This window comes from Sabethes cyaneus, chromosome 2 (assembly GCF_943734655.1).
Source record: "Sabethes cyaneus chromosome 2, idSabCyanKW18_F2, whole genome shotgun sequence".
NCBI classification, from domain to species: Eukaryota; Metazoa; Arthropoda; class Insecta; order Diptera; family Culicidae; genus Sabethes; species Sabethes cyaneus.
In genome coordinates, this window is record NC_071354.1 from 222,573,053 (window position 1) to 222,685,311 (window position 112,259).

Consider the following 112,259-nt stretch of genomic DNA (forward strand, 5'->3'; position numbering starts at 1 on the left):
TTATACCCCTACGCCACTCTCCACTATCCGTTTGTACTCCGGCAAAAATGAAAATAAAACAACACCTTTCGTTCAAATACGGCAAGTGCACGAATGACTTCCGGATTGTCTCAAGTCCGTAGAAGCCTATCGATCTGATTTGCGTTTTGTACATCGAAGCGTCTTGCGGAGGGAAAAGTAGGCTCGATTTGCCGCTTGAATGCATGGTTGAATCTCCTTACTTGCTCCTACTTCCTTACCCAACAACCACTTCCAGTTCATCGCCGTCGATAGTCACTGTCCGTGGGAGGCAAACGTTGCTTTCTCTGGAGCCTTTTCCTACCACATATTTATTTTTCTATTGATTTGTAACCCAATTCTCCTAGCCTCCGTTTTTAGACTGGCGTGGATTGCCTCCGCCGTCCCAAAGTTTCTAGCAATGATGCCCAGATCATCTGCAAATGCTCCTAGGAGTTGGCTACTCATGCTAAAGGTCGTTCCTCGCGTTTCGATGTCCGCTCGCCGGATCACACCTTCAATAGCAATGTTGAATAACATACAGTCCATCCCCTTGTCGCAACCCTCTGCGCGAAAGGACTCAAGAAAGTTCCCGAAACGTGCACGTAGCACATCACTCGGTCCAGGGTAGCTTTGATTAGCCGCGTCAGTTTGTCCGTGCATTATCTGCCATTGCTGTTTGCGTTCAACTGTATCGTATGCTGCCTTGAAATCCACGAAAACATGATGATTTAGCACATTGTACTCCCAACATTGCTGAAGGATTTGTCGGAGAGTAAAAATCTAATCTGTAGTAGCACTAGCCTCCATAAAGCCCGCCTGGTACTGCTCTACGAATTCTCTTGCTATTGGAGATAGATGACGCAATAAAATCTGGGAGCGCCAGGCGGCGGTGATGCCCACCCTAATGCCGCTATAATTACAGAAATTTAGCCGATCGCTCTTTTTGTAGATCAGACAAACCACACCGCACCGGTTTGTTCCGGTAGTTTCTCTCCCTCCCAGATCCTTAAAATTATCCAGTAAAGTACCGTTGTTAGCAATTCTTGGCATTTTTTTGTAGAATTCTGCCGGGAGTTGGTCCTTTCCAGCGGTTCTATTATTCTTCAGCTGACCGATTTCCCACCAGATCTTTTCGATATCGGAAGCCGGCACGCTGTTATCGTTTGTAGGAACTCCTAGGCTAACTTCCTTTGCGTCTCCTGTTATAACGCCGCCCGTTGAGATGTTCAACGAAGAACTGCTTCCGCCTGTCGACCACGTTGCGCTCGTTTGTAACCAGGTTTCCATCCTCGTCCCTACATATGGGCTCGGCTTGTGTCACTTACGAGATTTGTTCACCTTCTCATAAAACTTACACGTCTCATTAGCCTGGGGTAGGTATGCTCCTTCTGGCGCTTTTTCCTCCTCAGGATCGCGGTCAACACATTCCCCGCTTGTCAACACTTGGTTAAATTCACTCTCGTGGTAATACTTACGGGTGGCAACTAAAATTTTGGAATTTTTTCGCAGCTCTTAGGCTCAACAACAAACGAGCTCAGAGAGAAATGAGATTATGTACGTGTTAGCTCTCTCTCTCTCCTCTTTTTATTAATATTTTTTGTTTTGTTTATGCTTGCCCAGTTTTGCCAAAAATGGCGTCGAAACAAGAAGCATTTCGGAAGCACGTTGTTCATTTCTACGAACTGCAACAGAAATCTCGTATACGGTAAAAGAAAAAGTATACGGTACAACATTTAAAAAGCAAATATGTTGCGGCTTCGACTGTTTACCATGTCCTCAAATGCCCAACAACTATTCGCAAGCAAGGTAGTGGAAGACCAGCCAAAATTATGGACGCAGAAGGACATCGTTGTCTTTTTCGTTTCTTCAACAACTAGCCCTCTGGTTTGGCTATCAATTAAGATGCACCAGACGAATGGTTGAAGAAAATTTTGATCCCGTTTCTTCAAAAACATCATGCAGATGGACAATACGTGTTTTGGCCAGATAGAGCATCATCGCATTATGTACGTCAAAAAAATACAATCGTTCCTGAATACCCATTCGATCCCTTTTTCATCCGAAAACCACGACCCAAAAAATCTGTCTCAGTGCGCCCAATCGAAGATTTCTTCGGGATTTTGAGTTCCTTGGTGTACAAAAATAACTGGAGAGCCACGAATTACAAACAGTTGATTAGTAGAATCAAGAGATGCATTCGCAAAGTTGAAATGACGGCCGTACAACGCTCCTGCTTCAACATCAAACGAAAACTTCGCCGAACAGCCGATTACGGACCGTTTTCAAATGTACACTAATTTTTTTTCAAAAAAGGATAATGTATCTTTGATTTCGGTGAATCAGATCTTCTTCATGTATCTTTGAATTTTTTTGACAGTTTGGGAAAAAAATTCCAAAATTGTAGTTGTCACCCGTTAAATGTTCAACGGTTTTTCAGTTTCAGTTTGACAGTAGTGAAGGGCTTTGAACTTCTATTGCACTACAGAAATCTACAGAAATATTAAGAACTGTTAAACGGCGCGAGGAAATCTAATCGAAAATATTTCACCTTTTCTACGTTCCCCAACCAGAAAAATATTAGTATTATTATTGATGTGAAAATGCTAAGGTCAGATAGCGAAAGCTTGGAAATAAAGAATATTATGCTATCAATGAATGCGTGTAATTGTCAGGAGTTCTTTCTGCCACAAAGTGAAAAGAGTAAGTTTGTACTGACAGCATGACAAATTTGGCATTTTTGTTCCACTACTCAATGGAGTAAATCCACTTTACTATCCTGTTCGATTCTTTCTCTCAGAACAATTTTATAAGAAAATTTCAAATCAGCTCTTAAAGAGTAAAGTTGGTTGGAATTAGCCGCAAAGCTCGAACTTATTTTTATGATGTACAATAATAAGGTAAATAATAAGATACTGCTCAACTCATGAAATAAATAGTCATATAAGAAAACAAATCCTTGTTTTGATTCTCTTCAAGCGAATAAATTATTTTATTTTCTTTTTGGTAAGATTTCGGAAGATACCAAGTACTAACGTTGATTGATTAACACAAAGCACCCAAAATTGAGAATCATTCCGAACAAACCTTTTACTGAGAAACATTTTCTATAAACATTTGCATTCACCCTGGCCACCGTTACCCCCATTAACTGGAACAGATCGCAACTGAATAAACTATCATTTACAACTAAAAGCCAGCGAAAGGCACTGCCGGAAGTCATCATTAATCTTGACATCGCTGAAAGTCACCAAATCAGTCGGACAGAATGGGCCAATTGATTTTGATCTGCTGCAGCAAGCGAAAATGCTCCTAGAACAGGATGACAACGCGTGCATGCGGATATGAGTAAACAGCAGTCGTTTTAATGTTCGACGATAGATGTTTGTAGGACTCGGGGAGTCAAGATATCAGCGGGGCCACACTCGTGTATAGGCTGGAACCGTTTCCACGCGAGTCTGCATGACAAACAGCAGCAGACAGCTCGGGAGGAAAAGGAAACTTCCGATTTCCGCAAATCAATTCATCTCCCGGCGTGACGCGCGTCATCGCTCTGTGTTTTTTCTTCTTCACAACCCCGCTAGCAGCCAGTGGTAGGAAACACGGCATAAGCCCGGAACGACAAGATCGAAACATTAGGCGAAAAGATTTTTCACAATGATAGGAAAATTGTTCTTTTTTTTCTGCATAGTCCTACCGTACGGCAGCAGAACGAGGGTCAGCAAGCACTCCCTAACGCTCATCCAGCGTGTTTATGGAAAACGATAAAAATATTTGCAGATATGAGTGGTGTTTTTCTGTGGCTGTTTTTCGTCGTCTCCTCCGAAGCGGAACGGAAAGGGATTCGATTTCAATTTATTAAATGTTTTTATGAGCCTTTTTTCTTGTTGCGTCATCGTGTGGCTTCCTGCAGTCATACGGCCATGCAACGTCGCGGAACAAGTGGTAGATTGAGCTGAAATTTATGTCTTTGATAGTCCTGCAAAACTTTACACATCACAAACAAGTGACAGATGTTAATGACTTTTCTGACTGCTGACAATTCGTAAGACGAATTTAATCAGTAGCGAGTCCGGGCTGTCACGAACAGAACTAAGAATCGTTAAACAATTTGTTGGTTAAATAACCATCAGCATTTGATTAACTTGCTTAGTGATATGCACTGCTTAAAAGTGATGAACAAAAGCCGATACCAGACAGATTAGAAAATATAGCAAGTGATTGCAAATAGTTCAATGTACGTTGACTAATTCGAGAGCGCTCCGTAACGACCTGTTTATGCGAATTAACGAAAGTCCCATAAATGTGGGATAAACGAATTGCACCACGAGAACGAAATATTAGAGTTACTGTCGTATAGCTTTTATGCGAATTGCTAAGCATATTAGTAATAATGAAGCAGGGTCGCTAGGGCAACCCGGCTGAAGTTTTGGAACTAAAGGGAGAGTTGAATCTGCTCATACGAGGAATCACTCGCAGTCAAGCTCGTGCAGTCTTTCGAGCTCATGAATATCGAAGCTATTTGGATGCCAGTTTTCGGTGTGTGGAATATTCAATTAAATTAATTGAATTGCGCTATAAACTACAAAATTATTCCTCCACTAGAAGTGTGCAAATATGATTCAAGTGATGATTCGTTGGAAAAAAAGTCGCAATTGCACTCTCGATTTGGCTTACATTTAATTAATAACGTTTATGCTTCGGCTGGTGAATATTGCCGGCAATGAAATGGACCCTCCGCCATATCGCAACGCAAGCAACCGATTCCCGAAATGTTGAGTGGGTGAAAATGCGTGCCTTTAGGGATAATATTTTCCACCGAAAACATTGCGTGTAAGACCCAAAACCATAAATCTTGACTCGATACAAAAAGGAGTATTATTCAATTAGTATGATTGTAATGAAAATTTATGAATCAATTTGCTCTGGATTTCTTTCATCCATCCTTATCCTTACTCGCAGTGTCATTACCGTCGATATGGCGAAATGAATTTATCAAATAAAAATACACTTTCGCACATCCGGGAAAACTTACGACGGTCGTCCAGTCGGTTGGTTCATATTCCGATCCGACCAAACAAGCGAAAAGTAAAGGAACAATGATAACAATGACTGAATTGCGGATGCTGACATTATTTATGGTGAAAGAGCGAGTTCGTTTGCGTTGGTGGTGTCGGGATGTTTCGGTATCTGCTTCATTTGCACTGATTTTGCTGGAATCGACGGTACGGAGAATGAGTGTATTGACATTCGTTCGATTTTATTGACATTATTTTGTCGGAAGTGCGTCGTAAGTCAAACCACTTTAGGGGTGGAGGATCTGCTTTTCAAAAACTTTTATGCTTCCTGCGCTCATTGGTTGCCTTAAAACGGGAGACGTGCCGTACCTAATTGAATTAAAAGCAAAACTTAAACTATTACTGTGCTCATCGAATTGAAAATAAAAGTATTTCAATTTTCCCAACATATTTTTGAAACATCTCTTTTGACTCTTCATATATAATTCAGATTTTGATAATTTTGAAAAATTTCGAGTCGCGAATGTATTTTTGTTTTTTGTTTTTCAAAAATTTTGCCATGATATACACGAATATTAAAATCATTTGAACAGTTTTAGTTATAAAAATTCTAATTGCAACATAGAAAAGAAAATAGATTTTCTCATTGATCCCAAAAAATATTATTTAGAAAAAAATTTAAGGGGGACGCTGGAAGGTCAAAAAATAATTAATCTCAGGGATTTTTTTTCGGATGTTGAAGTTAAAGCTAAGTGTTGGGATGTTTTGATTATTGATTAAAATATATTTGAAGATGTATTTTGTATTTTTGGATGCTAAAATAGTGATTATTATGCTAGTGGCAGCTGGTAGCGTGGATGTTCTCTAGAAAACAGTTCTTTGCTGGCGGTACTTGCCGCGAACCAACGGAGTATCGCAAAAGGGATCTCAAGGATGATTTTGAGACTTTTGGTCAATACCTAAATTGTTACTAAACGGTTTTTGAAAATTCGAAAAATTACCAGGATGATGGTGATTTAAAGAAAATCTTTTTTAACAAAAGCCGCCAATTGAGAGCCAATAAACAATTGAAAATTTTGAGATAACGAAAGACGGCTTCGTAGCATTTTTACATATTGAAAAAAAATCAGCCAAATTTGTTCACCAGATTCTGAGATACACGTTCCACCAGCTGAAAAAAATGGTTTATCCAGTTCATCCAAATAATCATTTTTCGCTACATACATTTACTTCCTTTCTAAAAAAGTTTACGTCATGACCACAAAAGAAGGAAAGAAAAAGTAATCATCGGACCAATTTCCTACCTGTTGGCAAGAAGTTGCAGAGCGCAACAGAAAATGCTCTGAAGCACGAGTTCAACTCGAGTAACACTGACTGGTCTTCTGGTCTTTCAACGCCTCCGTTTTGACTCACATGAGTGGAGTGTGGGAACGTTTGGTTCGCAACATAAAGCAGAATCTCGAAATACTGCAAACGACCAGACATCCGACACATGAAATCATGGAAAACACTTTGGTAGAGATCAATCATTCATTCATTCATTAGTTAGCTTGCCCTACTAGCACAAACTTGTTGTGGTAACCGAAATATGACTAATTTCAGTTGTAATTCGGTTGCATCAACTAAATGGACCTATAGCGTGCTACTTGGGTGCCGTCCTAAGACAAAACCCGATGAACACAATTATTCCAATTTACTCGGTTGTGGGCTACCGCTCTCCAATTCTTTGGATTCCTGCCGGATCCCGTTCCACTTGGTCTAACTCGCTGCGCCCATAGTTATCTTATTCCTACCGGATTTGAAGCGGACGCCATCTTTACAGGGTGGCTGGTAAACGGCTGAATAATGCGTACCGTCGGTGCCTTGTGCACGTGTAGGCATAAAATAGACCCTACAGTGGTTCATAGCCTCTTATTCAGCAACTCCTATTCCTACCGCCTCGTGGTACCAGCCGGGATACGAGCAACTTTGGTGGAGATCGGGTAATCAACCCCGGTGGAAGCCAAGGTCGTATGCTGACAGGAAAGGAGGGCTCTTTCGAGCTTCGTTGGCCCTCCGGCGAAACAGGGGGTTGGTGTAGCAGGCTTTGCAAGCCGTCACCACGAAAAATACTAAAGCATGGAACGAAGAACAAATATATTCTTACTGGAACAATCGGAATAGACCCGCGCGACGAAAAAGGACTATGGATTGGAAACTCGGGACGTGGAACTGCCGATCTCTCAACTTCCAAGGGACCACTCGAGTGCTCTCCGACGTATTGAAGAGCCGCAAGTTCGACGTCGTAGCGCTGCAGGAGGTGTGCTGGAAGAGCTCAACGGTACGTACGTTCAGAGATGGACATACCATCTACCAGAGCTGCGGCAACACACACGAGCTGGGTACAGCCTTCATAGTGATGGGCGAGATGCGGAAACGGGTGATTGGGTGGTGGCCACCCAAGCAACAATGTGAGTTTTATTGTACTCTTATGGTGGTCTTCAAGACTAATTTTGGTCTTGAATGCCATCATAAGACTGCAATAAAACCCAAAATGTTACTTGGGCAATCAATCCTCGAATGTGCAGGTTGAGAATCAAGGGCCGATTCTTCAACATAAGCATCATCAAAGTGCACAGCCCTCACCTCAGAAGTACCGATGACGACAAGAATGAATTCTACGGGTAGTTGGAGAGTGAATACGACCGCTGCCCAAAACATGATATCAAGATCGTCATCGGGGATTTCAATGCTCAGGTCGGCCAGGAGGAGGAATACAAACCGGTGATTGGAAGGTTCAGTGCACACCAGCGAACCAATGAAATGGGCCTAAGACTTATCGACTTTGCCGCCTCCAAGAATATGGCCGTACGTAGTACCTTTTTCCAGCACAGAATCCACCATAAGTACACCTGGAGGTCACCAAATCAGACAGAATCACAGATCGACCACGTTTTGATCGACAGTCGGCACTTCTCAGACATTATCGACGTCAGATCCTATCGAAGCGCTAACGTTGACTCGGACCACTACCTAGTGATGGTTAAGATGCGCCCAAGACTCTCCGTTGTGAACAACATTCGGTACCGACGCCAGCCTCGGTTAGATCTCGCGCGGCTGAAGCAGCCAGACGTCGCCGCAAACTACGCGCATTCACTCGAAGCTGCACTGCCGGAAGAGGACGAGCTGGACGAAGCCCCTCTCGAGGACTGTTGGAACACTATCAAAACAGCCATCAGCAGTGTAGCGGAGAGCTCCATCGGGCATGTGGCCCGGAATCAGCGGAACGATTGGTTTGACGATGAATGTAGGAGGGTGATGGATGAGGAGACCACTGCGCGGGCGGCCAAGATGCGCAGTGCCACACGTCAGAACGTGGAAAGACACAAACAGAAGAAGATGCAGCGAAACCAAATCTTTCGGGAGAAAAAGCGCAACCTGGAAGAGCAGGAATATGCAGAGTTGGAGCGGCTGCACCGTTCTCAGGAAACACGGAAGTTCTACCAGAAACTGAACGGATCCCGCAAAGGCTTTGTGCCGCGAGCCGAAATGTGTCGGGATAAGACTGGCAGTATTCTGACGGACGATCGTGAGGTGACGGATAGGTGGAAGCAGCACTTCGACGAACACCTGAACGGCGCCCAGGCGGAAAACCATGGCAGCGGGGAAAGCGATTTCGACGGTGCAACAAACGGGGAAGAGGTGCCAACCCCAACGATAGGCGAAGTTAGGGAGGCCATCATGCAGCTAAGGAACAACAAGTCAGCTGGAAAAGATGGCATCGGAGCGGAGCTTATTAAAATGGGACCAGAAAAGCTGGCCGTTTGTCTGCACCGACTAATTGTTAGAATTTGGGATACGGAACAGCTACCGGAGGAGTGGAAAGATGGGGTTATCTGCCCGATCTACAAAAAGGGCGACAAGTTGGACTGTGAGAACTATTGAGCGATCACCGTTCTCAATGCCGCTTATAAAGTGCTGTCCCAAATCATTTTCCGCCGTCTATCACCAATTGCGAATAGATTTGTGGGAACTTATCAAGCCGGCTTCGTCGAAGGTCGGTCTACAACGGATCAAATATTTACACTGCGGCAAATCCTCCAAAAGGGCCGTGACTACAGAGTTCCCACGCATCATTTATTCGTTGACTTCAAAGCCGCATATGATACCATCGACCGGAAAGAGCTATGGAAAATCATGGACGAGAACAGCTTCCCCAGGAAGCTCATCAAACTGATTAAATCTACGATGGATGGTACACAGTGCTGTGTTCGGATTTCGGGTGGATTGTCAAGTTCATTCGAATCACACAGAGGGCTTCGTCAAGGTGATGGTCTTTCATGCCTGCTGTTCAACATAGCGCTACAAGGTGTTATGAACCGAGCGGATATCAACACGCGGGGCACGATATTCAACAAATCTAGTCAATTCGTCTGCTTTGCCGATGACATGGATATTATCGGCAGAACATCTGTGGCGGTGGCTGAACAGTACACCAGACTAAAGCGCGAAGCAGAAAAGATTGGGTTAAAGGTAAATACGTCTAAAACAAAGTGCATGCTGGCCAGCGGAACCGAGGCCGAACGACACCGCTTGGGCAGTAGTATATTGATCGACGGCGATGAGTTTGAGGTGGTCGATGAATTTGTCTACCTTGGCTCACTGGTAACGGCGGACAATGATACCAGCCGTGAGATTCGGAGGCGTATTATCAGCGGAAGTCGTGCTTACTATGGGCTCCACAAGCAATTGCGCTCGACCAGACTGAGTCCCCGTACAAAGTGCACCCTGTACAAGACGCTTATTAGACCGGTTGTTCTCTACGGGCATGAAACATGGACAATGCTCGAGGAGGATCTGCGAGTGCTCGGAGTTTTCGAATGACGGGTGCTAAGAACGATCTTCGGCGGCGTACAGGAGAACGGAGTATGGAGGCGGAGGATGAACCATGAACTCGCACAGCTCTATGGCGAACCCAGTATCCAGAAGGTGGCTAAAGCTGGACGGATGCGATGGGCAGGGCATGTTGCAAGAATGCCGGACAACTACCCTGCAAAGATGGTGTTCGCCTCAAAGGGTATGTTGCTGCTTCGTCGTAATTGCCTATTCCCGTCCTATCCAAGACAAATCATTAAAAATATCAGCATTTTTATGACACACAATGCAAAACTAGTTATTCTCTAATATTTTAGTTTGTTGTCTATCATACGCGATCAATCAAAGTGAGCTGAGATCTATTTAAATGCTTTTTATCATTAAAGAAATCCTACCAGCCAAATTTCCTACGTTTTTTCATGCGACGAAGAAGAAAACGTCGACTAATCGTTTTAATTTCTGTCATTCATAAATGAAAATAACTCACGCAAGGCATTGTCGTTATTCTACAGCCAGGAAAACTTGTCTAACCTGCAGAAATTTTGCAGGATAACATTTGTCATACCGTCCTACACAAATACATGCGCGTTGGCTTCGTAAAATTTGTTGTGATTTTTAGTTCTGACGATGAAAAATTTGATGGACGGATTTTAAAATGGAACGACGAATTTAAGAAATAAAGTCAGTTGCGTAATTTCAATAATATGCTTTAATAACCGCTTTTCAGTGATTTTAAAGTTCACGGGTCGGAAGTTAAGTGTGTTTTAGTCAAATCAGCACAAGAACTTTTGGAGTATTCATTAAATCCATCCAACAAATGATGAAAATTAGAATGGCTTTACTTACTACGACGGGAATTAGAAATAAACCCTATATACAATATTGCTGAGTAAAATTTTGCTGATTCTTTTCTATTTACGGTAATATAAGGTTGCTTTTCCAATGGTAGTCAAATGAACGGACTTTCAAATTTCGTTCCAATCGGACTTCCGACCGCGCTTCGGGACGGACTTTCCGGAGCTTAACCTGTCTGATGTCGATCACTAAATATAATATCCTTAGGTCGAAATGACCAATCCTGACGTCCTTCAGTAGTTCCAGGTACATCCGAGTAGAAATGAAACAAACCGTTTGCTTGAGCCGGCTCTATGGTAGACAGTCCTTTAGGTTTATTCAACCTAATGTTCCCTGACTCAATTATAATGCATTCAATATGTCATGTTAATTTACGGGCAGTGCCATCGATAGTTGGTTAAACGAGAAAGTTAGGAGATGATTACATCAAAACAGTACATCAGTAAATAGTAGAATTTACTCTAAACGATTTCCGCAGATATACTTATTTCGGTTATTATCCGATTGTCCACACTGAAACTATTGGCACAGAAGCTACAAACAGTGAAACTATTGTCACTAAAAAATATCTCGAATAATGGTTGTGGCATGCGAAGGGTTAGACATTCTGATAAGCTACAAATAGTGTTTCTGAGTTACGCCGTTTATACCTTTTGCGCGCCTTACAATATCAATTTGTGTGTAGCAGCGCCATTCTGGTATCTATCGACTACCGAGTTCTTTATTTTAGATGACACCACTTCCAAAATAAGAAGAAATCTTTTCTAAGCACACGTTTCATATTATCTATTCAAAACAAATTTCATATATGGCTCTGAGGTTCTAAAAGCGAACTACAGACGGCCTTACCCGTTAGAGGGTTAAAATATGAACTGAAATTAGATACGATATTTTACCTGAAATTAGACATAAAACCTAACTAAAAATTAAATTTGAAACATTGCTTCAAATTGTACATAAAATTTTTCTTCAATTTGGATTTTCAACTGGATCTACTTTTTTGAAGTTAGTTTGGGCCATTGCAAATTATTTTTAAAGTTTTTGTCAAACCCCCCCTCTTTGAAATTGAAATTGAATTTGAAAATAATTTGTCCGATATAAGTCAAATTCTTTTATATAAAATCAATTTTCTGTGGGCTCTACAGCCTAAAAAACTCAAAAAATGAGTACTGACGTTTCTAACACGGAACAGAAATGGAAGTTTCGATCAACGAAATTTCCGAAAATCGGCAAAAATATTTCATTGGTTTTTGTTTTTCTTTTCATCGTATTTTTTTGCATGGAAAATAATTAACGTTTATATAAAAAGCAAGAAAAGATTCAGTTTTCACGTTTAAACTTTAAGTAAAAGTACTTACAACGCAGTTTTTTTGGCTTGATTAAAAAAACTCTTTTTGTTTTTTTTCACCCCCCCTCTTGAGGTGGCCAACACCGGAAGGACAAAAACTTTTTTAAATATTTGTAATGGCTTTATTTGTCGCGAAAATACTATAAAATCCTCAAACTACCTACTTTCACCACAGGATATTTTTAAATTAAATTTTATAGAAAAGTGCCGCATCCCTGGTCATGCCAGAACTTCTGTTTATGTCTGGGCATACAAGTGGAACTAAGATTATATAAAAGCAACGTTAGGTGATGAAACTGAACCTGTCACTAAAATAAAAACATTTGAAATGTGTGAGAAAACTAGAAAAGAGTGGTATCTTAGGTTGAATCAAACTGTAGGCACCTCACTGATCAGTTTTACATTCAAAACGTGCGATTTGTGATAATTGTGCTAGACGGAGGGAGGGAAAAAAACGCCCTGTTCTATAGAACAAATAATTTAACAATTTTTTGAAAGCTTTCGAGCATTATTGAAAATTGATCAATTAGCATAAGCATAAGCATAAGCATAGGATACCGCCCGTGTGCTGCTACTCCGTTATTGACCAGGACCGATGAAAATTGCAAAATGATGGCTGGAAAGAGCATACTTGGGACAGCACGCTATTCCTCATTGTGCAACCTTATCAGGTCCCTGCATGCTGATCAATACCGACGCCGGCCACGTCCGAATGCGGGTCCTGGTGGGATGGGAAGGAATGTTAGTCCAATACTTGTTGCTACTAAAGACCAGGGAATCCTCTGCATCTTCACAAGTATTTCGGGAAAGGAATTGTTGTTAGTAGATGGGGGGAGTTATATGAGACTAACCTGATTATTCAAAAATTTTCTGGTAAAGCCAGTAATTACGAAAATTAAGATACCTTTAAAAAATACCTTTTAATAAATTTAATATAATGCCATTGGTGCTCATATACAACCATAATTTGATAATTTATATCTAAAAATATTATGCACATGCGAGATTTAAAGTGACTCGAAAACCTCGTGACAAATTTGAATTTATTATACCTGAAAACAAAAATCAGGCATAATGAAACAAGCCAATATAGTTCCTAAGTTGATAAGCATTTCCTCCTATCAACGCTAATATGCAGAGATATAGCGCCCTACACGCTTAACATTATTGAAAATTGATCAATTGAAGAATAATTCTTCTGAATAAGCATAAAGAAAGAAAAATATATTATCTCTAGTTGTAAACAACAAAACCAAAGGAATTTCCTAAAAGTCTATAGCTGGTCAGCGTTTTTTTGGAGAATTGAATTTGAAGTATTAATACCTGCAATCTGAATGTTTTTCTATCTATTAACTATATATATTAACCACAGTGTCACATTTCATTAAAGAAACGGTCTGAAAAACAAATGGCAAACATATTTGCTGTCGCTGACGGAATCACCCGGACTGCTCTTTCTGTCGACCTGAATCCCAGATGCCCGGGTCTCAAAATGGCTCCAGCCTGCAGGCAGCAGCAGCAGCAGCAGCATCGTCAGTGAGCCAGCAGCGCATTAAAACGGGCGCTTCTTTTTCTCCAGGATACGAACAAGTTGTAAATTATATAAACACTGATATGTAGCGAAACAATGGCGCCAGCAAGTCGACGGACGAATGCTTCTTCCCAGGCAGAGAGTCCTACCGTTTTCGGCGGATGCTTATATAGAGTCTTGTTTTATTTTTGTGCGCGAGGATATGGAACTTGATAGATAGCCCAAAAGACGATAGGCTGCCGTTCTGGGCGCTTCTGGTTTGCTGCCACACAGCATCCTTATGTTGCTTGCTCTCCAAAATGAGATACGTACGTACGTACATAGGGGAATCAAGTTTCCCATCGCATCGGTTTGGGCGTGCCGGCGCCAAAAAGACTCCGGGAAAACGACTGCGTGGTATTTCTGACGGAATGTTTGTGACAGACCGGGTAGCTGGTTGTTCGCTTACTTTTTGCCACCGCTTGTGGGTTCATTGCCATTGTGCGGCATGCGCGTCGCTAGATGGTGCAGATATAGCTTCTGACGTAAATTTGATTTTGTTTTCGCTGTTTCCTCTCAAATATTTATCAATTCTGTATCAAAGATATAACAGTACGAAATAGTAATTTGCTAGTGCAATCATCTCAACAAGATTATTCTTGTTCAATCAGATCCACAAAGTTTTAAAAGAAGTTTCAATACTCTTTCATTTTCTGTTATCTAACACTCTTTAAACTAAAGTACAAAGCGCTTCCACCGAAGAGTCTGAACTGTTGTGTTCGCATGGTTATTTACACATGTTAACACAAAGTATCGAATAAAAATATAATTTATGGAGAACGACTCTTCGCTCATTTAGGAAACGAGAAGCAATTTCTATTGCAGTATTCTATGTTCGCTTAGAAATGTATTCGTAGAAGCGGTATTGTAAAGTTGTAGACAGTAACAATTAGCGTGCCCAAACATAAACAAAAGGTGAGGCACCCGACCTTGCAGAAGAATATTTTGGCCTGGAAAAACGTAGTAATCATGGTCCTTAACACAAAATTACCAATTTTGTGCAATTAGGTAGAAAACTTTTGGGTCTTCTGGGTGCAATTGCATTTAAACTCAAAGTAGAAATTTGATTTGAAACTGAACTAGAAATCAAATTCGAAATTGGATTTGAAATCGAACATGACATTACATTGGACTTGAATTTGGGCTAATTTGGATTTGAGGCTTTACTTCATATTGAACTGAAAATTGCACCTAAAATTGGTTTCGAAATTGGCCTTAAATTAGACTAATTTGAACTTGAAGTTTTACACCAGACCGGGCATGGGCACAAAATTGGAGACGAAGTTTTACTTGCAATTAGAATTGATATCTTTCTTCTTATTCTCTCACATGTGTTACCTCTTTTCTTTTCCGTTTTTTCTCTTTTCCCGTCCCGTTTTTTCGTTTCTCTCCTTTTCTGTACGATTTTCTTGATTTTTACACTTAATTTCCGTCCATTTTTCTTCTTTTTCACATGTCTTTCTTTTTTCTGTCCGTATTTCCTGTTTAAGTGTTCAGTTTTTCTTCATTTCCGGTCTCATATTATTTCATGTTTTTTGCTCGTTTTTCGTCTTTGTCTGTTGCGTTCTTACTCTTTCGAATGGCACAATTTCCCGTTTTAGTCCTATCTTTCTCCTTTTATACCACGTTTGACCTTTTTCTCCTCCCCAAAGAACATTTTTGTTGTATAAGCATTTGTTCCACGGGTATTAGCAAAAATGTTCTTTGGGTTTCTTCTATCGGTTTTTTTTCTTGCGCTCCTCTTGTTTTCTATTGTGATTTGTTTGGTTTTCTGTTCCGTATTCTCTTTCTTGTCTCATTTTTCCACTGTTTATGCCTATTTTCTGGCTAATGTTTCCTCTTTCTTTGTTTTTTCTCGTCTTCTCGTGTCCTGTTTCTTCCCATTGTCTCGTTCTAAGGCTCGTTTACCTCTTTTCCAGTTTAATTTTTTACCATTTTCCATTTACCAATTACGACTGTTTCGACTTTTCCAGTTTTCCATCTGTTTTCGCATTTAACTCCTTTTCTCTCCTGTTTTTCGTTTTCATGTACTCCGTTCGTCCTCTGAATATAACCTACTATTTCTCCTTTTCAGTCACACTATGTTATTCTTTCCGTTTTATTCCTCTTTTCTTTGCATTTTATTTTTATCTGTCACGTTTTCCCCTTTTTCTCTATCGTTGTCTGCGTCCCAAGCCAACTGGGAGGCTATAAAAAATATTCTAAACATTGCAGAATGGGCAAAAACGAGCTCGTAATAGTCGTAATCCCAAGAATTAGAAGCCGCTGGTTTGGAATCTTACAAGATACCTACTTCTATGTAAAAAAAAAATGCAGGAAATCAATTGGTGGTAGTTTCGTCCTGCGCATACTTCGGGAAGTGGTCCATTTTGCCCTATTTTCCCCAAAAATAACGTTAAAAGCTAATTAAACAGTATAAAAACTTATTTGCCGTCCGTGAAACGAACTCAAATAGCTTCCAAATTTTGTCATAACATCAGAAGAATCAAATTCCATCTATTCCATACTGTGCGAAATGCAAGAATAGTCCATTTTGCCCAAATCACCCCCATATACATAGATAACCTAATTAATTCTTGGGATTACGAGCTCGTTTTTGCCCATTGTGCATTGTTCAAATTTATGGAAAATAACTAGATACCTACATAAGCTTTTTATTTTGTAAATTTCTCACCACTCAATTTCTGATTTCGCTTATAAAAACAGAGAAAAACTGCATCTCATAGCTCGTAATTTCATCTCAGCACGCGGTCGGCAGCTTTAAGCCTACCTACAGGCGTAAAACCATAGGCATGCTATGCTGTTGGTCTAAAAATAGGGCAAATAAGCTCGTTCGTGGTTGTGCTTGTGTTGTATGTGCTGTCCGAGTTCGTATCAAAACAGTCTGCTTCTTCTGTGATGTGACTTCTTCCATAAGCAAAGCACCGCAATCAACCGGGTAGATTTGCAACTCATTATCATTTCAAAGTTCACAGCAAACGATAACAACACAGAAGCAATACCTTTACGCGTACGAGACTACAAGCAATTTAGAGGCGCTTGAAGTACACCTCACAATGCTGCGAACATTGGCCGGTCAGTCGTCAGCAACCATAATGAGTGCAAGAAATTTGTGCAGCAAAGCAGCGAGCTCTCGCCTGCAGGGAAAGGTAGCAGTCGTGACTGCCTCGACAGACGGGTAAGTTTTACCGTTTTTCTTACACAAACCGGTTTAGTTATGCTTATCAATAAACTCGAACCAACAGAATCGGATACGCAATCGCCGAACGGCTTGGTCAAGAAGGTGCCAAAGTTGTGGTTAGCAGCCGAAAGGAACAGAATGTGGCTAAAGCTGTCGAGCAGCTTACCAAAGCTGGACTGCAGGTGACGGGCATCAAGTGCCATGTAGCCAACGCTGAGGACCGAAAGGCATTGTTTAAAAAAGCCGTAGAAAAGTACGGCGGAGTTGACATTCTGGTTTCGAATGCCGCCGTAAATCCGGAGGTGGGTGCCGTGCTGGATGCCAGCGAGTCTGCGTGGGATAAAATTTTCGAGGTGAACGTGAAATGTGCATTTCTGTTGGCCAAAGAAGCACTGCCGTACATTCGCCAGCGAAAGGGCGGAAGCATCGTGTTTGTATCTTCCATCGCCGGGTTTCAGCCGTTCTCCCTGTTGGGTGCTTATTCGGTGAGCAAAACGGCTCTACTCGGTTTGACGAAGGCTGCCAGCCAAGATTTGGCAAGCGAGAACATTCGAGTGAATTGTATTGCACCAGGAATCATAAGAACTAAATTTTCCGCAGCAGTAAGTACTTTACTAACCTATCACGGATGCTGATGCCACTGAATTATCGAATTGATTTTAGCTTCATGAATCACAAAGTGCTCAAGAAGCAGCGCTGGCCACTATTCCGATGAAAAGATTTGGAGAATCTAAAGAGATTGCAGGGGTTTGCGCATTTTTGGTATCAGACGATGCGAGCTATATAACCGGAGAAACAATCATTGCTTCTGGTGGAATGCCATCCAGACTTTAAATGAAATGTAGTGAATTAGAAATGTTATTCCTGGGGAACTTTCAGATATTAGGTTGAGAAAAATCTTGTTGAATTTTCAAAATATTTAATCATAAACTGGCAAAAACAATAAATCTATTATCCTACCATAGTTCGTTTTCGACCCCTAGCTCGAACAGCTTCATATTTGGCGATTGTTTCCGTTAGTTTGTACGTATTACTCTTCTTGTAGCTATTCAGCACCAGCTCGAATAAGTTCGGCACTTGGCTATGGGTACTCAATAAGGCACGCTCTAGAACGTATAGATCAACTCCCATGTCTTCAACGTTTAGCGAATGACAGGACAGTCCAAAATCGATCATTACAAGCCGATAAGGAAACTCTGCTTCGGCGCCTTCGAGAGGGTCCAGCAGCATGTTCGAAGTTGTTAGATCTCCATGGATTATGTTGCGCCCGTGTAGAATGCCCACCACTCGCCCGATTTCCGCTGCCAATCGACCAATCTTTGGATTGTTTTCGATCCCTTCGCAAATAACGCTATCAACAAACCGCTTGGCAGTAATAGCATTCTCCAGATATTCCATGTAAATCTTACGACCGGGTAGATCCACCGCCAGCAGCTTAGGGGTAGCAATCCCGGCCGTCTTACATCTTTCAAATGCCTTTTGCTCGGCTCGAATTCTTTGCCGAGTGAGCTGAACGTCCAAGTCTGGGTGGCGGTATTTCTTTGAGAACCGTTCTTTCACCAAGCACCGAACGCCACCGTGTTTGCCGATAAACAGTTTACCTTCGGCGCCTTGAAGCAAGATTTCCGCGCTGTCCGATTCCTTTGAAGCCAGTTCAATTGTAGTAGCCATGCAGGTGTAGAATAATTTTCATTTAAACACTTTTCGAATTAGTAAAATACCTAGTGTCAAGTTTTGGAAATAATAATGTGACTTTTTACAACGTTAATATTTGTTATTTGCTTGTTATAAAAATATTATGGAAATAACTGCAAAAGTTTGCAAATTGCAACATTAAATTTTGTCTCTGTTGTATATGACACTTCACAGCTATGGAAAATCAGGAAAATATTTTAGATAGTTCTAAAAATCAGCTTACATCTTAATAAGCTCTATAAACAAATTACGTAACGAAATGAAATCAGAACTAGTTTACCAAAAACAATTTCTCCTATAGAGCTTAGGGTTGCCAAGTCCGAAAATTTCAAAAACCGGCCGGTCGGTCCTGCCTTCAAAAACTGGGGGGGGGGGGGGGGGGGTTGTGGCAGCATATTACTAGAGGATTTGCCTGGAATGTTTAATGTGCGTTAATTATTATTTAGGTAGTCGTCGGAATCGAAACCACAACGAACATTGCGTGGATCTAGGCGTGGATTATTGAAGATACTAGAAGACAACTAGTTGCTTTTGGTGCTGGTGGACAATTTAAAGTATATTACCGCCAGAAGCAAAGTATTGTCACTGCAAAACTGGCTATCTTCAAACCAAAAACCGGCCACTTGGCAACCCTAATAGAGCTTCCTGACAGCTCAAGCACCCACACTAGCGAACACGAAATACGCGTGTATAGAGCTTTCTGACAGCTCAAGCACCCACACTAGCGAACACGAAATACGCGTGTATATACATGATGTTTACCTCATTTTGGGGAACAGCTGATGCTGGAAGAACAGCGGGGTGCTATCCGTATCTTATCGAACGGTGTTTGACAGTCCACTTAACGAAGGGCGCTATTTCAAAAAATGCAAGAAATAGCGCCCGTCTGACAGGTAGATTTGCTGCCAACCTTTGTCGAGATGTGCTGAGATGTTGGCAACAAAAACATGGCACCCATCGCAAGCCCCTGTGGAAGAACAAACCGAAAAATAGCGATTACTAGTTGTGTTTCTCCGTTTGCCGCACTGCAGAGCACATATTTCGCTCAAATTTTCCAACCTGTTCCAAATTCAAGCACATATGTCGACCAACATTTGAGAAGCGGCGGATAAACCAACTTTCAAACAGAACGAGCGAGAGTTATTTTTTGCAGGAGCAGCATAGGAAAATGAACTCTCACTCGTTCTGTTTGACAGTTGGCTTATCCGCCCCTTTCAAATGTTAGTCGACATATGTTGAAAATTTGCTGGTATTTAAGCCAGCAGAAGACGAAATTCATTATGTACCTTGGTGACAAAGGAATGCATCTCTTTTGTTTACTGTTGTTGTTTGCCTCATTTTCAAGCACCAATACACACATAACTGGAGAGCCTATATACATGATAAATGCCTCATTTTGGGGAAGAGCTGATACCTGTTTGCCTCATTTTCAAGTACCAACACACACATAAATGGAAAGGTCTATATAGAGACTGCTGACATTTGCCGCACGCACACTTCGCCGCGCATACGTATACGCGGTTTATTTGCATTTGCAAATCTGTTTTCGAAGCAAAATTTTTTTCCGATACACGCAAACTACCAATACAGTTAACATCAGCAATCCTTAAGGCCCAGACGCAATGCATACAGATTTTGTTAGTGTAGCAACGATGCAGCCACCTTTATATTCGTTACTTTGAGCGGTGTCGGTGTATATGTGTAGAGTTAGCGGTTAGCGTGTAGAGCAGAGCAGAGGCGCAGTGAAAATGCGTCATTATACTTTTATATACTGTACGGTGAACACGTGTATCGTGTATTATTGTCGTTCTTAATAAAGTTTGCAGTTTAAGTTTAAACGGTGTCTTTTTTCTTTAGCCTACTTTAATCGAATAGATTTCACTACATTGCGGAAATTTGACAGAAAACCCGTGGAAAAACTGTCAAATTGCCGCAACGTAGTAAAATCCGTATGCATTGTGTCTGAGCCTTTATATTGTCCCTTCTATGACTATTTAGACTACTGTGATAATAATTTAATTAAGCATACCCCCTCTTGCACTGTTAATTTAACACTAGAGTGGCTTTTAGTTTAATCAACTTATGAGTTTGATTTCTTTTTCCTTCTTACCCTTCTTTTTCACTTCATTTTCCTTGAGCGAAATCGTGTGCGAGATTCGACTGTGATAATTGTGTAAATCGGGGTAGTCTAAATAGGGGCAAATGTCGCAATATTTTGAATGGTCTATTGTACTTGAAGTATACAGAAACTCCGTCAGGGCGAATAGGCTGACGCACCTGCAGTGAATGTCAACAGGTTATGCATATACTAGCCGCCATGTTTGCTAGTGGAAAGCTGGAAAGGTGTACAATAATATATTGTCAATTGCAAGAAAAATTGTACCATCCAAAGTGCGCAATCGCCCATAAAAGTGCTATTTTAGCTTAAATCGTTTCGGTCTCTTCGGCGCACTTATTGCTAGGAAGATAACGAAAAAGTGCGCCGAAGATACCGAAACGATTTAATGCAAAATAGCACTTTTATGAGCGATATCGCACTTTGGATGGTACAATTTTCCTTGCAATTGACAATATTTAATTTCAAATTAAGCACCCTGAACCAAAAAATAGGCATGGTCAATTTATATTACCAGCAATTTAAGAAATCTTTACCTGCCGTTGCGTTACGTTATTTTTAAACGGACCGGATACTACGAGAATGACGAAAATGACGAAAACGCACACATACTGCTCACATCTCTTTCAACTTTGACATTTCAGTTCCAAAAACATCCATGCGCGTGATTTGTTTTTGTTTATAGTTTTCCATGCTGCTTACTTATTGCGCCGGCTGCAGTTTTCTTAGGATTTTACCATTTTACTTTACCAGTGCCCCAATATTTCAAAGTGTTTAGTGCAAATTTCATCTAGCTTAGCTGCTCAGCAGAATGTCATCGCTCATTTTGCAGACTTTTCGTCGGCAGCTGTTGCTGCGAGCTAAAATTTCAAGAAACCTCACAAGTTTGCCCATTCGTTGTGTCCTCCAGCGAGAAGGGATCCTACCGAAAATCGTCAGCATCCACACTTGCAGCCTTCTTCCAAACAAAACAACGCTGCAGGACGATGTATCGCTACTGGTAGCTAAGCAGGATCCAGACACATTTGGGACATTATCACCTTCGGTTTCGGAGCCCGAAGTAGTGGATGAGGGAGACTTGCGTGAGGAAAATTTTCTGCAAAATTTACCATCCCGATCGCAAAAGCTCAGTACAAAGCAATATGCAGATTTAATAAAGGATCATTTGAAAAATAATCGAGTTAAGGAGGCGATTGATGTTTTGGAAGTCCGCATGAAGGAGGACCGGGTGAAACCGATTAATTATCTGTTCAACTTAGTGATTGGAGGTTGCGCTCGTGTTGGCTACAGCAAGAAAGCCTTCCAGCTGTATAATAAGATGAAACAACACGGTTTAAAAGTGACTGGTGGAACATACACTTCACTTTTCAATGCTTGTGCCAATTCACCGTTTTTAAGCGATGGGCTGCATAAGGCCAATCGTTTAAGGGAAATCATGATCGAAAAGGGTTACGAACCAAATGAATCTAATTACAATGCAATGATTAAAGCTTACGGAAGATGTGGAGAGCTGAAAACAGCATTTCAGTTGGTTGATGATATGATAGCGAAGAGATTGAACGTAGAAACTGACACTTTTAACTTTCTTCTACAAGCCTGTATCAGCGATGAAGAGTTTGGCTTCCGGCATGCTTTACTGGTGTGGCACAAAATGTACCGCATGAGGTCACTACCGGATATCTACTCTTTCAATTTGCTATTGAGATGTGTCCGGGACTGTGGATTGGGTGATTTGGAAACCACCGAAAAAGTTATTGAACAGATTCTTTATCGGCATAAACCAGTACTTCCAGAGGAAAAACATGAGGACCGCATCTGCATTGACGACGGCAACAGTGAAATTTCTCACAATGCCAGTGAGTCTCAGTTAGCTAACATTAATCAAGAAGCCATTTCGGAAGGTGCCCCTAACCTTCTGTCGCGGAAACCACACCTTGGTAGTTTGATTGCTTTGGGAGAAATTCGTAAACCAGAAGACCGGCTTATATTGCTAGGAGGTCCACAGGGATTTCTACACGAAATGGAACTCGCCAAAGTGCAACCAGATATTAAAACTATGACCGAACTGCTGGAAGTCATTCCTCCAACAAACGTGGCCGAAAAGCAAATTCTTTCCACGGTTCGTCGCTACGGAATTCGCTGTGATATCGACTTTTTCAACATCCTCATCAAGAAACGGTCGATGCGCTTCGACTACGATTCTGCCCGGGAAGTTCTCACCATGATCAAAACTGCACGACTCGAGCCGGATATTGTAACGTACGGTGTCCTGGCGCTTGGTTGTCGAAACCAAGAGGAGGCACAGTCATTGTTGAGGGAGATGTCCGATGCTGGTGTGCGGTAAGCTGTGTTTTAACTACTCATTTGAAAAAATACCTGCTAATATATTGGTTTCGTTTTAGGCCAAACATTCAAATCCTAGGGGCGATGTTGCGACAGGGAATGGCCACGCAAAATTTCCGCTACGTAACTGGGATGTTGCAAATTGTGCATCAGCTGCGCCTGAAACCGAACGAGAAGTTTTTGCAACATTTGGAAAATTTCAACAAAAAATGCGAAAAACTGAGTCAAGATTATGAGCAAAACCCGCGCAAGGCAAATTATGAGAATTTTAAACTGGAATGCAATCGGTACAAGCTTAAGCTGGACTACTGGAAGGAACAGATGGGACTACAGGGTCTCGATTGGGACACTGCGCGGGGGATTGTACGAGAGCATCCGTGGGAGCAGTTCAAACAACCGCAGGCTGACGGTTTCGAGGCAACCAAAAATCCTAAATTGCGGCATAAAAAGAAGAAACATCATTCGATACGTAAATTAGTTGTGGACGAATCGACCAGTGACGATCGGGTGGCAGAGGCTAAACGATTAGAGTAAATTATAAGGAATAAAGTTAGTCTGTTTAGTTTTAATAAACCGTGCTTTTATGAACCGTTGAGATTTCATGCTTTGATTCAAACGAAATTATGCAAAATACTAAACTGTAAAAAGTAAAATAAATTCGGACTCGAATAATCAGGACAGACTCACGTGATGTAAAAGGACTATGGATTCGAAACTCGGCATGTGGAGCTGCCAAGGGAGCACTAGAGTGTATTGAGGAGCCGCACGCTCAACGTCGTAGTGTTGCACGAGGTCTGTTGAAAAGGCTCGACGGTACGTACATTCAGAGATAAACAATTCATTTACCAGAGCTGTGGCAATACACAAGAGCTACACACGGATACAGTTTTGATAACGATGGGCGAGACGCGGAAGCGGGCTATTGGATGGTGGCTTATCAATCCTCGAGCATCAATGGCTGGTTCTTTAACATCCCAAGGAACAATTTTTGCTTATTAAACGTTTAACCGACAGCTTTTATTCAGCATGTGCTTTATAGCTGCTTTTTAAGTATGTCTAAACACCTCTGTTCAATGCTTATCCAGTGGGTTTTGGAGAATTTAAACAGCACAGTGCTGGTTATGGGCGTGGAAGATGCGTTTGTATAACTGTTATGCAACGCATAGTAAAACGTTTATTCAGTACGTATAGGTATGTTTATTAAACTACTGCTGATGGCACTGAAACTACGTTTATTCCACAGCAGTTCATCATTTAAACAAGCAAAAAGAAAAATATATGTAGGAAGTATTTATATTATTTTGTGGGTTTCGTTATTTTCATGTCCATTTTTGTATTCATATTATTATTATGATTTATATGAGAGACTTAGTAGGAAATCATTGATTGTCTCAAAATTCATTCAGCCCGCCATTTTACTTTTTCACTCATCCAGATTCGAACTTACATCCTGTGGGTCGGAAGCCGTCGACGAACGCATCTGAGATAATCTGACATATGACAGGCGCCGAGTTTTTAGCCGATGTAGATTTACAAGTTTAAGTTTGTCAAGCGAGAAACAAACCTCGGCTAAAAGATATTTAAGCGCTGAAGAGTAGCTTCTTAAATCATGTTAGGCACCTGCTGTACAAATTACGCTAGAAACCTTTATTCAGCACATATCAAACAGTTATAAACTATTTGTACTAGCTGCGACCAATGTTTGCGGCTGTTCATTTGTGATTAGTTAGCAACAGGAGTGGTTCGTGCTAGTGCCGCAGAGGAGGATTACTTTTGTCATTCCGTCATCACCGATAGTCCGGAGCTTATTGCTGCTGTAACCCGCTCGCTGTATGTGTACATCTAATTGTCATCGGGTCGGATTCAAGGTTTTTCATCCAAAAACACTGCAGCGGATGGCAAGAGAAGGAGTGGGGTTTTCGCGCAGCGGCAGCGGGAGCTGGCCATGCGATTGCGGCACTACCAGCAGTGGTGGCATCGCCACTGAATTCATCTCGTTTAGCGAATCCATTGCGAGTAACTCGATTGAGTCGGTAGTATAAGTTTACTGTTGTATTAATCCACTTGCGAAGAAAATATTTCTGGGATATAATTTTTTTCTATTAATCTATCAAAAAAATAAAGTGGGAATAATATATATAAGAAGTATAAAGTGTAAAGTTCAAAGTGTCATTCAAGTTATTGGTGTTATTGGCTGCCATCAAGCACTTTTTATTTCACACCTGTTCTTAGTGATGCTGCTGCTGATACGTTTGTATTTGTACTACAATTATTAGACTCTTATTAAAGACTTCCTCTTAGCAACGTTTGCGCAACATTCATTCCACTCTTATTCCACTCTTTCACCACACTTGCTCTCAACAATGCGGCTGATACGTTTGCGCAACGCTTATTCCACACTTATTCCACTTTTATTTCACACTTGCTGTCAGCAATGCTGCTGACGAGCTGCTGATGCGTTTGCACAACGTTTATTAGACATGCATTTCCATGGTTGCCTTTAAGCAACCGGTATTCCACACCCGCTCTTAGCATTGCTGCTGATACGTTTCCGCAACATTAATTCTACTCTTATTCCATACCTATTCCACAGTTGTTTTAGTGATAACTTTCAGAGCGATAAATAAACAGAGTGTAAATTATCGAAAATCTGAGTACTTTTTGTAGGTGTTTGATGGTGCTGTGTAAATCTACTACCCAGCGATTTGTATAGTGAACGATTTGGATTCGCAGGTCTAGTATACAATGATCCCGCAATGGAATCGTTGGTCCCAAGACCAAGTGTTTCTTCCCCACGGTTCTTTTGTTTGGCATTGTAAAGTATATTTTTGACGGAGCTATCGACGAAACGTACGAAATTGAGACATGTATCGTTTCCAGTTCTCCTGCTATACGAAATGTATGCGGTAGGATTTCGGAAAGTTTCTTCGTGCGAATATAGTTTTTAAGGGCGAGAAGTGCTTTGTTTTAAAATTGAAAAAAGCTGAGTAATTTATTTGTTTCCTGACATGTGTAATAAAGAGGATCTAATAATAATTTCGAAGTGTTGTTTATGTTATTGGTTGCCCTCAGGCGGCTCTTATTCCACATCTCTTAGCGGTGCTGCTGATACGTTTGCACAGCGCTTATTCGACATGCATTCTCTTCGATGCCTTTAAGCGACCAGTATTCCACACTTGCTTTTAGCGGTGCTGTTGATACAATTGTACAACGTTCAATCAACTCTTGTTCCACACTAACATAACAACTGTAGATGTTGGTTAGAAGCTAGAAAAAATCTGGGATATGACGTTTACACAGCATGTACTTCAGCAAATTCGTTTATTCAGCACTGGATGCTACTAGACAACTCTTATTCCACATCTAGTCTCTTAGGTGCTGCCGTTTTGTTCCTTGGGATAAGCATTATCAACAAGTACAGCACTCACCTCGGAAGTACCGATGATGAGAATGAGGAATTCTGCGTGCAGTTGAACGACCGCTGCTCACAACAAGACATCAGGATCATCATCGCGGATTTCGACGTTCAAGCCGTCCAGAAGGAGAAATCCAAATCAGTAATTGGAGAGCCCAACGCACACCCGTTGAATAACGAAATGTGCTGTAGACTTATCGAGCTTGCTGCCTCCAAGAAGATGGCCCTGCGACGTACGTAGTATATTCTTCCAGCACAGACTCCTAGAAAAGTACACCTGGAGGTCACCAAATCAGACAGAATCACAGATCGACCACACGTTTCTCAGACATCATTGATGTCAGCTGCTATAGAAGCGCTAACGGAATCGATTCGGAATCCCAACTAGTTGAACTAGTGATGGTTAAAATGCGCCTATAACTCTCTGTTGTGAACAACATTCGATGCCGATGCCAACCTTGGTTAAATCTTGCACGGTTAATGAAGCCTGACGTCGTCGTAAACTGCGCGTAGTCACTCAAAGTTGCGCTGCCAGAAGAGGGCGAGCTGGACGAAGCCCCTCTCGAGGGCTGGCGAAATACCATTAAAACAGCTGCAGAGAGCATTGTCGGGCACGTGTGAATCAGCGAAACGACTGGTACGACGATGAGTGTAGGAGGACGACGAATGAGGAAGACGCTGCGTGGGTTGCAAAGCTCCGAAAATGTCACTTCTAAGAACGTGAAAAAACACAGACAGAAGAGGTTGCAGCGAATCAAAATTTTCCGGGAGAAAAAGCGCTGCCTACAAGAACTGGAGTATGCGAAGTTGAGGCAGCTGCATCGTTATCAGGAAACGCGAAACTTCTACCAGAAACCCCAACGAACATTTTTGTTGAATAATAGCTTTTTTTTACTGGCAGCATTTTTACGGACGATCGTGTGGTGACCGAAGGTGGTAGCAGCAGTTTGATGAATACTTAAATGACGCTCAGGCGAAGAACTATGGCGGTGCGACAATCATGGAAGAAGTGCCAACCCCAGTTATACGCCGGAAAAGCTGACCACTTATCACCGTTCTTAATGCCACCTGCTAAGTGTTTTCCCAAATCATTTTTCGCCGACTCACCAATTATGAACAAATTCGTGACAATATTTATCAAGTCGGACGGTTTACAACGGATCAAATATTTAACTGCGAAAATTCCTCCAAAAAGACCGTGAATATAAAGATCTCACGCATCATTTATTCCTTGACTTCAAAGCTGCATATAATACCATCGACCGAAAATCATGGTTTCGCCGAGAAGCTCATCAAACTGATTGAATCTATGTAACGGATTGTACACTGCGCTGTGCTTGGATTAGATTCAGGTAGATTTTCGGGTTCATTTGAATTACACATGAGGGCTTCGTCAAGGTGATGGTGTCTCATGCTGTTCAACATAGCGCTATAAGGTGTTACAAACCGAGCGAACATTAACACACAGAACACGATCTTCACCAAATCTAGTCAGTTCGTCTATATTGCCAATGTCAAGAATATTATCGGCATAACAGCTGTGGCAGTGGTTGAACAGTACATCTGCCTAACCGCGAAGCAGAAAAGATAAGGTCAAAGGTAATAGGGAAAGTCCAAAACAGGGGACAATCCCGGCGTAGTGGTTAGCATTCACGCCTCTCACGCTGAAGACCCGGGTTCAAATCCCAACCCTGCAGAAGTCACGAATGACCTAAGCTGTTAAAGTGACTATAATCAAAACAAAAAAAGTCTCAAACAAAGTACATGCTGTGCGGTGTAACCAAGGTCAACCGATGCCACTTGGGCAGTAGTGAATGATCAATGGCGATGAGTTCGAGGTGGTTGACGAGTTTATCTATCTTGGCTCAGTGGTAACGGCGGACAATGATACCAGCCGTAAGATTCATCGGCACATTAGTCGTGCCCATTGAGGGTTTCACAAGCGACTGCGGTCGAAGGCCGAACCGACTAGCGCTCGTACAAAGAACACCTTGTATAAGACGTTAATTGAACCACTTCTCTACGGGCATGAGACGTGGACACTGCTCGAGGAGAAACTGCGAGTGCTGAGTTGCTAAGTGACGAGTGCTAAAAATGATCTTTGGCGGCATCCTGGAAAACGAAATCTGGATGAACCATGAGTTCGAACAGCTTTATGGCGAACTAAGTATTCAGAAGATCCCCTGGTGTTTCAAATCCAGTAGGAACGGGGGAGCAGCAGATAGACCAGCTGGGATTTAGAACTTTTGGCTAGACTGATTTCCAATGAATTGGAGAGTGGCAGTCCACAGCCATGTGAATTTGAGATTTTTTTTCATCAGATTCACGTCGCGAGGATGCTGGCTAACAGTGCGACAAAGTATGTTCTTTTCAAGGACTTCACCGACACAATGAACAGGAGGGCTCAACATGTCAGATAGCTAAACGTGATCGCGAAGCTGACTTGCGAATGTCGTAACGTTCGAGGAAACCGGCTAAAGTAAGTAAAGGTAGAAATATGTATCATTCCATAAAGTTTTCCGGAAACAAGTACAGCAAAGTTTCGTTAATTGGTGGTTCGTTAATTGGGCGGTTCGTTAATTGGGTGTTCGCTAATTGGGCTATATGACAACTTGAATGTCAAAATTGTATGGAATTTTCGAGTTTAGAAATTTCTAACAACTGTCAGTCGGCCCAATTAGCGAATCAGCTGGAGTGCAATCGTGGCCCAATTAACGATCGATAACGATCCATCTCGCCGAAGTATCCCAGCTTTTTACGCGCTATATTGGCGGACGCTGTAAATTGAGTTCGTAATATGCGAACAATCTTTTTGACAACTCTGCATCCATCAAAACTGGGCACTCTTCTCCTGTAAGGCAGTGTTGCTCTTTCTTTCGTTTACGTAAAAGAAGGAGGGCAATAGTTTTGTTTACATTTCACACATTTTTGCTCTCCTTCTTTAGCGTAAATGAAAGAAAGAGCACGGTAGTGTTGCAAGAGAAGAGTGCTAGGTTTGATGTATGCAAAGTTGTCAAAAAGATTGTACGCATATTACGAACACAATTCAAAGCGTCCGCCATTATAGCGCGTAAAAAGCTGGATAAATTTAGACGGTAAATTCACTTCAGTGTGATGATTTTATGAGTAATTTTAACCTTCGTTTACACTGAAAAAACAACCGCACGTCAAATTCAAATGATGTCACTTATCCAATTAATAAATAGACCTACACATGAAATTCAGAAGTATTCTATTTACTTTTCATTTTAACCATTATCTATTTACATACCAAATCCCATTGATCGAAACTCATATGTGAAAACATACAACAATAATATATACCTCATTTGAATTTGAACCATATGTTCTTTCCAGTGCATTTAATATGCCTCACACATCAGATTGATGTTGAACATTACAATTGTCCGTGTGCAATTCATTTTATGAAAAAAAATATGGCGGTGTACAAGATAGCGAAGACGATGGAGTTTGAAAATGAAAATTGTGTCTTGTTGGACGAAGTATTAGAACGTAAGTATTGCTTAAAATAAAATAATTAATTGTTCCTAACAGTATTCTGTGTTTTTAAGGATACGGTATTGATGCTGAACAAGCGCCGGCAGTAGTAAGTTTCCTCAGTGCCTACACAACCAATAAGGTAACTTATGTTAAATATTACAGCTTATGGAAATTGATTTTCTCGATTAGCGACAATCTATTTTTTCTGTACCGTACTACTTGCTGTCGGAAGTGGTCCGCTTTATAACGCGTCTCATTTGCTATACTGCGCACTACTTCCGACACTAGGTGTAATGTACGGTGCAGAAGAAAAATCGATTGTCGCTAGTTGAAAAATCCGGTTCCCAACTGAAGCTATCATATTTAAAATTTTCGGAATTTTCTATCAGGTATATCGATTTTGTTTTATAGGAATTGAAACCATCAACGACCGATGAATCTAACGCGAACGATTCCATCAGCATCAACACCATTGACTTGGACAACGAAATTACCCATAAAGAGGTGAATTTATTCATTTGATTTTGAAATTTTAAAAATTTTATTTTATGAAAACTGAAATTTGGTACCAACTTCTTAAAAGTTCGTACCTGCAAAATATAAAACCGAGCGAGGAATCCTATTCCTAGTTTAACAGAAGATAACTGTCACTCAGTTTGTGTACATTTTGCAGTTACGGCCTTTGAAAAGCTGGTGCCGAGATATATTTTTACTATCCTTAATTTTAACCACTGTATTCTTGTAGATCTTTGTCGAAGAAAACACCGATACCACCTGTGCGTCTAACAGATCTAAGTATGAAGAATTTACTCCAAAACTGCTACAACAGGTACTTCGAGAAAGCGTGGTGGGGAATGCTATAGTAGAAAGTAGCTGTTTGGGACAGCTGTCTGAACGGAGACAGCTTGAACTCTCTCAAATCATTGCCGAATGGCACTTGAATAATAGAAGCAAACTACAGGAGACGGACATAAAAATATATACGCGAGCAATAATAACATTGTTCGAATTCGAAAAAGAGGTATGTAATTCATAATTTAACAACAAATCTAATTCGACACCAACTTTTTAAAAGGGGAAATATGCAAAATAATAGTAGGACTTGCAAGTATATGTAGGTAGAATTACGGTAGATCCAAATTTCATTATTAAATGAATTTCACACTAAAGCTGTTACAGAAGGGCCAAAAGGGATTGGGCGGACCCATAAGTAGAGGCAGTTGTGCGCATTCCTGGGTTATAAGAGTCGCTTTCCAGCATTAGGGTCCTTCCAGGTAATATGATATCAATTTCGCCAACCAACTTTAACCTACGTGATGATTTGTTTGTGAGAATTGAGAAGTATCACATTTGCTTCAGACCATAAGGATTCTGGTTGGCAATTCTCTCCATCATCCGCCTTCCACATTCATGCTATTAATAACACTTAACCCTCTCTGTCCCAGAGGTGTTTTTGTGTTTTACAGTTTTTGATCATGTAAAAAAGCTATAAATTAGCAATTCGTCAAACGCAACTATATAGTTAGTAAAACAATGTTTTTACTACGTTATAAAATCAAAATATCCATATTTGAATGCCTCAAAAATTTTTTCGGCCAATTTTAGTATCGGAAGTCATGGAGCACCTGTGCTACCATGGGACAGAGAGGGTTAACAATATGATATAAGATGAAATGTGGTATATATGGGCAAAAATAGAACAATCTCCCAGCAGTCCCTCGAATGGAATAGAGTGGCGTCCTTTTAGTTTCCATAAGTGCTTCTAATAATTAATTTAATTTTTTGACGTAGGACTACGTCTTTGTTTACTATACTGGGACTGGGTAGCACTTTGTGAAAACGAAAATAGAAGTGTAACGTTTGAACGAAAGATTTCAAATGCTAATAACTACTACTGAACTACTGAATGAAACTGAACAATTTATGTGTCGTTGGATTGATAAAAAGACCAGCAATTTTATGGGTGGATTAGAGAGCAATTTTAAGGAGGGCGTAAGAGAGGGGGCTCCTATATAAATGAAACACAAATTTCCTCAAAACTCGAGAACTAATCAAGAAAATGGAACCAAATTTGGCATGTGGGGGTTTCAGAAGGCAGGATTTTTTTCTATGGTGTACTGAGACCCGTTCCCCTTCTAAGAGGGGGGGTTCCCATACAAATAATATACAAATTTCCTCATAACTTCAGAACTAATCAAGCAAAAGGAACCAAATTTGGCATGTGGGGGTGTTTGGAGGCATGAATTTATTTTATGATGGTTTGAGACCCCTCACCCCTGTGGTAGGAGGATAAGGACTCACATACAAATAAAACAGAAATTGCGTATGTGCCATATTTTCTGCTATGTAATAGGCGGTAAGGTGTGAAAGTAAACTAGTAAACCCTTCTCGGAGTAAAAGACAGTGAATCGACGCCGCTAACTTACGTGCCTGTTGCCATTCATGTCAAAAGAGGATATTCGAATGGTACACTCAAAATAATCCACACGTCCTTTCCACGTGAAAAATCACGTAAATTTCTCTACAGGGATTTACGTGACTTTCAGGTGATTTTTATTGGAAAAAATAATAACATCTATCTGATTTTCACGTTAACGCATTAGTATGCGTGCAAACTACCTGAAAATCACTTAAATAGTACAGGAAAAGCTGGGTGGAAAATATTCACATAACTTTTCAGGTAACTTCGACGTGAAATATATTTTGAGTGTACGTCATATTTGCGATGAAAGTGCTTTGGCTTTAATATTATTTGTAACCAATAGCCCTTTTAAAGGCCACAAGGGAGTTAAAGTGAGATTATTGAAACATGTCAAGCTACGCATATTTAATACAATAATCGGTGGGCTGGTCATTCATTACTATTTCAACCTTTATGATGCACACAAGTGATTTTTAAAAGAAATCTCTATATCTCAATGGTTGCAGGCGTTGTACTTATGAACCCCCGTCTACGTATTTTCAAATCCACCATTGCATTCAATGAAGAATTGAATCTAACACTTTTTCTCTTAATGGCACTCACAGATTCTTATAAACATACTTATGCCAGAAATGTAGTTTACATTAACCTTTGATCTAATGATCTGATATAGTCCTACGTCACCCTTTCGTACAACCCTTAGGGCCGTATACCTTGTAGTTTTTCTTCTGGTGGTCATGAGTTGTATTAAAACTTGTTTTGGCCAAAGTTTTCACTATGTAGCAGGAGGTGCTTGAAAAGCTAAAACGAAAAAAATAATTCAAATATCTTATATTATACTTACCTATTAGCAAGCCCACTTGGCTCTACCCAAAACCGCGGTTTTAAGATCAGGCAGCCGGGAACCACCCAGCATCGCAACTCCTATCTTGGTAACTCAATAGAGCATTACCGGGTATGGGCCCTAGGTAGGGGCTTGGGATGGCTAGAGCTATATTGGATGCTCCTCATTTGACTTCTCCATTTCATACCCTTAAAAGGAGCAATATGCAAAAAGTTAACAAACCGACTGAGCATTATTTGCTGCTGGACTACTGTGTTACCTGACTCATAACGAACCCCTATTTCCAAAATTCTAAAATCTCATGCGTTTATTTTTGGAGTAAACATGTAATTTCTAATGATATATAGTTGATATTTGTCTGCTCTATTCGAATTTATGATCAATTAAACGAAAAACCACAAAGTTAGTGAGTTACGACACCCTCCCCCGTATATAACGTATATTCGTTATGAGTCAGGTAACACAGTAGCCCTCACTGGGTTTGTTTACATTTTGCAGATTGGCTCTTTCGAAAAGTTGGTGCCGAATTGATCTAATTGAGCGTCTACTTGATTGTTGAAATTGAAATTTGCATATACTTGCAGTAAAAGAAAAATTTGAATATTCAAGTTGTCGCGAAGGATTAGTTTTGTTGCGCTATCATTTTTGCTCAGTGGTGAGTTCAGGGAGAGGTGAGACTTTCTACCTCTCTGAAATGATTAAAGTGGAAGTTTAGAATTATTGACTGAAGTTTTTGAAGCGTCTTAGTAGAATACGAAACCTAAAAATAAAAAATAAGAAAACTTATCCAATTTAATTCTACTATGTGTATTTTATTCACGACAGATACGTATTTCGCCTACGACTTGCAGGCTTCCTCAGTGTCTGTTTTCGAACTTTCGAAGTTCGAAAACAGACACTGAGGAAGCCTGCAAGTCGTAGGCGAAATACGTATCTGTCGTGAATAAAATACACATAGTAGAATTAAATTGGATAAGTTTTCTTATTTTTTATTTTTAGGTAGAATTATTGGTTTTTAACTCTTTAAACACCGTCCGTTGCGATACGGTTGCCACCCGTCGCGTTTTCACATGTCTGTTTTTAAGTACCCCCGCACAAATGTGACCTACCATCTGCACATAGTCAGATGATAGAATCTAAATAGTTTGATAGAATCTAAATAATTAGAGCTAGGATATATTGCTACTTCGTCGTAATTGCCTATTGCCGTCCTATTCAACACAAATTATTAAAAATTTCAGCATTTTTATGACTCAATGCAAAACTAGTTATTCCCTAATATTTTAGTTTGTTGTCTATCATACGCGATCAATCAAAGTGAGCTAAGACCTATTTACCGCACTCATGCGCTAATTGCACGTCCCCTAGACGGTGCGTCTTTTAATTGCATGTCCGCTTGTTGCATGATCGTGCAACTAAAAATCAGTTATCTGTCAAACTACACGTAGTTTTCCAGGTGGTTGCTATAAACAAAAATGCAGCGTTGCCGGATGCAAACTCTCTATCTCTGCATTACTTAGATACATTACAAACAAATTCATGCAAATTTGGCTAAACTTTGACTAATTGAACACATATTCACTAAGCTTTTAGTTCGTTTGTAAAAATTTAAATGTTTTCCCCAAAATTGAGCGTACGTGTAAATGCATGTGAAGAGTTCTTTACATCACGTTTAACAATAAATATTGGCAACCATCGTGCAATAAAAAAACGAAATTCGTTAATCGCATCGCCTCATTCGTGCAATTAGTTAACAAGTGCTGTAAATGCTTTTTATCATTAAAGAAATCGTACCAGCCAAATTTCCTACGTTTTTTCGTGCGACGGAGAAGAAAATGTCGACTAATCGTTTTAATTTCCGTCATTCATAAATGAAAATAACTCACGCAAGGCATTGTCGTTATTCTACAGCCAGAAAACTTGCCTGACCTGCACAAATTTTGCAGAATAACATTTGTCATGCCGTCCTACACAAATACATGCGCGTTAGCTTCGTAAACATTGTTGTGATTTTTAGTTCGGACGATGAAAAATTTTGATGGACGGATTTTAAAACGGTACGACGAATTTAAGCAATAAAGTCAGTTGCGTAATTTTAATAATATGCTTTAATAATCAGTTTTCAGTGATTGCAAAGCTCACGGATCGGAAGGTAAGTGTGTTTTAGTCAAATCAGCACAAGAACTTTTGAAGAATCCATAAAATCCATCCAACAAATGATGAAAATTAGAATGGCTTTACTTACTACGACGGGAATTGAAATAAACCCTATATAGAATTAACAATAGGGCGTCGCAAGCGTAAACAAAACGAGTGAGAATTCTCGCGTAACTTTTCAAAAGGACGTAAGTAACATTGAGAGACTCTCTTTGGCGTCCCTCTCTTCTGATTATTACGGTGACATAAATGCATTCCAACAAAAATTTACCTCACGTTTAGCTGGATAGTGACGCTGGCAACCGATTCATGCAAAGCTGGTTTTAACTTTTACTGTTGAATGAATATGTATAAACAAATTCAATGGTTGCTACTTTCTACTATGGTTGCTACTGCCAAATGTATATCACTTGTCAATATTCTCCCTGACTCCGACCTCGCTCATCGATTCCTTCAATTTAATCAGTCCGTGAGTCTATTTTTGCTTTTTCGCTATGTAGTGTATTTTATAGAAGTCAATACTAAAAATATTGAAATTGTCGGCGGTTCTGATGTTTGCTACATGGTGTGAAATAAAGATTAGTGACCGATATGAGATACGAGACCAGACCGAGGTCCTCAGTGGGGATGCCCAGGATTACTCTTGTTCCGTAGCAAGCGATTCCAAAAATGTCGCGCTTTTACTTTATTTGATCTTGGTTATGCCTTGAAGAATTACTTTTTACATTAAATTTTATAGAGAAGGTGGGGCATGTGCTCCAGCCTGGGCACACAAGCGATATTTTGCAACAATAAAATAAAAATAAAATATTTTCCTTCATTTGCAGGATTCTTACTATTTACCAAGGGGCGGAGATAAGAAAAATTTGGGAGGAAAAATATATAATAAGGTGAATACGATTAAAACCAAGTTAAGGAAACGAGCTAAGGAGGAAGAGGCATACTCGAAGCGATTGAAATTAGATAAAAATATCCACATTGAATCCGACGATCTCCAACGAAACTGTATTGAAGCGCGCAGGTGGTTAGCGAAGAATAATCAGCCTTGGTCAACAGTCATTGACAAGTGGACAGAAAGTTTTTACTTTAGAAAATCTATTCTTGCAAAGCCGACTACAGTACAATCTCTAACTAAAGCGGAGTTATGGAGACATGTTACTTCAGAACACGGCTATCAGTTGGTAAATTAATATTTATTTATTTTTAACAAAATTTATAATTTTTTGAAACGATGGTTCTACAATTGATGAAGGGCGGTAGGGGAAAGAAATGAAAATTTTTTGGTGAAGGAGGAGAAGAGCGGAAAGGAAGGGGGGGGTATTGGTAGTTATGCTTGACAAGTAGTCATTTTGACTCCTACCTTTTGTCCAATGCTGGAAGGTGCATGAGTCGAACCAAGCTGTAATCTGAGATTATAACCGGATTCGAACCCACAACACCCGCCAGGGCATGTGTGTGTGTGCCAGGGGTGTTGTGGGTTCGAATCCGGTTATAATCTCAGATTACAGCTTGGTTCGACTCATGCACCTTCCAGCATTGGACAAGAGGTAGGAGTCAAAATGACTACTTGTCAAGCATAGCTACCAATACGCCCCCCCTTCCTTTCCGCTCTTCCCCTCCTTCACCCAAAAATTTTCATTTCTTTCCCCTACCGTCCCTTCATCAATTGTAGAACCATCGTTTCAAAAAATATTAATATATATGCATGACCGCATTTCAAGGTCAAGATTAAAAACTTGAGATTAGTCTAAATTTATAATGTTATTTACAGATTGATATCGATTTTCAACTATTGGGACTTGGTAACGATGACGGCATGGAAAAATGGTCAAACATTCTGGTTACAATTCAAACATATCTGCTACAACGTGTAACAAACGAACATTTTTCAGCGTTACAAGAATGCATGAGTGATGAAAAATTTAGTGAAGGTGAGCTACTGTTAATATTAATTTCTACTTAACATTTAATATTTAATTTTACCAATTTCAAACCGCTATTCATATCCTTTATTACTGAAAATCTGTGCGAGCCGCTTAGTTGATTTCGAGGTACGATGATGATCTAACACGTCAGTCGTCGTATGTTCGAATCTCGGCTAGGTGGTGCTGCTAGATAGAATCAGTATGATCGTTGCACTAGTCCCGTAACTGTCCTATACTCTAATAGCCGGCTGCGAAGTCTGTCGATAAAGAAGGGTCAAGTTCTCAACATGACGTTTACAACCATGGTTTTGCTTTTTGACGTAGGACTACGTCTTTGTTTACTATCTGGGACTGGGTACCCAAGTAACCAGTGAGCACTTAAAGAAGCAGAAATCTAGCTTTTTATTAGCCTATGGTGCACACCATATCGTGCAGCATAGTTCAATATGCCTACAAAAAGCTGCTAGAAAGCCGGTTTTGGCGAAATATCCGGCTACATTAGTGCTTGGAGCTTTACAAAAGTCATAAAACGTAACGCCTGTTGCGTAACGGTAAAATGTCAAACATAAAAAAATGCGAAAAATATATTGTACTTTTGTACATCCTTTTTTATCTTCCCTCTCTGTTATGCTTATATGGCGTACTTTGTTGACGTTTCAAGATTCCCTTTTTGTTATTTTCTTTTTCGGTTAGAATTGAAGGATTGAACCGCCAGCCAATCTGTCGATAGGAATAGGAATAGAGGAGTAGGGCAACGCCTTTACCAGTTTATCTGTAAACGGTAGTTGGGAGTCAGCTGCCAAAAGCTCTACTTAAATTACCGAAATTCTTAACTCGGATGTTTGATTTGCTTATCAAGGCGGAATGGAGGGAAAGATTTTGTTTTTCACATATCTTCCATAAGTTGCGCTTTGGGTGAATTACCTACCTTTTATTTTCTTTTTATGTGATGGCATACATGTATAGAAATATTTCTTGCATATTATCCGTAGGCATATGCCCTATAGATTCGTGTTGATGTTTATTCAATCGGCGGTGCAGGATTTTGCGCAAGACAAAAAGAGAGGGAAGCATTTTTTCTGTTATCACGCGTACGTTCGCAAGGAGATTTCCTGCAAGTGTGAGCAGTGTTCAAAATCTCTTTTGATGCCGGTAACGGCAATAAAGCTTGCTTAGAGCATCTAATCAGCTTTTCATAGTGCTTCAAGTAAATATTAATTCAGCATTGAGAATGCCATTTTAAAGCTGCTATGCTTTGACAATGCAGAATTATATCTGGCAGCATGTAACTTGCAAATTTAGAGCAGCTTTCAAGCTTAATTCAGTGCTTAGCGGTTACCTGGGTAGCACTTTGTGAAAACGAAACTAGAAATGTAACGTTGGAATGAAAGATTTCAGTTGCTAATAACTACTAAACTACTGAACGAAACTGAACAATTTATATGTCGTTGGAAAGATAAAATTATCAGCAATTTTATAGATGGGGCGAGAGAGCAATTTTATGCACGGCGTAAGAGGGGGGGCTCCTATACAAATTTCCTCAAAACTCGAGAACTAATCAAGCAAATGGAACCAAATGTGGCTTATGGGGGTTTTAGAAGGTAGGATGTTTTTTGATGGTGTACTGCGACCCCTTCTCTTTCTAAGAGGGAGGGGGCTCCCATACAAATAAAATACAAATTTCCTCATAACTCGAGAACTAATAAAGCAAATAGAACCAAATTTGGCAAGTGGGGGTTTATCGAGGCATGAATTTATTTTATGATGGTTTGAGACCCCTCACCCCAGATAACACAAAATCGTAAGAGAAAGTTCACATTAAATCGTTTTTATGTCAATTTCACATTTGAATTGTATAATGATTAGAGTATGTCAAATCGAAATGAACAATAAGTTGTTTTGCAGTCGTGCGTGTCTTCATATACAATTCATGACTGTGAATTATAAAGCAGGATAGACAATTGCAATATTTGATTATATCTATATCATATATTCAGGAATATTTAGTTGCGTGTTATAAAAACTGCGCAAAATAGAATTACAAATAGTTGTCAAAATTTTCGCACGTATATCGCCTCCACTTTGGTACATATATGTTCTTATATGGCTTGAAATATAACTTTTTCGTTCAGATATGATTTCGTATACCTCAGTTGCAATCGAGATATACACACCAAATGGTTTACTGGGACCCCTGTGGTAGGACGATAAGGACTCCCATACAAATAAAACAGACATTTTTGCGTATGTGCCATATTTTCTGCTATGTAACAAGCGGTAAGCTGTGAAAGTAAAATACTGTGTTACCTGACTCATAACGCACCCCTATTTCCGAAATTCTAAAATCTTATGCCTTTATTTTTGGAGCAAACATGTAATTTCTTATTTGATATTTGTAGGCTCTATTCGAATGTATGATCAATTAAACGAAAAACCACAAAGTTTGTGAGTTACGAGACCTTCCCCCTTATATAACGTATATTCGTTATGAGTCAGGTAACACAGTAGTAAAACCTTCTCGGAGCAAAAGACAGTGTTGCCATTCATGTCAAAAGAGAAGGACATTCGAATGGTACGTCATATTTGCGATGAACGTGCTTTGGCTTTAATGTTAGTGGTTTTTAATGTCAGGGTATATATGTGTTTTCTGTAATATTGACAACTAACTTCTTGAGCCCAAATCTTGCGATCCGGAAACTATAAAATTTATACATTTAATGCCTGTCAAGAAAACTGCGGATACATTCTTTTTGCCAGTATTTGCGAAGATGTTTAAGCTCTAATACAAAGCTTCTCTGGGCTATATATTAAGTTTATTTGCATCACGGTATGCGAAGATCTTACGTTTCCAATATTATAGCTCTAAGACGTACATAAAAGAGACAGCCTGAAACTGAAACCAATAGTTTTTATGCTCGCATTGGGTTTTATTCAACTGAATAAAAATATCACTGTGCTGATTCTATAGGTGGTCAAAATAACTCTTGTAAGACTGGCTCTGGACCGTCTATTTTTTGCCGCGAACCGATTCAAATGAGCGGCACGTTGATATTGCGACAGGCAATTGAGTCGAGTAGTCGAAGCAAACAGTCTGGTCAAGTAGTAGAGTCGAGCAGTTGAATCAAGCTGTTCAGTCGAGCTGTCAAGTCAGGCAATTCAGTCGAGCAGTTGAGCCGAGTAGTCCAGTCGAGCAGCCGATTTGACTAGTCGAATCGAGTATCGAACAGTTGAGTCGAAAAATTAATTCGAGTAGTCCAGTCGGAGTTGAATTGAGCTGTCAAGTCGAGCACTTAAATCGAGCAATCCAGTCGAGCAGTTGATTCGGGTAGTTGAGTCGTGCTGTCCAGTCAAGCAGTTAAATCGAGCAGTTGAATCGAGTAGTAAGTCGAGCAGTTGAGTCGAACTGTCAAGTCAAGCAGTTAAATCGAGTGGTCTGGTCGAGCAGTTCAATAGAGTTATCGGGTCGAGTAGTAAGTCGAGCAGCCGATTTGTCGGCTAGTTGAATCAAGCAGTTGAGTCGAGCTGTCGAGTCAAGCAGTTCAGTCGAGCAGTTGAGTCCAATAGTTGAATCGAGTAGTTGATTCGAGTAGTCCAGTCTAGTCGAATAGTTGAGCAATAGGAAATTTCTCTGGGCCTAGGGGGTGCTTGCCAAAAAAAATTCACTATGTATGAAAACATCGTTCTACTAGTAAGGTAAGCTTTGGTCACCCCTTCCCCCCGTTCGAAATTGGTTTAAAAAATCGGGGGGCAAAAAAATAATTTGTGGGATATAAGTCAAATTTCTTTTTATAAAATAAGTAGTTTGTGGGCTGTACAGCCTAAAGAACTAGAAAACTGAGTGTACGAAGTGTACTGAACGCTTTTAACACGAATCAGAAATGAAATTTCGAACAATTGAATTTCCGAAAGTCGTTAAAAAAATTTCTTTCGAGTTTGTGATCCTTTTCGTAGATTTTTGCGTGAAAAATAACGTAAATATACAAAGCAAGAATAGAATTGGTTTTCACGTTTAAATCTTAAGTTAAAACGCTTTTTTTGATCGATTAAAAAAATCTGTTTCCCCCCCTTGTTGTTAGTTCTATAATTCAGCATAAATACTTTAGTTATTTTAAATTACCAAGTCGTTGTGTCGATATAGAGAAATGAGAATGTTCCAGCAGAAAACTTTCAAATGCAAAACTTATGTAAGCGACATCGTCATCGTTGTCGTCAGCAACATAGAGCCGGGGTGGCTGGTGCTGATCAAGCAGTCGTCTCCATTCAACTTAATCTTGGGCCACTTGTCGCCAATTTCCCAGTCGTCTCAGAAGTCGCAAATCACTTTTGACCGGGTGATGCCATTTTTCACGTTGAGCCTCCCTGTTCCTGGTGCCGGTGGAGTTATTGAAGAGAATTATTTTCGTCGTATTGTCGTCCGGCGACCTTACGATGTGTCCGACCCACCTACCAACTTTCGCAAGATATTCGACGGAATCTCTCCAAGCAATGCCTGTAGTTCGTGATACATACGCTTCGACCACTCTCCGTATGTCCTCTGTGAGCAACGTCAGAGCTTCAAGTTCATAAAGAACTAACGGTCTAATAAAGTTTTTTTGCATTGTCAGCTTCGTACGGTGGCGTATGCTTCTTGTTCGTAGCAATTTGCGTTTTGCGTCGCAAAGTTCCTGGCCAGAAATTGGCTACCCTAGGTAACAATCGTGCCTCTCATTTCGAAGCCCGCTCGTTGGATCACCCCTTCAAGAACGATGTTGAACAGTATGCAGGATAGGCATCACATTGTCTCAACCCACGTCGCGTCTCGAAGGGACTCGAGAGCATCTCCGAGATGCGGACGAAATACATCACTAAATCCTAACTGGGTATTTTGTTTTTCTTTTTCAGATATTAGGCTGTGTGCTCTTATATTGCTTCTAAATTGTGTACTACATCCACAAAAAGTTACCGGTAACTACAAACCGACTGTGATCAATGGACTGGAAGAATCAATTCTTTTCGTATCAACGAATGAAGATGCTGTGAACAAAATTCAAGAGCTGTACCGTCGTTATAGTGATTTTTCTTTACCCGCGTCACCGAAACTCGTCTTTTTTGGAACTAACTATAAGTCCCTAACTGGGGTATATCGTGTATATTACGGAGATCTGTACTACACATTACCGTCAGTAGCAAGAGCTGTGGATGTTCTTATAAAATTTACGGCTGTTTTGGGACTAAAGCATTCAAAAATCTCATATCTGGTTTGGCTATTTATCTCACGACACGTGTATGAAATTCGACGACCAGAAAGATACGCTAGCATCGACAGATTGGAATCGTTCCTGAATGCGACAATTGAACATGACGGCAAATCCAGAAATTAACTGTTTCATTGGAACGTGTACAAAGATTTTCAGTACAGCTACAACCTATCTGCATCACTTAAAAAATGATCATCGTATACCAAATAACTTCCGCATAAAATGTACCTACGGTCGCTGTAATTCAATTTTTCTAAAATTTTATTCTTTTAGCCGGCATGTTTTAAAACATAAGTTTTACGATTTGTCAAACACAATACTGTACAGTGACGATGAAGAGGTAGCGATTCTAGACATAAGTAATAACATATTTACGCATTCTGATAGCCATACTTTACCCGATACTAGTACAAAAAATACTCATTACGAGAGTACTGATGTTGATAAAGCCGTATTAGATTTTACGTTGAATTTACACAGAAAAAATAACATTACTAGATCTGATGTCAAGCATATATTAGTTTGTGCGCAAAATGTACAAACCCACATTGCCGATAAGATTCAAAACTTGCCTCTACATTTTAAAAACAAAGAATCTGAATTCGTATTGCAAACTTATATATATAAATTAAAAAATACGTTTAAATTCATTGACAGTGACTATAAATTTTTTCAATACATTGAAAAAATCAATCTTTATAAACCCCCAACTGTAATAGCATTTGAAAATGATGCACTCCTAAAAATTAATAATCCTACCATGGAAAATTTAATAGAAACAAAAACACATTGCATTGCTATAATGGACATTGCATTCCAGTTAAAAGCTTTCTTCGAAAGTCCAACTGTGTTTAATAAGACTATGCAATACATGAAAGAGTTGGAGAAAACAAAAAGAATTAAAAATTTTGTAAATGGTACAACTTGGAAACAAATCACAACTAAATATCCAAATGAGATTGTTATCCCACTATCGTTTTATTCGGATGATTTTGAAATCAACGATAATTTAAGTTCTCATAACAAGAAAGACATGATTTGCGGAATGTATTACACGTGCTTGACGATTCCAGAAGAGTTTTCTGCAAAACTATCCAACATTTTTGTAGCTGGTGTTATGAAAAAAACGTCGATAAGCGAATTAGGAGTAAGCAAACTAATTTCTATTTTAATCGATATATTCAAAAGGATTGAAGAGGAAGGTATTAAAATAACTGTCGATGGTCAGAAGTATAACATAAAGTTTGTTTTAGTACTGTGTCAGGGCGACAATATAGGAATCCATACAATGCTTATGTTTTCGAATAGTTTCAGCGCGAACCATTATTGCCGATTTTGTAAGCGTCATAAAGACTTTATGAAGCATGATGTGGAAGAGTTTAGTTCTCAAGTTCGGACTGTTGAAAATTATGAAGAAGATCTCGAAATTAATGATTTGAAAAGCACTGGAATAAAGGGCGACTCCGAATTTAATAAGCTACCGTCATTTCACGTCATGCGTAATCAGTCAGTAGATGTCATGCACGATTATTTTAGTAATGGCATTGTTAAATATGGATTGACGAATATTTTAAATTATCTTATATTTAACAAGCATTACTTTACAATCCATCAACTTAACGCCCGTCGTAGAGCGATTAGTAAGGTAGCTGCAGACGAAGCTTTAGCTCGGATGCCCGATTTGGATGAAGCCTACGACTCCGTTCGTAAAATGAAAACAATTAAAATTAGAACAACTGCAAGTGAAATGCGCTCGTTTTGCCACTATTTTCCGTTCATAGTTGGTCAATTTGTTCCGTGTGACGACCCGGTGTGGCAATATACCAAAACATTAATAGAGCTTGTAGAACTGATATTATTTCCGTCATTTTCTGAATCAGATGTTGAAAAGTTGAAAGCTTTAGTACGAAAACATCATATACTATTCCAGGAAACATTTAAAGAAGACCTTAAACCTAAGCATCATCTTTCTGTTCATTATGGTTCAGTAATTTTGAAAAGTGGTCCGGTCTCAAAGCTTATGTCTTTCAGGCAAGAAGCTAAGCACAAGGTTTATAAGCAATATGCTCATGTAGCTTCTTCAAGAAAAAATATATGCTACACAATTTGTGTCAAAGCCGGACTACAATTTAGTTATGATGTACACAATAACACTTTTTTTCAAACTGATACTGAGTCGCAATTTTCAGTGGTAGATTTAAAAACTAGGTCCTATTTCCATAACTTAGTTAAATTCGATTATTTTAATATTGATTCGGATAATGTAATTTTATCAACGTACTCCTGTAAAGCATTTGGCACTAAATTAAATAATGGGTCATATCTGACATCGACGACAAATAACGTTACCGAATTAGTGGAAGTAGTAGAAATTTTGCGAGTAGGTCAAAAGACTTATGTTGTAGGACAGTTGTGGGAGTGTGGGCAATTTGATGATCATTTTCTTGCTTACGAAGCTCTACGATGTACGAAGTTGTTTAAAATAATATCTGTAACGGATTTTGATGGACCTCCAATTAAAATGCATTTTTTAATGAATAGGGTATTGTTTAGAAAAAAATATGATTACTTTGAGGATGAAAGCGAAATATAAAATAAAATGAAAAATTTATGTAACCATGCAATACTAGTGTAATAAAATTTTGTTTATTATAAAAACATTGGAATAAACAACTCGACAATTCAAATAAAACATTTATTTTTTAGTAAACTATTGCCTGAAATTTTTTAAACCGTCTGCGATTTCATTTACTATACACATCACATGAAATGCAATATTTTTAATAATCAACACCAATTCTGACTTGATTTTATAAACCAGACTCTACATATTTATAAACCGAAAAATTGAAAATCGATATGGAATCATTAACTTGCACATGATTTGTAAATAATATGCACAAGCAATATCACATGAAAATGATATTGCATGTCACTGCATAATTATAAACACGTCCACTTCAATATCTTGTTTTTCACAATAAGTGCCAATGCAAGTGTTTTTCATTTGAATATCGTTACGCATTTTTTATCAGTGTAGGTTTAGTCAGAATATCAGTAGAGATGTGTGCCGTGTTTTGTTTACGTTTTCCACGTTTTCTTTCAATTTTCTTGTTGCGCGAGCTTACTTCGCGTCCTTACGCGAAAGGCGGCATTTCTGTATAATTATTGTGTTTTATTATTTTCTCGTGTGAAAAGTTTATATTAGATAGTTTTAAAAGAAGAAAGTTAAAAGTGCGTAGATTAGTTACAACTGCACACTATCTGCTGTTGTTTGGATAAAGTGAACATTTGTTTTTAGTTGAATTCAACCAGCAAAAATGAGTTCCGACTTGGACTATGAAGAACAGAGTAAATACTTTAGATATAGCTTAGATAATGTAAATTTTAAGTTATTTCTTATTTCAGAACTTCTTCGCCGTAAGAAAAAATCCTCGGAAGCTGGTAATCTACAGCAACTGGCGGAGGTGTGCCTCCGACTGGGTGAGTTATACAACGACCGTGGGGAGTATCTGAAGGCTCTGAACGAATTCAAACTGGTAGCGAAAGCGTACAACAAGCTAAAAATGGCAATGGAAGTGGGCCGGGCGAATCGAATGGTCGGTGAAATGTTCATGTTGCTGGGCGAGTACGAAAAAGCTCTCCAGTATGAGACGATCTATCTGGACATAGCTCGTCGGGAGGAGGACAAAACAGAACTACAACGAGCTTACGTTACGATTGGTAGGGCTCATCTACTCAAGGGTCAGAGTTGCGACAAAGCGGCAAAGGAATCATTCGACGAGGCAGAAAAAGCGTTTCTTAAAAGTCTTAAGTTGAGTAGAGAATTGAACAGACTTTCCAAAGTAGAGCAAATGGATATGGAAGCTAGATCGTTCCTGAATTTGGGTGTAACAAAAGAAATGCAGGGAGATTTGGATAATGCTGTAAAATATATTCAGGAAGCAATCAAAATAGCACAGAACAATGATCTGCATAAGCTGCTTCATCAATGTTATATTTCTGCTAGTCTGCTGCTACTGAAGCAGAAGAATCAAACAAAAGCTTTGAAGATTTTAAGCGAAGCTCTGGAAGTGGCATCTAGATTGCAGAACAAGTCAACAAAAATGTGCGAAACTTTGTTGATTAAAAACGACGTTATGATACGCATGGGAGATTTTCAAAGTGCACGTCAGACGTTGAAACAGGCATACCGGCTGAAGACTCCGGTTGTGTCCGATGCAGAGAACATCGAAAGTCAGCTGAAAGTGTTGGTAGCGCTTTGTCGAATCGAAGACAAACTCATTACAGTGGATAGCAGCGATCACGCTACTAAAAAACGTCTCTACGAACAGATGGGTGACGGGTCCTGCAAGTTGGAGAATTATGGTAAAGGGATTGATTACTATCTTAAAATGCTAGAATGTGCTCAACTGAAGGGAGAGACTGAGCGAGAATTAATTCCAATTTATGTGAGTTTGTATCAAACGTACAAAGATAATAAGCAGTATGAGGATGCTCTGGTCTATCTGTGGAAAGAGTACAATTTGATTGAAAAAGTACCGAAAGAGGCTTTTAATACGCTGCTAAATATAGCGGAAGTTTACGAAATGCAAAATCGGTCATGTTTCGATATTGAGGATATTTATCGCCGCGCCCGGCAGGAAGCGAAGAAACTCAAGTCGCTCAAATTGGAAAGAATTCCACTGCAACGGTGCATCGCACTGCTGAAGAAACACGGTATGGAACTGATGGCGGAAAATCTGGAGAAGGAAGCAGAACAGGCTGGGATAGACCTGGCGCTGGATGAAGATGCTGAGAGCGACGACGATGTCGATCACGATGAAACGGAAACGTCGGTCGAGTTTCTTATCAACACGGAGGAAATCGGTGATGATGTAGATCTGGCAGAGCTTTCGAACTCGGAGAATGAAAGTGAGAAACCTGGTGAAGGACAATCCGATACTAGGGCCACTAGAAAGAGAGGAACTTCTTTTAAGGTAGGGATTATTGTTGAGCTTGCTCTCTGTTTAAATTTTATATTGCATGTTTTGTTATAGGTCCGACGAAATGGCAAAGGAGAAACACAACTCCATCAGGCTTGTATTAACGGTAATACTGTTTTGGTTCAGAAGCTGCTGGATCAAGGTCATCCAGTTAACGTCCGTGATAACGCTGGGTGGCTTCCTCTTCACGAAGCCTGCATTTATGGTCACAAGGATATTGTGGATATGTTGGTGGATCGCGGGGCTCATATCAACGATAAAGGGGGTGTCAAATGTGATGGGATTACTCCACTGTACGATGCGTGCTCCAACGGGAATTTGGAAGTGGTAGAACTGCTACTGGATCGTGGAGCAAATTGTACACTACGAACGGATTCCGGTGATACTACCTTGAATATCTTGGAAGCATGGTTTGCAGAGAACCAAAAGTTGCTTCAAAGTGATCATATTGCGCATTATAATAATGTTCGAGACAGAATTCAGGTTTGCTTTGACAAAGCAGGCATTAAACCGGATCAGTCAGCATCGTTACCGGAGGCGCTTGATGCTGGTCCCAGTACAAGCGAGGGGGGCCGTTCTAGTCGCAGACGAACGAATCGACTCGATCAGTCGAGAACGGAAGCCGAAAAAGCAAATGCTCATTTGGTTCAACCAAATAAGAAAACAAAAGCAACTCGAAATCGTCAATCGTCGGAAAATTGTGAGTCGCCTGGAAAACGTCAATCTTCGGGAAATCGTCAACCGTCAGGAAGTCGCCAACGAGATACGCGGTCACTCTCATCACATTTATCGTCAGATTCAGCCGATGAGTCGAAAGAAGAAAATACAGTTTCTTCCTTTGCGGAGAGTTCTCGTTCGTCATTGCCCGGTCTTGACGATTATCGTAGTGCAATACAAGTGCTACGAAAGGGCTCGACGGTTCGAGCGCAGATAGTTGCTCCTTTGAAAGATCCCAATCCCGGCCCGGCTAAACGTTCGGCTTATATGGAGCGAGATGAGGTTGGCGATGATTGGCTGGAGAATGATATTGGTCCCGTTAGCAAGCGGCAAAAGTTTTTCTCCGATAAAGATTATACGGAAACAAATCTTAGAAACACTCCCAATCGACCAGCCAAACGCAGCTTGGAACGAGAAGTCACTCCACCTCCAGATCCACCCATATCAGATGAAACTATAACCACTAGTGGCTTAGAGTACGATTCAGATGGTGATTGTGAAGACATTGGTGAAGTTACCTTGGAAGAAAGCGAACCCGCAGTTGCCGACGCCCATGAAATACTAATGAGTGCATCCGAAAAAAGCTTCTCAAGAAAGTCATCGAGTCAAAAAAGTGAACGTCGACCATCCTCTGCCGGATCTCCTAGGAATCAAGTATCCCTGCTGGACGCGGGATTCAGTGTGTCTTCACGATCGTCAAGTCCTTCAGTTGGGCAACCAGCGGAGGAGCCACGAACGCCGGAGAAAGACGGAGAGTCGTCGATTGAAAGCCGGTCACCGGTTAAGGTTTTACCACCGAGCATGGTGCGGGTTGTCGTCGAAGGCGAGCCGATCGATGTGACCTACGATGAGGGCCAGGTCATGGAATTGAACGTTGGATGGTTGGTTAACGAAGCTGGACAGCGTTACGGTGTGTAAGTAGGAGCCAAATTGAATTGTTGCCTTTTTGTATCTTTGATATAATAATTTCATTAGCTGGAATATATAGTTTAGTATAAATTCCTTAGTTTACCCAATGCTAAAATTGGGTTTAGCAGGAAAGTTCGATAATAAGTATGTGAATTGGTTTTGTTCATGACAAACGATCTTAAATAAATTCATCCAAAAAAACCTCTTTTGAATATATTTATTAGCATTCAATGCCAAGTATCCACATACAATTCTCTACCATTTTTAGACCCAAATTCGAAACTTTTTCACTTACTAGCGAAATTTTAGGATCGAAGTTCAAATGGTGACAGTTTCTTTTTTAACATTTTATTTTTTGTTTGTTCATTTGATTTTGCTGGCTTTTTTCTGCAACAGAATACATGGAAAACGTCCGCTCTTGAAGCTTCTCCGCCAGGACGGTGGCCTGTGCGTTGATTCTGATCCTCTGACAACTCTGCTGGACAGTGATGATACCACCGTAATCAATTCCTATGTCATAGAATACCAACAACTGCGGGCAGATCAGTTCTATGAGGATTACTGTAAATATCGTGAAGAAGGTAAGTTTCACATAAAGCAGACTCTTTTTCACAATTTTCCAATATCGATTTAACGATTTTAGAATTTCTCACTGAAATGGCAACCGTTCTCGATAAGATGGAATCCATGGGTGTCCTCGATGTGGGACGTAGTTTCTTCAAACGTAAACCAATTCAATGGGATATCCTGTTCGAAGCCCTCGAAAAGCAGGGTTGCGTCCGTATACTTAATCTATCCAATAATCAGCTTTCGGATGATGACTTCCAGCTCTTAACCAGCAAGTTACCCACTCTAAGGCAACTGGAGACAATCAATCTCTCCGCAAACTTGATCAGTCCCATAGGCCTTTCGTGCCTGACGGTGGCGAATTTAGAAGTTCTGACCCGTTTGACCGAGCTGGATCTCAGCGGGAACCCACTGTCGGACAACAGTTTGTCGCTTTTAACGACGGTACTTCAGAAGCTCGAACACCTCACCACGTTGAGATTATCGTCGACCAGCTTAACGAATCTAACCATTGCCACGCCTCCAATGGATATCCACCGGTTACGGGTTTTCGATGTATCAGATAATGACCTCAACAAGAGGTCGATCGATTATTTGTTTTCTGCTCTAAACACCAGGATTCTGACCGAATTAAACTTGCGTTCATTGGGTAAGCTGAAAGAATTCAAAAGCATGCTAATTTTAGTGTTTCAATCAAAATATTTCGATACGCTGCGCGTTTTAAATCTTAGCAAATGTGATTTAACCGATGACGATCTTAGTGCTATCCTATTTGCTCTTCGTACGAGTGCAGACAAGCTGAAAGTCCTAGATTTGTCGTTCAATCGAAAACTCACACAAAAAAGTTTCGTTGAGGTGTTCGAAAGTTTTACCAGTCAGTCGTTGGATTCGGTACACTTTGTACAGAATCCACTTGTGTTGAATGATTGGAGGGACAATATGACGGATGTGATTCACTATGAACGTGATAAATGCTACCCGTGCCGGGTGGAACTTATGGTACCGTTAGCAATGACTGTTGAAAGCAAGAATGCGCTGCACAGTTCGTTAGAAACATTCTGGAGTACGATCTGGAAGGATCGAGCTTCGGTGGAGATGAGCAGGTGGAAGGTAACGCTAGCTTGTAAGGCAGAATTGTAGTAATTAAAATGTCTCCTGAGCGTTTTTGCTCAAAAGACAGGTGAGTCTAAAGTAAATACTAGGTATTTTAATGTGAAAATAATGAATAAAGTTTTTTAACATCAATCGAGGTTTTGAGCTGAAGTTATTATTCGATTTGGGTTGGTATTGTCATTTTTTTATTATTATGTACGGAACTAGGGCACCTCACGGTAAACGATAATAGCGATTTAGAAGGAATCAATTGGCAGAGTGCACGGCAAGGATATGCTTGAAGGGTACAGCAATCAGACGTAGAGTCATTCAGCAGATTCGGTGACCAAATTCTGGACGAAGGAAGTTCTATTTCCTCAAATGCGGGAGAGAAACGCTGGCAACGGTGCAACGAATTTCCAATATGTGAAGGAAGAGACGCTACCGGACGAGGGGATGGAATTGGTTGTTTGTCCCATATACAAAAGAGGGATCGGTTTGCAACAATCGAGGCATGATGGTAATAAGCACCACCTACAAAGTACCTACTTTGTTATTTTGGCTGTCACAGAAAGTCCAAGGATTCTTCGGAAACTGCCAAGCTGATTTTATGGGAACTCGCTTTACTAGCGAGGAAATCACCATCCGGTGGATTCTGCAGAAATACAACGTGCCCACACATCGTATCTTCATCGCCTTCAATGCAGCATACGATACAATCAATCGAGACCAGCTACAGCAGATAATGCACGATAATACAGATTTCCGAACAAACTGCCGCGACTGATCAAAGTAATTTCTGGATCAAATGATGTGTTCTTATACCATCTGTGAATTACTTGTGTATCCCTATTTATATCTGTTTGCCCTCTGAGTAATTTATGTGTTATTTTATATTAGTTTAGCGTAATTTGTGTATCATTTCTGTTTATGTTTGTCAATGGAATTTTTGTATTTATGTCGTTTGCGTTATTTTGTGTTATTTTTTATGGGTTTTTATATCATTCTGGTGCTTCTTTTGTGTAATGTTTGTGCCATTTTTATCATTCTATGATTATAATCACTTTTATATCATTTTTGTTTATATTTATAACATCTTTGTATCATATTTGTACAATATTTTGATCAATTTCTGTTTTGTATCAGATCTGGGTTATTTTCGGGTCAATTATGTAGTATCATAGTAGTAACTTTTTTGTACCGCCTCTTAAGGCCCAGACACAATGCATACGGATTTTACTACGTTGCGGAAATTTGACAGAAACCCCATGGAAAAACTTTCATGAAATCATCACAAAAAGCCGGTTGTGGTCCTCATTCGACCGTAGGAATAAAAAGGTTTTCAGGTCGTCAGCTATACGCCATCCATCCTTTTCGACATCCATGTGGAAGCACTAGACAGTCGTGATTGAAGAAAAGCGAGAATAACAGCGGTCCCAAATTAGTAGCTTGCGGCACATCAGACTTTATCTGGAACTAAGCCCCGAGACTTCAAGTCTTCACATTTTACTGATAGCAAATGGTTGAAGAGAAACGGTGTTAGCCAACGTACGAAAAAGTCGGACGCTCCTAAGCATCTTAAACGTGTTAAAAGCAGACAATGATGATTAACAGGATTAAACTCAGTACTTTTGTAATCAATAAATTACAATTCTGGCCTGGCAAAGGGTGAACAGGTGCATTCCATAACATCTGTTCACCAGCTTCTATCCTAGTTGTTGTACGTGTGGTGACCACCCTCGAGTACAACCCTGACAGAACAGCTGCTGGCAGTGTTCTGATTAGTAAAATAAAGAGTCAGTTTATAGTTGACTGTCGAACCGTTCACCTTACGTTTATCAGTACCGTATATCACAGTTCCCTAAGTTTATCCTCACGGTGTTTGAAGGAACATATTAGTGGCGACGAGTGTAAAATTTTGGAAAAATCGCGTGTGAATAGTTTTTTTTCGACAGTACCTAGTGTTTTTCCTGGAAGATTTTCCAGTGTTCTGCCGTTTGCGCCGTGCGCTAAGTTTGCCGGTAAATTGAGTTTGCAGCTTGGTTTGTAGTGAAGTGTTTCCCAGCGTTTTGGTTTGCTGGAGGTGTTTTCTGGTAAAGTGAAAAGCAAGATTAAAAAAAGTAAATCTGTTTGCCCCGCCGTTAGTTTGTGCGGAGTGCTGTTTGGAAAGAAAAAAAAAAGCGGTCTTTTTAGTTTTTCCGCAAGTGCAGTGTTTTGCCGTTGAGTTGGTTTGGTTTGTTTGGTTTGCCAATACACAGGTTTGAGGCAACGGTCACGTAAGTTTTTGCATGGTTTTAATTCTGTTGAGTTTAGAATTTGTTTTAGTTTGCATGCTATAAAGTGCGTTTGTAAGCCTTTTCTTTTGTTTAGCACACAGAGAAGACGCTTCTTTTTGTTTCTACCGTGATTGGTTTGGCAAAAGAACCATTTTGTATTTGCCAAAAGTTGCACTAACATAATCAAACCGCAGCATTTTCGTTTCGCTGACAAGTTTCGGTTAATGCAACATTGATACCATTCAGCGACGGTAAAGTTTTCATTCATTCGTTTGCAATTTGCACTACATACCAACAGTTTCACCGTTTGCTTGTGTTGATCGTTCCCGCACAAAACGGAATACGAAAAGATTTATTGTTTATCGCGCTTGCTTTGAGTTGTGTGTGGAGATCAAGTTCGGTTTGTTTTGATTTGATCTCTAGTTTTGCACTGATAAAAATAGCATTGTAGTTTCGCGAATAAAAATTAAATATTTTTGTGAATTTATTTTATTTTATTTTTGTTTTTGTTTTTCACATTTTGTCAAGTATGCCGCTAGTAAATCAGATTGAGCCGTACGTTCCCGGCACAATTCCGTTCGCGCAGTTTCTGGAGCAACTAGAGTGGGTGTACGCGCACCACAAGGTGACGGATCCGGTTGAGCAAAAAGTATCGTTTTTGGCTTCATGCAGTAGGGAAGTTTATAGTGATATAAAACTTCTTTTCCCTGGCAAGGATTTGAAGCTTTTGTCGTTTAAAGAAATTACTGATGCTCTGCGGAAGCGGTATGACAAAACGGAAAGCGATCTGATCCAGCGTTTTAAGTTCTACAAACGCAACCAAGAACCGAATGAAAAAGCTGTGGACTTCATACTAGCTGTCAAGCTCCAGGCAGAATTGTGTGAATTCGGAGCGTTTAAGGATATGGCGATCCGCGATAAATTGGTTTGCGGAATTAGCGATGAGGATCTGCAGAAAAGATTGTTTGACGAGGACAATCTAACCTTAGCAAAAACGGAGACAATAATTACTAACGCCGAATCAGCGGAAGAGATAGTGAAGATAATCTCGAAAGATTCCAGTTCGCGACGTACGAGCGTGTTGAACCGACTTGGAGATCGGGACAGTCGTGTTAATGTTCGAGATCGCTCACGTGGACGGAGTCGTCAGCCTAGCAGAAGAAGAAGTAGGAGTCGCTCAGTATCGTTTGACAGGAAAAATCGTTCCACTTCAAGGCATCGTAATTTGTTTTGCAATTTCTGTCGTAGGAGTGGCCATACAAGGCGTTTTTGCTACGATTTGAAAAACAAGAGGAAGACAGTTAAGTTTGTCGATTCTCCAGCAGCTAAACCCAAGTTGACCGATTACCAGAAGAGTTTGAGACGTCGATTGAATCGTTCCGTCTCGGATGATGAAGATATGGACTGTATGATGATTTCGTCAGTCAATAAAATCAACGAACCGTGTTTCCGTAACGTTTACGTTGACGGCTTGCGGTTAAGAATGGAGGTCGATTGTGGTGCTGCAGTTTCCGTCATCAGTTTGGAGATGTACGAGGGAGAATTTGACCATATTCCTTTGGAAACTTGCGACAAGAAATTGGCAGTGATTAACGGTAGTCGTTTGAAGGTGGAAGGACAAATTACAGTCCGTGTTGAGTTTAACGGACAGAGGAAAACTGTTGAGCTAGTTGTTTTGAGGAGCGGTAGTGACTTCACTCCTTTGCTTGGACGAGATTGGTTGGATTTGTTTATTCCTGACTGGAGGAGAGCGTTTGGAAACAGCATCCATCAACTGGTAGTTTGCCCGGACCAGATTGTTTCTGAGTTACAGAGTAAGTTTGCCAATGTTTTTGATAAATCTCTATCAACGCCAATTAAAGGGTTTGAGGCAGATCTTGTTCTGAAAGATTATAAACCGGTGTTTAAGCGTGCTTATGACGTTCCATACAGGTTGCGAGATAAGGTTTTACAGCATCTCGAAAGCTTAGAAAAAGATGGCGTCATAACACCAGTAGATGCAAGTGAATGGGCATCTCCGGTAATTCAAGTTGTTAAAAAAGATGGTAGCATTAGGATGGTTATTGATTGTAAAGTTTCTATTAATAAAGTTTTGGTTCCTAATGTTTATCCGCTACCACTCACACAAGATTTGTTCGCCTCTTTGGCTGGCGCGAAGGTTTTCTGTTCTCTAGATCTGGCTGGTGCGTATACACAATTGTTATTGTCAAACAGGTCAAAGAAAATTATGGTGATAAATACGATCAAAGGTTTGTTTACGTATAATCGTTTGCCACAGGGTGCTTCTTCAAGTGCAGCTATATTTCAACGGATCATGGATCAGGTTTTGAAAGGTATCGATGGAGTTTACTGTTACTTAGATGATGTTTTGATAGCAGGCAAGGACAACTCAGACTGTGTACGAAAGCTTAATTTGGTGTTAGAGCGTCTTTCTAATGCCAATATTAAAGTTAATATGCAAAAATGCAAATGGTTTGTCTCAAGTTTGCCATTCTTGGGTCACATTTTGTGCGACGGAGGTTTGTTGCCGTGCCCGGAAAAGGTCGAGACGATTCGGAAAGCGAAAGTTCCGAACAATGTTTCTGAGTTAAAGGCATTTTTGGGTTTGGTAAATTACTACGGGAAGTTCATACCCAACTTGTCCTCACGCCTTAGCTGTCTGTATCGTTTACTAAAGAAAGACGTTAAGTTTGTCTGGAGCTCGGAATGTAGCCGAGTGTTTGAGGTATGTAAGCAAGCATTGTTGAGTTCAAAACTGTTGGAGTTTTATGATCCGAGTAAACCTGTTGTCGTAACAGACGCATGTAGCTACGGGTTAGGTGGAGTGATTGCTCATCAGATCAAGAATGAAGAGAGGCCTATTAGTTTTGCTTCCTTCAGTTTAACAAATGCACAAAAATCCTACCCAATTTTACATTTAGAAGCGTTGGCAGTTGTTAGCACCATAAAAAAGTTTCATAAGTTTCTCTTTGGCAAGAAGTTTACTGTGTATACAGATCATAAACCGTTGATTGGTATTTTTGGAAAGGAAGGAAAAAATACGTTGTTTGTGACGCGTCTGCAGAGATATGTAATGGAACTGAGTATCTACGATTTTGACATTGTTTACAGACCGTCAGCAAAAATGGGCAATGCTGATTTTTGCTCAAGATTCCCTCTTCCAGAAAACGTACCCGTTGCTTTGCAAAATGAATTTATAAAAAGTTTAAATGTATCCAATGAGTTTCCGCTAGATCATGCGTTGATTGCAAGTGAATCACGAAAAGACTCGTTTTTGCAGCAAATTTTTAACTACATGAAGCATGGTTGGCCGCAGAATTTAGATCGCAGTTTAGCCAATGTTTATGCGCAACACCAAGGCCTGGAAGAAGTTGAAGGTTGTTTATTGTACCAAGATCGTGTCGTTATTCCTGCTAGTTTACAAAAGCAAGTACTGCGTTTATTGCATAAAAATCACATGGCATGAGTGTTGACATCGAAGATTTCGTAAAAACTTGTAGAGTGTGCTGCCAGATGAATGCAATTCCAAAGCAAGTTCCGCATTCTAACTGGATTCCTACCACAAAACCGTTTGCCCGCATTCATGCGGACTTCTTTTATTTCGACAAGAAAGTTTTCCTGGTCATTGTAGACAGTTTCTCCAAATGGCTTGAAGTTGAGTACATGAAGTTTAGTACTGATGCCAGGAGTGTAAAGTCGAAGTTTATCAGCGTTTTTGCTAGATTTGGGTTACCGGACGTAGTTGTTACGGACGGAGGACCACCGTTTAGCTCTAAAGAACTGATTGATTTTTTTCAGAGACATGGTATCAAGGTTATGAAGAGCCCGCCGTATAACCCGTCCAGCAATGGACAAGCAGAGCGCATGGTAAGAGTGGTAAAAGAAGGTTTGAAAAAGTTTCTGTTGGATCCAGAAATGGCAAGGCTAAGTATGGAAGATATGGTGTCATATTTTTTGTTTGGTTACAGGAACACATGTTTGGAGGATAACAGTTCGTTTCCTTCTGAAAAGCTGTTTAGTTTTAAGCCCAAGACGCTGTTGGATTTGATCCATCCTAGGAATAGTTTTAGAAAGCATCTGACGAAGAGAGAGTCTATGAATAAGCCTGTATATAGTAACAAAGCCAAACAACACCCAAAGTTGGACTGGATTGATAAGTTGCGCCCAGGAGATCTAGTTTATTATAAAAATTTTAGACCAACTGACATTCGACGATGGTTAGAAGCTAAATTTCTAAAACGTGCTTCTTTAAACACATTTCAGGTTTCCGTCGGAGATCGGGTTTATCTGGCGCACCGCAATCAGCTGAAGCTGTTTGGCACCCGCAAGAATCGTTACGGTTTGATTTTTGCGAGGGATGAGGAGATTAGTAGTAACCGAAAACGAGCACGTGACGATGACGATGAAGGCGTTGACGACGATGCTGACGATTTTCTCGGTTTCGCAGCAGATTCGTTTATTTACCGAGGAACTGACGATCATCCCAAGGTTTGTGATTCGAGAGGTGGAAGTGTAGCAACAAGTTTACCACCTGAGGAAGTAGATCCCCAGGAAGGCCCATCTACGCGGCAGTGGTCGCAATCGAAGCCATCGAATCCATCGTCGAGTTCCAGTGTACAGCCGAGGAAAATACGTCGCTCCAATACATCGAAGCAATCGAGTTTAGCGTCGAAATCAAAGCGTCATCCGTCGAGAGTACGACGTTCAACTAGATCACAGTGTTCAAAGAAAAATTCTGATTTTATATACTATTGATGAAACGTCAAATCGTGTTTTTAGTTTGTGGCAGTGAAGTTTCGCCACTATCAAATGTTTTTTTATAAATAATACGCGGCAGTTTAGTTTAACCGCAATCTGAATTGTACGACAGTTTTGGCAGTGAAGTTTGGCCAATTTCAAAAGTAAAGTAAATATGTTTTAACAAAAGGGGGGAGAACTGTGGTGACCACCCTCGAGTACAACCCTGACAGAACAGCTGCTGGCAGTGTTCTGATTAGTAAAATAAAGAGTCAGTTTATAGTTGACTGTCGAACCGTTCACCTTACGTTTATCAGTACCGTATATCACAGTTCCCTAAGTTTATCCTCACGGTGTTTGAAGGAACATATTAGTACGCTAGCAGTGAAGGGGGCACAGTGGCTCCCGCCAACTTTAAGAAGCCAGCCCAATCAGCGGGATAAGGACCTTAGGGTAACAACCTACTGTACCGGAAAATAGAAAGTTAATGAAAATGAAAGAAGAAATCATTCTGGATTATGTTTTCCAAAACGGCGTCTCGTCCGACCCTACAAGGGTCACGAAAAGCCGAATTTTTAACTCAAACGCTAAATCTGTACTGCTGCATGCCTGCGAAACGTGGTGTGTCTCAGCGGAGACAACGCAATGCATGCGATATATCATTCGTGCCTGGTGGCCTGACAACTAGATATCCAATGAGAAACTCCATCGTCGATGCCATCAACGGCGGATAGCAACAGAAATTTGTGAATGGAGGTGAAAGTGGATTGGACACACCTTCAGAAAAGGAGCGAACGAGATCTGCAGACAAGCACTCGACTGAAATCCGCAAGGACAGGACTCACACGCTTAAAAAAACACCGAAGTCCAAATCTCGGCAAAATTTTGCCGAGTTTTTTAAGTGCGAAGAGGCTCATGACGACGCAGCTTAGCCAACGACATCCGGGCTGTAGACGAGAACCTGTCCTGGCGACAGGTAAAACCCATGGCGGGCAACCGTCAGCAGTGGAGATATCTGATTTCATCCTTTTGTTCTGCCGAACCGGCGGACATGGACACATCAGTCAGTAAGTAAGTAAGTAAGTAAGTAAGTAAGCAAGTAAGTAAAGCAATAAATTATTATCAATCGACTCACTGATATTACTTTTCGGACAAATCCTGTGCGTAGATATCTCCCGAGGCTGGTAAACGGCTGAATAATGCGTACCGTCGTCACCACGAAAAATACTAAAGCACGGAACGAAGAACAAGGAAATTCTTACTGGAACAATTGGAATAGACCCACGCGACGACAAAGGACTATGGATTGGAAACTCAGGACGTGGAACTGTCGATCTCTCAACTTCCAAGGGAACACTCGAGTGCTCTCCGATGTATTAAAGAGCCGCAAGTTCGACGTCGTAGTGCTGCAGGAGGTGTACTGGAAGAGCTCAACGGTACGTACGTTCAGAGATGGTCATACCATCTACCAGAGCTGCGGCAACACACACGAGCTGGGTACAGCTTCCATAGTGATGGGTGAGATGCGGAAACGGGTGATTGGGTGGTGGCCAATCAATCCTCGAATGTGCAGGTTGAGAATCAAGGGCCGATTCTTCAATATAAGCATCATCAACGTGCACAGCCCTCACCTCAGAAGTACCGATGACGACAAGGATGAGTTCTACGCGCAGTTAGAGAGTGAATACGACCGCTGCCCAAAACATATCAAGATCGTAATCGGGGATTTCAATGTTCAGGTCGGCCAGGAGGAGGAATACAAACCGGTGATTGGCAGGTTCAGCGCACACCAGCGGACCAATGAAATGGGCCTAAAACTTATCGACTTTACCACCTCCAAAAACATGGCCGTGCGTAGTACCTTTTTCCAGCACAGAATCCATCACAAGTACACCTGGAGGTCACCAAATCAGACAGAATCACAGATCGACCACGTTTTGATCGACAGTCGGCACTTCTCAGACATTATCAACGTCAGATCATATTGAAATGCTAACGTTGACTCGGACCACTACCTAGTGATGGTTAAGATGCGCCCAAGACTCTTCGTTGTGAACAACATTCGGTACCGACGCCAGCCTCGGTTAGATCTCGCGCGGCTGAAGCAGCCAGACGTCGCCGCAAACTACGCGCATTCACTCGAAGCTGCGCTGCCGGAAGAGGACGAACTGCACGAAGCCCCTCTCGAGGACTATTGGAACACTATCAAAATAGCCATCAGCAGTGTAGCGGAGAGCTCCATCGGGTATGTGGCCCCGGCAACGAACGATTGGTTTGACGATGAATGTAGGAGGGTGATGGATGAGGAGAATGCTGCGCGGGCGGCCAAGATGCACAGTGCCACACGTCAGAACGTGGAAAGACACAAACAGAAGAAGATGCAGCGAAACCAAATCTTTCGGGAGAAAAAGCGCTACCTGGAAAAGCAGGAAGAGTTGGATCGGCAGCATCGTTCTCAGGAAACGCGAAAGTTCTACCAGAAACTGAACGGATCCCGCAAAGGCTTTGTGCCGCGAGCCGAAATGTGTCGGGATAAGACTGGCAGTATTCTGACGGAAGATCGTGAAGTGACCGATAGGTGGAAGCAGCACTTCGACGAACACCTGAATGGCGCCCAGGCGGAGAATCATGGCGGCGGGGAAAGCGATTTCGATGGAGCAAAAAACGGTGAAGAGGTGTCAGCCCCAACGATAGACGAAGTTAGGGAGGCCAAAAGCAAAGCCTAGGTGCTACATTCCGTTATCGAAACTCGATCTTCTGTTTTTTTTTTATACGACAGCCTTCGCAGCCAGCTGTTAGAATGCAGGACAATTACAGGGCTAATTTAGGAGGCCATCATGCAGCTAAAGAACAACAAGTCAGCTGGGAAAGATGGCATCGGAGCGGAGCTTATTAAAATGGGACCAGAAAAGCTGGCCATTTGTATACACCGACTAATTGTTAGAATTTAGGATACGGAACAGCTACCGGAGGAGTGTTAAGATGGAGTTATCTGCCCGATCAATAAAAAGGGCGACAAGTTGTACTGTGAGAACTGAGAACTCTCGAGCGATCACCGTTCTCAATGCCGCCTATAAAGTGCTGTCCCAAATCATTTTCCGCCGACTATCACCAATTGCGAACAGATTTGTGGGAATTATCAAGCCGGCTTCGTCGAAGGTCGGTCTACAACGGATGAAACGGCAGAGTTCCCACGCATTATTTGTTCGTTGACTTCAAAGCCGCATATGATATAATCGACCGGAAAGAGCTCTGGAAAATCATAGTAGAGAACAGCTTCCCCAGGAAGCTCATCAAACTGATTAAATCTACGATGGATGGTACTCAGTGCTGTGTTCGGATTTCGGGTGGATTGTCAAGTTCATTCGAATCACACAGAGGGTTTCGTCAAGGTGATGGTCTTTCATGCCTGCTGTTCAACATAGCGCTACAAGGTGTTATGAACCGTGCGGATATTAACACGCGGGGCACTTCAACAAATCTAGTCAACTCGTCTGCTTTGCCGATGACATGGATATTATCGGCAGAACATCTGTGGCGGTGGCTGAACAGTACACCAGACTAAAGGGCGAAGCAGAAAAATTTGATTGAGTTAAAGGTAAATACGTCTAAAACAAAGTACATGCTGGCCAGCGGAACCGAGGCCGAACGACACCGCTTGAGCAGTAGTATATTGATTGACGGCGATGAGTTTGAGGTAGTCGATGAATTTGTCTACCTTGGCTCACTGGTAACGGCGGACAATGATACCAGCCGTGAGATTCGGAGGCGTATTATCAGCGGAAGTCGTGCTTACTATGGGCTTCACAAGCAATTGCGCTCGACGAGGCGGAGGCGGAGGATGAACCATGAACTCGCACAGCTCTTTGGCGAACCCAGTATCCAGAAGGTGGCTAAAGCTGGACGGATACCTGGATTCTCCAGAAGTGCCACGAATTCCTAGACTCCACGCATCACCAGTTGCATCGATTTTAAAGCAGTGTATGATAGTGTAAATCGATAAGAGCCATGAAAATTCTGGACGAAAAGAGCTTTCCGGGTAAACTTATTTGCTTTGTCATGGTTACGATGGATGGGATCCAGTGGTGCGTGGGATTTTCGGGTTGGTTGGCAAACCCATTCGAATCTCACAGGAGATTCTTTCTTGCGTGCTATTCAACATTGCGCTTGAAGGTGTTACAAGACAAGCAGTGATCGAAATGCGAGGCACGTTTCTTAACAAATTCAGTCGATTTATCTGCGACGACGTGGATGCTGTCGGCAGAACATTTAAGGTAGTTAGTGATCAGTACACCAGACTAAAATGCAAAGCAAAGAAGACTGGGTTGAATATAAATACATACGTCTAAAATTAAGTATATGTTGGAGGATGGGAGCGGACGCGGCAGGGCTCGCTTAGACGCTAATGTACATTGGCTCACTGGAAACAAATGCTAGCAACACCAGCCATGAGATGAGGCGTATTATCAGCGGAAGTCGTACCCATTGTGAACGCAACAAACACTTGTTGTCGAACAATCTGAGCCTCCGTATAAAGTGCACATTGTACAAAACGCTAATGGGTCCGATTGTGTTCTACGGGCACGAAACGTGGACGCTGTTTGAAGAGAACCTGCGAGCATTCAGATTTTTCTAATGGTGGGTGCGAAGAACCATCTTTGATGGCGCGCATAAGAACGGTGTATGGAGATGAAGAATGAACTAAGAACTCGCACGTCTCTATGGCGAACCCAGTACTCAGAAAGTGGTTAGAGAAGGACGGATACGTTGGGCAGAACATATTGCTAGCATGCCGAACAAACATCCTGCAAAAAATCCTGGTTTACCAATAGAATCCGGAAGAAACAAGATAAGCAGCACTGGTTGCCCACGGAACTGGAGACCAGTTACCATGAACCGAATTAGATGACGAAATTATGTTATGCAGGTCTTGTCAAAAGCTGAAGCTGTATGACGAACTAAGAAAGTGAGTAAGAAAGAGCAAGAGCAACAACGACAATATTGCAGTTTAATTCCATCATACATAATAACCACCCAGTAGGCCTCTAATAAGCCAGCCGTCGTATGTTCGAATCTCGGCTGGGAGAGGCTGTTAGAGTTAATAGGATCATAGCACTGACCCGCACTGTCCTGTATTCTAACAGCTGGTTGCGAAGTCTGTCGTATAAAAACAGAAGGTCAAATTCCGATAACGGAATTAGCACCCAGGCTTTGCTTTTTCCATCATATATATTGGCTCTAGGGAAACTAATCCAGTTTCAGCTGCCGGGCACAATAATATAGTTGAATAAACTGCAATGTAATAATTTTTCAGCCTCCGTCGGAAAGCTAATTAAATATCAAAATATGATTTATTTTCAGCAATACTGCTTGGCTCACTCTTACCGAGATGCTTGCGCTAAATGGGATCAAGGATGGAAACCGGACGCAACCTCGAGGAAGTCCTCAAGCTCGTTGGTTCTTTTACGCGTTCAAGCAGACTCCATTGGAAATTGACACGGAAGAGCCGGGGCACCATTTATTTCGCAGAATTGTTTCCTGTCACAATAAGGTACAGAACAGCGCACTTCAACGCGAAATGTATTAAGGAAGCGGAAATAATAAAGGTATGTAAAATATCCTAGGTGCTACATTCCGTTTTCGAAACTTGACTTTCTGTTTGTATTCGACAGAATTCGCAGCCAGCTGTTGGAGTACATGACAATTGCGGGGCTAATGCTTCAATCCTATTGACTCTATAGTGCCTCTCCCAGTTGAGATTCGGACCTACAGCGATTGGACTGTATCTTCAGCGTCGTACCACGAGAACTCCTGGGAGACAAAGGTATGTAACTAAACTAAACTAATAACAAATCAACTTGAGTGATAATTTGAGGTTCCCGAAGTCCTCCGAACATACCCATCGATCTAGTTCTTGAATTGAATTCTATTGTGATTTCGCCTGGGGGCTTCCACGGGTCTTCAGTACATGTCCAGATATGACCAACGTTGCCCGAGGCGGAGTTTTTGAATTCTCGTGTGATTTGAGGATTAGCATGTATCGTTTTGGTTCAGTTGGTAATAAAGTGGCCATTTCCCCTGGCGGCAACTTAATACGGAATTCATAATTTATCCTCCTGTTAGTGGTTCCTGGTAAAGCGCTGTAAAGTCATTTTGAAATGCAATATACTTTCATAAGCAAAATCTTTAAATTCTTGCAGCAAACGCCTGATCGATTGACTGGCTTCACTTTTAATACAAAATGGTTCAATGTTTTTGGCCTAACTTTGTACCGTTACCGCTTTTCAAGTTTCATTCAGTAAACTCCTTAAAATTCGATTAATCGTCACACTAGATGTTTCTTTCCTTTATTTGTCCAGACATTTATTAATGGGGTGTCAAGTTAATTTTGTGCGTATTTCTTAGGTATTTCTCACAAAAAGATTCCCTTGTTTTATATTTACTCAGTAAATACGCACGACGCACCATTTTAATTCTTAATAATTTTGGTTTTCGGATCGTAGACTCTAGCTTAGTCCAACTTTTTAAACAGTAGTACTTTATTCGCTAATCTTTGGATAAACTTTTCATTCAATTATACATGGCTTCTGGTAATCTTAACTAGTATAGTTACTCTTCATATTCTTTTTTCTCTTGTTCATAAGACACCAAATCGAGTTTCGTTTAGGTAAATGATTCATGCTCATCGATTTCGCCCGCACGCGTTTTTTATTTTTTTTTATTTATTTCATCATCATAATTTCTACATTCTTTGCTTATCGTTTCCTATGCATGTTTCCTAAATCTAAGCTAGGCTACACCTTCTGAGCAGCCACTCGTTTTCGTTAAAGGTTCATCCTACATTGCTTAACAATTCCTTCTTGCATTTATCTGACTCACTCAAAACTTTATGGTGGAAGTCTACTAGGTATCATGTATGCTAAAGTTCATTGTTGTTGCTGCAGAAGTGTTATAAATCTAAGTTCTAAACTGCTCTGTAAAATCCAATCTCTTTGCTTTTTGTTTGTCCTGGCCAATTTTTTTTTTGTATGATTACATGAGTTATGATGAAAAGTGCTGATTGCTTCATAAAACTTTTTAACGGTCTTAAAAGTTTCATAAACTTTGCAATATGTTTCGTATATAGCAACAGTAATCATTTTTCAACATTAATGACTTCTTTGCTTGTTCATTTATGATATTTTTCTCCAGGGTTAGTTAGTCAGTTCTTAAAAAAATAATTCGGTACCTAAATTTTTTTTTTTTTGATAAAATAACGCATGACATTCGCAGTATTTAGCTTGGGCATCTGGACTCTCTACCCGAGGCGGTAAAAAAAGATTTATCACCAATAATTGGACTGCATCATGCCTTATTGATAGGTTAGCAAAAACTTGTGATGCTGTTGTCGTTTACACATATACTGTAAAATGAATGTCATACACAATTAAAAAACCTACTAAAAAAGAATATCTCAAAGGAGAGAATTCGATAGCGACACAATAGAAATAAATAGAGATATTCTAGCAGATCACTAACGAAATAATACTACACTCTAAAATAAAACATAAATCTGATTTTGCTTAACTTTCTAACCAATTAAAGTTGCGAATGCACATTCGCAAGCAGTTTGTTATAGGTAAAATTTGTATCACTTAAAAAAATAAAAAAAGGCGTACAAAACAAAACAAAACTTCCGTGAGCGGCCGGATTTCGAGAATTGATGTTTTTTTTTGTTTTGGAGCCTACTAATAGAAACTTTTGCACCATGCTTCGTCCGGACTGATGAGCGATTCCAAATGGGCCGGCTTTACAGCAGCGTGGCCAACGTGGTTCGGTTGCGAAATTGGCAAACATTGGAAAACGTAGTTCGTGTCATAGTTATTGTCCCAAAATTGCTGACCGCGACAGTGGAAACGTACCGCCAGCTCGATGCGCTGCCCGATCTGGACCGAGTGGCCGTAGATGGTGAAACAAAACTTGTCCGAGAAGCCATCGCAGGAGTTCTCGACGTACGAGGCTTGCAGATCGGAAAAGCTGCGCCAATTGTCTATGCTGTAGCGGACGTAGACGGACTTGTGGAAGTCGAGATTTCGAACCCGAACGGTTCCGGTGATGGTTAGCGTAATTGGGTCTGTCACTGCTGCGTTTTCAAGATTCACCTGCTTCTCGCGAACCATATCCATAAAGCAGGGCAATGCTCCGGGTTGTTGGAACATTGGCATTAATACTCTGTCTGCTCGAGGTCCCAGGCTGATCTGCTGCAGCGGTTGGGGTTCTAGATTAATCTCCAAGTCTTCGTACGCCTGTTTGGGCACTTTGGGAACTTCATCCACGAATGTCTTTACGTCGGCCAGATCTAGGCCAAGCACGTCCGCGAATCGGACAATCTTCTTTCGTCCCGGAGTTCCAGGTGGAGTTTTGCCGCTTTTTAGCGACGAGCACCTTCGGACGCGTGGTGATCGTACAAAATCTTCATCCTCATCTGCAGAGGATATTCCCTCCCTCCTTACCTTACGTTCTTCTTCCGGTTCTGCTGCTTCCTCCTGCTCAACATTACATTCTTGAAGTTTTCGTTCCACTTCTTCCATCTGCAGTTGTGGACTTTGTTCACCTTCTTCGGGTTCATCTTCGGCCGCTCCATTCAATAAGTCCATCAAATTAACGGGACACGTTTCTTTTAGATCAAAATATGCAGTCTGCGTTTCTAGTTCTTTTGGCATTATGGCATGTCCGTTGGATAATACTTTTCCATCATCCGGTTCATCACGTGGCTGCGGTAGTTCGCAGGCACTGCTGCTGCAACAGTCTCCATTGGGCACTTCTAGGGATTTGTTGTAGGCGGGAGCTATGTCTTCACCTTCCATGGTGACGTCTTGTAGGGTGCTGTTCGAATTGTTCGAACTCAGTCCGGTGAATGTTGAATCGTGCGTATCGGTGGTCGATTGCGACGGTGGAAGCGATTCCGAACAGCTGTCACTGTCGGTCGTCACTGCCGGACAGCCCGTGAATAGCTGTCCATTTTGATTAAGCTTACTCTTTGTAGGCGACGTTGAATCCATTGCTGAGGTAGATTGATGTTGCGGTCGAGACGCTGCTATTCTAGGCGAAGACGATGATGTTGCCGTCGTTGTAGTGCATGGATCCGAGGTAGTACAATCGTAGTAATCGCAGCCGCTGCCTGATTTTGCCTGTTCCGAGTCCGATACCTCCGGATCGTAAAACTGGCAGTCGGAAGAGGCCTGACTGGAGGGGCTGTTTTCGTGGCTGGTTGCTTGTGGCGTCGTCGAGCAGGGTGAGGAACACACGTAGCCGGATTCCGGTGCGATGGCTTCTGCCGGAGTTACTGATGTCGTTTCGATTAGCCGAGTGTACTCACACTCCTCCACCGGTGATCCTGGACTATCAATTTCACCTAATCCAAAGTCAAAATACGAGTCAGCTTCGGTAGCGACCATACGCAATGGTTGCAGCCTTGTTACCGCCGTTTCCTCCTGCGATAGCCATGTGTTCTCGCTGGTCTGGTCTGTAGCAAGTTGGTTGACTTCCTCATCGGCATTTCCCTGCAATGAATATTTAACCCTAATTAATCGCGACTAGAGGCTAGCGATGTTCTATTCTACTGGGTATGGATTAGACGATACTTTTTGGAACCTGCGGTTAGTGGTAGCTCTACCGGCGATGGATGGTTTGTGGGACGATGACGGTGATGGCGAGATGGTTGCGATCGGTGTTGTGCGATGTCGTCGTCATTATCGTCGTTGTTGGTGTCATGTGGAACGCCGAGTAGTTTTGTAGAAATATGGTGGCAGAATATAGAAAGCAGTGAGAGCATGCGCACTAGAGTTCGCGTAGCGAATCAATTCACTCGGTGTATTACAACGTGGTTGGCATGTCCAATTGCACGATAAAATTTTGATAAACATTTAATAAAATAGAAAGAGAGAGACAGAACAACGCAAAAGGAAGGATCATCAATTCGCTAGTGTCGATAGTTGTGCTTAATTTGAGCTCGGGATGGACTGAAATTGTGTTGTTGGGCGATATGAATTTTGCATGAGGATGTGGACGAAAAAGAAAAAAAAAACAGTTACAACAATCAATTAGACCGGGTTGAAATGATATGGCTGGCTTAATTAATGCTCGATATATGGCTGTATGGCTGCGGCCGCGGTCGATCTCACCTGTGCACCGAGTGTTCGCAGGCGAGATTGGAGGCTACGAGCGAATGCTTCAGCCCGACCCCGGCAAGACATGCCGATCGGCAGCAATGATGTAATTCCACACGGTCTGTCAGGTCCTCCACCGGGTGTCGACGGATCGCCTGGGGCGCTCATGGAAACGATGCAGTTTCTGAAAAACAAAGGGGAAGGATTTGATAATTAGATCTTTTGTTTTTAATCTTTTATATTTTATTTTAACAGTTAAATACCGGATTGAACACAACCTCTTATCACTAGCTTTGGCATGGTCGCATTTGGAAAAATTCTGATATGTATTAGGAAAATAATTGAAATTTTATTTTGTCTTGCATTTTTTTTTGGATACAATTTACGACAATTTATTTAGCATTTGGATTTGCCGCAACAAGCGAAAACATTAGTCTAAGACCAAGGTATCATAAGGTTAAAAATAAGACAAAAACAACAAAATTAATTCAAAAGATCCACACTCTTTTCTTGCTTTTGAATTGGGAATAAAAATTTAGATGACGTGCGGTGAAAGCTTCATGAGACGGATTTCACGCTAACTAGACCGCGAAAGGGCTTTGGAAAGGGTTCATTTTTTCTCATTCTACAAAATTGTTAGGTCCTGTTGATTGGGAGACATAAAGAAATATCAGGTGGTCTTTTGGGGGCTCGTTCTATCGCAGCCTAAATTTTCACACTTCGACAAATCCGTCAGAAATGATGCATGCATTATGTGAATTTTAAAGCGACTTACGATACAATCTAACGCGAACAGCTATGGCAGATAATGCATGAGAATAGACTATAGAATGCATACTCTCAAGCTCACGGAATAGATCCTCCCGAATATGCAAATACGGATGGGAATATTTGGCATCGACCTACGTGACGAAACAAAGACGACGAATGGATACTCGGTACTTGGAATTGTAGAACGCGAAACTTCATTGGTGGCAACCGGGTGCTGCTCGAACAGTTTGAACTCCGTAAACTCGGCATCGTTGGTCTGCAGGAAACCTGTCGCAAAGGAGAAAAAGTTTGGAAGATCCGCGGCGGAAAGGTCCAGTTTTACTAGAGCGGTGGCATTACCAACGAATTGGGAACGGGCTTTGTAGTGTTTGACAGAATGCACGCGTGATAGTTTGAAAGATGATCAACGAGAGAATGTGTCTATGGAGGATAAAGGGCCGTTTCCCCAATTACAGAATTATCAACGTGCCCTGCTCGCACGAAGGTAATTTACCCGACGATGAAGGAAGCGTTCTACGCTCGCTACGGAACATCAAGATCGTCCCCGAGTAGCACACTTTTGTCATTTCTGGTTGCTGTAACCTATTTATGACTGAAATTAGTCATTATTCGTTTACCACAACTAGTTTATAACAACTTTGCTAGTAGGGTCATCGCCCAGGTCAGTAGGGAAGAAATGTATAGAGCGGTGATAACGATCAACGATGTATAAACTTTGGAGTTTTCCGAGACCAACTTGCAATGAATCAGATTGACCACGTTCTCATAGTTGGTTCAACATATCACATATCAACAACTTCAAGAATATACGTTCCCTAAGGACTTAGGATATTGACTCTGACCATCACCTAGTAGCAGTATACAAGTTGACCACGATCCTGAGGAGTCAACAGCGCCAAAAGGAGGACAGTCATTGTTTAGAATTAGAATAGCTAATGACACGAGCAAGTTTTACGAAAAGGTGAACCAAACTTGTAAGAACTACACACCGAAACCTGACATGTGTAGGGACGCATGTCCCAAGTCCTGATCTCCAAGAAGTCAAACGAGAAATCGCGTTGCTGAAGACCAACAAAGCCGTTGGTAATGACCGCCAATCGGCGGAGCTTTCCAATCTGCGCTGCGAAACACTGGCAACGGCTCTATACTAGGTTATTTCCAAGATTTGGGAGGAGGGAAATCTGCCGGAGGAATGGATGGAAGGAGTGGTTTGCCTCATACCCATCTACAAAAAGGGTGATCGGCTCGACTGCTACAATTATCGCTGCATAACGCTGGTAAACGAAGGTAGGTACAAGATACTCTCCTAGATCCTGTTACGTCGGCTGTCACCAATAGCACAGAGTTTCGTAGAGAACTACCAGGCAGGTTCCATGGGGGCTCACGTAACTACACACCAGATTTTCCCCATCCGACAGTCCTTGCAGAAATATCGGGTGTACAATGTGCCCACGCATTACATTTTTGTTGATTTCAAGGCAGCATATGATACAGTCGATCGAGACCAGATATGGCAGATAATGCACGAAAACGGTTTTCCGGATAAACTGACGCGACTGATCAGAGCTACAGCGCATGTCGGCAATACTCTCCTGTCCCTTCGAGACGCGGCGTGGGTTGTGACAAGGTGACGGCTTGTCCAGCATGCTGTTCAATATCACTCGACGAGCGGGCACCGAGACGAGACGCACGATTTTCGCCAAGGGTAGCCAACTCCTAGGCTAGACTTTGATATCATAGCCAGGAACTTTACAACAGCAAGCAAGAAGGTTTGGGCTAAAAATAAATGCGTTAAAGACCAAATACATGCAAAAAAGAGGCCCAAAGGAAACAAACGCGTGCCTTCCACGGACGGTAACAGTTGACGGCGAAGAACTAGAAGTGTTTGTGTATTTGGGATCGCTGCTCGAGCGGAAGGTATTGCGGACGATGTTTGGCGAAATACAAACTGAAAGCAGAGAGTGGTGGAAGCATCTGAATCATGAGCTTCAGGGCTATTTAGAGAGATTTCCATCGTACGTCTGGTGAAAGTCGATGGGCTACAGTGGACCGGACAGGTCGTAAGGATGGCGGATGACAGTGCAACGAAAACAGTTCTCTTCAACAACCCCAGCGGCATCAAGAACAAGAGGGCTCAACATGCAAGGTGGTTCCAGGTCGAAAGTAATTTGCGTACCATACTCTGCTTGCCAAACTCAATCGTCTGGATGTGTCATCAAACCTTGTTTGCTGGTTCGAGTCGTATCTGACTAATCGCCGACTGTACGTCAAATTGGGATCAACGGAATCAGATGAATTTCATGATCCCTCATGTCTCCCACAAGGCAGCAATTTAGGACAATGAACCCGTTTTATTCATACGGCCTATTATCTCAACCTATTTAATTATTCCCAATTATTCCCAACCGAGAAGAAGGTGAAGTGGCCAGGTGGCTCACGAGGCTGCAGCTAGGGATGCTATAGCGGTTTTACCGGTATTACCAAGCAATTTTCCAATACCGAATTACCGGGTTTTCCACGATCAAAAATCGGCATTTTCAGTATTTTTTTTTTGCATGAAGAAATAACAACTCAGGAAGCCTGAATCGCTGGTAAAACTTTTAAAGCAAAGGGTAAACTTAATTTCATGATTGAAGGCTCTACAAATAATAACTCAATTATGTAGTTTTTCGAAAGGGAAAACCCCGAAATACTTCACCGATGTCAGCATAGAACCGGTCTCCATTCAACTCGGTCCACTCCATGGGCTACTCGTCACCAATTTCCCAGTCCTCTCAGAAGTCGCAAATCACTATCAACATGATTGAGTCATTTTGCACGTTGAGCCCTGGTGCCGATGGGATCGTTGGAAAAAACTGTTTTCGTTGCACTGTCGTCCGGCGTCTTACAACGTGTCCAGCCCACCGTAGCCTACAGACGTTCGCAAGCTGTACGATGGGAATCTCTCCGAGCAGTGCCTTTAGTCCGTGATTCATATGCCTCCGCCACTCTCCGCTTTCAGTTTGTACTTTATCAAATATCGTCCGTAGTATCTTCCAGGTAAACACGACAAGGGCGTGTATTTCCACCGTGAACGACGCCACAGCTTCTATAAAGAACTACCGGTTAAATAAGGGGTTTGTACATTGTCAGCTTCGTACGGCGGCGTATGCTTTTTGATCGCAGCGTTTTGTTAAGGGCAAAGTAGATCCGATTTCTTGCTTGTATGCGCCAAATAATTAAGAATATTGCGCAACAAAAGAAATTTGCGATGTACAGTGAAGCTGTTTGGAAAATCTTCAGTAAAAATTAACAGAGTACACTCGAGATATGTGAGAACACTCTACGGAAGAGAATTCGTTCGGTTGCTAATACAAACTGGAATAGAAGTAACTTTATGATTAGTTAGAAAGCCCTGTTGGCAGGACTGAGCCAATTTTATGGGCTCCAATCATCGCTTCGAACGTCTCTATTAGGGCTGTCTAACCGGTAGTACCGGTAGTACCGAAACCGGTAATACCGGCCAATTTTTGGATACGGAAATACCGGTTTTGGGAAGGCAAAAACCGGTATTTCCGGTATTTTCTAATATCCTGATTTTTTCAAACTCCTTTAAAAGTTTGCTACGAAAATATGTCTGCTTAAGTATCGAAGAAGAATGTTTGATGATGAGATTGTAAAACTCATAGAAAAATAACTTGGTATTAATGCTGAAGAAATTCTTTGATTTCTAGCAATAAAGAAAGTGAAATTGTGAGTCAAATAATTAAACCTCTTGAACCCGTTTGAGGCACAGTACAGTAAAGTAACCAGGTTTTTATTGGATGAATGCGGGACGGCGGAGAGAATTTACACCGGAATAAAAGCGGAATCTAGGAGGATCAGGCTAAAAATAAATGCGTCGAAGACAAAATACATGCAAAGAAGAGCCTCGATGAAGACCAACACGCGCCACCCACGAACGATAACCGTTGACGACGGCGAACTAGAACTGATAGATAAGTTCGTGTATTTGGGATCGCTGGTGACCGCGGACAACAATAATAGTAAAGAGATTCGGCGACGCATTCTAGCAGGAAATGGGACTTAATTTGCCCTTCGCAAAACGCCACGATCAAGATGCATACGCCACTGTACCCTCATTAGACCGGTAGTACGGTTTGAAGCTGTAACGCTGTTTACGGATGATATTCGCGATCTTGCCGTGTTCGAGCGAAAGTTGCGACAGGTGATATTTGGCAGAGCACAAACTGAAAGTGGAGAGTGGCGGAGGCGTATTAATCGCGAACTACAGGCACTGCTTGAAGAGATTCCTAGCATCAAGAACAGAGAGATACAACGTGCAAGATGGCTCGATCGGACCGAAAGTTTTTGGGGACATCTGGGACGCTTGAGAAATTAGAAACGAGTGGCGTAAGATTGAGTTGAATGGAGATGACTGTCGCCAACGGTGGAACATCGTAGTCGTCAGCAGCATAGAGCCGGGACTCGACCTTTATTTATTTGGTGGCGAATTAACCCATTATGACCCGGGTATACCCAAATTTGGACCAAATGAAGTGAAACTCTGTAATCTATTATATTATGGCTCGAATGTGTCGGGAAACGCAAAATCGTCATTTGGAATGCTTTCAAGGCCAAAATATCGCAGGTTAAATATTTTATAGGCTCAGTTTCAAACAAACAAATCACAAAGTTTTTTACAGATTTCTTATCGAATTTTGTGATAGACTTTACATATAAATACTAATTTACATGTCAGGTAATGTTTCGTCACTAAATGTAGACTTTTTCATGCGTTTTGGAGACAAACATTTTTTCGCCATTTTTTCAACTTTTTTTCCGCCATTTGTCACAACTTTGCACTGTTGAAAATACAGATGAAATGACAAAAACTGACAAATTATATCACACACACATCAGATTGATGTCTTATCTCTCTTGTAGTGATATATTAACAATGCTAACTATTGAAATTCAGCAGTAAACAGGTTTTGAAGACGAGGTATGATATATCATACGCTGGGTCATAATGGGTTAATATAAAATTACATGAATCTTTCAGTTGAATGCAGTGTTTCAACAAAATTTCGTAAATAAAGAATTTCTTGAAAAGCTCCTAGAACTCATCTATAGTGTTTTTCTGAGCGTTTCAATATGCAAATGGCACGATAAAAACTAATCAATGTGGGACACTTTCCGGAACGTTTGGTAATCCGACGCAAGCCGCCTAAATCTGGGTTCCGCAAAATCTAGTCAGCCTACAGTGAAGCGTTTTTGCTGTAAACATGTTTTATTGTATGAGCCAGACCTCGTGTTTCAATTTTGTTTTGAACAACTTGGCCACCAATTTATTTGAAGCTTTCAAATAACGGATCAGGAAACAAGAACAGAATAGGGGGATCTGCCCTTTTTGAGCAGTCTTACCATTAAAAGATCTGCCAGAAAACACTGCAATATTTTTCAAGTCTTGCGAGTGATGCATTGAATACAAATGTAGAAAAAATGTTCGAGCAACTACCTACTATACCATTCCCTACTATAAATTTGCAGAAATGAAAGGAAAATTCATGATGCGTTTAGAGCCGTTCATCAGACTTCGATGTAGGCGGAATTTTTATCAATTGTTGGAAGCGTTGGCAACAAAATTCGTTCTTGCAAGAGAGATAAATTGTTAAGTGTTAAGTGTAATATACTTTGCTGAGCTATAATACTGAAACTAAGGTTTGAAAAATAAACAAAATTAACAGAAAAACACCAACATTTCTATTGATTCCGAATAATCTGCCAATACCGGTATTTTACCGGTATTACCGGTATTTTCTACACCAATACCGAAATACCGGTTTTCACCAAAAGCGCCCAATACCGACAGCCCTAGTCTCTATCCAATTTAAGAAGCAAGGACACACCTTACTTAAGCAAGGAGGAATTCATGAAGAAAGAAGAAATTCTCGCAGTGCTAGAACCAGTCTTGGCTGCTGTCGAATTACTGTACCGGAAAAATTGCAAACTCTACGAATTCTAAAACTACTCTCGGAACACCTTTCAGGTATCGCACAATTGCTGTTCGAGTTACTGTATTGGTAGAATTTCAGAGAGAATTCGTACATTTAAATTTATTCGTTTTAAAATTAACCGCACTATTTGATGATTTTGGTTCCTCTGCCTGGTCGGTTTCTGAATTTATTCCATTGACTTTTAATATCATTAATATCATTTTCATAATAAAATTGTAGAATTTTATCAACAAAACATACCTTGATAATAATCTTCAAGGCATCCGGGATGATTTGATAATAAAATCTTTCAGGAGCAGGGATAGAAGATCAGTGATTTTGATAAAATCTGTGAGTTATCGCCACACGCACAGATCACGATCCGTACAGATCATGACAAACAGTGAATCTTTAGCGTTGATCACAAGATTTTGTTCTCTAAACAGTCTCAGCAGTCGATCACAGTGTTACATCTTACCTAGCTGCGAGAAAAAAGGTCACACATGTTGTTTGTATTGTGATTCATACGATGCACACAACCATTCGTCTGAATCTGTTATAATTTTCAACGCAATCATGCAATGAACATGATCTGACATGATCAAATCATTTAATTTTTAAATGTAGTTTTCAAGTATTACTTTTACCGGGTTTTTACCGGTTTTATCGGTATTGCACTTATCAATACCGAAAAACCGGTTTTCGAAACCCCCGGTATTGGCATCTCTAGCCTGCAGCGATGAAAGGGTGGTGGCATAAATGGTCGCTCAGGTTGACCAACATTGTGATCAAAATATGATAGCAGGCATTCTTGGAAAACTGCGTAACTGAATAAACCAAATTTATGCCAATTTTTCGGAGAAAATTGTTTGATATTTTTTTTATGAAACTGCAATACAAACTTTTATTTTGACTACTCATTGCTTCTCTTATGTTTAACAAAACCCATGTGCTTCCAGATATTAACTGAGTCGAGCTGTATTTGTGGAAACCAATAAAAATCTGTTATCTGAAAACCACACTATACGTGAGATCTGGAATTTGTCGGTTTTGCATGATAAGTTCTATTAGCTCAATAATAGCACTCTGTACAATACTGGTAGCACGATCGAATTTCGCCGGAAAATGACATTATTCTACTTTGTTTATTGTTCTTATATAAACCACACAATGTTGCATTTCTGTCTTGCAAATTGTATGGACGCCGGCTCTCCTGTTGCAACGCAATTCGACCACTTCGCGTCCCGATTCGCGCGCGCAAAATGCGCATTTCGAATCGCGGTTTTTTCGCAGATTGCCACATGCACCCACGAAGCTGACTTTCAAATGACGTCCAACGTTTCTCCACCCATCTGGTTATTTCCAACCAACCAACTTTCCGTGTGCCCAGCAATAATTCATCCGTTTTATATCTACCACTTTCCCTCATCCTTTTTACGTACGTGCGATATGCATCTATAAATAGTATATACCTACCGACCGACCAGCCGCCAAACAGTCAGCGGATTGGAACATCGAACGATTTACGTTTTTTAATGTTAGTCAGTTATTTTCCGTCAAGAAAGATCACCTTTGTAAGCGGCCGGCCAATGTCAAGCTCAAATAAAAAGCGACAATGGGAAGGAAAGGAAACGCAAGCGGAATAAATGTCACGCGAGGGTGGTAAACTGTTGATAAGAAATTTTTCCACGTAGAAATTACTTCTGCAAAGAACTTGAAGATGGCCAGCCGTAATATGACGATGATGATTAAGAATGAAGGTTTCTTATTTATAGCTAGCCTTAAAAAACTTCCAAACTGGAGACAAGCGTAAAATAGTAAAATGCAAGCAAATAGGGTATTAGATGTTGGATAGTTTAACTTTACTAAATCTATGCGGAAATATAATTGGATTTCATTTTTTCAAGCTTAAAAATCATCACAAAAAATCACGCGTGAAGAAATTAGAGAAAAATAAATAAAATTTATAAGAACCTTATTGACGAAACCCAACACCACAGGTATAGAGACCACGTGTCATCGAATCTAGAAATAAAAAGAGTTAGTTTTGTAGTAGGTACATGAAACAACCAATTGAGGTGCAGATTAGGTTTAGTTGTGAAGTCATTTCTATCAAAAACTATACTTTTCAAATATTAAATCTAATCAGAACACAAGCTAATCAGAAGCTTGTGTGGTCGAATCAATATCCTAAATGTTTGGGTTTGAAAATTTAACTTTGTTTCATCTGAATTGCTTTATAACCAACTCATCAGAAGTCGATTTCGTTAATTGTATATCAATGTGAATTGCACCATGCTACTGTCAATATCGGAGCAGCCACACTCTTCCGTTAATTGCAACTGTATAGGCCAAATGTGTTTTATGAACGAAACCAAACTAGATTATTTATGAAAATGCCGTCAGCGGACGTCACATCGGGTGAAATTGAAACAGTTTTCATTGATTGAACCCATCCCGTACGTCGTCGCTGCTGCTAAATCGTATAGTGGAAGTTTATGTGGCGCCAAAATATTTCCAAATCAACTTGATACAATCAACTCCAATCGCAAAAGCGGGGACCCGCTGTTAATTGATTCCAATAGCGCTGTCTGATACTGATAGTCGACATCATATCAGCGTCTCATACTGTACAGGAAAAGAAGTTAATTTTCGTAAGAGCAACCACCCGTCTCCATCGATGTTGGTAGCGCAGTTACAAAAAGACCGGAGACTCCTCTTTGTCTCATTCTCATTCAATACATAACCGGCGGCAAGCGGCGCTGGCTAAGGCCTAAATGCTCAAGGTCAAGTTCAGCAAAACATCATCAGCCACGGTAATCTGGCTTGTACAACATAGTAGATTGAACTTTTGCCACACATCTAGAATAGCAGAACTTGAACGATCCGCCCCGGGCCAGGCCGGGCCGCCCAATTCGCATGCTCGCCGGGTTCCAGTGGGTTGTTTTACGCGGTCACTTCACCTTCATGTGACATTGTATATACTTGTGCAACGAGTCGAAAATGACTTTTTCGGGGTTTGTTTTGCTCGAACGTTTCTAGCAACTGTGTGCCGACAAAGCCCAAGCCGGTTCGAGCACACTTACACAAAAAAAACGCTTTCGTAATAATGATGGTACGTGATACTTGGAATGCGTATATTTTGAGACTGGAATTTGGATGGAAAATATCAGTCGATATAACTAGATGTGCTAAACAGAAAGCTATATCGAGACGCCTGGCGGGGTGAACCAAACCGTTCCTACCAATTTTGTTTCGCGTCAGAATGTAAAATTATTTGGCCATTTCAAGTTGATAGAAACGATCGCGATAGGAAGCTAATTCTAGGGAATAGATTTTCTGTGGCTATTTTTGTCATTTTTCTGAACTTTCATTTATTTTTCATTCGGCCTATGGGTGGGTAAAATACCAGAAATTTGAGGCAAATTTTGTAGCTTTTGCTGCTATTAGGTAGTAGATCGTTTTTCAAAATTGTTTTATAGTTTTGGGTTCAAGTGTCTCAGGATTTCATGAAATTTTGTATACAAATAATATTTACTTAATTTGCTGGCTCTTATTTCTCCAAAAAAATTGAAGAGAAATTTTCCGATTTTTCTGTAATTCATTACCTTAGAACCAAGCATTATAGAACAAAAGTGTTTTTTATGAAAATGTAAAACAATTTTCTATCCAGGATAAATATTATGTGGAAAAAGTTTCCACGGCAATAAACAATGCCAAAGAGTAAATGGAAAAACTTTGTTCTAATTCTTGGAAAAAAAAATCCAACATCGTTGTTTCTTGTTTGTGTATGTGTAGTTTTTAATGATGAAAATTTCATGATAAAGTGTGTCCCACATCAAATTACACCACCGAAGAAACGCTGTAGAAAATTACCCATTGGGTATTTTCTCTTGAAAATTTGAGTAGAAGTAGTTTAGAGTGTATTGTTTACACTGCATTTTTATCGCTGTCAGTTTTTCTAAAATTAAAAAAAAATGGCGTCACCCGAAAAGCAACGTCGCGAATTTATTTTGCGCAAGCACCTGGAATATCCTCAACTCTCTCATCGGGACTTCGGAAAACAACTTGGAATCGTGCAGTCAACGGTGAGTCATGCGAATAAACGTTACTACGAAACTTTGACCATCGAACGGAAGGAGAAATGCGGTCAGTATGGATGCTCTATTAGTGATCAGGATCACAAGCGTGTTGTGAAAGCGTTTAAGCGAAATCCCAATGCTTCGGTCAGGGATGTGGCCATAAAGTTAAATCTGTCCAAGTCTACCCAGGTAACCAATAAGCACTAGTATAAGCAGTAAATCAACCGTTTATTAGCATCCCTAGCGTTTTATACTGCACGTTGCTGTTTATCAGCCTTTTGAGTGCATAACTGTTGTAAAATTTGCATCCTATTGCAATTCTATTCAAATTCTTCTTGTCGGTAACTAGCTGCAAATAACCATTGATTGTCAGCACTACATGAGGGCTTATTAACTTGCATTTAAATTGCATTGGAAATGCTTATTAGTTATCTGGGTATCGTTCAGAGTGCCAAGGACCGGGAGGGACCGCGTACGTACAAAGTGCGGAAGACTCCAAATTGTGCCGAACGGCAAAATACGGTGGGAAAGTCACGGACCCGGAAACTGTACACCGAGATGCTGACGAAGCTTCATTGTCTCATCATGGATGATGAGAATAACATCAAGGCGGAGTTCCAGCTACTTCCGGGGCTACTGTACTTCACCGCCCAGCACAAGTTTGATGTTCCGGAGGAAGTAAGGAAGCAGTAACTTTCAAAGTTTGCCAAGAGATACATGATTTTGCAAGCGATCTGCTCATGTGGCAAACGAAGTGCACCGTTCTTGACTACCAGGACTGTAAACGGACAGATCTACCTCTCAAGGAGTGTCTACAGAAACTTCTGCTTCCTCAGTTGGAGCAACGCGAGGGCCATACGATCTTCTAGTTGGATCTAGCTTCGTGTCACTATCCATAGGATGTCCTGGAGTGGTACGTAGCCAACAGGGTTACTTTCGTACCCAGGGACATGAACCCCCTCAACGCAGCAGAACTAAGGCCCATCGAAAAATATTGAGCTATAATGAAGCAGGCACTACGGAAGCATTTTAAGGAGGTCAAATCATAGGAAGACATGAAGAAAAAGTGGGTTTCCGTACAGAAAAAGCTGCTGCCAGATGTTGTAAGAACCTTATGAGTAGAGTTAAGCGTAAGGTGCGAGCATAAAAGCTTACTAATGGGTTATATTTTCTTGTCTGAAAGTTTGAAAAGGATCAGTCAACTAGATAATTTTTTACAGCGTTTCTTCCGTGGTGCAATTTGATGTGGGACATCCTTTAGGTGTTTTTTGTTTCTGAATGACGGCCGAAACTCGATTTTCCTTCCCCAGTGATGGTAAATTCCAGAGAGAATTCAGAAAATTTCTGCCCCATAGCCTGTTTGAGTCGTAGAAACTACACAATAGCATTAATTTTCGTTCTAAAGCTAAATACTACCGAATAACTAACCGGTTATGTGAAGTCGTTAACCGTTAGTCGAACAAAATTAAGCCAACCGTCAATGTGGTGACAGATATCAAGCTAAACTCGAAACAGCTAGTGAAAAACGACGCGATTCATGTGTACTGGTCCATAGCTTAATTCCTGTTCATGCAACAGCTTCGCTCATTAGGATAGGTGGCACCATCACTACAGCTTTCGGCATCTGCAAGTAAGCAAATTTGCTGCAGAGAATTAATGATCCTGCATGTATGGACAACTCCTGGCCATTTCGAAGAGAAGTCCTTAGCGAGTATCCAAGCAGCACATTTCCATCGCTTTTAATTTGTCATGGTCATGAGCTGCATAGAGCCGGGATGGCTCATGCAGTTTCAAGCAGTCGTCTCCATTCAATTCGATCTAGGGCCACTCGTCGCTAATTTTTCAGGTGCATCAGATGTCGCAAATCGCCTTCGACTTGGTCTTGTACGTTGGGCCTCTTTGTTTCTGGTGCCGCTGGAGTTATTGAAGAGAACCGTTTTCGCCGCACTATCTTCCGGCATCCTTACGACATGTCCAAGCCATCGAACCCTACTAACTTTTGTTATATAGACGATGGGAATCTCTTCAAGCAGTGCCTGGAGCTCGTGATGCATACGCTTTCGTCATTCTTTCGCTTTCAATTTGTGCTCCGCCAAATATCGTCCGTAAGTCCTCCGTGAGCAGTGTCTTAGCTTCTAGTCCATAAAGAAGTGAACTACTAGTCTAATGAGGGTTTGATCGCGGAGAGCCAAGTAGGCCCAATTTACCCGCTTGAAAGCGTCGCTGGATCTCCTTACTTGTGTTGTCCGCGGTCACCAGCGATCTCAAATACACGAACTCATCTACCACTTCCAGTTCGTCGCCGTCAACGCTTACCGTCCCTGGGAGGCGAGCGTTTGTCTCCTTTGAGCCTCTTTCTTTCGTGTATTAAATTTTGGTCTTCGACGGAAACGCACGAATCACACTCGAGACATTTCTGTAAGATCTGTCGGATGGTGAAAATTTAATCTATGAAACCTGCCTGATAATTGCCTACGAATCCTTAGGCTTTCGGTGACAGCCAGCGTAACAGGAGCAATCTGGGAGAGTTTTTTTGTATGACAGAAGAGCATTTGGTTAAAAGGCCACTGTGACAGTCTTAATGATCGTCTTTTGTGGCAGGCCCCGATTGCTGTATACAGTTTATGGACCGCTCATACCCATTGATGGAGTTGAGCGGGATAGTTGTAATCCTGTGCCCCAAATCGGTACTACATGGTTTATAAGGCCGTATATATTCTCCGTATCCGATATGGAATAAATCTGGGAGAGTAACTTATAGGCGGTGTTCACCAGCGTTATGCCGCGTTAGTTGCAGCAATCGATCTGATCACCCTTTTGTAGTTGTTGCAAACACTGAGTGTCCAGTCGAGTTTGACACCTATTCTTAGCAATTCATCCAGTGGACAGCAAAGTGTGCACATATTGGAGACCAACTTTCCCAAAAATTTCCTATCGGTCACGACTGGGAGGCGTTGGGAAGATTGGCGGTCTTCGGTATAAGGCTTATCTTCTGCCGTTCCATCTCCTCCAGTAATCTCTTGGCTCAGTGAGTCGTGGCCAACAAAAAGCAAACCACAGCCTATGCGCTACATTCCGTTTTTCGAAACTTGACATGTTTTCATCCGACAGACGAGACCACGTCCGGCCAAAAAACATCATCATCCTTCGCGTGATACTTCTTGCAGAAGGCGGCAACTTCCGGTAGACACTTTATACTGTTGATTTTGTTTTTTCGTTTTCTGCAAGTCCCAAAGGAAAGAACAGCATGTTGGACACCCACTTCTCGCTGGTCGTTATCACCTCCATCCGGCCCCCTATCAGTTGTTACCGTCCAACGTGTTTTCGTCATGAGTGTTGCAAATGAACTGATAACGCTGTCAAACATTTTAGGTGGATAGGTGTAGTTTCAATTTTAATGATTATCTATTATATTAGCTGTCATCCGATCTTTTCGAATCGAACAGTGAGCAGGAATTTTTAGAAACACTGGAGGAAGCCGTTAAGGTATACCCAGCACGCTTCTTATGTATCTCTGTTATGCACAATGTTATCTATGTAACCAGAAATATTCGGAGCGGCCCATTTCAAGTTGTCGTTCGAGAAAATTATCTTCTAACTCTCACTTTAGGCGAGCAAGTGGATTCTCGTCGGGCTAGACATCCAACTTGATCGTAGCCTTAGTGCACTAGCCCAGCTGGTACTGGTATCCAACACAGAAGGATAAATCTGTTTGTAATGTTCAGCGATAGACTTGAAATCGTTGATCTGACGACGCTGACCTAAAGACTATTGGTACTCTGTGAAAATATCGACATTCTTTCATGCCAATATCGGAATTTGGATACTGGACTGCACTGGTGTCGGGTTCGGTACTTGCAGTATCCCTAGGGTTGCAACTTGTTTATGATTGGAATTAGTCGTATTTCGGTTATTACAACTATTTTCTAACAACTGTGCTACTAGGGCTCAATCAAACTTTTGAGTTTGGTTACGATATAAGAGAAGGTGAACTTCTGGGAAATTTTCGGCACAATTAAACTGCTATAGCGCTCGTTATCTGCTTCCGTATCAGTAACTAAACTTTGGACGAACCATGCAGACGGGAAGCCAATTGTAACACGGGACGGCTGGGGCCAGAGCCTGATTCTAGAATCAGCGGGTGGCTTAAGCGCCACTCTCAAGGAGAGATCACCCACTTTGTTTACAAACCGCAGCACAAAATATATCGGTTTAGTTCCTTCGACTCTATACAGCAGATATATAAATTTTCATTTCGGGGACAAGTCTCGCGTACACCCCATCCGAAAACAAAATAGAGACGAAACATCAAAATAGAGACGAGGGCTGAAAGATTTAGGCATCTTTCTATTAACTAATAAATGTGCGCTGCTGCTCTTACAAGAGCTAGTAGAACGGAGGATTCTAAGGAATTATTGCACTCCAATTCGGTGGAGAGGAAACCAGCAAGCGCCTGCACACATCAACAAGATAATGACCGCAAACATATTTCTAGGGTTGTTTAGCCATGGTTCTCAAAAGGCAGTGATCGGTGTAATCATCGGACTTGAACCCCCCGAGTTCATGTTCGAAAGTTAAAAAATTTAGCAAAAATGGTCCAAAACATCATTTGATCACATTATTGTTTTTCTCGATTCAAAACCAGCCCGCTGCGATAACTGTGAAACGATCCGATTAAGCTGAATTAGGACAATGTATTGTGAAACAAATTCAGTTTAGTAAGTTAGAGTTCTCTTATACACTTAATTGGTCTGATCATTACTCCTGATTTGTGTATTTTTTTGCAACCTAGACCTATCTGAAATCCTTCATTTGACCATTAAAGGCTAACATTAAAAAAGCGTTAGCCTAAAAGTTACAGTTTTCTTATAAATTGCAGAACAAATGGGAATTGGAAAGTTTGATTAGCCTTTTGCTATTCCAATTTTGGTGTCTCGTTCTTATTCCAATTTTTTTAAACAAAAGTAAAAAAAACTGGCTTTTTAAACATTTCGATAAAAATGTTATTCTATCGAGTGGATAGCCTCGGCTGAAGAATAACAAAGCAGCGGGAAAGGATGGCATTGGAGCGGAACTTATTAAAATGGGCCCGGACAAGTTGACCGGCTGTTTACATCAACTGATTGTCAAGATTTGGGATACGGAACGACTACCGGAGGAGTCGAAAGACGGGGTTATCTACCCTATCTACAAGAAAGGCGATAAGCTGGATTGTGAGAACTACCTAGCGATCACTATTCTGAATGCCGCCTACAAAGTGCTGTCCCAAGTCATCTTCCATCGACTATCGCCAATAGTCAATAGATTTGTGAGAAAGTTACCAGGCTGCCTTCATGGCGGGTCGGTCTACAACGGACCAAATCTTCACCCTGCGGAAGATCCTCCAGAAGTGCCACGAATTCCGAGTCCCCACGCATCACCTGTTCATCGATTTCAAAACCGCATATGATAGCGTAAACCGACTGACCGGTGGAAGATCAGTACACCAGACTAAAACGCAAAGCAGAGAAGATTGGGTTGAAGGTAAATACGTAAAAAAGGAAGTATATGCTGGCGGGCGGGACCGAGCGCGACAGGGCTCGCTTGGGCAGTACCATGGTAATCGACGGGGATGAGTTCGACGAGTTCGTATACCTTGGCTTACTGGCAACAGAGGACAACAATACCAGCCGTGAGATTAAAAGGCGCATTATCAGCAGAAGTCGGGCCTACTACGGACTCCACAAACACTTGCGGACACTGTACCAAACTCTAATTAGACCGGTTGTCCTCAACGGGCACGAAATGTGGACACTGCTAGAAGAGGACCTACGAGCACTCGGAGTTTTCGAGCGACGGGTGCTAAGAACAATCTTTGGCAGAGTGCAAGAGAACAGTATATGGAGGCGAAGAATGAACCACGAGCTCGCGCGTCTCTACGACGAACCAAGTATTCAGAAAGTGGTTGAAGCTGGACGGATACGTTGGACAGGACATGTTGGTAGAATGCCGGACAACTATCCTGCAAAAATGGTTTTCGCATCGAATCCGGTAGGAACAAGACAAAGAGAGGCTCAGCGAGCGAGGTGGCAAGACCAGGTGGAGCGAGATCTGGCGAGCACTGGGTGCCCGCGGAACTAGACACCAGCGCCATGGACCGAAACAGATGGAGAAACTATACTGCGCAGGCCTTGTCGTAAGTCATTAGGCCAAATAAGTAAGTAAGTTATTCTTTCGATAGAAACTTAAGATATTTAGATCCATATTCATAACCGAATTTCAAACAGAAGACTGGGCACATGCTCTGATGTGGCTCATCCTAGACACACCCTTGTTTATAAGATTATGAAATCTGAATCTTTTTCAATTTACATGGGTGAAAAATAACGCAATTATACTATTTTTAAATGAAAGAAATAATTGGATACAAGCGGTATTTTCTCTTTCAGTCTTGATGAGTGAAGGTCTTATCATAACAAGCATAGTAGAGGAAAATAACCTCATTATCGATGTTTGTTAGTTTTTTTTGCAAAAAAGAGGATTTCCATTCGTGGCAATTATGATCTCCGAACAACGATGAGTAAACCAGTTACTATAGACATAACTAAATAAGAAACATAAACCGAAAGAGAAAATATAAAAAAGTCATATCTACACAGCCATTCTAAGAAGAACGCCTTTGATTTGCATTTACATCATACTCTATATTTCAATTTGCTGTTTATGAAATAGGAAGCCAATTCTCATTAACGACATAACATAAAAAAGATTTATGGAAAGAAAATAAAAACTTATTCCAAAGACACATTAGCTAATACCTTCCGAACCTGCTTCCTGCTGCAGCGCTGAAAGCGATAATGTCAAACCGTTTTGTTCCCAACTAGAGTAATTTTGTTGGATTTAGTCTGGATTTCGCTAACCGGCTCTGTGCACGGCTTAATCCGGTATAATAACCGGTTAAAATTAGATTTCCTCCGACTATTCTGGTGCGCATTAAAATCCTTTTTTTGTTGGATAAAATCTTTCCAAGCTGCAGAAGACATGCACTGCGATCTAATCTACATCGCAAAGAGGTTATTTTTTGCTATTTTCTGTCTTCAATTGCGAATTCGCAAACCACAATAAAATGAAACAATAAGTGTATATGTATCTAGTGAATCATTTTAATGGGGCTGCGCTTCATGATTTATGACCCGCAATGTGTTTATCTTTACTTCTTCTCTCCGGAGCATTAGCCGGGTGTTGATGTACGCTAAATTAAGTTCGACTTAAACCGGTTGCAGAGCAACCGAAACAATAAAAAAAAACGCCGATTCTAAAAAGGATCTCGAGAGCGTCTCGAGACCACTTAGAATGAGTAATATAATCTTTAATTGCTTAGTGCAGAGCGCCTTGAATGAATGCAAACGGCACTGCAAGCTGTACGACAATTTAGCACAATCTTATCAAACCAGTTGAGAATCTAATCATAATAATACATGTATAAACTGGGCGCCATGCGATCACGGTGAACTCGAGTTTCAAGTGCATACACAATGATTTCTAAATAGTTTGATATTGATACGGCTTGGGAAGTCAATATTGATATGGAAGATTGTTTACAAACGGACTTGTGTGGCGAATGTAATTCTCAATGGATGGTTTAGAATACTTCGCTGAGTTGAGAGCTCTCATGCACGCTGTAAACATATGGAACAGTCAAACAAGTGACATGAACGCTGCTGGCGTGTTTTCCAGTAATTGATTATCATTCAGCCGTGAGGTTTTATTTTTATTACGGTGGTCGAACTATGTTGGAAATAAAAATGTTTTTTACATGGTTTCATGCCATGGTTTTATATTCTAAATTGAATTTGTTCCTATTTGGTCATTTATTAAGCCGTTTATTGGACTTATAAGGTGTCAGATTCCACAAACCTTGAAACTGCCAAAACTTGCTCGTGATGCTTCAAAGGAAGGAATTTAAATCAATTTTCGGCATTGCGACATTTGAAACTGTTACCTGAATTTTACATTAACTCTGCTCAATTTTTCATTTGAAATTTATCATTATATTTATATTTATCATTTCATACACTCCACAATTGCACAACTCATTTTATATTAGAAGGTTATATTTTCAACATTTCACTGAATTACGTTAGAAGTGTGCAGAACTGCTGTAGGTCTTTGTTGTCTAGATAGGTTGGTTCGTTTTATGGCGTCGTCGAAAAAATAATTCAGCAACTAAATTCCCTGATCGTTCGCTCATGAGTTGGCTGAATTGTAGAATTATCCCAAATCCATGGTGTTTGACGCCCTGAAACGATGGATAACGCCTGATCGACCGGAACCCGAAAATGTTATCGAGAGATGCGGCGAAAATGGCACACATTATGCCAAACCGTAATGCGAAGCAAAGTCTGAGGGCCAAAAAACGTTCAAGGAAGTTTTACAAGAATGTGGTGACGAAATCGTTATGGACGATAAAAAAAACTGCAAAACCGCTTTGGGATGAGTTCTTGGACAAGAGTTTTACAGCTCGTTCAATCATTAGAGTACCTCGGAGGGCTGCAAAATAAAAAAATGTTCCTGATAAAGTTCCTCGTTTGGCAAGAAATCTGCAACTGCGGATTGAATAGTGACGCTTTCGTATGTTCTGGAATCATGCGTCAGAAAGTGCGTCAAAACGAGAGACTTCAGAAAAAGTTTCTGCCTTTTCTGGATTGACTTGGCAATCTAACATTATTTATATTAGACTAGGCGACAGTGGTACAAGGACAATGGCGTCGCTGTGTATCCCGAGGAGTATCCGTGGAGTATAATCCGGCCAATAACTCGGAGCAAAAGCCGATTGAGAAACACTGGTCGATCGTAAAGTGCAAACAGAATAGGAATGGTAAAACTGTAAGCTACTCAAAAAGAAGCGAAAAGGGGCGGGAAAACAATTTGTGCAAATAATTGACCGTGTTAAGGGAAAATTTCGAGCAATGGTAAGGAAATTTCTAGCCGTAGAAAACGTCGAAACCGCAGCTCGTAGACAAGATGCAAAAATTTAAAATTAATGCACAGATTCTCATCGGGGAAGCTATTTCATTCATTCATACTACCCTTACCAAATGTGCTGAAACAGGATTTGTTGTCACATTCTACTTTACTTTAGTAGCCGAGAGCCGGGGTGGCTCTTGCCGTATCAAGAATTCCTCTCTATTGTACTCGGTCTTGGGCTACTCGTCGCCAATTCATTGCGCGTCTCGACACACGCAAGTCAACTTCAACCTGGTCGAGCTATCTAGCACGTTGGAGCCCTTTATTCCTGGTGCCGGTGGGGTTCAAGTAGTGCCTGTAGCTCATGATTCCTCCGCCACTCTCCGTTGGTACTTCGCCAAAAATAGTCCGCAATACCTTTCGTTCAAATACGGTAGGTTCACGTATGTCTTCCGTTGATTAGCGTTCTGCACATCGTCAGCTTTACGCGGTGGCGTATGCTCCTTGATCGAAGCGTCTTGTGGAGGTAAAAGTGGGCTCGATTCTCAGCAGGAATGCGCCGATGGAACTCCTTACTCCTTATTGTCAGCGGTGACCAGAGATCCCAAATATACGAACTCATCAACCACTTCCAGTTCATCGCCGTCAATAGTCACTGTCCGTGGGAGGCAAACGTTGCTTTCTCTGGAGCCTTTTCCTACGATATACACTCAAGTCGCTTTTTACGTGAAGGTTACGTTCTGCGTAAATCAAAATCGCGTAAATTCCGAAATTCGCGTAAAATTGGTCGCGTAAAAAGTGACTTTAGTGTATTTGGTTTTTGACACATTTGTTGTCACATTGATGAGTCGATTAAATGTAGTAGCCTAATAATTTGAATCGGGAACAGCCATTATTTGAATCGACATCGGACAGATCGTCCGTCAGCTTAAATTTATGCCACAATTGATTTGTGCTAGAAGCGCTTGCTTGTTGTGGAATGCTAATTTATGTTAACCGAGGAGGAGGTGTTTCTAAGCAGAGTGAATGGCAGCCTCCCAAAGACCGCCAGAATGTGTGCCTTTTTGTGGATGAAAATCCCGTAGCACTCTTCAGACGTTGCCGAGTTAAATTCGTTGAAATCATGACTTAAACGGTGAACTTAAACGGTCTTTGATAAAGCGAACATCTCATATGCTATGTATATCATGATGGATGTTTGCAGTATATATGTAACATTACAGATAAGGGGGTTTTACAGATAATAGAATAGTATTAGAATGAGTCGTCAATGCACCTAGTAAACCAGTGTAGATAGAGTATTTCCTAGTGAAATATGAGCTGAACTTAAAAATAGGCCGAGGAACACTTCTGCTCTAAACACTATCACGATGGAAGAGAAGTCATAAAAGGAATGGTCTGCCAATGGATTGCCAGCCTGGCCTGAAGTAGCGGATCGTACGGAAAATTTGAAATTCGCTACTTCAGTGTAGATCTGAACTTATAACTCTGTATGGATGCGACTGCGCGACGTTAGGCATACGGACTTTAGGTATACGGATATTGGATATAAAGGGCGATAGTTCAATGGACGAAAGGCATAATAGAGAAAAGTTATTCAGTATTAAAACGGCATTGGCGACTGGCTTTCTAAATCCTAATGGCAAGCAACATGATGACTATTGTTAATACCTTACTCTCTATCTCTGGGTACCTCCCAGTTGGCTTCGAGGTAAGACGCTGGTCTAATAAGCCAGCCGTCGCATGTTCGAATCTCGGCTGGGAGAGGCTGTTAGAGTCAATAGGATCGTAGCACTGACCCCGCACTGTCCTGTATTCTAACAGCTGGTTGCGAAGTCTGTCGTACAAAAACAGAAGGTCAAATTTCGATAACGGAATTAGCACCCAGGCTTTGCTTTGCTATCTCTGGGTGTATCGGAAACTAATTGAACCGGATCATCGATTCTCACTTGATGAGATGAGTTATACTGGCTTGATAAGACAAAATGGTGGGACTGTAACATGTGAATTACTGCTTTTAAACGAGGCAATTGAAAAAAAACCTTCCTTGGAGAAGACCATGGGGTTTTCCATCGGGACGCTTCACAACTTGCAAATCCACCATCTATCTATAGATTTCAAGACAGTGTATGATTTAGTCAAAGGAAATAAGTTATGATTAAGATTATACTTGAACTAAAGGAGCTCCCGCAACTGCAAAGTTACTGATACACAAGAAGATATATGCCAAAAGTTTACCAGCAAGGATGATACAATTTTGCCAGCTCATGGCGTAACATCCCAAGTAACAATTCTACACTCAAAATAATCCACACGTCCTTTCCTCGTGAAAAATCACGTAGATTTTTCTACAGGGAGTAACATGATTTTCAGCTGATTGTTATTGGAAAAAATAATAACATCCACCTGATTTTCACGTTAACGCATTAGTATGCGTGCGAACTACCTGAAATTCACGTAAATAGTACAGCAAAAACTAGATGGAAAATATTCACATAACTTTTCCTATAATTTCGACGTGAAAATTATTTTAAGTGTAAAGTCACTTGGTTTTACTTGAATTTTATAAAGGTTTTATTGCGATATTAATCATTAACTCTGGTTTTATAGCGGTATTGCGCAATACCAAAAGGGTACGAATCCAAGCACACTTATAGCTAGCTAGAAAACCATAATAAAACTGTTATATTACCACGATGCAACTTGTTGGTAGCACCACGTCTCTTATAAACTTACTATACCTGTGGTGTAGCAATACAAAATGGCGCTCCAATCAAAATTGATCTTATCGCGGCTACTTGTCAAACCGCAATAAATCTGTTAGTTTTATAGAGCTATTGAAACGATAACACCCTGAGCAAACAGTTTTTTGGTTGCCATTATGAAGAATACTAAAGTTCAACACCAAAATCATTTTTTTATGCGAGGCCATATTGCCATATTCTAGTGTTTTGTTTAAGCTCTTAAACAAAAATTCATCAAAGCAAAGTTAAGTGTTAGTTAAGCAGTTTAGCAGTTAAGTTCTGCGAAACTTAATATCGATCGGTTTTCCTGTCACAGGAAGCAACTAAAATGATTTAGCTAGAAATTGAGTTTGACTAACTGAATAAATTTATTTTGTTAAAACCACCAGTTTTCGGAAATTGTAAAATTTTGAAGGCGCGTTGATTTTATCCACCTACCATATTAGTATGCCCGATAAAATTCAATGCGCTGCTCAAATCAATAAAATTGCCCAAAATTTATGTAGTATTCTATGGGATATTTTATTATGGTTGCTATAAACCAAATCGATCAGAATAACCTGACAGTAAAACTTTAACTTTTCTGCTCACGGAAGTATTTTCAAGTTGACAAAACTAAATCAATTCAGCTTGGAATTGTGAGTTGGGCTGTGCTGCCTCCAGTCCCATGAAAGTGACACTTTATTTTAGCCGGATCTGGCATCGTACCATAACGCGAAACCGGCGATGAAGTGGTACGAAGCCAACGATGTTGTTTTTGTGCCGAAGGCAGGAAATCCATCAAACTCGCCAGAACTTTGCTCAACAGAAAACTTCTGGACGATTGTGCAGGGCGGAAAACAGAGAAGGTCTTCAAAAGCGACCAGGATTTGAAAAAAGAGTGGATGAAAGTGTCTAAGAAACATGGCGCAAGTGTTGGACAGGATTCGATGGGTAGCCTTAAGTTCAAGGTGCGGGTATTTAGCCTAGGAGAGGAGGTGGAATAATCCAACTTTGCAAGAGAGTGTTTCAAAAACATCTTTATTAAAATGAAGTACAGTACAGTCTTTAAGTATTATAGATGTAGCGTGATGACTGTTGCTAATATCTTAATTCTAGTCTCACTGATTTATACTAGCTTGATAAGGCAAAACGGTGGGACTATTACACGTCAGTTACTGTCTAGAAGAAAACCATTGTTGATGAAGACCAAAGAGATTTTCGAAAGGGTCGTTTCACAACTCTAAATCTAGTGAATCCACTAACCATCTGTACACTTCAAGACAGCGTATGATTTAGTTAACGGAAATAAGTTATGGTTAAGATGCAGTTCCCGCAATTGCAAGGTTACTACTATTATACAAAAAAGTTTATGCAAAAGGGTTTACCAATAGCGCGTTGGTCCAAATATTTTATCAGGAACTCAAGAAGATCCCTAATGAAAGAGTACTTCGTGCAAAACTCTGCCATTATAGAGTTCCATCTCACCTCACCAAATAATTGCTAAGTTTGATAGTGAATTTTCTTTACGCAATATTAGGCCATTTACAAGACTTAGTGCTGACGCAGTAAATAAAATATTGTAGCATCTGCCAGTATTTGCCGCCGTTTTCAGGAGTTGGGACTTTCCACAATAACAACGTGATATATTTTGTAGTTGAATCTTTATCTACATATCCATACAAGAAACATACAGGTGAAATCGCCTTCTTTGACGAGGCGTATTTCTGGTCGAACGACTGTGTAAAGAAATAGAATTATCAGTGCTGGTGTGAGTAAAATCCAAGAGTGGCACTTTACAGCCCGTGAAACTGACGATTTGATGAAATTGATAGCGATGACCTTTTATTTCAACAAGATGGTGCAACATGCCGCACTGAGGCCGTTACGACGGACTTTTTGCGGGGCAGTTTCTTGAAATGGATGTTTCAATTGGTCACCGATCTGACACCATTCGACTATTTTTTGTAGGTTTATGTTAAATTTAAAACGTACGCAAATAAAACCAGTTAATCGACTGAAGATCTCGAATCCAACATTTGGATCGCTACAGGTACGACTATACCAACCGATATGCTGCAGTCGTCAAAATTTGAATTGTTCGAATGCACCAGCGCAAAAGATCGTGACCTTGAGCAGTAGCTGATTTAAATCTTAAATGGCTTCCCACTAAATAACCAAGTAAATCGAAAGTCGATCAAACTTTGTGTTTTATTTCAATTTCGTCATTTTTTTGTTATCGCATTAATATTTTCAATTTAATCAAAATATTCGAAAACAAATAAAAAATGCCTCATTTTAACTTATTCAATTTACTCAATGAGGAAGGTCTACCGGTGAAAAAAAATTTAAGAATAGCATTAGCTGGGTCTGATGACAACTGAATTAAATGAATTAAAGACGTAAGAGGAAGTGAATATCAGCAGCATTTTTTTATGAAGATACTCAACTCAAAAGCCATATAATTTTCAAAGAGTCGTAGCATTTAGGATAGTCGTCCTAAATTTGTACGACCATCATTTTTAGCCATGAGTTTGTCAAAAAAATCAGCTATAAATCAGACTCTTATCCGAAGCTTGTGCTAGTAGTTTCTGTCATGTGAGCTGACGACGACAAGCTACAGGGATTCGAACAGACTGTAAAATTATTCCATTGTTCGGCTCGCTAGAACTGCTTCACCCTTACTCATGTACCTTACGTAGTACACACTGTTTGTTCACGTGATAGACTGTGACTTTTGTGAAATGTTATTTTAAGAAAACAATAACTCTCAAAAAATTTGTGTTAATCAAATTAAGTCAATTTCGAATATTAATCATGGGACCAACTCAGCGTCTGCAAAGTAGAATAAGCAACAGACGACAGAGGACGGCGCAGCCATGAGTGCTGCTTGCGAATGCGAATGCGTGCGGACACGTTTTTGGTAATCGTTGTTGACCAGTGCTCAAACGGACGGCGGCGGGGTCAAATGAGGCGACGACGTTTTATAGCGCAAATTCGAATGATTGGAGCTAAAATTAGAACCGCTAGCGACAACTTACACGCATCCGCGAATGTCAAGCGCCACAGGAAGAACATTGTTTTGTATTTGCTATTGTTGTGTTGTGATGTGATGTGGCGGCAGAAGAACCTTTTTGAAGGTCACTTTTAAGGTATCGAACATTTTTAGGCATAGTTATTGAACGAATTGCTCCAAATGAGGTTCGACTGTTCAGTAGTCAGTACTAAAGTGTTGTTGTTGTTATGTTTGATATTAACACTGTAGTAGTACACTGATGATTTATTTATCCACTTCTCAGGTGTTGAAAGCCATTTTATTAATAGAAACATTTTATTCCACTGGCTGTTTCCTGCAGACAGTATAGCACTTTGGTTGCCATCACCTGATTATTTATAATTTTTGTAACTTTCCACTCTTCAATGGATTTTTTTTATGTTTGTCGGGAAATGCAGATTATACCAGACATCAGCAATTTAGCTAAGAAGTGTCTGTTACTTTTTACACCCGATATATGATCACGCGTCGCGAACTAAACATTCTACTAGTCTTTGTTCAGACAGGACATGTGCGTCGTGTCGTTTTCCGTCCATTCACAGTAAATAACGTCAGACGTACCCAATAAAAATTGTGTATTTTTTAAAGTTAAGATTGTTTACGTATAAAGGCGTTTCGATCGTTTGGTGGATTCGTGTTTTTTAACGATTTGCCGTTCTATTTTTACCAAGTCATATGATGCTGTTTAGTCTGAAATGCGGTCGCTTGCATTGGTTGTACTTTGTTGAGCTTAACTTCGACTTGCAGTCGGTGTTGATTTAGGATGACCACCTGAAAGAACAACCACCATTTGCACGCTTTAACATTTAAAGGATTGTTAAGCATTGAAAATATAGGAAAGGAACGTAAACATAACCACAAACACGTTCAACAACGACTTGTTGTGCGACTATCATATGCACAGGAGTGCCGTGATATCCGATATTACAATCGCAAACATTTTATCACATTGTTTACAATCTCTCGGGGAAAGAAAACATACTTACACCGATGTGAGTCGTCTAGAAAGGTCCTTAAACCCGTCACCTAACATGTATGTGCGGTACGTACACTCGATTGAAATATAAATCTTTGTTGTCAGTACGAATTAACCTTCGCGCTACGTTTTGCGAGTCGGTCGGATAATTCGGAGAGTTCGATTCAACACACCGACGAGGTTGGCGGGAGAATTTAAGCCAAGATCATTGCCGCCATCGAGAGCAGCTGACGATGAGTAAATAGAGTACTCGCGGTGAATCTAGCCGTGGGTGTTCGGCTCGGGTAGATTCGCCCTAACGATTGTCGCCAAAATTTCAAAACGTCACTCATATAAATAGAATTCGATTTTCCGTGCACTGTTTCTTACAGTCTGTATAAGCTGAATTTTGTTCCTATTGCAATGACCAACCCACAGGTAAGAGAAATGTTTCGAATTCCAAGTCAGTCAACGTTCGTGCATGTGATCAAGCGCAGGTTCGGTCGATTGACGAAAAAGGGTGTGATATGGGATGGGTCCAATGACCATGCAGGGATGCAATTCTAGCTATACTGCGTCATTTCGACGCTATTGGACGGTGAATTATATAAGTAGAAGCAAGCAATTGGTAGACGACGGATCAACTCGATAGAATAAGTCTTTTGATCCGTCGTTCGCGCCCCACAGGTCATGCGACAATTCGGCACCATTACAGCAAGTTTGTGTTTGTCCCCTGCCTGACGGGGACTGATTGGATGAAAGTGAAACGATTGGCTTAATTGGAGCTGCACGCGAATGGATCACCAGTCTAGACACACGTATGACACTACTATGAGGCACATCGCAAAGGAAAACTAATCAAAGCAATGACGTTCACTGTTAACACTGCGAAGAATCAGCACCGACGAGTTGCCTGTAGGTTTACTGGTAGAAATACTTTGCTGGAACTTAGATATCAATGATAATTTTATTGAAAATTGCTCTGTTTAATTGGTTTCACAATAGTTTAAAATGATTGGTTTTGTGCCAATCTCATAAATTGTAACTTATTGGGTATGAAATGAGGGCAAATGAGGAGCGTCCAATATAGCTCTAGCTATCCCAAGCCCCTACCTAGCGTCTCCACGTGGTCATACCTGGTAATGCTCTATTGAATAGCCAAGCTAGGAGGTGCGATACTGGGTGGTTCCCGGCAGCTTGATCTCAAAATCGAGGTTTTGGGCAGACGGCGGAGCCACACGACCTTGTTAATAGGTATACACAAAATAAGTTATTTTAATTATTTTTTTCGTTTCAGCTTATGAAGCACCTCCTGCTATATGGTGAAAACTTTGGCCAATACGATTGTTAATACTGCACATGGATATTGAATACTAGAAGAAAAAATTAAATTAATTATTAGAAGCACTTATGGAAACTAAAAGGACGCAACTCTATTCCATTCGATGGACTGCTGGTGAGATTGTTCTATTTTTACCCATATATACCACATTTCATAAATAAACTAGATTAGGGAAGAGGGAGGGACCATTAGAGCACTTGTATGAAGCGGTGAGCCTAGGGAGAGTGAAACAGTCAACTTTTTAGGGTTAATCTTGGCCCGATTGACAACACATCGTGGATAATGAGCGGGCTCTTCTTCCCACTTGCTGGAGTCATTCTGCATTAAGACGATTGATTCAACTATTGACTCAGGCGACTTAGCCCTTGGAAGGAGATTCTCTAAATCTCTGGTACGTGTAGGGGATGTTGCTTATCGACCAATTCCCTTTTGGCCCTTCATACAAGAGTTGGGAAGCATGACCAATCGTGAACGGATGTTCTGCTAAGGCAGAACTCATAAAATGTAGCTTATTAAGTGTTCAATTTAATGTTTGAATATGACTTGTTGTTTAGTCAGAGTTAGTGATCGTATTTTTTTTGATAACATGCACAATGCTGGGTTACCAGCAATTAAAGTGTTCAGCATGACACAAAAATTAATTCTTCCATGTAAGCCATATCCGTACACACACTTTTTAAGTAGCACAGTGACTGCTGCACAGGGTATTTACTTTTCATCTTTAATCATTCAAATAGAGAGGGCTCAAGTCCTCAGCGAAGGTTGGCACTTTCCGGATGTTATCAATCAAAAGTCTTGTCGGGACCAAATAGCGACTGTAACTACTGCCTAGTTGCTTATAAAAATTCGCGAACGTACTGAAATCTCTGACAGAAAGGACAAAGCCTTTCAACATCCAGTGGTTGTAATCTGTCGACCGGACAGCAGATTACGTTAGGAATTGATTCAACGGATCGCAGACCAGCAGGGGGAAAAGATATGAATGGGCTGAGAAGGAATATCCAATAATGAAGAGGGCAATAGACGCGAAGAATCAGGCTAGGAGGGTAATGTTCATGACATCTACGTCTTAGACCAGGTCCGGGGATACCAAAGTTGTAAACAAATATCAATAGGAGCCAAACGAAAGCAGGATGAGGATTGTGACCGACGAACAAGCTGTGGAGTTCCCATCAGAAAAAAAACGATTAACAAGACGAAAAACGATAGGACCGGTGGGCGGAATTTTTAGATCAGGAAGCGATGCGATCCATCGACTTAATTTTAATAATTGTCGAGGCCTTAATTAAGGCCTTAAATGATACGAGAAGCTTGTTTAATACGATCAACGGAATCAGGAACCGGACCGTGCCAACTCCTGTTATGTGCAACGACATGGAGGGGAACCTGATTACCGAAAGATCGGGGGTGGTTAGACGTTGGAAACAACATTTCGATGCATTGTTGAATGGTGAACAAGATGGAGCAGTCAACAGAAATAGGATAACGACTGAGGATGATGGACAAGCTGTGGATCCACCAACTCTGGACGAGGTTAGAAAAGCAGCGAGAGAGCTGAAAAACGGCAAAGCAGCTGGAAAGGAAGGCATCCCCGCCGAACTTTTGAAAGTCGGGAGTGAACAACTGTATTGTGGATTGATGGAATGCAATCCATCAGGTTATACTAAAGGTATGGACTGAGGAGAAACTACCCACGGACTGGTTGGAAGGTCTCATACGCTCCACAATTTACATTTGCACAAAGGGTCTTCGATGTACGGGTTTCGAGAGGGTCGCTCCACGACGGACGAAATGTTCATCTTACGACAGATCCTCGAAAAATTTCGGGAATTCAACTTGCACTCACCATTTGTTTACTTCAAGGTGGCGTACGATTCGGTTAAACGAAATGAGCTGTGGCAGATTATGCTTGAACACGGTTTTCCAACAAAACTGGTTAGGCTGATACGTGTTTCCCTTCAAAATCAAGCGTCAGGATAGCGGGTGAGACATCGGACTCATTTGTGACGTTAGAGGGTTTGAAGTAAGGTGACGGACCACATAGGTGCTGTTCAACATAGCATCGAAAGGTGCTATTCGAAGGGCCGGTATGCAGAGAAGCGGTACCATCATCACGAAATCTCATATGATCCTAGAGTTCGCGGACGACATCAATATCATACGTGTTAACCGTAGAGCTGTGGAAGAAGCGTACACGTCTCTTAAGGAGGAAGCTGCGAGGATAGGGCTTATCATAAATTTTATCAACACGAAGTATTTGGTGGCTGGTAGAGAGCGTGGTAACGCTTCGAGTGTTGGAACTGCGGTGGTGATAGGTGGAGATATTTTTGAAGTGATCGACGAATATGTTTACCTTGGTAGATGAGCTGGCCACGTAGCAAGCATGCCGAATGAGGGACTAGCGAAAACAATATTTAGAAGAGTACCCGACAGAGGCCGACGAAGCTCCTGAATTCGGCACAGATTCGATAAGCGGATTGTAGCCGAAAAAGTGAAGTAAGTAAGATGCCTTAATTAGTTTAATTGTAAAAACAAAGTGCTCTTCCAGTACATTGAGATTATTAACAAAATTCGTTGTCGACGGGGGTACAGTCTGTGAATTTTAAGGCGGCGTACAGTTCAGTTAAACAAAATGAGTTGTGGTCGAAAATGCATGAACAGAGTTTGCCGACGAAGTGGTCAATCTGATTCGCATAACGTTGAAGGAATTCAAATTATGTACGAATAGCAAGTGAGACCTCCGCCACTTTCCTGACGTTGGATGAAATGAGGTAAATGGAGGCGTTCTCAAACATATACTACACTGTTGACCCTCGAAGCTACGAGTAGGGCCTTCTACGCACTACGCAGCCAGTCAATGTCCCATAGTATGTAATTCCGCACGAATCTAGTTTTGTAAGCTGTGAAAGGGTCGATCCTCCCTGTAGCCTTCTTGAAGTGAAGCATAAATGGTTTATTAATAAGGACGACACATTTGAAAACACAGAAAATTTGATCCAATCTGTCTTTATTTGGTGGAAAATTTTACGACATTTGAGATACCGCTCAAAACCACTTGAGGGTTCTAACGAATACGCCGGCATAAGCATCCCTTTCGAACTGTTGATTTTATTTATTCATGAACTACGACGAGTTTCTGTGAGTGTGTGTTTAGCTAACAGCTACGGTCGTCGCGTCATTGAAGCCCAAGCAGCTCATACTGAACACTCGTGAGGGCTCGCACTACCACCCGCGTGTAGAATCCAGGGTGTAGAATGAAGCAACAATGAAAAAGTAATGCAATATCTGTATCCTAATGTGCCGCTAGTTTCCACACGCAGCTGGATGCTTCCGGTTTGCTTGCTTCGTGAGTAGGCTATGCGGAAAGATGCTACGAGCCTGTGCGAGTTCGTGCTAGCGTGTAGGAAACAGATCGTCTGAACACACCAACGGCAGCTGTTTGTCGTACGCTTGCATCCGTGGCGTAAGCGTTAGATAGTATGCTCCTCATACTCGCTCGCGTTTGTTTCTCGCTCGATTTGAAACATTGTGTAAGGGTACATATCTCTGGATTCCGATACGATAAGTATTCCGAGAAAAGCAGAGTGAAATGCCTTTCATTTGGGCAGAACTGCTAGAAGTAGACGCTTGTTGTGAACATAGACCACCTCATTAGCGCAAAAATAATCTAGCAGTTTTAGTTCGCGTGATCTTGATGAGCAAATGATAGGTCCATTAGTAGACTTTATCGATGCACCGAATTTTCCAACCAATAAATCATTATAATGAGCTGCAGAATGGAACGTTGCGCTGTTTTGTTGAATTAAAGGTCGCAATAGCTCTCTCCAGTGATCGTAATTGCACGGGCCTACACTCCAGCGTTACTCAATTCGCCATGACGGAGCTGTTGATATTTTTTTGGTTTTTGGATGAGAAAAAAAAGTAATCCGTCGAGCAACAATCGAAACGAGAAGAACGATCTTCAGCAAGAGTAGCCAAATCTTAGCTTTCGCAGACGACCTCGACATCATTACTAGAAACCTTGTGACGGCAGAGGCAATCTATGCCAGACGAAAAACGGGGTCTAGGGGGATAGGGTTACAAATCAATGCATTCAAAACTAAATATATGAAAGGAAGAGGTTCCAGAGAAAGCAATGTTTGCCTCCCACGGACAGTGACTATTGACGACGAGGAACTAAAAGTGGTTGATGAATTCATATATCTGGGATCTCTGGTCACCGCCGACAATAATACGAGTAAGAAGATCCAACGACGCAAAAAAGCGAAGCCTTGGGCTTAAACGTCTTTCTTAAGACTTGACCCTTCTTCATCGATAGACTTCATAGCTACCTCTACGGACTTGAGACAGTAATCTTGCTTACGGAAGACTTACGTGAACTTGCCGTATTTGAACGAAAGGTGTTCCGAACTGTTTTTGGCGGAGTACAAACGGAAAACGGAGAGTGGCGGAGGCGTATGAATCACAAGCTTCATGCACTGCTTGAAGAGATTCCAATCGTACACCTGGCGAAAGTTGGGAGACTACGGGGGGCTGGCCACGTCGCAAGGATGCCGAACGACTGTGCAGTGGAATTCATTCTCTTCAAGAATCCCACCGGCACCAGAAATAGAGGGGTCTACCGTGACAGTTGGCTCGACCAGGTTGAATCCGACTTGCGTGTGTCGAGACGCGCAACGATTTGGCGACGCGTAGCCTAGGACCGAGTAGAATGGAGAGGAATTCTTGATACGGCAAGAGCTACCCCGACTCTTGGCTGGCAAAGTGAAGTAGATTTCTATTCCTACCATTTTTTTTGTTTGGAAAACTAATCCGAATTCGAGTTTTTACACTTTAAAACAATTTAAGTGTGTATGATGCTATCATATCATAAATTACCCCAAACTGTTAATTTTTCGGGATGTAAAAGGTAACTCACATAATTATAGATTGGTCCTCGTGGTTCTCTAATTAGCGTGGTTGGTCAGCTACGATCAAAGCAGTGACATCCGGTTCGATTTGCGAACCGGAAGTTCAAAGTTCAGGATTTTTTCGGGCTGAAAATTTTCTCGACTAGTACTCGGGCACGGTGTATCGTAATACTTATCACACACATACGAAATAGGCCAAAAATGGCGCAGAATGGTAACATTATCGCTTTCTTCGACAGTGGCCGATGCAACAGCAATATTCGCTTTATTACGGCCTGCACGTTGTCTTGCAGGTACCCTAATATCGTTAAAAGAAAATTCGCTTTCCAACTTATCAATTATTCGACATATATCAAGGCCAGATGGAATTCCCCGAGGACCATTTTTTGCACGAACTATTGTTTATTGTTCAATTATTCTATCAGTAGCAACAAAACTTGAATTTTGATAGAATGTTTGGATAATTTCCAACCCTGTGTTAACGTGAAACAATTCAAATTCACTTAAATGTCAAACTCTAGTAATCAAGCCGTGAATATTAAAAAAAATTGTCGTTTTACAACACGGAATTGCTTTTCTAACTCGAGCCTACCTACCTGATAGTGAAAAGCTATGAAGCATTCTTCGTATGGAAGTATTAAATTGCATGAATGACAGCAAAACTACGGTTGAGTAGGCCTTGTTACACACTGGAAAGCTTACACGTGTAATTCCGCGTAATCTGATCGCAACCATCATTAAAAATGAATCTGCCACCTAGAAGCACACCCGCTGGCTAGCCGTTTCCGTTTTGCATGGATTATTTCGCAAGACCTTCACCTTTCAACTCAGAGGATGCATTTCCTGCGGGTACGTACCTACACATACACATAGTTGCAGGTTCGATGCAACACTGAGAGAAACGCAGAGAAAGCAAGAAAGTCAACACATGATTCTCACTATCACGCCGGCGTGGGGCTTCACGTGACCTAGTTAAACGCAACATGATATTCACTTCCATAGTGTTTTCGATGCGTTGCATAAGAGTTTTACATGCAAACAGTTGGGTAAAATCCGATATTAAATTTTGGTCTAGTAAGACCACGCTTCTTTTAAATAAAAAAAAACAACTTAAATTTCGATGATATTACTTGATAGGAGTTGTGTGATTAGATCACTAATGTCAATTTTTACATTTCAAACCACGAACGGCTTATGCAATTGGATGCAGTTCAAGGAAACCGGGTGAATGTCCTTTGGTTTATAGGTCATGCTTCGAGCCTGCGGTGTGTGAACTGCACTGAGAACTGCGCTCACGCTCTTGCCGCGGGGCACTCTTGCACTCCGTATTATGACGCGAGTATACACGTCGAAAGGTCGTAGTTTTATTTGTTGAATTCATTAGGTTTTGTTTCTGCGATTTACATCATTATGACGGAGGATTTATTCCCACTGATTTTTATACCGACGGTTTTCTTACAATGCACTATGGGCAAAAATGAAAGAAAAAACGGATGCAATCGAGATACGACCTGCAGGTTAATAAAATATACGTGTTCCTAAGTAAAATTTTTCGGAGAATCGCGTGGTGCCGACTCCTTTCCTGTTTATCATCGGGAAGTGCCCCATTTTGCTCATTTTCCCCTATTTTTAATATTTTTCACCCCTATTGGACTGTTCCAAGCAAGGCTTGAAAAAACAATAGTTAAAAACCTAATAATTTTGAGTAAAAAAGTTTGCAGAATCGAATAGGTCTTATCTCATTTGGTTTAGAGCACAAACCGATCATATCAAACGGGAATTCAAACAAAAAAATTAATGTGCTCTAAAATAAATGAGATAAATCCTATTCGATTCTGCGGACTGTTTTACACAAAATTAGTAGATTTTTTCGGTTTGTTTTCTCAAAACCTTGCTTGGAATAATCCAATAAGGGTGAAAAATGTTCAAAATAGGGGAAAATGTGCAAAATGGGGTGCTTCCCGATGACAAACAGGAAAGGGGTGGGCACCATGCGGAAAATTTTACATAAGATCACCTATATTTCATAAGCCTGCAGGCCGTATCTTAATTGCGTCCATTTTTTCTCTCGTTTTTGCCAATAGTGCAATGGATGGAGGGAGCGGTAGAAGAAAGAGATGAAACAAAGGTGTTGATAGTATTTTAGGAGAAACAATGCGTAAATTTAGGTAAGGGAACGCTTATTAATCTTGTATAGCTTTCCTCTTTACCCTAGTAAAAAACCTAATTCGAAAACAGACATCGATGACGCCTGCAAGTCGTAGGCGAAATACGTATCTGTCGCGAATAAATATACATAGTAGAGTTTAATTGGAAAGTTATCTTTTTTATTTAGTTTCAAAAAACCTATGTTCTTTTTCAAGTAGTAGAAGAGCTTTTTATTACATAACTTAGAGAACGCTAAAAGCTTTATTCCAGTTTTTGATGGTCAATTATACAAAAAAGGTTAACGACTGTACTGAATAAAGCGCCTCCGTCGACTCGGATGAAAAAGGGGACGCGTGGTTATTTTACCTTTTAATTGACGCTAAATTGCTCAGTGTAAATTAAAATTGATTTCAAATCCAATTTCAGGTCCACTGACGGGCCCAAACAGAAACACGTATTCCACCGCCTTTATAAAATAAGGTGTAAAATAATCCTCATGGTGAAACACAGATGTCCGGAGTTTTGTTAGCGCCTTTGCGTTTACGTTGATATATTTAACCAGTGAATAATATAAATAATTTTCAGAATTTGGGTTTACCATTAAATTAGTTCGCTATCCGTGACTGCCGATGCACTGAGTAGTTATTCTTGGCGACATATTAGAAGATGGAGTGTGACGCAGCTACGAAATTTACCAAGCATACAGAGATTCAGATAATGTAAAACGAATAAAACACGGCAGGCTACACTGGGCTGGCCACGTAGCAAGCATGCCGGATGAGAGACCAGCGAAAACAATATTCAGCAGAGAACCAAACAGAGGCCCCGTACCCGTTGGATGAGCGTTGGTGATGAGGATGCTAGCGTCTATTGGAGAGAAACGTGGAGACGACTCCTAAATTCGGCCCAGATTCGATAAGCGAAATGTTGACGGAAAAGTAAATTAAGTTAGGGAGATTATCTCTACGCAACCAATCATCACGAGACGCACTCGTTAATTTGGCTGTTTTGTTACATATTGGAAAGTTTTTTTATGCGGACATATCTACCGTGGCTTAACAAGCTTCACTGTTTAAAACGAATAAAATACTCATGGTTTGAAGCCACTGTAAGACAAATCTGAAAGAATTTTTCCAGTGCAATAAACGGGGCACGAAGCTAAATAGTACAGCTAGAGAATATATTTCTCCATGCACTGCTAATTTTTAAAACATTGTAGCAAATTTCTTCAAAGTTTCTGTTAACATTTACATTTACATTCTGTTCTTAAAATTTGCTTTTAATAAAATTTAGACAATAAGGATAAAGAAAGAATAATATTCTTGGCTTTAAGCCTGCTGCTCTGGTCAGTTTAAAAAAAAATCTATATTTTTAACATATTATTTAACAACGTCTGTCTTTTTTTGTGCGTTTTATTAGAATATTATCACATGCACTGGTTGAAAGCTAATCGTCTATCAAAAGAACGTAACAGCACAACTGGCTATTTCTATCACACAAATTGCGAACGTGATCGGTCACAAAATCCCAATGGCGGTCAAGCGAGTTTTTTTTTTCTTCCTATAAATTTGTGTGTGCGAAATGTACCGGAAAGCTTTAATGCCGGCTGTGCTGCAATTCTCTTGTGCCGTGTCCTTCGTCGATTCCAATTTCCAACCCGCGCCTACCTGCCGGGCTGGGTGCAAGTTTACCGTTTTATTTATCTTTCTCTGTACCTATGACAGTGTCTGGGAATGACGATCGTTTGCAAATGATTCACGTGGCGTGACAAGATGACGCCTACTATCGCTACCATTTTTTCTGTACTTTCATTTTTCACCAATGCTCAATTCTATTTTGATTCTATTTTGATCAGTATCGCTTAGAGTTTCGTTAGCTTGATCGCGACCTAGACAACTTTTTCTGTTTATATCGGGACTCCAAGCAGTTAAATTTCGAGTCGATTAGGTTAAGTATAATATAATTGAGGAATTGGCAATAGTTCTAGGGATTGGCAAAAGTCCTTAAATTTGTCGCCATTACTAGGACTGACTAGGATCCGGCTAGGACTGATGGTATTAATTGAAAAATTCAATCATCATCTTTTCAAAACAAAATGCCTGCCACCAGAAATGCAACAATTCGGCAAACTGCGGAATTTGAACGAAATTTCTACTGCGCAAAAGCGCGATGCATTTTCATATCGGTCAAAAGGCATTGCACTTTCGTTACGCGTTTTTCTAGGTATCAGTGCAAGTGGTCCAAAAATTTACTGGAAACATTCGATGTGTTTTTATTCTTTTTTTTTTTTTGGCTGAGAGCATCCAGCTGGGTCGCATCAGCGCCGTCCATCGAACCTTATCAGTAAAGGCAAACACACCGGCACCGAATCCAGGCGCAAATTTCGTTGCAATTTCGAAAACACTTTAGCTGCGTGATAACGCCAAAGCTCTGGCATGCACGGGAGGTACGGACCGGTTTGATAAGGTTATTACCTCATTAATCTATATTTAGAAAGTTTGAAGTGCAATAAAACATAATTAGGTCGTTAATTAAATAAGACAGTACAAATTTGAACTTGAACTAGTTGTTTAGTGATAGTTATATAATCTCCAAATTTACCAACGCCATTGCATCATCGTCAATTATCTGTTGTACACAATTGAAATCTAATTATCATAAAACAATCGATAGAAAGCAAAGCAAAAGTCACCACTACACGGATGAACTCCGAACATTTCGGAGTAATAAATACCTATCACAAAGGGAAACAAAGAATCCCTCCCGAGGTACGATTCTTAACTTACCGTAGCTCAATAAATAGTCCGATAAGAATTGCAGTCACTGTGATGATAATTTTGTTCACACAGTCACCGAGCAGCTGACCGACGGTAACGGGTGACTGGTTCGTCCGATCTTCCTCCTCCGCGGGGTAATTCCCGAGCTCTGCGGCTAGGATACTTCGCCGGTGCTGCTGCTGAAGCAGCGTTGATGTAGCTGCAATCAATTGGTCTGCCTTAAATTCGCTGTCGCTGGTCACGTCGTCGTTGCTCTCGTTGCGGCCGCCGAACTTCAATCTTTGCACTACAATCGAAAGAATCGATTGGACAATTACAGCGCACCCAGCAGGCACCACAACGACATCGTCGTAAGCATCAGCAACGCACACGGAAAGCGTCGGAAGCAATAATAACAAATAATAGGAGTTTAAATTAGATAACCGATTTTTTGATTTATTGTCCTTTGAAGAGACTGTTCTATACGGGTTAAAATCAAGCTGGAGACTACCAACGGGAAGATGCTCGGTCTCTTCACGGGATTCAAAGCTGCGACGAAGATCTCATGCGTTTGCAATAAGCGACCAATTTTTGAATTTTCACCACTTGAGCCAATTTGGTTTGGTTTGAAATTCAATCTTAAGCGCGGCTTGGTTCTATTTTTAATGGAATATCTCACTTTTGTGCTCTTGTGTTATGTTTCTTTCAACTGGTTTTTTTTGCGTGTCTGGCGTTTCCGATCGATTACTTTTATAAGACAACTTTATCGATCAATTTTCGTTGCATGCAGTTTTTCAGATATTCTTCGTTCGTTTCCTTTGCGGACACACAACTTCACTTGTTCACACCGTTTTTGCTCTCACGGCAGGAATGTTCAATTTGCCTGTTTTTATTTTGGATGTCGCTTCCTACCGAACCGCAATGGTATCACTGTGTGAGATTGAGAGAATCTTCGAAGTTCTTGACCCGATTCATCACATCTGAAGGAAACCAAAAGGAAAATTTGGCCATTTATGACGCAATTTTCCAAATCGCCCTTCAAACAGTAGTTAATTTATCCGAAAAAGCACACTTTTCTCCTATAACATCTGCAAAAAGCGTATGGCACCCATTTTGCAACACAAATTTACAATTGGTTCCACTCCAACGAGGAATAATAGCTTTTATTCTTCAACAAACCAAACACACTCAACCGATCGCAAACTGTGACGACCCACCACAGGAGCCACAGCGATCCCGAACCGAATGCAAGGCCCGCCGAAATGGAAGTAGGACAAGTGATCCTCCAGAACTGCCGCAGTTGCTACAAAATCGGACGCGTACCCGATCCGGACGTCGTTCTGCAAAGAAATTTTCTCTTCTTCTGAAGCACACAACGCCAGTGTGCCCAAGTGTCAAGAGAAGGACGTAACAAGGTCGTTCCTACGCCTGCTGCAGGTTCACTCTATACGGTATAGGTACTCGCTCTCACCGCGACCGGCTGCAAATGACCGCACGAACTGTAAACGCTGGCTGGCACTCTCGCGCGCGCTCCGTGTCCGTCGTCGTCGAGTTTGCCCCGAGCATGCAACATTGGACACCGCGCGTTCACCGGTTGGGAGCGCATGCGTTTGAGGGCGTTTAGGTAGTAGTAAAATTTAAAAGGCCGCTTCTCGAATCCGTATCCTCAGCCTCACGCGTAGCATGTACGATACAAGGTAGACGTCAGTTGTCAACTTTCAATGAATATTGAATGAATGAAAATAAAGAGAATACGGGTGAGTTTCAATGAAAATTTCTCTCCAAAAGGTGAACTCCCTGTTTGATACTCTCCTTCTCTCGCAAGGTGGTTCGCGGTCAGTCCAACCGCGAATCATATAAACATTAAACGCATACCCGTGCAACCGCGGACCGGTAGAAGGGACTGACCGCTGCCGACTTGCTCTATTACTTACGATCTGATGGGCTTGTAATTAGGGAAGAGGGGCACGGTAATTGAACCCAACTCGATTTATCACGGCGTAATGTGTAAAATATTCTAATCAAATTATGTCACCATATTTATCATGATGATCGTGATTATGGATGCATGTATTTTGATGAAAGAATATAAGAAGTAAGCTGAATAGTAATTTATTTTGAAATAGCTAATGGCATAAAAGATTCTTTAAAGTTTTTGTTTTATAGCGAGAATGTATGTTCTGTGTAACATGTGTTAACGTGGCAGTCAAATTAAATCTTTAGAGAATATTTATTTATAACGGAGTCTTAACAATAACATAGGTCCACATCAAAATACAAAACTGCGCAGAATTTCGGAGTAATAAATGCCAAGTTTAGAACAAATTGTAGAAAAAATCCTTCATGTCACTGTTTTTTTTTGCAAAACACGGTTTTTCATGTTGAATATGGTTAAAATTTGGTAGCAATTGAAACATCTTGAGTGATTAAAAAAACAATAATGATTTTTCATTTCACCAATTGTCACAATTAGTTATTCATGTAAACCTTCCTACGTTTTGCAAGAAAATTATGTATGATGGTGAAAAGAGGGCATAATTTTTAAATTTATTATTTTACGATGTAGAGAATTGATTAAATATATTGTGTAAAATTATATAAAATTATACAAAAAACTTGTGAACCGCGATGCTAAATTATTCACGTTCCATTATGAATAATGTTCACACACTTTGAATCGCCAGAAACAATCTTTTCGATCTAGGCCCATGCATGCCTCAAAAATCGTGCGACTAACGCACAAGACCAATGTCGATTTTACCTATTTTTTGATTATAATCAGATTATTCCTTAAGTAAGTCCTTTTTCAAAGAGTTCAGTGATTCATACATTCAGTGATGTTGGCCGCCAAAGACGAGTACTTGATCGTAAATTTCAGGTATACCTCATCTAGCCCGAAACCGAGCAGGTAGTTATCCGTCAAATAGCCAAGCAGGTAAATCCCTTTCCTAGTAACTAGATCAATAACATTCGTTTTCAATTCTCTCCGTGACCTAAAACCTCGCCTGGGCACTGGACAGTTAAAGACGACTATCACATCAAACGGTCATCCAATATTGATCCGTTCAAGGCAGCATCGACGATAAGGGATGATCTGAGATAGCCAGTGTGTTCTAGAATAATTCAGAGACGGCTTGTTGAAAAGCACCAATGCCCAATGACGCGGAAGCATCTCCAATCTCGATTGAAATTCGCTAAGGAACAATTAGACTGTATTGGTCACGAAAAGAGTAAGAAATGGCGAGATATTCTTTAGTCTGATGAAACATTATTTGAATTTGGTGAATTTGGTAGGATCCGATGGAAAACGGTGGGCTCTTGTTTCAAACCTAAAATAATCAAACAAGGAGGAGGAAATATTATGGTTTGAAAATGTTTCTCCTGGCTCCTGTTGGTCTAATTTTCTGGATAAAATGAAAATGAATCAATACCTTAAAATGGCAGTTTATGCAAGATAATGTCCTTAAACATATACTGCCAGATCGATCAAGAAATGGTTTGAAGATAACAAAATTGATCTTATGCAATGGTCGGCACAGTCGCCTAACTGAATCCAATAAAGAATCTATGGCAGATCATTCAAAAGTCCTGTGAAATCAAAGAACAAGGAGGCCAAAATTTAGGAAGCATGATACGCTATCCTTGTCAGCACATGTCGAAGCCTTGTTGATCCCGCGGAGAGCGCGTGCAATTGTTTGACAGTTATTGATGATTGGGACCAATAGAAACTATTCGTTCAAGAAAGGCATTTTTGGTATTATTTTTTATCGAATATTTTTTTGCACTGTATTTTGCTTGAAGGGGCAATTTTTTTGAATTTTCAGATCACTTCTAAAGTGTGTTTTTTCTTTTATAGCAATAGTAAACGAGTTTCCTACAAATAAAACTATTGATTTGATTGATTCTCCTATGAGTCTCGCAGCTTGGGATGATTTGATGAGCGTTGGTCTTTTTTTGTCCGACACTGTATGTAGCCGAAGAAAACGGTAGCAGAAAATAATAATTTATAACTCCTAGTGCAGGACAAAATATGAAGGGAAAAGAACGAAAATTATCTAAGCGACTCTCATGAGCAGGTTTATTCGTAGGCTCGCAGGTCATTGCATTTTGCCCAGCTGAAAGATCCGCGGGCTATAAGCGGGTTAATCCGATTTTTGTTGTAGTCATGAGAGGACTAATTAACGAAAATGTTTTCTATTTTGATACTTTTTCAGGCTTTGTCATTCAAAAAACTTCACAATCGTCCTTAATAAGGCGCCTCCATCGATTCCAACGAAAAAGGAGACGCTTGGTTGCGTTGCAATCTGCAATGCCTTTTAACGATTTTTGGAAAATTACAATCGTTCATTTTTAGATTGTAGTGTAACTGAAAGCCGTTTTTGTTAGTTATCTCAGCTACCTTTAAACTTAACGTCCTAGACATAATAAAGGGGGACCTGCAGTTAAACTTTTAGCTATATTTGCATTGATTTTTGTTCAATTTTTATCTAAAAATAAAAAAGAAGAAAACTTATCCAATTTAATTCTATTATGTTTATTTTATTCACGACAGATACGTATTTCGCCTACGACTTGCAGACTTCCTCAGTGTCTGTTTTCGAAGTCGTAGGCGAAATACGTATCTGTCGTGAATAAAATACACATAGTAGAATTAAATTGGATAAGTTTTCTTCTTTTTTATTTTTAGGTTTCGTATTCTACTAAGACGCTCCAAAAACTTCATTCAATTTTTATGTTCAGCAAAACCTAGGTGCTACATCCCGCTTTCGAAACTTGATCAACAGACTTTGCAGCCAACTGGTAGAGAACAGAACAATTACGGAGCTAATGCTACGATCCTACACACGACAACTGGCTTATTAGACCAGCCTCGTACCTCGAAGCCAACTGGGATTTTTGAGGAACTACGCTTAATAGAACCACATTAGAATGGTCTTTAACAAAACAATATGTTGACAAAATTTGGTAACATATTCTCGGAGATATTTCGAATCGCAGTCACGTCAACGGCATTAGATGAAATTAAAATAATAATCTGCGTACTATCGGTTCTTTACACTAACAGTTGGCTGCAAAGTCTAGCGAATAAAAAAAATGAAAGCCAAATTCGGTCGGAATGTAGCGCCACGAGACGTAAAGAAGATTATAAACGGTGCTGTTTCATGAAAACGTTGTGGCTACGGTTACGAGAGCACTAACAATAAGCTTCTTGATTAATTCTTTTTTTTAATCACTTTTTGGACCAAATTCTAATAAACGTTAATACACTAAACGCGTTAAGACAACACTAATAGCATTCTATTCCGAATTTGAATTCTATTCCGATACTTTTGGATATTCGAAAAAAGCTTCATAATCGTCCTTAACACGGCACCTCCATGGATTCCAACGGAAATGGAGACACTTGGTTACGTTTCAATTTGCAATGCTGGACTTGACTTTTGATAAATGTAAAAAAAGTTTGAAAGTTAAAATACACCAAACACATGAAGTTTTATTTTCAAGTCAGTAATCAGTTTTGTTCCCATACTTTTCAAGACTTTATCATTCAAAAAAGCTTCACAATCGTCCTGCACAAGGCGCCTCCATTGATTCCAGTAAAAATGGAGGCAATTGGTTCCGCTTCAATCTGTAATGGAGGACACTTTGTTGGGAATATTTCAAAATTAAAATCTCTTATTTTTTAAATTTTGTGCAATCAAAAATTAATTTCTGTCCAATTTTAAATCTAGTCATACAACAGCTGTTCTCCGAACGAGGCGATGGGTGGTGGTACTTGCCCGCTGCAATTTCTATGCTTTCTTTAAATAAATGTAGTTGATTTTTGGTAGTTGGCACGCTTAAAAAGGATCTGGCATTCTATCACAAATCAATAATAACTTGTTGGCGACAGCTCAGACGGAGAGGTTAGGTTTCCGCACTGATCATTTTTTACCGCTTTTTGGGCAGCTTCTAGCTTTCGATTTCCCTCCGATTCAGGCTTTCTGCTTCAAGTTTTTAATCGATCAAATGTTGATCGCACGCTTAAGTCATGAGTCACCGCGTTCATTTAGTTGTAACTTGGTTCCATCCAAACACTGTTGCCACACATTGCTGTTGGAAAACTCACGGGTAGATAGTTTAGACTACCTTAGTAGCTAGTTTTGATCCAATCAAGCTTATCAATTTTCAGAAGACTTTTCCTAGCTTATAATCGACCGTATTGATGTGATGGTGACAGCAAGAAAGATAATTGAGCGTAGCCTTCAATGCCTTTGAAGGTTTTCTTCGCATTGCTCCAATGAGAGCAATTAATGCTAATTGTTGAAGTTTGTTCGGCTTATTAATTGCTGTGGTTTTCTTAGTTCTGGCACACCGTACTAACAAGGCATAGAACTGTATGAAATGATCATGGGGAAGGCAATTGAAAGGAAGCGTCCAATAGAGCTACAGCCATCCCATGCCCTACTTAGCTCTTCTGTGTGACCATGACCATGAAAGATAATGCTCTAACCTTGACATTGAGTAATAAAGCTACGGGTTTCTCGGTTGCTTAAACTTATAAGCGTGCAGACAAATGAGTCACAATACCTTGCTAGTTATAGTAAGTAAGTTTTAATTTATGTTACTACTATAATTGTTTGTTTTATTACAGCTCATCAATCTGGTTCTTTTTTTATATTGTGGGATATTGATCGTAATGAT

General features: G+C 40.8%; 6 protein-coding genes across 6 annotated transcripts; 4 read left to right on the top strand and 2 right to left on the bottom strand.

Annotated features, from left to right (window-relative positions):
* Positions 1–16,565: 16,565 nt before the first annotated feature.
* LOC128733405 (dehydrogenase/reductase SDR family member 4) lies at positions 16,566–17,797 on the top strand. The gene is made up of 3 exons (XM_053826970.1): positions 16,566–16,820; positions 16,888–17,425; positions 17,487–17,797. The coding sequence occupies exons 1-3, from the start codon at positions 16,699–16,701 to the stop codon at positions 17,655–17,657; spliced, it is 831 nt and encodes a 276-aa protein (XP_053682945.1). The 5' UTR covers positions 16,566–16,698; the 3' UTR covers positions 17,658–17,797.
* On the bottom strand, positions 17,736–18,574 carry LOC128733406 (EKC/KEOPS complex subunit TP53RK). Its single transcript, XM_053826971.1, has one exon. The coding sequence runs from the start codon at positions 18,492–18,494 to the stop codon at positions 17,775–17,777; it is 720 nt and encodes a 239-aa protein (XP_053682946.1). The 5' UTR covers positions 18,495–18,574; the 3' UTR covers positions 17,736–17,774.
* A 2,773-nt stretch (positions 18,575–21,347) lies between these two features.
* Positions 21,348–23,513, top strand: LOC128737102 (pentatricopeptide repeat-containing protein 1, mitochondrial). Its single transcript, XM_053831666.1, has 2 exons — positions 21,348–22,974; positions 23,037–23,513. Exons 1-2 carry the CDS (start codon positions 21,446–21,448, stop codon positions 23,509–23,511), a joined length of 2,004 nt encoding a protein of 667 aa, XP_053687641.1. The 5' UTR covers positions 21,348–21,445; the 3' UTR covers positions 23,512–23,513.
* Positions 23,514–29,829: 6,316 nt separating this feature from the next.
* On the top strand, positions 29,830–42,601 carry LOC128736692 (uncharacterized). Its single transcript, XM_053831180.1, has 7 exons — positions 29,830–29,905; positions 29,965–30,032; positions 30,305–30,397; positions 30,639–30,914; positions 36,144–36,497; positions 37,088–37,247; positions 42,123–42,601. The coding sequence occupies exons 1-7, from the start codon at positions 29,830–29,832 to the stop codon at positions 42,599–42,601; spliced, it is 1,506 nt and encodes a 501-aa protein (XP_053687155.1).
* A 3,103-nt stretch (positions 42,602–45,704) lies between these two features.
* LOC128734849 (tonsoku-like protein) lies at positions 45,705–50,830 on the top strand. The gene is made up of 5 exons (XM_053829225.1): positions 45,705–45,829; positions 45,887–47,457; positions 47,518–49,094; positions 49,486–49,670; positions 49,733–50,830. The coding sequence occupies exons 1-5, from the start codon at positions 45,799–45,801 to the stop codon at positions 50,794–50,796; spliced, it is 4,428 nt and encodes a 1,475-aa protein (XP_053685200.1). The 5' UTR covers positions 45,705–45,798; the 3' UTR covers positions 50,797–50,830.
* Positions 50,831–64,349: 13,519 nt separating this feature from the next.
* LOC128736694 (glycogen-binding subunit 76A) lies at positions 64,350–109,923 on the bottom strand. The gene is made up of 4 exons (XM_053831181.1): positions 109,914–109,923; positions 105,606–106,137; positions 67,925–68,093; positions 64,350–67,303 (listed from the first exon to the last, which is right to left on the bottom strand). The coding sequence occupies exons 1-4, from the start codon at positions 109,921–109,923 to the stop codon at positions 65,489–65,491; spliced, it is 2,526 nt and encodes an 841-aa protein (XP_053687156.1). The 3' UTR covers positions 64,350–65,488.
* Positions 109,924–112,259: the final 2,336 nt, after the last annotated feature.

Bases quoted from the DNA above. Each gene is read 5' to 3' on its own strand.
- LOC128733405 (XM_053826970.1), top strand. From the start codon at position 16,699: ATGCTGCGAACATTGGCCGGTCAGTCGTCAGCAACCATAATGAGTGCA. The intron at 16,821-16,887 runs GTAAGTTTTACC...TCGAACCAACAG, and splicing joins GTGACTGCCTCGACAGACGG to AATCGGATACGCAATCGCCG. The intron at 17,426-17,486 runs GTAAGTACTTTA...AATTGATTTTAG, and splicing joins GAACTAAATTTTCCGCAGCA to CTTCATGAATCACAAAGTGC.
- LOC128736694 (XM_053831181.1), bottom strand. The intron at 68,094-105,605 runs GTAAGTTAAGAA...TTTGTTTTTCAG, and splicing joins GGACTATTTATTGAGCTACG to AAACTGCATCGTTTCCATGA. The intron at 67,304-67,924 runs GTGAGATCGACC...TATTCATTGCAG, and splicing joins TGCGAACACTCGGTGCACAG to GGAAATGCCGATGAGGAAGT.
- LOC128734849 (XM_053829225.1), top strand. From the start codon at position 45,799: ATGAGTTCCGACTTGGACTATGAAGAACAGA. The intron at 47,458-47,517 runs GTAGGGATTATT...GTTTTGTTATAG, and splicing joins AGAGAGGAACTTCTTTTAAG to GTCCGACGAAATGGCAAAGG. The intron at 49,095-49,485 runs GTAAGTAGGAGC...TTTCTGCAACAG, and splicing joins GCTGGACAGCGTTACGGTGT to AATACATGGAAAACGTCCGC.
- LOC128737102 (XM_053831666.1), top strand. From the start codon at position 21,446: ATGTCATCGCTCATTTTGCAGACTTTTCGTCGGCAGCTGTTGCTGCGA. The intron at 22,975-23,036 runs GTAAGCTGTGTT...GTTTCGTTTTAG, and splicing joins ATGTCCGATGCTGGTGTGCG to GCCAAACATTCAAATCCTAG.
- LOC128733406 (XM_053826971.1), bottom strand. From the start codon at position 18,494: ATGGCTACTACAATTGAACTGGCTTCAAAGGAATCGGACAGCGCGGAA.
- LOC128736692 (XM_053831180.1), top strand. From the start codon at position 29,830: ATGGCGGTGTACAAGATAGCGAAGACGATGGAGTTTGAAAATGAAAAT. The intron at 30,915-36,143 runs GTATGTAATTCA...CTTCATTTGCAG, and splicing joins TGTTCGAATTCGAAAAAGAG to GATTCTTACTATTTACCAAG. The intron at 36,498-37,087 runs GTAAATTAATAT...TGTTATTTACAG, and splicing joins CAGAACACGGCTATCAGTTG to ATTGATATCGATTTTCAACT.